This window comes from Syzygium oleosum, unplaced genomic scaffold (genome assembly GCF_021117445.2).
Source record: "Syzygium oleosum isolate NSW1041296 unplaced genomic scaffold, Sole_v2.1 Sole_v2.33, whole genome shotgun sequence".
Taxonomy (NCBI): domain Eukaryota; kingdom Viridiplantae; phylum Streptophyta; class Magnoliopsida; order Myrtales; family Myrtaceae; genus Syzygium; species Syzygium oleosum.
In genome coordinates this window covers 3,007,575-3,108,924 of record NW_026607517.1, presented here as the reverse complement: position 1 = coordinate 3,108,924, position 101,350 = coordinate 3,007,575, and the positions used below count along the sequence as shown (strand labels likewise).

Here is a 101,350-nt window from a genome sequence, read left to right as displayed (position 1 = left end):
AAAAAAATTAAATATAAATCTCGATCGAAAATCTTTCTAGGGTATTTTTTATGGGGTTAATAAAACATTTGTATAGGTTGTACGATAGTTTTAGGACAATGAATTTGACCCGGGGGGGGTGTGCTCCCACTGTTAAGACGAGAGGAAGAAGAGGGTGACAATGCCCCTCAGATTTTGTCAGTTCTGTTTTCTTTTCTTTCCAGTCCTTTTCAACTCTGAATTTCTCCTTTTTTTTCCCCCCACCAATTCGTAGTTTTCGCCATGACACCCTTCTTTTCCCACTCTCGGGACAAAACCAAAGTTCAGTTCAGTCGTACCCCATCAAGTGCAAGATAATGATGGTAATTGTTAGCAGTAATGGTAATAAATGGGCCACCGCGTCTTGTTTCTTTTAGGCCATTAGGTTGTTGATAAAGAATGGTTAGAGTCATGGAGCCTACCTAGTATGACAAACTTGACCTAATTATTAACTTCCACATAGTGTTAGGCTTATAAGTTATGAACACGATAATGTCAACATGCGCGTGTGCTTCCTAGAACGTCGCAACTCGACCCCAAATCGGGCACGGGGTTAGCATGGAATGGGTTCCGGTCAAAGACCATCTTGTTGTTGCGATTGAATGAAGAAGAAAAAAATCAATTGATTTGCTTGTGCTTTGGAATAACCGGTTTTAGGGATGACGGTCAACCACACTATCCCCACATCGTGTAAAGATTTGTGTTACATGAAATGATTAATGTGTGACTTAGCTAACAACAATGAAACTTGATCCGAACGAGTACATTAACGTGTGTGAATTCGGGCTTCCTTCGGATCTTTCCTTCGTATCAAGGTTAGGTCGATTGGATGAGCTTTCTAAGGCATATCATTCATGCACGGATGTCCTCTTGAAATGAACCTCGTATCTCGTCGTCAAGGACTCTCCATACGGTTCAGTCCGCAGCAATGGAGACCTCGAGTAAAAAATTAGGGTTTGATGGGACACGACAACTAGGTCAACGAGCAGGCCAAACATTGCCTTCAAACGCTGGCTGTCTCTGGCAATACTTATTCAGAGCCCCATTAGTCTGAAGCGCTTCGGAAATGTCCTGGCAACTACAGATATGCTCGTGAGCACTCTGCAAAGAATAATAGAACCAAACCAAAAGGAGTTGGAAAGTCAAGCTTGGAGCTATCCCTTTGACGAGCAATAATAACTCATGTGGAGTCATAGGGCAGATCTGATCTTTTTGCAGCTGGAAGTTTAACATAATGTCCGATCATAATAATTATAGAGGCATTAATGGATCAAACATACACACATCTAGCACAAAGCCGGTAGCGACTGGCGTGGCACCTCTACAGGCAGTTTTTATGGCCTTTCCGATACCTAATAATGGCGTTTGTTCGGTGGTTGCGCGCTTAATTTAGACCTAATCTCATTTCCAGCATGTGGGTATGTGGGCTATGACATGATTCTTAGATTCACTTTTATGTAGATTGATGTTTTCATAGTTTTGTTGGCAGAAGGTAACATACATCCCCTTGCGACGCCGGCTCTACTGAAAAAATAAGAATGATTTTTTGCTTTGGTTTTCGGCTAAATGAATCCGTGATGTCTGGACCTTGAGGAGAAGAAAACCATCCATCCAAACTATTTTACGAGAGTTGTGGTGACGAGTGCCTCAAGGGAAATCAACAGACATCCTGAAAACCATCCTGCGCATCAAAACACGGTTGAGTTCTTTTTGTTAAGGAAAATTCCCAATAGATTTTGAAGTTGACAAAACTGTCCATGAGTGTTTTGTAAGTCTGATAAATGCTTTGAAGTACTTTGATTCAGGAAGTTATTTTTGGAAGAAAAGCATATGTCAATCTTGATCTAGTTCGTGTTCAGATTGTGAAGGAACTTCAAGCAAAAGAGATTCAGACTCAGAACGAAAAGTTCATACTCAGAACGAGAAAGTTCAAACTCAATATGAGAAGTTCAGACTTTACCGAAGACCCACACTAATCTAAGTTCTGAAACAGACGCAAACGCAGAAGTTATGCAGACGCAGACGCAGACGCAGAAGTCTTTCAGACGCAGAAGCAAAACTCATTCAGAACGAAACATAACAGCTGTAGTGATCCTGGTATGGATTTCACAGAAGGAAAGTTTTGATTGTTTCAATCTAAGGCTATAATTGATTGACAATCAAATACTATGATAAGTATGCATTACAACGGATAAAGCTCTACTTATGGAAACCAAGATTCTGATTGTATGGGCGACCAAAATCAGCGGGATTCAGATTTTATCAACCAACGGCTACTCAATCCATTTTATACAAATCTGTCCAAAGATGAATATTGGAAGATGATCCTCTGAAGACTGTCTAACGGCTAGTTTGGAAGTGGAGGAGTATAAAAGGAGATCAACGAGGAGCAGAAGGTAGAGAACGAAATCAAGAATCAACAAGTCCAAAGTCTGAGCATACTCCGATTCAATCTCTTGTCTTTTGTGAGCTTAAACGTATAATCATTTGAGATGTGTAGACAGTGTTATAAGTGTGCGCTTAGGTGTGAGATAGTGTGATCTATCGGCTTGGTATAAGCAGCACTAGCTTCGGGGAGAAGTGCTTGGGTTTAAGCGGCACAATTTGCGTTAACTTCTCATTGATTTGATTAGTGGAATCCAGCTAGTAGGCTGTCAGCGTGGGAGAGTGGACGTAGGCTTGATCTAAGTCGAACCACTATAATTGTTTGTGTGCAGTTTTCTCCATTTCTAATCTCTTATTATATTGTTTATACTGCTCACAAGAACATTTGTCACAAAGTCTGATCAAAATCTGCTTGTTGTTCAAACTTTGTTCTTGATCTTTTACTTCAGCTTTAAATTGGTAAAGAATTTATTTAGATTACCTATTCACCCCCCTTTTAGGTGATCCTTGCTAGCTACATCATTTTTAAATAATGTTCTTTAAATATGAGTAATAATAGTTATTGAAATGAATGTGCATCTCCCAGGACATTCCTCGACAATAGCCAAATTTTGATTAAAAAGATTGCATCTCGTCCAAAGGTGACGGCCGCTGGATATACAATTTATTTACATTGATAATGCTCGGAATAGATGTGGTCAAGAAGCACTTTTTGGAAGGTTTGAGGATCCTAAAATCATGGCAACATCTCCCCCATCAGCCAAAATGCTTCAGTCCAGTCGAAATTCCTATTCTGCAATCTACTTTTCCAATGTTTATCCCCTTTGCTTTTGGAAAGTGTACGAAGAGACCCCTTTTGATTATCTGACCATAAAAACCAAATTATATACACATATATATAATTAGCAATTATATATGTGTGTGTGTGTGTGTACTCGTACCCAAAAGTCACTTATCCAAGCGGCATCTTGGAAAGAGCAATTCTTGCTTGCTCCCGAAGAATATGAGAATTTTCTCTTCTACAACCCCCTTCTTGATCTTGGTTACGACTTCCCATCTGATTTAAATAATTTTCTCCATCGATACATTACTTTTTTTTTATTTCTGTTATCAAATAACAAAAGCCTTTCAAAATTTGAATATTGACACATAAAATCATTTAACATATTCATCGTTTGAGAATCTTGAAGAGAAGCAAAAACCGCTTACGAAAAGCTTGAAATACAGAGATCAATAATGGGGGTAACTATTCCGAGAACCCAAAAGTAAGAGGTTTAACTATTCTGCATTGACTTTTGTCTAAAACATAGGAATGTACGAAAGAGTGTCATAATATGTTCAAGGATTTCGCAACTGATGATTTTCTTCATCAACTACTTAATCAAGAGTCCAAATACATTCATCAACGAAATTCGAAGGATCATTATTTCTTGGACGAATAACTTTGTAATCTCTCTAGCAAATTCAAGAAGCACTCCGGAAGATGATGGTGTTCGTGTCGTGAACGTGGCAGTGGCAGTGGCAATGGTGGTGGCGGGCCATGCAGTGCCCCCCCATTAAAATTCCCACCGCCACCGCGCAGTCGTGGGCGGCTCCTCGGCGGCGAATGGCGCGATCCATGTGAACGCACGAAAAGAGAAGCCTCGCGACAACCACCGTCACGTTCCGCCAACACCTCTCGCCCTCATTGACTTGCTATTTTGTCTTTTGTTATCACGATAACCACCGAGGTTTCTCTCGAGGGCGCAACTACGGCTTTGAAAAAGGAAACGAGAACACCCCGATTTCTAAAAGGACGCCCGAAAGTCTTCCCTCGTGTAAACTTCTCAACCACTTTCTCGTTGACGCATTGCTCGAGTCGTCTCCTCTGGAGTCTCTATCCCCATCGCCCGAGTGAGGAAAAAAGAGGAAGAACACCCACGTAGAATTACTACTCTTTATCCTATGATTCCATGTTGTTGTTCACTGGCCCTTTTGACCTGATGAACCCACGAGGAAAAGGAAATAGTTCGTGATGCGTCCCTCTCCATTGTGAATTCGAGAGAGTGGGTTTGAAATCCGCTTTTCGATTAGTCTTGATTCGAAAAGATGCAGGCATTGTTCCCTCACGAGTCGCACTTTGCAAGATCGCCCCTCTCATTCTAGGGTGACGGAGGGATCGTACCGTTCGAGCCTCTCTTTTTTTTCCATGCTTTTTGATTCTTGCTTGAGGACCGATGTGAATGTTTTGGAACGGGGATGTTTACCCGGATCTACTTTAGACTGGCTCGACTTTCGTTACGAAAGACCGATCGCGGAGTTCGAGGAGCGGCATGCCCATCGCATCACTCCTATTGGCCTAGTTTAGGAATCAAAGGTTTGTACAAAACGCTACAGGAAAATCTGTTGCGATGGTCTAAAAATCGAAAGTAATCAATTTATGTCGTCAACATTGGGTCATGCACACGATGTTCCTTCCCTGTTTCCCCTTTTTCTTTTTCTAACATGGCAAAGATCCTTTGGGATTATAGTCTTAGCTTAGCTGGACTCTCGCTTTGCCCCGCAGCATGGAAAAATAGGGTTGTGTTGTGAGGTTTGACGGTCTTCAGATCTTAATGCAGCTTGTGATTAGTACTGTTTTCCTCCGACGTACGTAATTAAGTTATGTGCTACCTACTTAGTCAAGATCAACGACAGATTGAGGGGGGTCTTACAAGTTATGTACTAAACCCCTAAGTTTTCATGTGAATGATCTCGTGATATCTAAGTTTCTGCTGCACCTGCCACTATTGTTGAAGGCTCCCCTCCCCTCATATGCTCTCGACTTCTTGACTTTAGACTGTGGCTTTGATTTTCCCGATTTCACTTCACTCCCCTTCAAGGACAGGACATGGATTTCTCGGTGTCTGACAGAACTTGTCAAATGAATCTAGGCCATTGGTTGACCTTGACCCCATAAAGGCGAAAAGCTAGAATCAAACGACCGCACAAACTTTTCCCTTCGGTCCAAACAACCGCGTAGAGACTCTATCTTGGGAGACCAGTGATTTTCGATTCGCAATGTCTTTAACTTTTTATAGAAGGTGAGCTGTTCCATCCGGTTGGTGTCGTTCAAGGACTTTGGTGTTTGGTGTTTGCTCATCGGTTTTAGTGGCTCCGAAAGAGACCGGAGATGGTGGAGTGACCGGAGGATCGGGAAGGGGATTAGGGACCGCGGCCCGTGCGTGATACGGAGTTTGATTGATGCACCGAGCGATGTGACCCCGGTCTTATTTGTTAATACACGTCTCTTGAGAAGGAAAAATTATGGGGTGATCGGAAGAGATAAGCGCCAAGTAGGTCCCATGGAATCCAACGGTGCCATGCATTGGGTTTTACATGCATCAAGATCACGCAACAACGTCTCCTTCGGAATTTAGCATGTAGACTTTGTCTATGCAGAACTATTTGGCCACGTTAACATGATTATCATTCGCTAACTCGATGCTAAAGAGTAATCTCCCATTTTGTCGGCCAATGACGGAAAGTGTGACCGACGTCGACCGTATTTTTTTTTTACCGACACGAGCCAAAAAACCTAGATTTTATTTTTCTTTCTCTTCGCTTTCCTACTTTTGATTCATCGGGTTTTTATAATATAACAAGCCGAACCTAACTTTTTCTACCGGGGCCATCTCATCTTTTAATGAAGTCTATCTCCCGATCTTGGGTTCGTCACCCGGAAAGGAAAAGGAAAGAAGACGACATGGCAGACAAACAAGGCAGACGCTTTGACCACGCACTAACCCCGCTCGACGGGTCGGATGGTGCGAAGAAATTTCACTCCATCTTCCTCGCGATTTTCTGATACGATTTGCTGGATCGAGTGGCCTTTCACCAATTCCCAATTCTCGCTGCTGCAAAGCACACACGTGGAAGCAGTTCCAGGCCCTGAGTCACGAGTTCGTAAGGGAGGAAAGTGGACAGAAGACGTGGTGAAGATGATGGTAGAACCCCCCACCACCACCACCCTCCATAACTTCATCTCTCCTGCATTGAATAATGACGAAATGGGGTGATGAAATGGGGTGGAGAAGATAATGGGGAAGGTGCATGATATGGATAATTTAATCGACTGGTGCGTGTGGATCATTTAAGGGCACGAGTGAGAAAGTTCCAGCATGAAAGTGTGATGCCATTAGCTGGAAAAAACCAAAGAGAACTTTCCACTTCTGGCTTTCGCTGCAGCCTCGCACATACATAATTTTATAGAAATAATTGTCTAAAATATCATAAACATATTATACGGCCTCCAATTTGATCATACAATTTCCAATTCGGTTGATGTAATAGCCTTTTGACAATTGTCCAGTGTAATCAGTCCAGTCAAATTTAGGTCGGAAATCACTTACATGATTGTCTAGTCAATATCAGCCGGCAGCTGACGTGGACGATATTAAATGAAATGAGGTTGTTCGCAATTTTTTAGATTTTCTTCGCTTTTTCTTTTATTTCCTATTCTTCTTTGCCAATCGTCAACCATGAGCAAGGATTGCATTGCTCACCTAGATCCTCGCCGGCCAATCCGGTAAGTAAAAGGAAGAAAGGAAAAGGATAAACATTATGAAAAAATTCCTCGAATAACGTAATTTTGAGCCCTGTCGGATCGCTGATCATGCCCCCATAGACCTGCTAGTGCTAACTGGACCACCACGTCAGCAGTTATTAGCTTAAATTGGCCGAAATGTTTTTTTTTTTTTTTTTTGATAACCCAGGGAACCCCCGCACGGCCGACACGGAAAGAAACCCCGGGGCGACACGTGCTAGCCACCACACACGTGCCACGGCTAGTTTCACCACCTGCGGCGCCGGGATTCGAACACTCAACCTTTTGCGAGAGGAAGAGTGCGCGCTCCAGCAGCGCCACCCAGGCGGGTGGTCGAAATGTTTATAATGAATAATCATCAAAAGTCACATTTGGTCAAATCAAAAAATTTAGAGCTGAATCAGCGGAATCTCTGACTTTTCAAACCATACGCATCTCCGCACGACCCAGCATAACGCTGTTATCATGATCATTATCATTACTACACGACCCGTCGTGTTGATAACGGGAGGAGACAAAGGTCTTCCATTTCCTTGTTCTTTTTGAAGGAGGGTCATCATGACAAGACAGTGTAAACGAAGGGAAAATAGTGGCGATAATGCTTCCGTCTTTTTCCAACTTCAACGCTCGCGCATGATTGGGCCCAAAAACAATAACACGCACAAACACAGACACGTTCCTGACCCCGATACACGAAGAGGGAAGAGAAAGGAGTGTCGAAGAAGCCGGGTCGACGTGCAATCCGTGGCGAACGTGACCGGTGCGAACAGACCCACGTCACCGTCGTCATCGTTCTGAGTCGGACACCGACACACGCTACACTACATTACTGTTGGTCGTGAAATCCGCCATTTTGTTTTATACTTTTAACAGTTCGATACGGGTACTGTCTTCCTTTTTGGTTTGGCGCTCTTTCGTTCAATGTCGTACGAGAAAGCAGCAAGCGAATCCGTTTCGTGTTTCTCTTTTTTGACCGCTTTGGGATGCGGTAAAGACCGCGTGGCTGACCCCCCCAATAGCATGCAAGACTCTTGCACTTTTTGGTCTGTCGTTGGGGTATGGTGTGTCTGGTTTTGTCCTGCGATTTTTTTTCTATTGCTTGGCTTGTCTTTCAAGCAAAGATTCATCAGAGAGGAGTTTTCTTCGTTCTCGACCTGCTGTGCTGTTTCCCATGTCCTTCGTCAGCTTCGGAGAAAGCTCCAAGCTCGCTCCAAGCTCCACTGTTACATGCACTGACCATTCACTGTTCTTGTCCCGTTTTCTTGTCATTTGGGAAAAAGGCTTTTTGCTGCTTCTCCTGTTTTTACGGAGGAAGAACGGATTTCACTTGCGTTTTTCACCTCGTCGTGTACGAAAAGGAATGCGAATACCAAGAACTGCAAACTGATGATGATGAGGATCCCACGGATTGAATTTTAAGTCCAGCGTCGTAATAGATCTTGTAATATCAGGCAGGAACGGTTCCATTCGTACCCGAAATTGCCCGCTCGACCTTCGCAATTCTGGCAATGTAAACGTTTCGATCGGGTGGGCTTCTCAAGCTTAGGCAGACTTTCCCGAGGCTTTCAAGCCCATTTATGGGGTCGCGTCTTGGGCCTGAGATTGGGCCTGGGCCTTCTTTGCCGCAGAATTCCCTAACCCAACCGAATGACTAACGGCAAATAACGCTTGTTTATCAAATTTAGGGAGGGGGGGGGGGGGAAACAAATATAAAATTGAAAAATTCCTCGAGCAAAACTAAAAATGAGCGTTCACTCGACCACGCTCTTCCAGTTCCAGAAATGGGCTAGACCCGGCCACCACAATTGGATTGCTACTTAGATTTTTTGCCCCCTCAATTTCCTGTAGTCACTTGTACGATCGTCGAAAAAGTATATACGTATTAATCTAGTATATTATTATGTATTCGCTTCGCGATTACTACTTATCGCCCGATACTTTCGCCTAGGAAGGAAAGTGCAACGGAAGCCCAATACCTTCACCGTGAGCTTAACTCCAAATCTATCAATAAATCCAGTTGAACTCACATTCATTAAAAAAAAAAATTCAATGAGTTATGAGTCAATTTGGATATATTAACTACTCTACAACACATAAATTATTCGATGTAGGATTCTTTTAACACAACTCACAAATGCATCTCCACACATATGTACATAGCTTTTGTTGATTTAGAGACATTGTTTGTAAGTTTCGCTGGAGTTTTGACACATAGTTGACTTGTTTTGGTAAAATAAAAGGTTTGAAAATAGAATTCCTCTTGAATTTAGGGCAAATGCCACCGAAAACCCTAAACTATGCTTATTGTGATATGTTTATCATAAATGTTTTTCTGTGATGCCCAAAATCTCAAACTTATACCTGTGTGACACATTTATTTATCCGTCAAATATATGTCAACGAGAACCGTTAAAAATATGCTTGCATGGATGCCGGAAGGCAAATAGTGTTGACGCGGCGCCCGTGCGACATAAGTGAAATAAAAAACGACGTTATTTTGTCTGAAAAATCATCTATCGGAACCTTAACGGAAGGTAAACGTGTCACGTATGTACAAGTTTAGGGTTTTTTATGTTACAAGAAAAAAAGTTTAAAGTAAATGTGCCATAGTGGATATAATTTAGGGTTTTTTGTGACTTTTTCTCCCACATTTAAATGAGAGTGGTCATGAAATGTAAAGCAAATACGAGGCTAAAGGGATGGGTCGTAATTATTACGGAGAACCCACATGGCCTATCTAACTTTTATATATTTTTTCAGTAGTACCGTTGCACGTTTGCGGCTAAGTACGATAGAAACTAATGGAGGCCCGTCTGGGAGTTACGACTTTCGCGGAGCACAAGAAGTTGAGAGATGCATATATGAAGACAATGGCTCGTTAGTTACGGACGGTGACCGCTCGAGCATTGACTCCTCCTCACCTCCTTTCTATGATTCTATTATCTCGGCTACCTTTGGCTTTCACGTTTCGTCCACATATTATCTATCTACCAACAGTAACTGCTAGTCCCCATCTGCAAAATCGATGCGGAACATTTTGGTTTGTTCGATTTGACAACGGAGAGGTAGGGTTTGCTGTTTGAGGTTGAGGGAAAGGGATCCTAGAAACGGTGGATAAGAAAGGCAATAGATTGACTAAGATAACGCGTGAAAGGAAGCCCGGCCGACAGGAAACAAAAGGATCGGATCACACCGAGAGTTGTTCAGGCTGCGCATGACAACCATTTCGCGCCCTAACGCATTCCGTCGAAATGATTCTTTTTGATTCTCGCGCTCCTAATCGATTCTCGAAAGATTTTAAGGCGTTTGTTAACGGCCCAAAATTCCATCCCTGGAATAGAAAAAGAACGTAAATGCGTTTGGTAACGCCACAAAATTTCTTTTTATTAATAATATTTTTAAATATTTTAATATTTCTTTCTTTTTTTTCTTTTCTTTTTTTCTTTTCCTCCTTCTTGGCCATAGCCTGCTCGCCGGCCATGACCGGTAAAATATTTTTTTATTAATAATATTTTTATTAAAAGTATTTTTTCTTTTTTTTGGCCATGGCCTGGTCGCCGGCCATGACCGGTAAAATATTTTTTTATTAATAATATTTTTTATTAAAATATTTTTATTAAAAATATATATTTTTATTTTTTTTTGCCATGGCCTGGTTGCCGGCCATGTCTGGTAAAATTTTTTTTTTATTAATAATATTTTTTATTAAAATATTTTATTAAAAATATACATTTTAATTTTTTTGGGCCATGGCCTGGTCGCCGGCCATGGCCAGTAAAATATTTTTTTTTATTAAAATCTTTTTTATTAAAATATTTTTATTAAAAAAATATATTTTTATTTTTTTTTGCCATGGCCTGGTCACCGGACATGGCTGGTAAAATATTTTTTTATTAAAATATTTTTATTAAAAATATATTTTTTTCTTTTTTTTTGCCATGGCCTGATCGCCGGCCATGGCCTGTAAAATATTTTTTTTATTAATATTTTTTTATTAAAAATATACATTTTTATTTTTTTTAGCTATGGCACTTCATTTGGCCATGGCCTGAAAAATATTTTTTTATTAATAATATTTTTTATTAAAAATATATATTTTTCTTTTTTGCCATGGCCAGGTCACCTACTACGGTAAAATATTTTTTTATTAATAATATTTTTTATTAAATTTTTTTATTAAAAATATACATTTTTATTTTTTTTTAGCTGGCCTGTCATTGCCATGGCCGGTAAAATATTTTTTTTATTAATAATATTTTTTATTAAAAATATATATTTTTTCTTTTTTTGCCATGGCCTGGTCACCGGCCATGGCAGGTAAAATATTTTTTTTATTAATAATATTTTTTATTAAAATATTTTTATTAAAAATATATATTTTTCTTTTTTATGGCCATGGCCTGGTCGCTGGCCATGGCCGGTAAAATATTTTTTATTAATAATATTTTTTATTAAAATATTTTATTCTCGTCAGATCCGACTAGGGCGGTCCTCGGGGCGGACATTAGAAGCTAAATTAAAAACCAAGAAAAGGAAGAAGAAAAAAAAATTGATTCTCAAAATTGTTCCTTAATCAAGAAGCTACTTTTTTTGATTCTTGATTCTCGTTCAAAATCGATTCTGGGAACAATTTTTGACAAAATTGTGCCTAATCAAAAAATTAAACAAACGCATTTCTGTTCCAAAACTGATTCTGGGAACAAAAGAACAGAATCAAACACTGTTTGGCAAGTTGTCATGCGCAGCCTCAGTGTATAATGATGACAGCAATATGTATGGTTATTCTCAGCATTGTCAGTGAAGTAATAATTATGGATAAGCGAAGATTTGGTGTTGATGATCTCTGTCCTAAGTTGACATTTAGGTCCGAGAAAGAAGAAACATTTGGAGATGATAACGGTCTAGTAGGGTAGGCACCGATAAATTACAGGTGACAACACTTGTTTTATTTTTTAGGAGTGTGCATGCATGACATTGTTCCGAGAACTATTTCCTTGCTGTCAAAATTTTTAGCGTGTGTTCTTGACATTTTCTATGTGGTCATGCGCGTGTGAGGGTTTGACATGGTTTGGATCCGATCACAATGCATGAATGCACACACCTAGAATAAAAAATATGGGGCGATTGCTATGGCTATATAACGAGAGTCCAGTTGCCGACGATGACATGACTGCTACATCGGCAATTTCCAGCTAAAATTAGTTGTAAGGTTTACATTTGGATTTCGTACAAGGGTGCAGAACTAAATTGTCGGGATTTTGAAAGTTTACGAATGAATTGAATCCGCACAATAGATTTTCTGATCGATTTGGGTGGTTTTCCTTGAAATAGTGCCATGTACCTAGTTTTGGTGATGGGTTCTCTGATGGCTTAATGGGAGTGGGGCGACAGGCTCGCCTGCTTCGGACATATTGGTTGGGAGTGGTGACGGGCGACGGCTTCTTTACAATCTTAAATCTAGATATCTCGCGATAGGTATAAGACTCTCGTTATAATATCTTAATAGAGTAATAGCATCTGTCATCCCATTCAACCCTTTTTAAGGGAGAATACAAAAAAGGTTATAATCAGAGAGTTTTATATGATATATAGGTCGCGAAACTTTCTTTTTTCGTCGCGAACCATCTTGACCATGGCCGATGTGCTTAGTCAGTTAACTACTGAAAAAAAAAAAAAACTACCTACGTCGCGTTAATAAAGGCGACCTCTGTAAGTTAAAAATCGCGCAATCTTTATTTATCCGGAAATGCAATCATTAACATCGGAAGAAAAAAAGGGAAATAATACATCTATGAATATATTGAGACTGAATCAAGCGCCACCATTACCACAATTGAACGTACAAGAACCAAATGCGCTGTGGAATACGTTATGTAAACCTAGCAAATATTTTCGAAGATTCTCTAAATGTGCAACTGGGGCCGGCCGAAAAGTTAAGTGAGAGTTACATTTCGATTTCGATTTCAATTTCAATTCCAATTTCGATTTCGATTCCCTCGTGGGACCGACCCGCATCCGAAGGAGAGACAGGTAACGACGCGCTATCTGAACGCGCGTGACAGCGAGCGTGGGCGCCACCTTCCATTTCCCTCCAAAAACGACCGGGGACCCACTGACCCACTCCCCCCGCTTTGGGCGGTGCCATGGCCATGTGCTTGACATCTCGAAATCTCATCCCTCCGAGGAGGACACGTGGCGCGCGACCCACCAGGCCCCAGCCGGGAAGGGACGGACGGCCCAGATCCGAGCGTGTTCCGACTCGTGAGAGTGCAGAGCTCTGCTGAACTTCCCTATAAAGCACGGAGGGACCCCCTCCTCCAGAGTTGAAAGAAAGAGCCAGTGTCTTTGCGCTTCATCATTGCTTCGAGCTTCGCGTCTTCACTGTGAATTGATAGGCACTTGAAAGTCGAGATATTTTTCCGTGGTGTTGGTGTTGGGTTGTCATCGACTGGTCTCGTTTCGAGAAGTAAGATTTGCGCAAACACAAGCGCGCCCGCGTTTGAGCAGAAGAACGCGAGAGAAATGGGAGCTCTGGATCACTTCTCCGACCTCTTCGACTGCTCCGGCGGCAGCTCCAAGCTCAAGAAGCGCAGGCAGTTGCAGGTATACTCGCAGCCCTCGACACTTTCTTCTTGTTACCAAGTTGCACGTGTGTTCGTTTATGACGATGTTATGAAAGTAGAAGAGCTCAGTTTTTCAGTTTCTTTGAGCTTGGTTGATGGATCTTGACGAGCTCAGCTGTTCAGTTTCTTTGTTTGGGTTGATGTGTTCTCGATCAGTAGATCTAGGGACTGTCTGTTGATCTGGACTGGAGATTTAAAAACGATCAGTGATCTTGCTGAATCTGGTTTTGTTGTGCCAGTGAAGTGAATCCAGAATCTTTGATGATATGTGTCGCCTTTTCTGGGTTTGATCTCTTGGTTCGCATCTAGGCCAACCCATTAACGCAACGCGAGAAACAACTGCCCACGAGTTTGCCACTTTCCTTCCACTCGGAAACTCAAGAGACTTTCCGACCACGTTGCTGGTCTCAGACTGGCTTTTGGGATCAACTGTTTGGGCAAGTGCCGCTTAGATTATGTTTCCATGCCTTGAAAAAAAAGAAAGAAAAAGAAGCATGAGTTTCCCCCCTTTTTAACACACAAAAACTAAAGCAAAACCTCCACCGCTGTAGATGTTTTCCTCCCCTGGACAGAGCCCGAGCAGGAGCAGAGGCCGCCTGAATGGAATTAGATTAATCCTCTCCCCAGTTTTAAATATATATTACTCGATACTAAAGTATCTCGTGCCATGTGCACTTGCGGGTTGCAGTTCTGTTGTTGTCTGGTAAAATGGATGCTTCTTTTCCTTATGTATCTGTAGCAATTGTCAAACATGACTTTGGATTCAAAAGTTACTCCTTCACGATTAACCCTGAAAAACAAATATATCGAGCACTCCACTAGCATTTTGGCGTTGGAAGTTCTTGGGATGTAGAAACTCAGATGCAACTGCATCGATAGCATTTCATTGTTCAATATACTGAGCCGGGTTTGTGCGTTTGCTGCAATTTGAATCAGACCGTGGAGGTCAAGGTGAAGATGGACTGCGAGGGGTGCGAGAGGCGGGTGCAGCGCGCGGTGGAGGGGATGAAGGGTGTCCAGCAGGTGGACATCGAGCGCAAGGCGAACAAGGTCACGGTGGTCGGGTACGTGGACCCGGGCAAGGTGGTGGCGCGCATCAGCCACCGGACGGGCAAGAGGGTCGAGTTGTGGCCGTACGTGCCGTACGACGTGGTCGAGCACCCGTACGCGCAGGGGGTGTACGACAAGAAGGCGCCGGCAGGCTACGTGAGGTACTCGCAGGACCCGCAGACGAACCAGCTGGCCCGTGCGAGCTCCACCGAGGTCCGCTACACCACCGCGTTCAGCGACGAAAACCCGACCGCTTGCGCCGTCATGTGAACGTGATCCCTGAAATCAGATGCCGCTCATACTTTGCTTTCCTCGCGGTCAAGCTGTGCGAATCTGTAAATTGGTAATCGTGTGATGTGTTGCTGGTTTGTCTTTTGCCCTTTGTTTCTGTTCTGCCATTACTAGGTTATGTAGGATTGAGATTACTGAACAAGCTCGTCTATTACTTAAACGGGGTCCTCTGCAAATGACATATATATGTTTTGGTATTATCTTCACATCAATGACATCCATGGCTTTTACCTCTTCCAAAGATTGGCACCATCTCATGGAATGTTGGGTAGCAATGGGAAATATCTCGTCGCTTTTCATTTGGCCAAATCTGACGAAACCCGTGTGCGTCAACCTCCTAATCCGGACATAAGAACCACTTGGAAATTGCCACGTCAAATTTTTTAATTTCGTATCGTGCCATCAATCACGCATTTGATAAGATTAAGAATGTTGAATGATAGACGTACCCTTTAAACACGAGTGGTTTCTCCCGTGACGATAGTTTAAAAAAATTGTTTGAAGGGATAATAAGTACCCAAAAGCACGAGAAAATATTGTGTACACAAGTGATTTTCACATCATATTTACACTAGCCCATTTAGTGAGCCATACGTGTCGTTCTTGGGCTCACCCGTCATAACTTGGCAAAGTCTCTCTCCTCTCTCTTTGCGGTCTCTCTATCTCCTTAAGTCATGTGCTCTGCTCTGCTCTTTTTCCCTCCCGACTCTCAACAAAAACTTGGAGGATAGATGAGCAGGAATTTGGAAAATATGATAAAGGCGATGGGGGAGGCAACGGACGAGGCGGAGGCAACAGCGTGGTTCACCGGCGAGGGTCGCCGAAGCTTGCTAGCCATCAGGCATGGCCAAGCCTTCTTCGGATGTCTCAATCGAGCCAAGGCCAAGCAACTCCTCCTCCATATCTCGGCAAAGCCACGGCCGAGCCTTCTTCAAATCCTTGCCGAGCCATGGTCGAGCCTTTAGAAAAAAATGCAACTAGGGTTGCAAAGTCCTCGCCCATCTTGGGCAAGGCGTAGGCGGCCGCCTTGCCCAAATCTGGACGAGGCGAGCCTTGCAATGGCCTAGCCGGCCACGAGCGAAGGCAACCTTGCTCGTGGCTGGCGAGGCCGTGGCCGCCTTCGCCCGCGGCATCGCTTGCTCGAGAGAGCAGAGCGTGTAAGTCAGGAGGGAGAGAGAGGCCGTGAAGAGAGAGGAGAGACTTTGCCAAATTTTGATGGGCGGGCCCAAGAGTACCACTCATTGAATGGGCTAGTGTAAAATATGACGTGATGTCACTTGTGTACACATTATTTTCCCAAAACCACAAGTGCTTTGATATGAATGCATTAGAATTGCGATATAGAATTTAAGAGTACGTTTTGCTTTACGAAAAATGAATGATTTGAAAAATATTTTTCTAAAAATGACTGCTCGTATTACTTACAAAAAAGAATGAAGGAAAAAATATTTTCGTCTTTTCATGAAAAATATTTAAACGTAAATCGTTGTCAATAATGAAAATAGTTTTTATCGATTAATTATTTCAAGCGATCTTGAAAAAGTATTTTTCAAATCATTCATTTTCGTTTCACGAAACAAACGGAGCCTGAAAAGGCTCAATCAATATGAAAATGATCAAAAGGAATAATCGCGATTTAGAATTTAAGTTCTCAATCAAATGAAAATAAGTCAACAAGTTTTCCATGCTAGAAAGTCAAAAAAGAATAAAGGTGGAAAAAAAAAAGAAAAAGCAAGATGATACCGGGAGGTGCTGGGCCTTAGTAGCCGAACAGTCGGCCCATCATCTCCGGTCAGCATAAAGCCCTCACCAACAAGTTTTGGCGGGAAAAAGCGGCGCCACAAGAAGCGCGAACACAGGAGAGAGAGATAGAGAGAGAGAGAGAGAGAGAGAGAGAGAGAGAGAGAGGGAGCATCCATGGCGGAAGAGGAAAGCGCGGAGCTGCAGCAGCTGGAGGAGGAGTTCGCGGTGTGGAAGAAGAACACCCCGATCCTCTACGACCTCGTCATCTCCCACGCCCTCGAGTGGCCGTCCCTCACCGTCCACTGGGCCCCGCTCCCTCCCCGCCCCTCTTCCGCCGGCGACCACCCTCCCCTCGCCGTCCACCGCCTCGTCCTCGGCACCCACACCTCCGACGGCGTCCCCAACTTCCTCGTCCTCGCCGACGCCCTCCTCCCTTCCCAATCCGATGGCTCCGGCGAGGAGGACGCCGCCGCGATCCCCAAGGTCGGTCCCCTCGGCACCGCGAAAATTTTATTCGGCTCTTTTCGGTTGAACAATTATGCGGGCATTGCTTTGCTGAATCACGTGGTGTTCGGTGGAACTGTTGATTTTGTGTTGTTTTATCTGGAGTTGGTTGGTGCGTTCTAAGTGTTCGATGTAATTCCCACCTTTATAATTCCTCTCGTTGTTCTAATGAGTGTCGAGCTGCCGCAGTTTCACGACTGTTTCTCTATGTAAAGCTGCTGTATGCCGCCGGTTTTAAGAATGTGGTCAATCTCGCTGTCGACCATGCTGGAGATTCTTGAATAGTACTGTCTGATGTTTTTCCCTATCTTTCTCACTGGTTTTAGGTGGAGATATCGCAAAAGATTCGCGTGGATGGGGAAGTGAACAGGGCGCGGTTCATGCCGCAGAATCATGATATTGTGGGTGCTAAGACAAATGGTTGCGAGGTTTATGTTTTTGATTGTTCTAAGCAGGCTGCGAAGCAGCAGGAGGGTGGGTTTGATCCGGATTTGAGGTTGACGGGTCATGATGGAGAAGGCTATGGATTGTCTTGGAGCCCCTTGAAAGAAGGCTACCTTTTAAGCGCGTCCCATGATAAAAAGATTTGTCTCTGGAATATATCTGCTGCGGCACAGGATAAAGTGCTCAGTGCAATGCATGTTTTCGAGGTAATATATGATAGATAGGAGTTTGGGCTTACCAATCGTCGTATGACTTTGGTAGTTTTACCAAGTATTTATGTGGAGATGGAACTGTCATTTTTAGGCTCATGAGACTGCGGTTGGAGATGTGTCTTGGCACTTGAAGAATGACAGCTTATTTGGGTCTGTCGGTGATGATTGTCAATTGATGATCTGGGACTTGCGAACGAATAAACCCCAGCAATGTGTCAAAGCACATGAGAAAGAGGTTAGACAGCCATGAATTTCCTTCAATTCATTGGTTTTTGCTCTTGGTTTTTTTGCAAAACACCTTATGTTTATTGTTAATACCCTGACACATGTAATTGGATTTCTTAGTGATTATATATGTTTACGTTGTGATCGTTGCGTAGCTAATAGATTTGCAATTAAAGTATCTTTCTCATGCTTTGTTCCCAGGTGAATTCTGTATCTTTCAACTCGTATAATGACTGGATTCTAGCAACCGCGTCTTCAGACACAACAGTTGGACTGTTTGACATGCGGAAGCTCTCCACACCATTGCATGTCTTTAGTAGCCATGAGTATGTTCTTTGCCCACGTGATGGATCTGAGACTTTACTGTATCATTAGTTTTCAAAAGATTGCAGTTTTTATGTGCAGCCTATAGAACTTAAAAGCAGATTTAGATACTTCGTATTGGAGCTGTAGAGGGTGTCGTGTTTCTTTAAGATTGATTTTACCATGACTAGCTTCATCCTCAATACGCTAATGTTCTACGTGATGGCAAGAGACTAGGGCTTGATGTCTCCTTTTCACTTGGAACTGTATCTTGCAGAGGAGAGGTCTTGCAAGTAGAATGGGATCCTAATCATGAGGCTGTGTTAGCCTCTTCCTCGGAGGACAGAAGGGTGATGGTCTGGGACTTCAACAGGTACACTATCCACGTGTTGGTTCTCAACCTAAAAGTTACTCATATTACTCTCTCTCTCTCTCACACACACACAAAAGCACGCACTCACACACTCTTCCCGCACGAGATTATTACTACTGGTTGATTAGCTATTAGCAGTAGCAGCAGCAACTCATATTTATCTAATTGCTTTGAATGAGTAGTACAGAATTGTCACATTTGCATGTTCAATTTAGGATTGGAGATGAACAGCAAGAGGGAGATGCAAGCGATGGCCCTGCCGAACTGCTTTTTTCTCATGGGGGTCATAAAGCTAAGATCTCAGATTTCTCATGGAACAAGAACGAACCATGGGTTATCTCAAGTGTGGCTGAAGACAACGCTGTTCAGGTTTGGCAAATGGCTGAGAGTATCTGTGGAGATGATGACGACATCCAGGCCATGGATGGATATGTATGACATTAGGTACAAATGCTTCATAGAAGTTTCTTGGTTTGATTTTGTTTCGGGGCCAAGGGAGAATTTTTACTTAACTTGCTAATTCTACAATGCTTCACGAAGCATTTTTTTTCAGTCCTTTTAGCAGCTTAGATGGAAGATATACTCACTGGCATGATCGGTTTGGTGTAAATCAGCTTATGTGTGAAAGGACGAGCTCTTTGGATGTGGTTGAAGTACGTTCTTGACCATTTTCTGTAGTAATTGGTTGAGTGCGGCGGATAACTTGAATAGTGACGTGTTTCCTTTGAGATGGCCTGGAAGGTGTTATGTCTCAGACAATTGGAATTGGATGAGTGGAGGAACCTTATAATTAACCTTTCTCTCCCTTGATTGCCTAAACATGAATTTTGTCAAAGAGGCTATGATCAAATATGGCATGAGAGAGCGACCTCTAGATTAACGTGATGAAAAATGGATCTAAACAGATTTTATGTGGTTGCTTGAACTTAGCAACATGTCCAATGAAACTGATTGACGAACTTTTTTTGAACTCGACCGCACTCCTAATCCGACGAGACCTTGGACAGATAGCGTGAAGGAGGATGCATCTTACGGTGACTTGATAGCGTTTATCTTCACAAAGAAACTGATAGGCTGCCTAAGAATTCTTGTTACATATTAGCACATATGATCTGCCCCAAATAGTTTTTAAGTTCGTTGCAAGCAAAGACCTAGCGTTCAGATAGTTCCTTTGTCGGACATAACCTAGTCCACTCTTTCCTGCTGTCACGCTCGGTCCACTCGACAAGCCGTACCCATTCATGAGTCATCCTCCTAGTATTTTAGTTCTATCGCCAGCTCGATCAGCCAAGCAACTGTACTGAAATCTCGGGTCGGAGTGAAATAGATACCATCTGACCCTACGACATCATCGGTGGGAACGCCAGTTTCCCTTTGCCTGTGGGTTGATGCCCATTTGTCTAATTTCAACTAACTAATGCAGGATCGTAGTCCTAGAGAACACACTTGGAATATTATATCCCCCTCCAAAATGATCTACCTACGGACCATGTTGGCTCTTGGTTATTTGTCAGATTTCAATTCAGAACGAGAACGAGCTCGAACAAGCTCCTCACCCTTCATTCGATGCATTAACGTAGCCAAAACTTTTACAGATTTCCTCGGCAAATCAGCGAATATACACCTTCACTTCTCTCGACTCTCTCTTTGCTAAAATGCCGTACTTGCACCAATGGCAGGGGCAGGTTCACCAGCTTAGCTCCATCACATAAGTTAGAAGATGAACATCATCATCATTTGCATAATGTAATATGGAAGGCAACTTCTGGAACCAAACAGATGATGTTCGTCATACAGTGCTACCGCCCCACATCTCTATCGCAAAATGCTGCTCGCAAAGATCATTCAGAAGATTCCCACGCCAGTTATGTTTCTTCAAACAAGCAAACCTAATTTCAGTCCACAGATGGAAGAGCTCGACCCCTCAAGAGTGATAGAGTTCGCTCTCCCACATTAGGAGATTAATGGTTCTTGGAACAACCCCCGTCTTCCCTAAATTTATGCATTTCAACAATCAAGAATTCATCATCAAGCATACAAAAATGAAGCGTTTCTACTAATCAGAAGCAGCACTACTTGCCGCCACAGAGAAAGTGACCTTGTGACACTGAACTGCAAAAGTAATAGGTCTTAAAGCCTCATAAGAAACCAAGTTGTCCTCCATTAGAAGGTCCACTGGCTATTCATCCATCGAGGTCCAGCTTAAGTAACAGTCTAAAATGGAGCATATTAAGACATTACCCTTCGAAAACATAACTGAGCCATGCCAGCTCTTTGATCCCAAGTTCGTTGAGAGACTAAATAATAAACAATCAGACACAAGCCACCTCTGCCGCTCATGAAGACCACTTATTGAATTATAGGTCTTCTTGAAAGATGGAGGTGATTACACAAACAATTCTCATCCAGCCGTTGCTGCACGAGACCCTCCTATAATAAAAAGCAAGATGAAGTCAAATGGTAGCAAAGAAATATATTCAGCATATTTCAGAGAAATTAAATACCAGAAGACCGATGGCACAGAAGCCAACATTATTACGATCGTCTAGCAAAGAGAGAGAGACATAATCATCAAAAAGATCTTGTCCTTAATTCAACAGAACCCATCGTTCTAAACTACTACTGTGGAAGGAGAGGGTGAACTCAAGCGTAAAAGAGAAGAATGATGCGTTCACTCATCTTGGACAAATGGCGTGTGTGAAATGGAAAGCGAAAATTTTTGTCCCTCATATTCCTATGAAAATATGCAAAGTAAATTTGCAACAATGCCACAGAACATCAGCACCATGAGCATCGCACATCCGTCTGTGTAGTGCATATTAACAACAAATCTTCATCGGAGGGCAAAGAATTAACTTCAAGCCCAGACCAGAAGTTCAATTGCATAACTAAAACAGCCTAATCTGACAACAGGGAAGGCAACATTCGCGACATTTCTAAGATTAACATTCAGGAATACATACATTCGTTTCCAAAATAGATCTACAAATTGATATGGCTAACTTTAAGCGGGTATTCCAAAAAGGGGACCATCCATACTTCCAATAAAAATGCACCAACATAATTTTGTTAACCAATATGTATCTCTTGACATTCTTCTTTTTAAAACAAACAACACGACATCAGAAGACTGCAGAAAACAGAGGAGCACAAACAACATACGCAACCGGGTTGGATAATCAACAGATTATGAGCTGGTAACAAAGGCAAACAAGTGATCCAGTTTTCACCTTTTTTCTTACTTCCACCAGAAGAAGCCGCATTTGATGCTATGTTCTCGTTTCCACATCCAGGAAGTATTTTGGGCCCTGAACCGTTCTGATTTGCTAGGCATTGGAGATTCTCAAATTCACAACCACTATATCCCTGCCCATCCATGCTTGTACCATCTCCACTCTTACCCTCCGCTCTCGGATGAAGGCAATATACCTGATCGTTACACTGCATGTTACAAGGATTCACCACATAAGCACTGCCAGGCATTGCTGATCTCTGATACGGAAAAGCTCCTATCTCTCCTTCAATCCTGCCCCTTATATCCACAAGCAAACACTTCAGTCTAGCAATCTCGGCCTCCAATACAGCCTGACCCTGGAGCCTCTTCACCAATTGCTGATTCACGGCCCTCAATCTAGTGACCTCATCTTCTAACGAGGCAGCACGGGCCTTCTTCTTCTCGCGGTATTTCCTTACCGCCTCCCGATTGCCGAGCGGGCGCTTCTTCGATTTCTTCTCCGTCGACTCTGCAGTGTCATCAGTAGAAACCTTCTCCTCGCTGGCGGCGGGGACGATTTTGGTGTGCACATGAAAACACGTGTGGGTATGCGAAGAGTCCGGTCCCGGCGGATTACAAGTGTGAGTGTGGGTACAAGCATGGGTATCCCTGAAAATTTCGTCGAATAAACTATCCATCGAGCGGCAACCGGGAACTTCTCCTAAAGTCGAACTTGAGAACACGTCAGTGTTCCCAAACACTTCCTGATTCGAGAAATCGAGCTCCCCATCATCCATCTCGGAACACGAATCAGCTCGAGGAACCCCAAAATCTGACGGCGCTCGATATCTGACGACAACGGGAAGAAAAGGCGAAATTTTTCGAATTAGAACCGACAACACCAGACGCGTCAAAGGCACACGGGAACGGCACGACCAATCAATGCCCTAGATTCCCACGATCCCAGAATACGATGAATCGGAAACAAAAAAAAAAAAAATCGAACGCCCACCCCCACCACCCGCCACGCAGAGACGGCAACAAATTCAGGCGAAATCCATCAAATGCAAAGCGTCGGACGTCAAAGCAAGGACCGAATTAGACGACGAGAATCGGAAATTAGACGGAGAAGAAAACAAGGAGAAAGAAAAAACCCTAGAAAATTCGGGGAACCCTCACAATGGCACCTTTTCGGAGGAATCGAAACGAGCAAAATTCACAGAGGCGAGACGATTCCGGCGGCGGCGGCGGCGGAGAACGAACGAAAGAAAGGAAGAAAGAAAAACGAACGAACGAACGAACCAGAGAAGAGAGCGAACGTGCGCCGGAAGTTTCCGCCCAACCACCGCGAAAGGAATGCGCGGCGTCGCTTCCGGGGTCCCCTTTTTCGAGAATTTGGGCGGTGCGTGATGGGTGCGAGCGAGCGAGCGACAGAGATCAAAAGAGACGCAGGAAAAGTCTGACAGTGTGAAGAGGTGTCTCGTCACGATATGTGCGGGCAGCAGCGATATTCCCCCCCACGCCCCACGCCCCACGCCCCACCCCCCTGCCTTTTTATGCGAGCGATTGATATGGTGGCGCGGAAAAAACTGTAGTCGGGCCAAATCGACAATTATGAAATTTTGGACCGATCCTGGACCCTTTAAAGTTGGAATTTTGCGGCGAAAAATTGACAGTTTCTTATTAAATTGTTTTGAGACCCGGATCCAAGTAAATCGAGATCTGCTCTATTTACGGCCTTTTCTTTTCTGGGTCTCCTCTCCATCGCTCATTTGGGTTCCCCATCTCTTTTTCTCTCTCTCTCTCTCTCTCTCTCTTCCTTTTTTTTCTCCATGCTTGAGATTTTCTTTTGACCGCGGCCGGCACGTGTTCTGTTCTTATCTTATGCTCGACGAATTTGAGCTCCAAAGGACGGTGAATTGTCATCTTTTTCATGGTCCTTTCGGTCCCCTCTCTCTCTCTCTCTCTCTCTCTCTCTCTCTGTGACGAATTTTTTCTCCTCGAAACCAGAAATGGCCGTTTGATACCCGCTCCAGCGACGGTAATGGCTGCTGCCATCATATTTGTAATCATTCGATGATGACTGATGAGTTGACCCCCGGCAACAGGTCGCTTAAAACTATTCTGTTTGACATTCTCGGGGGAGCAAAAGTCAAATCGATTCCCGAGGTTTTTTCGAGTTCCCTTGGGATCCTTTTCAGACAGTATAGTTCTCCTCTTCGTTTGCCCTGCGTTGTCTCTCCTTTTTTTATGGCTTAATCCATCCGGGTGACCATGTCTTAAACTGAAGTGTTCGAGGAAATGCGCATTCTGTTCTGGGCCAACACCGCATTCTGTGCTGGGCCGACATTGTTTATCATTAGATATAAGTATGTTGACTGACCCATCAGTATAAAACTAGAAAGATGATCTCGTGAACATTTTGTTTTGATCCGCTGAATGGATTCTCCAGTCATTTTAAGCTGCTGGGCCTCCCTAACTGGAGGCATAATGTTTGAGCTTTTATTCAGTTGGGGACATTCGAAATCCATCGGGACATGGACATTGCCAGAATTGATTTACACTATAATGAACATCCACGAGTTTACTTACACCAGGGATTTTTTTTCCTATTGTAACAGTGTACATAATAAGTCAATCGAAGCTCGATGATCGGCTCCATCTTCCCTTCATGTATTCATCCACTGAAATGCTGTTGCGCTGTTCCGTGCTGCTGAACGATGTATAATCATCACAAACATCCAGCAAGGCGAGGCTCAGGTGCAACTCCGCACTTGAATTCGGATAAACTTCATCGTCGTTGCCATCCGAAATTTCGGAATCCACCCAATGACTGGTTTTAGAGTTGAGCCACTCGTCAGCATTAATGTCCCCGTTTAGGATCTTCAGAATCTGAAAACGCAAATAAGGCTCACGGTTCATTCAAGGGAACTGTTTCGAATCGACTAATAAACATGATATGCGCCGGTATCTCGAAAGGTATCGCCCAAATGTAATTTTTCTTTTACCTGGTTCATGTTAGGGCGAAGCCTAGCTGACCGTGTGATGCAAAGTCTAGCTGCAAGAACCATTCTTTGCATTTGAACCTCGTCCACGTGTCCACCGAGATCTGGGTCCAGAATGCTTCTTGAATCCCCGCTCTCTATGATGGGCTTTGCCTAAAGTTGCAAAATTTGGGTGTTCATTCAAAATACCAATGCAGTGTGAGAATATGCATAAGGAAGGCTTCTTACCCACATGACCAAACTTTCTTGTCCCTTGGGGGCGTCGGAACTTATCGGTTTTCTTCCTGATAAGAGTTCGAGCAACACCACACCAAAAGCATAGACATCAACCTTATCACTCAATTTGCCATACATGAAGTATTCCGGTGCAAGATACCCAAATGTTCCAACTACATCGACTTTGGTCAGAAAAGCTGAAGCTGGCGGTCCCCATATTGCAAGCCCGAAATCAGACAACTGCCACAGAAAGAAACATCAGTCATTTATTGCAAAATTTTATTTGCTTCAACATCCTAGCTAATCTTACACGAGCTGTAAGCATACCTGCGGCTCAAACTCATTCGTGAGAAGAATGTTCGATGTCTTGACATCTCTATGAATAACGGGCCGAGCACATTCGTTGTGCAAATAATTTAAGGCTTCTGCAACTCCCGAGGCAATGTTATACCTTACAGCCCACGACAGTGCATGCTTGTTTCTTCCATCACCTGCATCGCATGCTAATGTCGTCTCAGCACAGAAGCAAATTGAGATGAAATAAACAAGGGTGTTATTCTCACCGAAGGCATTACCGTGTAGGTTTTGCTCCAGGCTCCCCCGGGAAAGGAAATTATAAACGGATATTAAACTGTTACGTTGGACACTGATTCCACGAAGGGGTGTGATGTTTTTTTGCTTCATCGAGGAGATAATGTCCATCTCCAGCAAAAAATCTTTCGAATTTGCTTTGACTGATGACTTCAAGACCTTTACTGCCACTGTTGTGCCATCTGGAAAAATGCCTTTATATACACAGTTCGAGCCGCCTTTTCCAATCAGATGCTCTGCTTGAAAGGAAAAAAGAGATGAGGAGTGGATCTTGCTTGCAATGGAAACTGGAGACAAAAAACTAAATCCAATAGAATGAAAAGGCGAACCTGATGAGAAATGCAAAGTCGAGTCTCTAAGGGCATCATAATCAAACAATTCACAATCTGACGATTTTGTTCTCAACAAAAGCTCTATCTGTTTCAGTAGCTTGCTTGCCTTTGATGAAGTACTTTTATGGCTTCCATCCACAGTCTCGGTATGATATTTCGGTGGTGGGCTCTCTCTAGTATCAGGGTGTAGAGAGTTCAGGTAGAGAGACCTATCTGGCAGGCTCATGACCCACTGAACAACAGAAACGCTCCTTCCGTTCAGAGTCCGTGGAGGATCAGAAGTAGCTCTCCTTAGCAGGGGCCAACCGGGTCTCTGCTCCAAGTGGCTTCCAGCAAGTTCAGAAGCCGATCTCGACAGAACTATCCTATTTTCGCGTGCGACACCGATTTTCACATCTTTATAATTAGCACGCAATTCCTCTCTCCGGCTCTGAATCCTTTCCGTGGTCGAAATATCAGACTCAGCTTCGGATTCACCAAACTCAGACGAGGTTTCTTGAGTGCTGGCCTTTCCTCTTTGACACAGACTGGGTCTAGGATCTCCTCTGACTCCTGTAGTTAAACTAAATCGGATGAAGTTTGAAGTACTAAACTAAAAGGTATTGGTTTCAACAGCACTAGCAGCTAACCTGGAAGCTGAATATTGGTACACCTCCTGAAGACTATTTTCCCGTTATGGATGGCCAGCACATCAGTAGAAGACGGCAACCGCTTGGCACAATATTTGGCCGTTGAAGTATGTACCCTAAACAGATAAAATCCATTTAGAGTGACGACGAGAGGGAAAAGAAAAGATCCCAACAACTACAACTTATTGAAATGAGTTCATCGCTCAATCATATAGTACCCGAGAGCACCTTGCTTGTCTATCCCAACGAGTAGGGCCACAGCAGCATAATTCTTGGTCTCTCTCACCAGGACCTTCCTAAACGAGCTCCCTCTCAGCACCTGGCCTGTGAGATTCACCTACAGTTTAAAACAAACATTCAGCAACACACTCCTAAGCATCAAGAAAGAGTTGCAAAATTTTTACATATTAGGTCCATACCTTCTTTGCATTGCATAAACCTGCATAAACCTCCAGATAGTTATCCAACATGGACCCATCTCGTGAAGCATCATCTGGACAGCATATTGTAAGTACCCTCAACTCCAGATATTCGAGATATGAATTTAAAACTAGAATTTCACTCGCTAACATAATACTGAGAAGGCTTTGCACGATATACGAACCTCGACAAACATGGATAGCCAGTACCCTATCTCCCGGTTCAGCCACTTTCACGATAGCCCAACTCAGTAGCTCTCTGCTATGGCCGTCGAGCCGGACACCAACCAACACATACTTCTGCGTCACGGCCTTAACTGTCTCAACAGTCATCGTTCCTTCCTTCGCAATAACCTCACACCCTCGGTCTTTTTACACGGAAACACCAGAGATCTATCCTGGCGCAACAACTGTCCAAGCTCTACCACATGTCATTCGGTTCTCTGCAGCATTGAATCAGGCATGTTGACCACTCAGTACTCGTACTAGACATAAAAGAAACCCCAAATGCCCCCACTTTCTTTACTTGTGCACTTGCAGAAAGCAACACCATCAGCGAATTTAAGCCCCACGAATCCCCAAGAAAAATTCGCGTGCCCGCATAAACACCCCAAAAAAAGAATAAGAACACAAGCCATCCCCGCACACACACACACCACTGTTATATCCGGACGAAACGGGCAGAACCCATGACGCGATAAGGGGAAGAGGACAATCGAGAATGGTACCTAAACTTTGTGGCCATCCGGGGCTCAATCCCACCATGTCCATTTTAAAATCTGCGAAATTGCCGCCAACACAACACCGGCCTACCTAACGCCACCCTCTTCTGGGCTCGTCAACGAAACTTAAAAAAAAGGGAAAGAATGGTATTCAAAGCAAGACAGGGAGAGGATGTGACATCAATCCGATGAACCGTGAAGAAATGCCGGGCCGCGTGGGGAAGAGTTTCGCACGGCTAAGCAAACGGGTTCTTGTCTGCTTTCGTTTGAACGTTTGAAGAGACGAGAGGGGAAACTCCGAGGTCAAAATCCCGGGGGAGGAAAGTGTCGGCGACGCAAAAGGAATTTTACCATGGAAAGAAAAGCGTGCGCTGCCTTGTCGTTTGGGCCATTGGGAAAGAGAGAGAGAGAGAGAGAGAGACGCGGACGTGTTTTAGTGGAGCAGTTTAACTTCGTTGGAGTCCTCGTCAACGGGAAACCGGCACTTTTCGCGGGAAACCCCTGATGTCCGGTCATTTTGCGGGGGGCCGATGCGGTGGGCCGAGGGAGCTTGCCACCGGCTATTGCGGGTCGACCGACAGGAGGCCCCTTCTCGTTGCATGCGATATTGAAAGAGAAAAGCTCTTCAGTCAACGCCTGGTTGATTGACTTACGGGCGATCATGTTAGGACCAGAAGCAACGATAATAATAAAACGAGGATAATTAGGGGTTTCATGATGAGTAAAATACTAATGACTAGATGAGACGCAAAGTGGCTCGATTCGATATACCCAATTTTAGTCCACGAGTCATGTGCTCGAGATTTTCGACGGATTTGATGGCGGCGGCAAGGTGCACGCAACGGGTTCGCTAGCAACCGTGATGATGGTTGAAATGACATGAATTATCATAATTAATTGTGACATATCGGTAACGAAACTTATAATCCGACCAAGTCGCGGCAGAATTAATCTGCGGAATCAACACGCGGGCATCGGTATTTTTTCATTGGTCCGCATGGGAGTCTAGATTAAAGCCACACTTTTTTCTATGTAAAAGTAGTTGCTGTGGTCATGATTAGTGTGCTAATTGTCTAGCTATAGGACAAGAACCATTGGATTGCCAATCTCATGCGAATCCGATACTATATTTCGCCCGTACGTAGAGGCATATGCATTATGCCGGCGAGAAAACACATTTCGATCATTTCTAAGAACAACTAAATCGTTTGTCCACTAACCGATCAGCCAATCAATTGAAAAGACCGAGTTTCCTGGTTGTTCGACGTCACGAGTTTTCGGATACCGGGGCTAGGAATACGTAGCCGTAGACGAGTCGTAGCTTTGCCCAACTTCCTCGAGAGGGACACGTAGAGTAGAGATTCCCTGCGTTGTACGGGAAGAGGTAATACGATCGATATTGGTGTTTAACATTGAATAATTAGTTGGTGCACCGGGAATTAACGAGGAAAATCATTCTCAATCGGGCTTAATTTCGACGCCTCGCCAACCAAATTAAGCGAAAGAAGATCAACCGTACGAGGGTTCATCGTTATCGCCCGGTCATGCGAATCATCATCGTAGATCCATGCGCATAAAAGATATGCACAAATTGTTTAGGACGTCACAATCGCATGACCAAAAAGTTATTGATTCCCCTAGACATTTCTTTCCCCCCTTAGGCCAAAAATAATTTAATTCCTTCTTATGTACTAAAGTTAATTTAATGAATATATTCGCATGTTTTTATTTTTATTCGTTTTCCTTTTATTCCAAGGTAAGGAGTGGTCCAAAAAGCAGAAAGCAGCCACGGACTGACCTGTCTTTCATCCTCTTATTGGAAGGCATGGATCATTGGGATCGTGATCGCTCCAAAGTTAAGAATATTCAAAGCGTGTCAGCCTCTAATTATTCTTTAAATAAAAAAAATCTCTAATTATTCTGTTAAAATATTCTATTGATCTTCGGGTCAAAAATGGAATTTCCGGGTAATTTCAACTTCCCCGTTTTTGACCACCTCCCAATAAAAAAGAAGGGTTAAATTGGACTCTCGAGTAGTCCATGAAACGAATCTAGAATTATTAAGAAATGTTGAAGATGTTGATTGCTCGTTAGTGTGGGGCATAATTGACCGGACTCTAATAATGCTAAGGAAGTACCCCGTGTTTTATTGCTCCGTCCTAGGATTTTACGATGGAGGAATTTGCCGAGCTTTTGTCTTGAACCCGTGATTTAGCATTTTGAGATAAATGATCCATGAACTTTGATTATATGTGCAATGTGATTCATGAAATTTTAATTTATTTAATATTGTCACTGAAATTTATCTCAATATACAATGTGATCCATAAACTTTGAATTTGTTCAATGCGGTCTCTAAATATTTGGTACATGTTCAATTTAGTCCCCTTCTACATTGAACATTTTTGTATAATACAAATTAAAAATTTTGGGAATCATATTATATATTGGAGTAAAGTTCAAAGATCATCTGTGTCGTTTTTCCTAGCATATTATAGCATTGTCTACAATCAAAGGTTCTTGTCTATGGACATAGGTGAGATCTTTTGCATCAGCAGCAAAATCTACCGACGCATCAGTTGTGGATTGTGGCGGGACACTTGGCCAACGGATGACATGTGATCACTGTTCGAGTTCTTGCGAGGCCAAAGGACGCTGAGATCACTGGAAACCAAGCTTTTTCGATGCAAACAGAATAAAGAGAGGAAAAAGGAAGAATACCCATCTTATCTAAAGTTGCCACTTTCAAGAAAAAAATGCAGGGAAAACGAGAGGAGCTGATGAGTCCTTTCCGTTTTAAATTTCAAAGACGAGAAGGAACCTTTGGGTGGGAAGGCGAATGAGTGGCCTACCACACTCTACTCTTTTTTTTCTCTACAAAAATTATTCACGTCAGAGCCGGTCATATCATGTAGGATGACCGACTCCAATTTTCGGCCAATTTTTGTTAATCGTTAAAAGGTTTAAGGTTTAAGGTTTAAGACTGAATTGACACGATTGAAGGAGTTGAGACTGAATTGGATCGCCGTACAATAGGTTTATGACTTTTTTGGACAATTATGCTTATCATCTAATTATGCATGCACATGTAAAATGGAAGTAGGTCTCACTCGCTCGCTCACTCCTATCTACTTGTCATGGAGTGAGGAATCGCATCTCTCTTGGATGCGTTTGGGGGCCATCGCTTCGTTTGGCCAACGACAGCAATCATCATCAGCCTCTGGTCCTCTCTTTGGAAAGATGATGATATCTGCACTCCATTGCACTTTCAATTGCTTATACATCAATGATTGAAGTGGATGGGAAGTAGCGTTTGGTCCTCGTAAAACTCTTTGGTCACATTTTTCAAGCTGCACAATTGTTGACATACCAACCACTCTGATTCAGTTGGTGACTCACAAATCTAAACTGCCTCTTGGGAGAAACTGCTGACTGGGGCCCTGCTGACATTGCAGATAGCGATGTAGATTTTGATGCAGGAGACGCTCTCATTCATACATTTGAAACGTTGATCGCCCCCAATTAGAGGAAGTCCACTGTCCAGACTCGTTTGAATTTCAGATACATAAAGTTTTCATCTCCTTTTTCTGACTCGTAATTGTCATATTGGAATGTCGATTGATTCGTTTCATTGCATCGGCAATGTGCTTAGACACGACGCGACGAGTTTCTTTCACAGGCGACGGCGGAGGAATTGAAGTCCTCCAAATTTCGTGCGGATGGTCTTTGGAAGAGGGAGTGGAGATCTTTCTTTATGCTTAATCACTTTCACTCCAATTGTTTGGTGCAAGAAAGCTTCCAAAAGTTTTTAGACACGAAGCATGTACTCTCATCATTAATCCTTGAACTGTAGAGTTTTGTGATCTCCACTGGTGCATGTTGCTCCGAATATTATGATAGGTGGACGGCCAAGCACATCTATCTTCCCACTCAGTTCTATATACTCAGACTTGAAGGTACTGGGATGAAGTAACTCAAGATTACAGACACAATCCTTCGTGACAAGACAGATTCATGGCCGCAAAATAGCCTGTGCGGTGCTTGACGAGTCAAAAATATCATACCAGCCTTCCTTTTATAGCTATTCTTAAAAATAGTATAACGAATAATATCCTCGGATCGGATCGTACTATGCCCAATTTAGCTTGGATATCTAATCTCTCAAGCAAGACACACAGAACACTTGGGCATAACAATTGGTTTCGGCCTGCCATGGCTTCATCAGAAGAGCGGCATTAGCTCCCAATCAGTTTGTGTACGTCATGCCAATCCCGCCTTCAGAGCTCCTCAAAGTTATAACCATTATATTATAGAACTCCTAGCACACGCTTTGACGCCACTCCTGCGAATAAGTTGTATCGTTCATTCTAAATCACTCCAACGCCACTAGCTCCACTCACAAGGGTATGCGTATACGGGAGAATTCTTGCATCACTCCAGTCTATGACATTCTCCCTCACTCAATTCCACAATGTCCTCGTTGCGGGTTATTCTATCGTTTCCCTGCATTCTTCAACCATTAACATCCTACCTTGGGTACATAGAATGCTCGCCCAACAGAACAGGACACTGCACTCCATTGGTGGCTCCCCAATCATAATTGTTCGGGTATCTTCGGTTTCTTGTGCTTTTCTTGACAAGTGTGGCATTTGGAACCAACTACGCTTTTTGTAGTACCCTCTTTCGCCTACTAAGCTTCTCTTGATCTCAGTAAATCAGTAAACCAATGGAGGTTTCTCTCCTTGTTAAAAATGTGGTAGCAGACCTATCTTGAGATGGGATGTTTTCCCTATTCAGTGAGCAACATTATCATCCTAGAAGCAAGTCAAGAGCTGCACTTTGTCAGCCCTCACATGTGCCCCCATTGTGCCACGTACCATTCATGCCATGTTGGATAATCGGCGTCTATGTCAGTGATTTCCAACCAAATGGACTATATTGATAAATCGTAAAAAGGTTTAGGACTCAATTGGTACAGTCGAAAAGTTTAAGACTAAATTGGTATAAGTACAATAGGTTTATGACTTTCTTGGTACTTTTCCCGAGATTGAGTAGACTCATATGCACCCGATTCATGCAAATATTGCTCCTTGGTAGGCTTGGGATGCATTTCATGAATGGCCTCGGGCTCATGCTTGACCATTACGAGGCGCGGCCGAAGCCCCGTCCATCGGTATCAACGAATCGTTATAGCCAATGACTTGGACCGTTCATTTAACGTGAAGTTCTTGACAGGTGATTGTGCGCGGGCGGGGGAATGCCCGGGCACCAAGCGGCAAGAGATAAGGACTTGGATCAACATGTTTGCATGACTTGGTGTTTAAGGTTGAGGTTGATAGAACGAGATTGACATGTCTGCCCAGTGTTTGGCCAACGGTTGAACATCTTTCAGTGATATGCACAGTGCCTGTGATTGAGCGAACATATGCAGAACCTGTATCACAGCTCATTCTTTCGAAGCCATCCAACAATTGCATCTTTTCCGAACCATTCCTTTAATAAATTAAAGCTAAGAGAAAATGAATGAAACCAGACTAATGCTGCAAAATTAGATGAAATGAAGAGGGCTAGTCTTGCATACATGGCCATGGGCAATGACAGAGAGCACAATTTTAACCATATGAAGAGAAAAAAAGACGGGAACAAGTTGATCATTAGGTCTTAGCAATCTGGGTAAAGTAGATTACACAATGCGTCGAGTTTCACAATAGTTGTCTAGTGCAGTAGGAGATCGAATTACATAACCACATATATGACCATGCCTTAACAATCTGGGAAACAGTAATTTTACGCAATGTGAAACACGAGCTAAACATGTGCGGGTTACAGAACATGTAACCAAACTAATATACAGTCCACATCATAAAACTAACAACCATTAAACGAACAAGTTCAGCGCCTATGGCAGACATATATCTGTATCTGGTTGTCAGTGGAGATTCCTAACTGTAGCCATCTTGCTTCTTCAAATTTTGGTCGAAAAACTTACTAATTTCTTCAGGATCGTAGCTTTGATTTTTTTCGATTTTCTTCGAGATCATAGTATAGAGCATGCCTTCTGAGACTTTCTCTTCTTCTTCTTCCTCTGCTTCGGTGGTTGGAGAACCACCTTAATGGCAGCATCAAAGACAGCTTTCACATTCTGTAATTATAAACAAGAAAACAAGAGAACTAAGAGAAATGGGTATTGAAAGTTCTGTTCCGATCATCCAAATAACGGGGAAAATATCTAAAAACCTGCTGAGTCTTTGAACTACACTCAATATAAGCAGCAGCTCCAATAAGCTTCTTTAGTTCCTCACCCTACCAAAACGGGAACATTAACAGCTCCATTTTAGTGGTGGGACACCAACCAAGACTGACGAGGAGGATAAAAATGGGTAATATTTAACAACAAAGAATGATCACCCACCTGTGCTGTGGTAATGGGAACTGCACCAGGATGGTCTATGAAGAACTGCTTGTCATCTCGAAGATCTGCAAGAAGTGAAATATAGTTGTCATAACTCATAAGATCAAATTCCAGTTCATGATTCATGGGGTCACAAGAGATAATATCAGTTAAGTAGGTCTATAAATTAGTATCCCTAGACAGAAATCAATAATGCTTGGACCGCGGACACAACAAGAAAGCACCTTTTCCTGCCTAATCGTGACATTTCATTTCAATATTATGCTAAAATAAGTATGGACGTAGACACATTGTTCCTGCAAAGCTGGAAACACAGCGATAGAAATCAATGTGATATCTGAAAAAAGTCTCACTCACAGATCGGGTCACTACCTTGTTTGTCTCCTCATAGAAATCAATTTTCACACTCTATGACTGGGCCGATATGCAGTTTACAAGCGGAGAGGAGTGCTAATGTATAAGAAATTAAACATTTGCATCTCCATGTAGTTTAGCATATGGTAAAACACCAGGGATATAGATGGAATAGATCTTCGAAGAAAAATTTGATTCACATCTGCAAATTATTATTACAAATTAAATATCTAAACTCTCCTATGAAAGGAGCAGGGAAGACAAGAAATTTTTTTTTGTTCACAATGTCAATTCAAGTCACATGCCAGCCCGTACGAAAACAGGTAATTTTGTTCTCCATGTCAATTCCAGTAGCCAGGGAACTATCTTGTCCTTTTCCTCTTATACAGGCTTTTTTGCAAGGGAAGTATTTGCAGTAGAAGCCTTAATAGAATGAAACGATTGTCATACAAAAGAACATTATCTACATGTCCTATCACACAAGTCGAGAGCACCGCAAAATCATTACTTAGGCCATTAGTAAAATAAGCAATGTATCTGAGAAGCAGACAGAAACTTCTCCTCGTGAAAGTTGATCAGAGACCAACAGCCTCAAGTCGGAACAGATATGCTTTGCTAAAACGTGAGAACAAAGCAAGGTAATCCAGTTGTAGACACTAACCAAGTTTTGTACCAACGAGAATAATTGGAACGCCAGGTGCATAGTGCCGCAACTCAGGAATCCACTAAACATCCAAACAGAAAAGGAAAAAGAAAAAGTTTTCATCAAGAGTCTGAGGAACCAGCAACGGGATATTATGTGTTGGCTGAAAGAATACTGAAAAGGTAAAACAGATATCAAATCGATACGACTCACCTTTTTGGCAACATTTTCATAGCTGGCCTTGCTAATGAGAGAGAAAGCGAGCAGGAAAACATCAGCCCCACGGTAGCTAAGAGGTCTTAGCCTATTATAGTCTTCCTGTCCTGTTTTATTAGAATTAAAGTGTTATACCAACCCAAAAGAAAACTCTAGCAAGATAGAGGAGGATTCATCTGAAATCAAGAGAATGTACCGGCTGTATCCCACAAACCCAGATTAACAGTGCTTCCATCCACTACAACATTTGCACTGAAATTGTCGAACACAGTTGGTACATAGTCCTGTCCCAAAAATAAATAGCAATGGCCACAATAATTATCTTTCCAATGACCCATCAGAATGACAAGGCACTGAAGAGGTTATCAAAAGATGTGTTCCCTCAGTTTGGTTCATGGAAACTGATATCATAACACGAGATGACAATTTCCCATATCTCATGCCAGACAGAGAATTAATGTCACATCCAGCCGCACAGATTGGATGGTCCCATGGAAGAGCATTTCAGAGACAAGAAATGTTATCTCAATTTGCTACAGCATATCCAATTGTCTCATGGAAAGATTAAACAGTGGTCTGAAGCTTTGCAACAATAATGGACTGCAAACATTAAAAGATAACTAGGTACCACTTCTTTCTTTTAAAGCAAAGTTAACAAGCTGAAGTTGTTCCTAATACTGAGAATAAAAACGAATTTTGGCCACTTTCAGCACCACATTCCCAAATTCAACTTCAAAGATTTTCTATTGTTCTTCACCTCATCCCACAACTAGGAACAAAAAGGAAGTTGTGTACTCCAAGGCACTGAAAAGAATTTAAATTGCTATCTACAGCAAACCCCGAAGATACCCATATAGTCCCTTGACACAGCTTTAAATCAAACGAATATCTCACCTTTCACCGAATACCAAAACTTAACTTTGGAAACCACTTTGTACCATCAGAGATTTTCCTCGTCTTTCTATTTACGAAAATATCATTTTCTTTTAAAAAATGCCCATCCCCAAATCCTGAATTCTCACAACCCTCAAAATACTCAAAATCAGCTAAAAACCAAACCACCCAAACCCTAAGCAAGATCCTAAAATGAGTTTGCAAGGAGAGCCAATTTCATCTTTTCAATGTGGGGTTTTGTTAAAGATATGTAAATGATACTTGTAAAAATAGAGGTATGTCCATTGGGTCTAAAGTTAGCTATGTTTTTCGTATTTTGCCTTGCATTTCACAAACCCATTACAAAAAGGTTTTGAAGCAGAGCATTATAGGGCGCAAATTTTTCACAAACTCGTCACAAAAAGGTTGGCTTTTTCATGAACAATATGCCAAATTCAATAGGCCAGAAATCAACGTTTCATCTTCAAGAATGCTCGACTCGATTTCAAGAACCGACCCAGAAAGCACTACCTATCTTTCTTGACTCTCTTCCTTTCTCCAGATAAGGAGTAACTCAAATTGGGCATTCGCACAGCAACGAAACGAACTCAAGAACCCAACTGATAAGCATTCGTTTTTGCCTCTAATTGAAAACCCAGCACAGCCCGAGTCAACCCAGTTGCTCAGAGCCCCAGAAAGAAGCCGAATTCTTCCAGCGGCCCACCATTTCCCGGGGGAAAACAAGAGGACGGGCAGGGGCTTGAAGGGAGCAAAAGGGCGTACCGTGGGGAAGGTGTTGCTGGTGTAGGAGATGAGCATGCAAGTCTTGCCGACGGCTCCGTCGCCGACGGTGACGCACTTGATGAACCTCGACGCACTCATGGTCTCTCTCCCCCCCTCCTCCTACCACGTCGGAAACGTCCCCCTGCACCGGCTAGTCTTGAGCAGAGACGGCGAAGCTCTGCGACCGCGAAACGAGGCGCATTGAAAACCGGGGGAAACGGAGCGGAAGTGGGTCGTCCGGGAAGAAAACGCACTCTGACTACCCACTACCCAGAGAGAGAGAGAGAGAGAGATTTTCTTTCTTGTTTTCTTTATAAGGGGGGCAGGATGGAGAGAGACAACTCTTGCCAGCTGCGATGAAGGATATGTTTAAGGCGAGCTCACGGTGGCAAAAGCTTTACTTGACTAGCAACACACCCAGAATCGCCTATATATATTCTCTCAAGTGGAAAAAAGCAAGAACCTTTCCAAACTCCATAGCTCCTTGTAAATCATCTCAACGAGGACTATGGATGGATGGATTATATAGATCTACATCATGTGAGTAGTTTAATCATGTGTGATTTTGTATAGTCGATAATTTTTTGATGATGTTGAGTTCTATGATTTTATAGGTGATGTAATAATTTCTCGCTGTCGAGAAGCTTGGAGAACTGTTTCATTTTCGAAAGAATTTTTGCAACACAAACACGAAAAATAACCCATGGGTCGGGAAAAGTTCCTTTGTTTGATTGTTCAGCAAGTGTTCCGGGGTCACTCTTCAGCAAAATTCATTTTTTGATGAGTAAAAGAATGGAAAGAGGCTACGGCATAATAATACAAGTTTCACATCCGTGACGAAATGCTTAATTTGAGCCACATTTACGATTTATTAGAGCAAACGTGTCGTCATGCCTACTATAATGCCAGTCGATGTAAAGCTGCAATTATCCCGTGCCCAATCAAGCCGAAGCAACACCATAGATAAATTAAGGTTTTTTTTTATATTAAATAACAATTGAGCAAATCGAACCTGTGACAAAAGGGACTTCAAACTATATGGGAATGAACTCTACACAATTAAGTCAACTACCACGATAGTTTTTAACTCTCGCTAGCTTTGAAGCAGGAATTGCTAAGTAATTGCGGGGATGTCATGTGGCTTCAAATCCGTTCTTGGTTCTTGTACACATTGTCCATCACTCACATTACTATCGCAGTGATGGATGGACCGGTAGGATAAATCAATTGTCTTAGAACAAGGTCACAAGATTGAAGTTGCTCGAAACAATCGTGTGTTTTGAGTTTAGGCATTGAGCATCTCAATGAACAAAGGTCGCCGACCTCGAACCAATAAGTTCGGATTAACATTAGTGCCGAGCATTCTCTCTGTACTCCACAATTCGAACCAGGAAGTTTGTGAAGTATTTCATTAGTATGTCCAAGCAAAAGGTGAGCAATGCATGTTGCCATCCCATGTTAACTTTGCTCCATGCTTGGTTAGGAGTATAGTCACTTGAAGAATCTCGCGGCATGATTCAGAATCCTTAAACGTATCAAAACTACGATCGCTCCCTGCGCAAACTGCCAACAAAACACAACCCGATCGAGCATGTTCTCTTCGCACTCCATCTCCATGTCAGACAGAAAAATGAGCACTGAAACAGGTGCTGGTGCAACACTCGACAGTGATTGATCATGACATCATAACATGTTGATGTTTCTCAAATCTCATGCTCACCTGTGAAGAAATATTCTATCTCAAATGATCAAGATGTAGAAACGAAACGGATTGCGTTTCTTGACATACCCTAAAGTAATCGGGACAGGAGGCATGCAATGAAGTAGTGTATATATCACAATATAGGTTGACCTAACATAACTAAAAAATCTAGCTCTAGGTACAACACCTAACAAAAGCCAGTCTCTCCTTTTCTTTCCCCACCCAAAAACAGGAGAGCTTCTTGATGATTAACATAAACGAGCAAATCTTAGTTTGTTTGGATTTCGGATCACATTTCTAAATTCTCGATTAAAAGAAATCGAGGTACTATAAACGGTAACCTTTTCTTTTCTTTTTTTATATTTCAGGGGCACGGGCATAGAGAACGAGTTTCTAAAGGCTTATGGAACAATTTATAAGAAAAAACAAAACGTTTGATGGGACATAAAATAAAAAGCACGAAATAATAAAAGAAAAAACTAAAAGTAGTTAATGTTGGTTATGCTTCAAGATATGAATAATCAAAAGAGCCTTCCCTTAATTATTTATCCACGTTGACATAAGTGAGTGATCAAGTCCCTCTTCCTTGCATGGAGGTTCGCATCTGCTCTAATCAGCTCTAACTTGGGGAAAATTATCTAATTAGTCCTAAACTTATAGTACGGATGATAATTTAGTCCTAAACTTTTCAATTTCGCCACTTTAGTCCTGCACCTTTGCGCCAAATTTTGATATAGTTCTTCTAGTCTATTTTTTGTGGAAATCGTTGACTTGATAGTCCAATCATCATGGACCTTCCTACATGGCGTACCAGCCAGATGTTTCGTATAGTGTTAAAACCAAACGAGATTGGAGTAGGAAGAACATGAGCGATTCTTTTCCCGAGCCCTTCTTAGAAAGTCCTCCACAATCTTTGTTTTGAGTTCGATTTCTTATACAATTAGGAGTGAGGTACGCTGGCGGGAAGTCCGAAACATATATAAATCCCTTACTTTTATTTCTTCCTAATGTTGCGCAAAGATTTAGGACTCAATTGATGAAATTTAAAAATTTTAGAACTAGAATGACATCCGTACAATAATTCTAAGACAAATTGGGCGATTTCCCAGCTCTAACTTCCCGGTTAAGGAAGCACCAACAATAATAGTAATCAATAATAAGTACATAGAAAAATCAAAATTTGTAGGTGTGGGTTCTCTTTGTACTTATTAAGTGATGTGGGTTGGCACCAAGAATTGACGCCTCGTTTAGAAGCAATTCATTTGGTGAGATGGGGGGCTCACTTCTTTTATTGTGTACAGGCCCAATTGATACCCCTCACATTCATCATGCCATAATGGAACGTACGTGGAAAAGAAATAAAGTGGTTGTTGTAGTTGGTGAAGGAACCATCATCACTCTACCGAATCATACTATTTAAAAAACGATTTTGACCCTAACTTGGGGACACACATCACTTGTGCTGACGGGGTCAGGTCGGATCGATTTCCTCGCGGATTTCTTAGGGTTCGCATAGACATTTGGCTTAAAGTCCGACATCCCATTATGTTTCGGAGAAAGTATAAGATATTAAAGGTATCACGCACGTCATGCATGGTTAATCAGAGACGTCGCTTCACTAACTAAGCATCGCTCATTGATCATCTTCACGATTAATCAACAGCACTAGATATCGCGAAGTTATCAAAAGTAATTGACCAATGTATAATAGCGGTACATCATTGCCATCTGGTTCATTTCTTGGTCAAATGATATCCTCCTGACAGTGGCCTAATCCAAATAGTTCGAGAATATCATCAACACCTCAGTCCAAGTACTAAGACAGGAGTCTCAAACTCTCAGTGCTCGACGACCACATCGTGATCAGCCATCCGCTGCGCGATGCCGGGACTAGGAGTTCAATCTCGCCATCTTCAAGTCCCAAAAATATCGCACCAAGGCAGGGCTGACCAATGGTTGTTTTCCGCTAGTTTCGGAGTCGCCGCTCCCAACCATCAAGAGTTCACATTTGGACGTACTCCAACTGGTGGCATGCTACTAGACCTCGGCTCAATTGACTATGTTCATATTTCGTCATCTGAGCTGAAGATTTCTAGTTCAATCAGCTTCCCAGTGCCCAGCTTAGTTTTGTTAGCGGAATCTTCTTCTGTTTTGCTCCTCTTCACGCCCGTTCGTTCATTTCTTTGGAATAAAGATGGATCCACTTTGACAGCAGATGATTTCCTGACGAGTTAAACAAACAATATCGGTTCGACCAAAAGTTGAGCCTCGCATGGCACCTTTTAGTAAATTCAAAAATCAAGACTTGAGATTGGTTGAAGTAAACCTTTTGTCCTTGCTGGCCACGGGTTCAGATTTCAGAGAAGATTCCTTATTCGAACTTCTTGGCTCCATTTTTGCTGGCACACAGGAGGGAATTGGATAAGATTATCAGCTTATAAAGAGTCTACACCAAAGAGGCTAATTATCTCTAACCTGTTACTTCAGACAGAAATCTTATTCCCTGTGAATGTGTGTTTGTCGTCACCTTCCCTGCACCACTAGTTATTCATGGTATTTGTCGGTATGATCACATTAAGAAGAAAAATAAAGAACACACAATGATTAATAAGCTATAGTATGCAAAGAGATCATTAAACTGCTTTATTAGGTCTTAAAATCACAATAAGCAATGCAACATATGAAACAATCAGCGCTATTTTTTTGTTTTCCTGACCACGCAACCTTCTAAATTGTCAGTCACACAGAACATTTCTCATATTATCGCTGTCAGAATTCAGGTCATCTATACACAATGTGGATCGAATCATAAAATGTATTCTACTTTTTTCAAATGCCAAAACAAGATTAAAGTCAATGCAAGTAATTTGACTTTCATGATAATTGTGTAAGGACTATCAGGTTTAACAGGAAGTAAAAAGGCAGAGAAAGAGCACTCAAAATTTATAATTCTCAAAATTCGAGTATGATCATATGTACCTTAAAGCTTTTTTCAGCCCTTCCACCGATAACAGTTTCACTGGCTGTGTTGCCTTTTTAACGTTTGTTCTGTCAGAAAGACGATCAACGACATAGATTCCCTCGGCATTAAGGTGGTTCCTAAATGCTGTTCTGATATTCCTGCCAAAATAAGGGAAAGAAGGGGAAAAAAGGGAACATTAGTCGAAGTAGTTTGGTCTTCTCCCTATCCTGCCATTTTGAAATGAGTAGAAGTCATCTAAGTCTTGTCTAAACAATTGGAAGTCTTGAGAGCTAGTTCTCAGGAAGGCTATAGCTTACCCCCCAATGAGCTGAGTTCGTGTGCTGGAATATTTCTCCGAAGCCTTCTGTTGTATGTAACAGTATGAAGAATCAGATATGGAGATTATTTTGAAATAAATTCGCCAAAGAAAATAGTTCACAGAATCACTCACCGACTTATGGTACCTGCAATATATCCCACGGTGCCTGAAAATACACATTTACAAGGTTAAATAGACAATGCAATTTAGAGAACAAGGAATAACATACAACACATAATGCCATAAATTACCCAGTATAGAGACAGCAGCAGAAGAAGCATAAACATATGGAAATTAGTCGTCATGTCGGCATATTAAGCAATGATTAGAGATGCCTTGAAAGTTCGCAAACATCTAGAGCACTTCAAAATTCAAATTTGCTAGATTCTTAGTTTTAAAAGCGCTTTAAGAAGCTATATCTGGAACCTCATTCAATGAACTGAAAAGATTGGAAAGACACCAAATGGTAGAAAATCCCAAGACGTGCTCAAACAAAATGAAGCACGGAACAAAGCCACTGCAAAGCAGTTCCTGGATGTCTGGTATGAGCATTGACTGCTGCCCTCAATGGCAAGGAATCCATGGGGGGTGAGCCATGTCACTCTCATGTGCTAGTGGAATAAGACTCCATAGGACGACACTTGGTTCATGTGTGCTGAAGGTGGATGAGAAACTCATGCCTCGGCCTTATCCACTAGGTCCATCACTTTGGTGGTTCGCATATCTGAATCTTGTTCATCAGAACATAGCAGTTCTCCTTTCTTCATGCTGCGGATAGTCCACATTTCAGGTAGGCTATCTAGAAGATCACTAGCCTCTGAGAATGAATTTTCTTGCTTGTCTTGTTACCAGATTTATTTGAATACAAAGAAAATATAAGTTTGAAATCTAGAAAACTGTCAGCAATAGAGACAGAATGAAAGAACAAGACTTTGTCAGCCAATGGGAACGTTTTCAGGCTAGCATATAAGTAAACTAATTCGGATCAAACATCAAGTATTGTGTATCCATTAACCAAGAAGAATCAGACAAGATTTTTTTCGGTTGATAGTAAGAATTCCTTATTAGCCTTTCCCTCGACTGGTGTGAGGGTGGGGATAGTTAAATAATAACTCAATCACCATATTTAAGGAATTTTTCATTTCCACAAAGCCATTTATGCTCCAGAACAGCTTTTGTTTGAATCCCTTATTTCTCATTCCTTTTCCAAAGAAAAGAACTTAATGGTATAATGCTGAGGTTCACAAGGAAACTATAATTAAAACACACATTTTACACATCCTCTTCCAGTATATGAACATTAGTCTGCAACATAGACCACAATTTGGACCAGGGAAAAGCCAGACACCTTCAGTGCAAACTGCACAATCTCACGGTTAGAAACCATGAAGATGGATAAGGCCACAAAAACGTTAGAGACCCATAGAAGGAAATTTTACCAATGTATATCATTTTGCTGATATACAAGAAAAATTAAGTGAAGATCATTTCCAGAGAAAACTGAAATGACATCAAATATCTATAGATTTTGCTGTTTGCATTATCCACAAACTTTATCTTCATATTATAGGGAAATTGTGGGACACGTATCATACTTGTTTATGACCAATGTACAAGCCATTCCATCCTTCCGTTTCCCCTTGCAAACTCCATAATCAGCTGATGTACCGATTTTCAATATTTGGCTAGGAGAATATATGCTTAGAGAAAACCCTCCCTGAAAAAACAGAAAAAGGAGAACAGAAAGGAGATGTACCTCATAATATCCTTCTATTGAAAGAAAAAATGGCACGATGTACCAATCTTAATATTCTGTACCGTGGAGTCCTTTCGAACATTGCAGTTGAACAGGGCAAAGGTGGAACCGACCTTCTCATCTGAATTTCTTTGATAAGCATCACCAAATAAGAAAAGGGAAACGGCATCTTCATTTAGGCTTCCAATTTTCCATATACAATAGTTCTTCCCTGTAGAACTAGTCTTTGGACTCCCCTTCTCAGTCAGCACAGCAACAGTTGCCCAGCAACCAGAAAGAGTATCCCCCGCCAACAAATTCCTGGGCAACCAAACACAGAAATTACTAATGATGTTGCCCTAATAACTTGAATAAACCAGAAATCTTTAGTCAGCCTTTCGAAGAAAAAACTAGAAATCATAAAGGTTCGAGGTGGAAATAGATTTGCTTCCAAAAATGAAATAGAAAAATGTCAAAAAGTGAAATAAAAAGATGTCATTTATAGAGTACATTGATAAGAGAACACGTTACTTTATCACTGGTAAGCGAACAAATCTGATGTCCGAAAAATGATCATGAAGCTCTGTTGGGGTGATCAACTGATTCCTGAAGGACAAAAGAAGATGTCAACACGAAAATCTCTTTGAAGAAGACTTCTACAAATTAAAACTGAATAACTCCATTCAGTGCTTCAGGGATGAAAAGTTCACAAAGGACAAAACAAAAAAAACAATCCAAAAGCCGCTTCTATGTATTAGCAACACAAGCAGCAGATATCCAATTCTTTGCAATTTGTAACCCTGATACTTTTCCTGAGTTAATAATGTAGAGTGCGAAGTAACCATTCAAGCATTGCAGTAGAAAATTTAGCAAATATCTCCGGAGTAAAGCTAGAGCTACACAATGTAAAGTCCAAAAGAACTTCCAAAAGGAGATATTGTATCCGAGCAAGAAAGTGTCGAAAATGAAGGAACATACAAGCACGAACTAGAAAATCCAACAAAACATTGAGGCAATGAAGCCACCTTATGCGCAGACCCGAGAACTTCTCAACATCAGGCTCTGCAGCTGCCCTCGACGGGTTTAAGTTACCAGATCCTTTAGTGGGTTCAGGCTTGTAATCCAAGCAATCTTCAACTGCATCTCGGAACACAGACATATCCACCTGTTCCCGTCTCTTCGGCATTCCATCATCCGAAAGGTATCCTGGGCATTACTGATTAAGATGAGCTAAAAAAAGGCTGCAGAGTTCAACTAACAAGCAAATTCTACTTCAATTGCAGTACCACCCATGAGCATCGATCGAGAAAAAAAGCGAATTTGTGAGAGCTCAATCACAAACACGAAAAAGATGGAATTTTTTTTAAACCCCAGATCGAACCTGGGGAAGAAGGGGAGTGAGGGTGCGAAGGAGAAGCCGGAGGGGTTTCCAAAACCCTATCTTGGAGAGAGAGGAGGAGGTCGAGATCATCCTGGTTGCTCTTCGACATGGCATGAGATTCCCTCATTTCTTGAGTTCTTTCTTTGGTAAAGAAGACGATTTGGTTTCGATTTCCTCGAACTTGAGCAAAAATTGTTTGGAGGGAGGCTTCAATCTTTTTGGAGGGAAATGCTATGCTAACCCAAAAGTATAGGTGTGTGCGCATGCATTTATATACATTTTTGTTCTTGAAGAGCATATCGAGGCTGTGTGTGCAGGCCCATCCCATTTGAATTGGGCCTGACCACTCGGTCTCAAGAAAACATCAAGAAGTGAAGAACCGAAACCCGCCATTTCCGAATTTCGGTTGTATACAGTTATAAGGCTATCCATGCAAGAGAAAAAGATTATAGCAGCTTTCGAAGGAGAGAGAAAGAGGCAAACCATGTTTCAGTTCAAGAAAACAGAACCGAAGGAGAGAGAGAGCACAGGTAGAAACATCTGTAACAAAGACAACCTCAACCAGTGAACTGAAACAGCGGAAAAAAGGAAATTAAGAAGATGGAAGAGCTGTCTTCTCTCCGAGCTTTCCTCCGGGTCCTCATTTTTACCCGTTCATTCTCTTATAACGCTGAATTTTCATGGATTTCCCAATTCAGCTTCTGGGCACCTCCTCCCTGTAAAGGAAGAGGCCCCATCTGAGTTCCAGGCTTTAGTTTTTCGTTCATTTCAATCGGAAAAAAAGAAAAAAAAAACAGCCTTGTTCGCTGCCTCGTTGTCCTCGTCGAATTGAAAAAAAAAATGAGGATAGAAATGAAGAGACTGGTGATTTTGTCAGCCCTTTTCTCATTGATGCTCGCGGTGGCATGTGCGAAGAAGAAAGTGCAGGGAGTCGCGTATGACGGAACGTCTTTGATCATCAATGGGAAGAGAGAGCTTCTGTTTTCCGGCTCTATTCATTACCCTCGTAGCACACCAGAAGTATGTCATTTTGGACACCATGAACAAAATTCTGGCCATATTCATGTTCTTTTGACATGTTTTTTGTTTTCATCGGTTTCATTAGGCTGTTCTGTTTGAGGGATAACAATGCCATTGGATTGGTATTGCAGATGTGGCCAGACCTCATTCGGAAGGCGAAACAAGGAGGCTTGAATGTGATCCAGACGTACGTTTTCTGGAATGCTCACGAACCTGTTCAAGGCCAGGTAATTGGTGCTCTAATATTGATGCAAACTTTAAAGATTCGTGATATGCCAAGCTAGCTAAGTTTTGGGCTTTATAGACCAAGATGATGAAAGGACTGTACGTTTTGATTTTGCAGTTCAACTTTGAAGGGAATTACGATTTGGTGAAATTCATCAAATTGATTGGAGAGAACAAAATGTATGTAACTCTCAGGGTTGGACCTTTCATTCAGGCCGAATGGAATCATGGGTACTGTTTTCTCCTGTGTCTTTCTTTATCCTCAAAGATATAGTGTCTGCATCGCGCATGCATGCCCGTGGCTGACATTGCCCGTGTCATTTTCTTGTTAAATTGGAATCCAGAGGGCTTCCCTATTGGCTGAGAGAGGTTCAAAATATCACATTCCGTTCCGACAACCCACCATTCAAGGTAATGTGCCTCACCGAATTCAGGAAATCATACGTTCTTCAGGAAAAAGAATCAAAAGTGCTCTGCTAACTGGTCTATGCCTCCTATTCTGCAGTATCACATGAAAAAGTACGTCAAGATGATTGTACAAAAGATGAAAGATGAGAAGCTATTTGCTTCTCAAGGGGGTCCCATCATTCTATCTCAGGTATAGACCTTACTTCAATTTCGCCACCTAGAAGCATGTAAGGCATTTATTGAAGATAAATGCCGATCAATTTCTAATTTGCAGTCGTAGTGAGTTTCTAGCCTTGCCATGCAGATTGAGAATGAGTACAATAGCATCCAACTTGCATACAGAGATGCAGGAACCCGATATGTTCAATGGGCTGGAAACATGGCCGTAGGGCTAAAAACAGGAGTTCCGTGGATCATGTGCAAGCAGAAGGACGCTCCTGATCCAGTCGTACGTATTTAAGTGCATTCACAACATATTAACACTCACTACATATGAAAGGACTTGCTTATTGTGCACTCAATGTGTCCTAAGATTAATCACGCGCATGGGTTACACCGTCTTTGTAGATTAATGCATGCAATGGAAGGCACTGCGGTGATACCTTCACAGGCCCAAATAGGCCCTACAAGCCAACTTTATGGACTGAGAATTGGACTGCTCAGTAAGCATACTGCACCAGTGTCATCTCAAACCTCCGTTTGATTATCATCAATAAACTTGACAAATATATGACAGACTATGTCAGCTCTTCGTATTTGGCTAATGATGCCTGTTGTTTGCTTTATTCTTAAATGATTGCAGGTACCGAGTATTCGGAGATCCACCATCCCAAAGATCAGCAGAAGATCTTGCATTCTCCGTTGCTCGTTTCTTTGCAAAGAATGGGACTTTGACTAACTACTACATGGTATGGAGTGGCTTCTCTTCTGCTCTGTCTCAAACATCAGCATTTAATTTCCTCACTTTTGGTTGATAGCATTCGTTACCATGTAATAAAACTGTCCACCATATGTTCTGCAGTACCATGGCGGAACAAATCTCGGTAGAACAAGCGCTGTATTCACGACAACTCGCTACTACGATGAAGCTCCTCTTGATGAATATGGTAGGAATAAAATTTTCGTTGTCCCTGAGAATTATCTCTTGTGATTACTCTTGTAAATATGTGACTGACCAACATTGCTTAAAGGCCTCCAAAGGGAACCTAAATGGGGCCATCTCAAAGATCTGCACAGGGCTTTAAGGCTATGTAGGAAGCCTTTGCTCTGGGGAAGTCCCAATGTCCAACGTTTGTCTAAGGATCTCGAGGTAATAGCCTAAGATGATGTTACAGCAGCACTAGGGAGTTTGATCAGTAACATGTAGTCTGCAAGAAGGGTTCTTCTCACTATCGACCAAATAAACTTGCTCCATGCAGGCCAGGTACTACGAGATTCCAGGGACTAAAGTCTGTGCTGCTTTCTTGACAAACAACAACACTGTGTTGCCTCAGGCGGTTAACTTTAGGGGAGAGCAGTACTATCTCCCCCCACATTCTATCAGCATTCTTCCCGACTGCAAAACCGTGGTTTACAACACTCAAAATGTGAGCGTTGCTTGTCTATTCTTTATCTCAGCCTTGCACTGATTGATTAAATAAGGAGACCTTGTATTCTTGTAGCTATCAGCCATTGAACGGCCGAGCGCCTGATGTGTGTTCTTCTGTAATTGGCATGAGCAGATTGTATCGCAACACAATTCGAGGAACTACGTCAAATCAGAGAAGGCAAACAAGCTCAAGTGGGAGATGTCACCAGAAATCATTCCAGACACCAGCCGAGTGCCTGTCAATTCCAAGACACCAGCTGAGCTCTACAGTTTGACTAAAGATACCACAGATTATGCTTGGTTTACGACAAGGTGAGTATTGATGCTTTTCCTTCAGTCAAGAGAGCAAAATTTTGGTAATAGCAATTCACTGAAGTGAAAAATTGGAATGCTGCACCAACTCACTGCAGCATAGAGTTGGAAACCCGTGATCTCCCGATGCGAAAAGATATAAAGCCGGTTCTGCGCGTTGCCAGTCTCGGTCATGCAATGCTTGCATTTGTAAATGGAGAATTTGTCGGTAACCAATCTCACTCTCAGCATAACAATTGACTTATTAAACACTCAAGAGTAGCAACTGTTAGCCATTCCTAGGCAAATTAATAGAGCCCATCGATGATATTGTTCAGGATCTTCCCATGGCAGTCACATCGATAAGAGCTTTGTCCTGCAAAAGCCTATCGTCTTGAAGCCTGGAGTGAACCACATTTCTCTGTTGGGTTCAACAGTGGGATTCCCTGTAAGGAGCTAATTGATTCTAACTGTGCTTTTTCCTCCAACTCAAGAACTAGGCTGATGAAGCTTACCAAGTCGTGCAGGATAGCGGAGCCTACATGGAGCACCGATTCGCAGGGCCTCGTCTAGTGACAATCCTAGGTTTGAACACCGGGACACTGGATTTAACCCTTAATGGCTGGGGTCATCAGGTACAGATTAAAATTTTGAGAGGGATCATATGTCAAATACATGACTCAAGAAAGTAACATTGGCTGTGGTGAAAAGTAGACAAACCATCCTGTTTTCACAAATGATATTGATTGAAATGAAATGGGATTTGTGATACAGGTGGGCTTGGATGGAGAGAAGGTCCGCGTATACACGCAGGGAGGGTCGCACAGAGTGCAATGGACCAAAGCTACTCAGGGAGTCGGGCGTGCTCTTACATGGTACAAGGTAAGGCATAAATGATCTCTCTCTCTCTCTCTCTCTCTCTCTCTCTCTCTCTCTCTAACAACATACCACGATCGTTTCGCGGCATCCTGAATTATCGCACTGCAGATCATCATGAGATTGGAATTTTACTAGTAAATGCAGAGAGTATGACAATAGATCCAACATTAGCATCCCATCAACACTCGGCTAGTTTCTGAATTCCTGAGGAGATTCCATGAAAACTTCAGTGTAAATTTGACTAGCTACAGTTTTCGAATCGTCTGAAAACTTGATTGTCTTGTATAAGACCGTCTAATGCGCCGCCTATGGATCATTGCTTTTGCAGACATACTTCGATGCTCCAGAAGGAAATCAACCCGTCGCCATTCGCTTGCCTCAAATGACCAAGGGAATGGTTTGGGTCAATGGCAAGAGCATTGGCCGCTACTGGTACACTTACCTTTCTCCTCTCGGACAGCCTAGTCAGTCGGAGTAAGTACCTATGAAACTTCACCCAAGAAAGATACTGCCAAGTAAGGTGACACGTTTGTGATTTATCCGGTTTGCTCCTTGCTTTGTCAGGTACCATATCCCAAGATCCTTCATAAAGCCGACCGACAATCTACTCGTCGTGCTGGACGAAGACGGAGGCAACCCTGGTTCAGTAGAGATCCTAAATGTGGACAGAGACACCATCTGCAGTTACATCACCGAGTACCATCCCCCTAGCGTGAAGTCATGGGCAAGAAAGAACAACCACTTCCGCCCGGTTGTGGAGGATGCGAAACCCGCGGCGCACTTGAAGTGTGCAAACCACAAGAAGATCGTGGCCATCGAGTTTGCGAGCTTCGGCGACCCATACGGCATCTGCGGAAACTTCAACTACGGAAAGTGCACTTCACCCATTTCCAAGGACGTCGTCGAGAAACATTGCCTGGGGAAAACTAGCTGCGCGGTTCCGATCGAGCGAGGGCTCTTCAACAAGGGCAATGACGGCTGTCCCAGCATCATGAAGACGTTAGCTATCCAGGCCAAGTGCTCCCACTAGAAGCACGGAGGGTCCTACAAGTTTCCTTTACAGATGGTTTTAAAAGCATTACTTAGCTAACATTTGTAATTTTTCACCACGCATCAATAAATTTTCATCCTCTGTATGTACCCGGAGACTTCATCCTGAATGAAGTAAAATCCATGCTCCACGCTTTTCGAGATGTGCATCCGTGAAGATTTGGAGGAATGGTGCTAAAATTGCATCAGATTCAGTCCAAGTAATGTCTCAAATACTTGAGCTTGATGAATGCAGATGAGAGTTCACGAAAGAGAAAAGGCTGGCATGATGCTGTTCATAAGAGGAGAGACCCCAAGATATCCAAATCCTTCAATTGGGGCACAATGGACCATATCAGGGGTACAAAGTAGATCTTTTCACCTCCAAAAGGAAAATTTGCAAAGTGGGCCGACATAGGTCGGGACTACCAAAGCACTCGAAATCCGCGAATTAATATGAACAATTATTGGTCAATCTAGTCATAATCGTGGAATTGGACTAGGTGATGCATTGTTTGTTGACAGAAAGAGAGATAGAAAGGTCCTATTTCCTACCACTTCTTTTTTGCCGGTATCCTTCCAGAACCTGGTTATGTTATCAGAGGGTTCATATTCAGTTCATTTTCATGTATTTGAGCATAAATTTAGGTGACAAGATGAGGGTAGGACAAGTTCAATTGTGCACGTAACAATTTTGTCAACAGCAAAGGCTGGGAAGGACAACTTTTGCTCCAAACTGAGATGGGTTTTATCCTTCCTTCAAAGGCCTACCATCTAACGTGAACCTTGTGCAAACATCCTAATGCGAAAATGTTCGAACACACCACCACAAACTGGCTTTAAAGACTAGATCTTCTGGCTCATAGGAGGGGATCCAAGCGGCGTATTCTCTCCATCGGAAACCACAGAAGCATCTCAGGTAAGAACAGTTTGCACAAAGATTAAACTCGCCCGCAGTACATTTTTCAAACATGAAATGGCAAAACATCAAACATAATTAGCACGGATGGTTCCCTGATCCTCATGGTTCCACCAAACTCTCTTCTTTCTACATCAGAAACCACATGTGCAGACACTACATATCCTCAAGCAAACCAATTGAACGAAATCACTTCCATTCGATCATGCAATAATAGAATAAACATTGAAAATAGGTATAGAAGAGGATAAAGCTATTTGTGTTGTTTCTTATTCCCTTCAAATCCATCTTTTATGACATACATGTATGATAGTTAAACAGAGCAAGTTAACAGGAAAGGGGGCAAAAACAAATGGGCACTATTTATTTACACGCTCTAGCAGGCTGCAAGGGCAGGCTTCAAATTCTCTCTCCTCACAGCTCCAGGCTTCCTGAATAGATTCCAATCAAAATCTGAAAGAAGAAGATGCAAAGACTCAGTAAAAGTTGCCGAGAAAAACAGAAGCTGCCAACAAAACCAGACTGCAAAACCTTACATGGGATGGCAGAGCTGACCTTAGGATTGCCTCTATTTAGGACAAAAAATGAGGCCATTTCTTGGGAAAACTGCAGAACATGATGCTACTTCCAACACCAATATCATCAAAGACCAGATATTGACCCTATGTTCTAATATACACAGACCTTTTTGTTAGTCTTAAAATCTCACGATAAATCAAAAGATCCTTGCCCTTCATTGATAGCGTAAAGCAATTTCTTGTACATAATCTCCTGTTTAGGTTGCAGCAAATAGTTAGCGATAGATGCAAATGACTAATGACAGTAAACAGATGCACAATAAACTTCTACAATTATATATGGTACCTTTGAAGAATATGGCGGAAGTTTTAAGTAATTAGCACAAGTCATCACGCTTGGCAAGTCATCATCTGCTGACTCTGAAGGACCAGTTCCATTAGATGGTACAGTACTGGCCGTAGAAGAATGCTGCATAAATGAGTACAAAATGATTACGGCTTGGATTTACTTGGTGATCCACAACTAAATCGGCACATGCAGCTAGATCGTCATAAAATTGAGTCATTGAAGAAGCTTGCCTATAGAATTCCAACAGTATCCACATGAGCTAGGAGCCAAATTACACAAAATGCTAAGTGTACTTGTAAATCCATATCTGATGCTACTTGGCAAGTTCATGAAGTAATGCAAAAATCAAGAGAGCCCCTTCGATATGAATCCATGTTATCTAATACTTTTCATACCTTCCGCACAATTGTTAGCTTTGGATTCAGTACAGCCAGACCACCTGGTGGAAGTCTTGGAGCCCCGGTAACAAACTGGCAGAAGGCCCGCTGCTGCTCAGGTGTGAACTCTCCCATGATCTCAAGTAACTATTGATGAAAACGAAAAAAATCTGTGAGCTATTAATAAGATAATAACCACAACCAAAACAGAGCTCCAGAGCTACTGAAGAAACACACATATAAAATTGCTGGGCTCTTAGCATTGTAGCCGTGATCAAATTTGATGTGCTCCGCAAGTGTATCCGCCTGGGATAGAAGACAAGGAGAGAGAGGTGAGGCAATTTCTATGGACAACTAAAATACATTGCCATCTGTCTTGTAAAGCTTGATGACAATGCCAATGCAAAATTTACCTCCCACATCTCTCTACGGCCACAGAGAAGATAGTCCAGTTCATGTGGAGTAAATATTTGTAGAGATGAGATGTCAAAAACCTGATCACCGTGAACCACAAATCAGGTACAAGTCTAAAGAGAGAAAAGAGAATCGTGCTTCCCATTATATTTTTAGTTTTAAAGCATGAGTCAACTGAGTTGCAATGCAAGAATAAAGCCACAACAGAAACTTCAAATCAAGATATTTGGTATAACTGCACAATACTTTATGCCATTCTTATCAAAGCTGTATGGCCATAGCCCTCTTGTTTTCACATCACATAATTTTTTTTATAAAGGATTGTCTCTTTCAGGCAACAAAGTTGATGAAGTTATTATAACAATGGTTCCATTGCACATAAACTTATTTCATCAAAGACCACAAAGGCACTTAACCTGATTGAACCCTGCTCTGAATGCTTCCATCTGTCGAGCAATTCCCGTTTTGACTGTCGCATCAACCACCAAGGATAAGTATTCCTCCAGGTTATTTACGTCGACCTGAAAAAAACAAGGAATTAAATTCCAAATAAAGAACAAAAGCTCTAGATACATTAGTAGTGTAAGTCATAATCCCATACGGTTTCGTCCCCCGACTTCAGGATGCAGTCCGGATAACCAGGAAGTGTAAAATCTAAACAGAGATCTTCAACTCGAGCCCCGCGAAAACGTAAATCAGCAATTGCATCTTGATTGTTGTCACTGCTTGATTCCAGAAATTGTTTACGGCAAACAAGAGCATGCAACTCTTCCAATACCTTCCCAACCTCGGCGTCGAAAGAGATGATATCATGCAAATCAAGCTCCTGGATAAAATGAAACGGAATTATATCACTTTATGCGAAATGCGGCTTTCATGAAAGAGATTACGAGGAAGGTGCCTACTTGTCCGAGCACTAGCTTATAGAATGCTGGAGACATTGGCAAGTCCAAAAGCCGTCCATCTTGAAGAGCTTTAGCCATTACACGTCCCACCAACCGGAAATACTCAAGTACCTTGGAGAATTTACTGCCATCGGAAATATCAGCATTAAGAGGCCAAGGCCGAGGGAACAACCCGAGAGGAGCCACAACTGTATCTCTATCTTCCACGGCAGAATCTGTACTGATGCTTTTACCATTGCTCTGTTCATTCAGATCAACATCCACTGCAGGCTTCTCTGATGAACTTGATCTCCACATCTCCAACCCCACTTTTTGCAGGTCGTGACTTAAGAGAGTGTAGAACTCCAGGGTTGGACCCAAACCAGTTCCAACTTCACCAAAATACTCAACTTCAAGCACAGCTTTCTGGCTAGAATACATCTCCATTACTTTCGCAGCAGAATCCAAGATGCGGTTCCGAGATACACGAACCTTCTGGCGCTGTAATCTCCCAACTCTTACCTCTCGCTCATTTGCTGATCCGTGCCCATCAGCACCTTGTTGCTGTTGCAGACGATATAATGCCCGGGATAATCCAAAAGCAGTCGAATAGAAGTACTGCCTACGGGTCTCAAAAGGAAACAAGAATGGGCAAGCTTTTGTCAACTGGGAGCACCACGATGGAAGACTCCCACTACACAATGCAAGGGCATCTTGTATTTGCCGGGACAATTTAGGCGTAAGTTTGCTATTCATAAATTCTTCAGGAGAAACTTTAGCACCAGATGTACTAAGTCGATCTAGACTAGATGTTCTTCCTTCAGCAAAGTCATTGCGAGCGATCTCAGCCCTCAAACGAGGTGCTAATTGATTTAATCCCTCCAATACCCGTAAAAGTGCCAGAATATTGTATGTCGAATTAGATTTTTCTAGATCACAAGGAAGCTCCCCTTGCAATATGCTGTCCAAAAGGGACATTCGCTGTGACTGGACATCGGAATAGGAGGTGGAAGAACCAGATTTTGCAGACTTCGAAGGGGCACTACCACCAGATGCCCTGTCGACCTGCCCATCAGCTTTCTGGTAGGTAATTGTGTATATATCACTCCACAACCTGCTTCCATCACCAGATGCAAAATCGCTGCCAGCAAACCTTTCATCGTCATCCTCATCCAACACGAGCTGTCGTTGGATGGCCTGATAAATGGTCAAATGCCTATTAAGCTGCTTCCCTCCCGCTGTGAAGATCAATTTTGGAGGTTCACTATTACTAGGGAAAGGACGTCCATGACGATCTCTGCCTCCCCTAAAACCTCTACCATTAGCAGATCCAAGCCCAGCCATTGCAGCAGCAGCGAAAGACATTGCTCCTCTAGTACCAAAGGTATTACCACCTCTAAAATCAGCAGAATCGGAGGGCCGAGAAGCAGCAGCTCTACTGCTAGAACCAGAAGGGTTGGTCTGGCTGTCACTTGTAGCTGGGTTTGTAGCACTATCATCAGCAGAATCGCCCAATTTGACATCGTGTACTTTGTCAGTCAAGCAAACAGGAAGAGAATCATCTCTTAGAACCTAAGACAAAGGAAATGGCTGCCTCAGCGCAAAATCAGAAAACTAATTAATGAGCCTCATAATTGCAAGTACATTATTGCATCATTGAGGTGCCATCTTCCACATGCAGCAAGTACAGACCCGTAAAAGTTACTACATCACTAAATCTTTCATAAAAGGGCTTGTTTTTTCTGTGTAAACCAAAAAGGCTAATTCAGATATTTATAACCAAGCCATAATCTGGTATGCAAATGAGAAAAACAAAAATTAACATCTGCGAAGAATAACAAGGATGAACAAATGAAAGATTCGAATGACATACATCTTCATGGTCGTCATCGTCATCGTCAGATATATCATCATCTTCAATAACCAACGCATCATCAATCTCAACAGGGGATATGTCCAGATCCTCATCCTACCAAAAAACAAGGCATTAAAGTTGAGATTAACAGACTGAAGAATTGCAAAGTTTCTCCGGTAAATGATAATATCAAGACACTGAACATCTGAGAATCATATAAGATAGCATAGAATCTCGAGAAAGAGAGGATCAACAGACTCAACCTTCACAAACTTCTTGGACACCACTAGCATATCAATTGTGCAATAAATCCAGAAAAGAAAAATAATTAATCGGACAACCCAAAATTACACTGACACCCTCCTTTTTGAAGAACTAATACGATGATTTAAACAATTATTAAAGAATATTAATTTGGAAAATACTGGATGTGGCCACATCAGCCCCAATAAGCAAAAGATGAAAGACCAATATCAGACTTACTAAAAGACCATCAAAAAAATAGAAGAACAAAAAAAGCAAGAAGGGGGGGACCACAGAGAGCCCCTTTTTAGCCGCCGCCGGCGCATAGGATAGCAACCCTCCATCCATGGTTATGGAGGGTCATGCCACCCTCTGCCCAACATGGCATTGGGTTGTGATGCCCTCAGCCACGGCCATACAGGACCGCTCAACTCTCTGCCTCCATTGCACTACATCCCACGATGCCGCTGTGAAAAGGTTAGCACGTCACTCTGCCACCATGGAGCCACCACCACATCGGCAAGCAACTCTACCCTTTTCAAAAAATTTACCTTTCCCATGTTTGTGATGTCTAGTTGATTCTCAGATTAAAGTTGATGTGGCAACAACATCAGCACCATATTACGACTGCATCAGCCATTTGCCACACCAGTATTATTCATTTAATTTACCTGTTGACAGGATCATGGTAAATTTTCAGAATAGAGGGTGTGGGAATACTTTGCCCAAACACGGGATATCCCAAGTGACAACGGATCAAGAAACTCATTTCACTTCCCTTTCGTGGAAAGACTTCCGAAGACGATGCTTGTTCTAATGGTACCAACGCCACAGAGGTCTATTTTTTCTCAAGCCAGCTGCTCTAGAGATTCTAAGATCATAGGCTTCGAAAGGAGAGGACTAATCAGGAAATAGAACTTATGTAAATTCCACCAATGATTCTCAATTAGACTGCCTGCCAGTTATATACAGTCAGCTATGCTAGCCTGTACAAATTAATTTCCTTCAGGAGCTTTATTGAAATAGTTTCACTACTCAAACATCAAGAATATATCTACTCCATAATTGAAGACAAACCGTCCACTGCATAAATATGATTATTATGAACCCAAGAACCTCAAGCTCAAGTTCACAGCACCTTGCATCCATCACAGATAGAAAAGTCTCACGCTTCTGTTATTTACCTCAGAGCTAGATTCCCCATTTTCAGGTTTCATCTGAGCATCTTTATCCAAAGCAGCCCTCCTGCGAGCAGCATTTCTTGTTTGTGGTCCTCTTCCATCCTCCTGAGTGGGCTTCAGAACAGCTTTACCTTTCCCCTTTGATGAACTTGAGCTTTTCTCTTGAGCCGTCTCTTTTTTGGCTGTGTCCCCTATATTGACAGATGATCTAGATCTAGTTGAATGACGACGAGTGGCGGATGCAGGCGTAGACGAGGAAGGAGATGAAGCACCAGCACCAGCACCAGCAGGAGTTGCCCCTGATTCTGAGTTACCTCCAGACGGTGAGGGCTTCTGACCGGAATCACTTCGCTGAACTCGAGGCCAGAGAAATTCTTCAACAGCTGCCAAACTTGCCAAGGGATCGATGAGCACCACATTTGAAGAATAATCTCGAAGAGATTTTTCTCCTTGGGCACGGCAAAGACGCAGCTTGAATGGCTGAGATAATGCACTGAGCCCAGAAGAGATGCGACCACTTCCACTAGATGACCTTGATGAATGACTTAGGACCACCGGAAAGCGTTCTAAAGATGACAAAGCATTTTGAAGCTTCTGCACTAAAACAGTCATAGAAGCTACAGCCGCCTCACCATTACCATATGGAAGAGCAACCGACACGAATGACTTATATCTCCTCAATGCTTGCTGGCGAAGTCTGGAAAGATTAGCTTCTGTAATTCTGTCCTTCGAATAATAGCCACAGGAGAAGTAATGAAGCAAAGCTCCAACAACACCACTCCCTATAAACTCAAAAGTAGATACACCATCTCCTTTGCTTAGCTCTGCCAGCATCTCAGATATGATCCCAGTCAAGTATTCATCCTTGTTAGCAGAATTATCAGGTAATCGAGATCCAGAATTTTTTGATTTTCCCTTGGCTTTCATCTTCTGATCATCAATGCCGGCATTTAGTTTCATACAAAGATTTTTCAAGTGCAAGAGATCATCTGTTACTCCAACATCGGTGGCTCCGGGATCCGAAGGGAAGTATTTGTCTTTAAATGCTTTTGCACATGCACTAACTGTCGTGCGAAGATTGGAATTAGCATTCGGAATTTCTATAGAGCCTGGAGGTGATCCAACATTTATGGAAAGTGAATTTCTAGATTCTTCCACTGAAGTCCCCTCAGGGTTCGAGCTACCACTTCGTCGTCTATATCGCCTAGAGCGTGATGATCCAGTAACAGAGTCATTATCCTTCTCAGCAGAAGCAGAACCAGAATTTGGATTCCCTGCCAAGATCAATTGATCTACCGCATGAACAACGCCTTCCCTGACAAACATCTTGGAGAAAGTCTCGGGAAGCTTCTCCATAAGAATGTCCGCAATCTGTAACGCAGGAACCAAGACATGCGGATCTTTCCATGCTAGGATACCAGCTAGAAAACTACAGAAGGTGTAAAACTCTGTGTTAGGATTACTTAAGGAAGAGCGCATTGCAAATCCTCTTGTGAAAAATAAAATACCTTGATATGTTAGTCACACTTAAAAGTGATTGGATCATCTCAGAAGTACTGAAGTACATCAACTTCGCTATGACAGAGAGACACTTGTGACGAACAGGACCATTCACGCTAGAACCATAGATCTGCTAAGCATGTCAAAGCAACTATTTATTAATAACCAAAGCAAACATTATCCGAACAATAAGTACACTAAAACCTGACCTGTATCAGGACAGGAAGCAGATCCATCCCAAATTGCCTCAACAGCTCAGGCTGCTCATTCAATAATTTCTCTCGAGTTGAAACCTCCACAGCATTACCATTAGATTCTTCTTGCTTCCCTGAATTGCTGGTAGGGGACTTTCTCAACATCGGCCCTTTCACAAATAAGTACGAACTAACAGGAAGGGAAATCGTTCCTAGAGGCAGCGGTGGAAGAAGCTCATTGGCCAGGTTTACAATCTCAAAAATCTGCACAACAATGTATATCAGCAGGACAAAGTGATGATAAATCTGTACATAATCAAGTGATCCGTATACAAAGATCATAACAATTTGACAAGAAGAAAGTGCACGACAATCCTCCTAGGGGCCATGTCTAGTGCCAAGGACACCCAAAAGTAGCATAGAGCAGAGCCTGCCCTCGTGAAGAATGAAGGGGAGTAGATACCAGAAAAGCCATAATTTGGACAATTAAGATGTAAATGACGATAAACAGAAGAGTTGTAAGTCAAAATTGACAAGGAAAACAACATCATTGAAACAATTAGCGAGGTGATTTTCAGCTAATTGCAAATGATAGAAGAGTCCCTTAAATATAAGTTGGATTTCGATCTAAAAAAATGATGGTTTAAACCACATGAGGCTGGAATAACTTGTTGCACCGTAATTACCTCCCTATTTTGCTAAGCAACTAAGATACGGGTTTGAGTCAAAAATTAAAAAACCTCCTCCATTCATTTCTCCAACACGAACTTCCACATTGTTCTCCAGGTAATAGAGAGCGGGATGGTTACTTCACTGACTATCAAGCTACAGCACACCTCCCCAATTGAAGTACCAACCTGACAACACAAGGAGGCACTGCGCAAGTCGATGCATTGTCTCGTGCCGAGGAGACAAGTGGTACCACAGTGAAGGCGACCCAATTGGAGTATACTTAAGTTATGTGGATCCCATGTCCATGCGCATAGCAGTAACTAGACTATGTCTACGGTTAACTTATTGATAGTCATGAGAACCGGCAGAAATCATGCTCAGTCTGAAAAACGAACTCGAAAATGATCGATCAAACAGAAACCTGAAACTAGGATGAAATGGAGACAACCAAATATAAACACAATATATATTGATTACTATTTTGCAGTAACTTCAATGAAGAACTCGCAAGAACCAGAAGCTTATTTAGGGGAATGTTGAAATTTACCTGCTCAGGTGGTCTAGTCAATGCAGGCGGAACAGAACCATTAGCAGACACACCAGATCCTGACAGAATATCTCTAAGGATGCCACTTATTCCTAGGAGAAGCAATGTTTTAGCTCCTAAATGGGAGCCACTTGAACAAGTTGAAAGCAGCCGGATCAATCCCTGCACACAGCATAGATCAAGATTTGCACAAACTGAGCATAGAAAGTGGAAGCAGAGGCAGTTACTGAGCTAACCGTGTACGTAGGCGTGCTGAGAGATGCCTGGGCACCACCAGAATTATTAGTTGAGATAAGTGACGCAGCTTGTGTTACTAGTCCATGGTTGCACAGATCGTCTAGCTTATCTGGAGATGAGGCGAATGCTTCTGCAATCCGAGTCAAGCATACAGAAGCATGCTCTAGCACCTGTTAACATTAAAAGTGGAGATGAAGGAACCGACCATTAACACTGTTGAGGGATTTCATATCCTTTTCATTATGCTACCTAATTAAAAAGGATAGAAAGTGATGTAATGGGCAATTGAACAAAAACACAACTTTCTTCACCCGTCATGTAAAGAATAAGCTGTTACCTTGGCGTCATGGTATTGAAGAAGGTTTGTCAATAATGGAACTGCTTCCATCACAAAATCAGCCGCATCAGACGGGAGTTTCTTACACATGTTGGCAGCAGTAGACAATGCCACTCGCTAAAAAACAACACACGCAGACGTGTTTTGATTAGATCTAAAGAAGTACAAATGGCGCCACTATCACCTCAAAGTTAGAAGCTTCAGTTAATCAATCACCTGCACTCCAGTGGAGAAGAAATCCAGATACGAAAGCACCGCCATGAGAGCACCGGCTCGTAAGCAGGCAGTAGGGTGCTCTTGCGAGATCTTCTTAAGGGCTTGGAGAGACTGCCTCATTTATAAAGACCATAGTGTCAATATAAATTACACAAAGCAAACAAATTTCACAAAGGCAAAGCAATTATCAAGCAGACTTAATTAAGGCCCTAACCAACATGGGTGGCACTTTGCCACACGCGACAAATTACCAGACATATTCCATCTATTGATGCTTTTATCAAACCACAACTAACCTGCTCAGCTAGGTCCATGTACTCTATAGTAAGCAGCCTGGCACAAAAGCATGAAACAGCACCATAATGCACCACGGCGGCACAAGATGAGGGCAGCACATCACATAAATGCGTAAGAGCTCTCGCGGCAAGGAGCATGATGTCTGGATTACTCTCGTGATTAAGCAACCCGACAAGTACCGGAACAAAGGAATCCACGGAGAAAGTGCTGAGCGAGTCCTCGGTCCCAATTGACAGCATCTCACACAACTGTGTCAATGCCTCCACCTGCCTCCCTTCCTCGCCATCTGCACGCAACCCAGATAAAATCTTCTTGAGCCGACCGCTCTGATGCGACGAAGAAGCAGACGCAATAGCAGATGACGGAAGCAGGTCATCCAATCCAGCACCCAATTTCCTTAAAAGCCCTTGAAGGGCACTACTGGCCGAAGTCAGATTCTGGTGCAAAATGCCAACTCCGCCCTCGCTGTCGTTATCATCATCCTCAACCCCGCCGTCGCGGTCCATATTCAGCCCTAGGCTTCTCTCTGCCTCCCTCTCCCTCTCCCTCTCCCTCTCCCTGACCCTGACCTCGTGCTCTTTCTCTTTACCTTTATCGGAATTATCCGTATTGTTCCTCCTGCGGTCGCGGCGGGACCCCGAAGATTCGGTGGACTCCATCGGGGCAGGGGCGGCGGGGGGCAGGGGCGGCGGGGGGAGGGCGTCGCGGGCGCGGGTGGTGCGGGAGCGGGTGGACACGGAAGGGACGGAGGAGGACGAGGAGGAGGCGGTGGCGTTGGAGACGCGGGCGCGCTTGGCGGAGCGGGTGGCGGGACCGGACTGAGAAGACGAAGAAGGGGCTGATGAGGTGGCCTCCGCCCGCTTCCGGCTCCGAGTTTCCATACAATTACAAAACCACCCCTCAAAACGGATGGCTCGCGCAATCACCCGGTCGCGCACGATCGGATCCCGGCCTTCATCTCACCGCGCCGGATCCTACAAAAAAAACAAAACCAGCAACAACAACAATCACGACCCACGTCGCATCGAAACCGCACGAGCGAGAAACCCCAATTCCCCCCCAAAAAAAAAAAAAAACCTAAGAAGAAGTTGAGAAAATTTGCAATCGCCCACCAGATATCAAAAGAATCCCATCAAATCGCGCTCGAGGAAAAAGACCCGGGCGAGCGCTCCGTACCTGCGAATCGGGGAGAGTACGAGGGGTGCCCTTCCGCGACTCCGAATCGATGGAGGCTGATGCGAGGGTGAGAGAGAGACAGTGTGTGCAGAGGAGCTCGGGTGTGCGCGAGAGCGAGAGAGAAATGAGGGGGGTGAAGGCGAAAACCCTAATCGGGAGGGAGGAAGGAAGGGGGGGGAATAAAGCGAGATGGGAAGAGGGGAGGGAGGAAGCGAAGCGAGGCGAGATTTATTCGCTTGTCAGAGAGGAGGTGAGTGGGAGGGGAGAATATAATAAGGCGAGGGAGCTTCCATGGCGGTGGTGAATTTCGCCTCTTCCCCCGTCCAGCTTTTTGGTCCGTCTCGTTCGTCGTGGGGCGGTAGGGACTATAGGGAGTGAAATTTTGTAACGTGCCACGATGGTCTTATTCTTTATCATTATTGTTTTCCTTGTCCCTCTTCTTTTCTTTTCTTTTCTTTTCTTTTTTTGGCCCTTTTTCGCCGGGTTCCTTGTTTTTTTCTCTTCTTGACAAGGTAGCGTTTCGTGGGGTTTGTTCTGTTTTTCCCCCGAAAAAACTTTTTTTGGCTATTTGGCTTTTCGAGGTTTCACACTCGTCTCGTGGAATTGGGTAACCTCGGAAATTTCACTTTGCGTGGGGGGACTTGATTGTAGTGACCGGGGTCCAGTCGATATTAGTCGCATGAATAGATGGTTTCGTGCCAGCGGATCGGCCTAGGTGCTTGGAAAAAATTGAAAATAGGGATGGAGACGGTATTGATTTTCGAACGTTTGGTGAGAACGTACAATCAAGTCTTCGAATTCTTTTTTTTGTTTAATTAGGTCCCTCGATTGAATATCTTTTTATTTTTTTCTATGGATATGGAAATAATAATACGGGTGTAGGTTGTCGTGCCGAATCGGCATAACCTTAATATCAGTTGGATCAATTCACGTTGATATGGGACTTCTTTGGTAGCTACGATGATCGCTTAGATCGCAATATATGAAAGCTCGAGAAAAATGCCGTTCAAACACCCGCGAAAACACGAAAGGTTGGGTATGGCTACAGGGTAGTTCGCCGAACCACCAGCAAATTTTCGATATCCTTTATCGAGCTCTCGCGAAATCGTCAGTGCTGCCAAATTTGGGCAATGCACGGTCACAAAATACTACGTTGGAAGTGCACAAACACCATATAGGTTAAACATAATCATTGGACAAGCTCGTTTAAATTGAGTCGAAATTTTTGCCCAGACTTTCTTACCATAAAAATCCATATTCAAATCTTCGATTTAGGTCACACTTTTTCTCACTAAATGCCATTTCCCAAGCCCATCCAAAAATGTCTTCTGCCCTCGTGGCATGGGCCATGCCTGGGTCCACCGACGATCGTGATACCATGACCAAATTTAATAGGGTTAATATTATGAAAAACTTCAAATTCGTACACTCATGAAAAATCACAAACTAATTTTTGAGTCATCAGAAACTTCAAACTAGTAAACCCCCAAACTAATTTTTGAGTCACGAAATACTTCAAATTGGTATACCTGCGACAAATTTACTTCAAATTAATAAGGATTTCTACGTGGATTTGTCATGTCAATTGAGTTATTGTCATATGTCATTTAGCTCGGAAATTTTATGGTAAAATTTATCGAAAGCTAATAGATAGTAAATATGTCATGAGCGTTATTAGCTTGAGGTTTTGGGTGACCCCAAAATTTAGTTTTGAACAAATTTGTCATAGGTGTACCCAAAACTTAATTTATGGCGACCCAAAACTTGATTTATGATGACCCAAAACTTAATTCATGATAAATTTGTCATGGGTATATAAGTTTAGGATTTTTAATGGTAATAACCCAATCTAATACAATACATGAAAAGTCAATCTCCCGTAAATTAATGGTGACACTCGTTGCGAAGCATTACCTTGACCCCATTGCACTGCCAACAATCTCCCTTCCATTTTCGCTCTCTGTTTTGCTTAATTCTTTGGGAAAAAGGTTATGAAAATTTTTGAGACTATACCCGTTGTGATATATTTACTTTGCAACATTTTTTTTATGACATCAAAAACTTTAAACTATTCTACTGTAACATGTCTACCGTACACTTTTTCTTACGATATAAAAAATCCAAAATTTGTACCTACGTGTCTTTAAGAACAAATAACAACCTATTCTAAAGCCCCAAAGGCTCATTCAATTTTGAGTAAAGAAAATCTTTCTGATCAAGGATTTTCGCACATTTTAAAAGTTAACTACTCAAAATCTAATTTCTAGGCAATATAATATTTTTCAGATTTTTTTATTTTTTTCAAAATATTTTTTAATCTGGAAAAGGGATCTGAGTCGGGTTGGGATGGACCCGAGTCCTCTACCTCAGGCCTTTAGCTAGACTAGGCCTAATACGCGAGGCCAGTCCACCTCAAAGGAAACCTAACCCCCTAAAAAATCTAATTAAACTAAGCCCAACGCACAACTAAATAAACCCTAATCTATAACCTAATCAAGCGAGCATGAAGGAAAACAAATTGCATTCGGTAAAAAATCATTTGTAAAGCTATTTTGGACCAAGTAGTGTTTGGCAATTTTTTTTGCAAAGGGATTTTGGTTTTATTTTTTTATTAAAAAAAAGCAAATCCTTCGTTAGAGCTTGCGAAGGGCTACGGCCGCCGGCGAGCGAGATCCGACCCAAGTGGCCCTTGCCCAAGGTCACACGACGATATTTGAGATCGCGTGACCCAGGCAACCATCGTGGGAGTCACGTGACCCAATTGACTATCACTTGGGGTCGCACGACCCAAGCGACAAAGCTTAGGTGACTATCGCCTGGGCAATCATGCGACCTCAAGTAGCCATCACTGGGGTCATGTGACCTCACCGCCCTCTCGCTGTCCCGATCTAGCCTCGTTGACTTTGACTGATCGCCCTCGCGCAAAGAGGATGAATGGTAACAACCGAGGGGAACCAGAAAATTAAAGAATTAGTGAGAATAGTTTGGAACAAAAAAATTAGTTTCGTCATTTTACCCAATACTGAAAACCCAAAACTAGTCCTGGTTTTCAACCTTCCCAATGTTAGCTTTCACTTGAAAGACCCTTGAGAATACTTGCCAAACGCCTCAGCATTTTCCTAAGAGACTTTAGAGGCTGAAAGCCTCTTAGAAAAGCTAAACCAATAGTGCCTTAATCCGTGCTTGACCCATTTCTAGATTAGATGGTGTGTTTAGATAGGCCTAACTCGGCAAACTGAGCCAAGAAAAAATAGCCTATCCACAATTCCTCGAATGCATGTGGATCCAACCATATGCCAAGCTTAAAGGTGTACTTTGTTTCGCTGTGTAATAAAGGGAAAAAAAATTCACGGAAATCATTTCCATGAAAATCATCATCAAGGAATATGGTTAGTTTTAATTCATTTTGAGGTTTAGAAAAGTGATTTCTTTCTGTTAGAATCGGAAATCGTTTTCCTCAAATCTAAACTTGTTGGTTTTAGTTCATGAAAAAGTTTTTCCATAAATCGATTGGTGTTCCGTCATCCAAGTATCAGAAAATTCGAAAAATAATTTTCCGAAAATAGTTTTTCTTTTAAATAAACGGATCATTAAATTGGCTTTGGATGACATTGGTGAAAGGCACACATCTTCTTCCTATTTCGCACCAATTTAATTGCTCGTCTTTCAATGTATAGTCATGTCAGAGTATCGTTCACGAAGACGAGTATATCCTAATCACCAGTGTAGTTTGACACCGGTCGAAATCGAGGATGTATTCACGTATGGAATTATGAGATTATTGTCTTGGTGACATTTCTTTTAATCCAACTTTTCGGAGGACTATTAGGCTGCGCATGACAACGATTCTGTGTCTGGGAACAGATTCTGCTCAGAAATGATTCTTTTTGATTCTGTGCCCGGAATTGATTCTGAGCATTTTAAGGCGTTTGTTAACAGCCCAAGATTCCATCCCTGGAATAGAAAAAGAACAAAAATGCGTTTGGTAACGTCACAAAATTTCTTTTTATTAATAATATTTTTAAATATTTTAATATTTCTTTCTTTTTTTTCTTTTCTTTTTTTCTTTTCCTCCTTCTTGGCCATAGCCTGCTCGCCGGCCATGACCGGTAAAATATTTTTTTATTAATAATATTTTTATTAAAAGTATTTTTTCTTTTTTTTGGCCATGGCCTGGTCGCCGGCCATGACCGGTAAAATATTTTTTTTATTAATAATATTTTTTATTAAAATATTTTGATTAAAAAATATATATTTATTTTTTTGGCCATGGCCGGTAAAATATTTTTTTTATTAATAATATTTTTTATTAAAAATATACATTTTTATTTTTTTGGGCCATGGCCTGGTCGCCGGCCATGGCCGGTAAAATAATTTTTTTATTATAATATTTTTATTTTTTTTTGCCATGGCCTAGTCGCCGACCATGGCTGGTAAAATATTTTTTTTTATTAAAATATTTTTATTAAAAATATATTTTTTTCTTTTTTTTTGCCATGGCCTGATCGCCGGCTATGGCCTGTAAAATATTTTTTTTAGTAATAATTTTTTTATTAAAAATATACATTTTTTTTGCCATGGCCTAGTTGTTGGCCATGGCCGGTAAAATAATTTTTTTATTAATAATATTTTTTATTAATTTTTTTTATTAAAAATATATATTTTTTCTTTTTTTGCCATGGCCTGGTTACCGGCCATGGCAGGTAAAATATTTTTTTTATTAATAATATTTTTTATTAAAAATATATATTTTTTCTTTTTTTATGGCCATGGCCGGTAAAATATTTTTTATTAATAATATTTTATTCTCGTCAGATCCGGCGAGGGCGGTCCTCGGGCCGGACATTAGAAGCTAAATTAAAAACTAAGAAAATGAAGTAGAAAAAAAAATTGATTCTCAAAATTGTTTCCAGAATCAAAAAGCTAATTTTTTTTTATTCTTGATTCTGCTCCAAAACTGATTCTGGGAATAATTTTTGACAAAATTGTGCCCAGAATCAAAAAATTAAACAAACGCATTTCTGTTCCCAAACTGATTCTGGGAATAAAAGAACAGAATCAAACACTGTTTGGCAAGTTGTCATGCGCAGCCTTAGTTGTCCCGTTGAATTCCTCACGACCTACGTGGCCAAGATAATGAAACCTACTTCATAATATCACACGGCAGATAAATCGAAATTTCAAATCACAACGACTTAACCGAATTCCACTTTAAGGATCAAACAAATTCGCCTCGAAGAAAAGTAGAAATCGGACCCGGTAAACCCGAAAAGCGTGTCCAGCCGACATACGAATCGGTCGGGTGGAATCTTAAAAAAAAAAAAACATCCGTGTCTGACCCGGGGCGTCCGCTTTTTTAGCGTGCTTTTTCCCGGGCGGGCGAACCAAAGTCCGCGCGGTCGCGGATCTTGACCCTCTAGCCCGACCCGATCGTTTCGGACCCACATCTCCAACGGGCCTTGCATCGACCCCCAGGCCAGGCGATTCCCACGCAAAAATTCGAAATTTTACCCGAACAGGCGAATCAGCCCTTTCAAATCAAGCAGGACCCGACGCCTCGGACGGGGCACCGCCACGCGTCGGCACGGGAATCCCGCCAAGTATCGGGTCAGGACCCGGGCCCACCGCCGGCGGAGGGGGGAAGCTCCGCCGAAATAACGAACCGAACCAACGTCGCGCAGTTCGACGAGGAAAAGTATATCAAAAGATCCCCCTCTGCGCATCGTCTCTTGCTTTCTCCGTGCGTCAACTCCCATTCCCTCTCTCTTCTGTCCAAAGCTTCGTCATCGATCCTGCCGACTTTTGCGCAAAAGCGCCGCGGCTACTTCTCAGATCCGCGACGACGCCGGCGATCCGGCGGTCCGTTTCGCTCTCTATCCACATCTCCGTTTTCGTCGTCATCTTCTTCCTCTTCTGCTTCTCCTTCTCCTTTGGCTGTTCTCGTTTTCTGTTTCGTCGCCGCCTGCGTTTTGCTCGGATTTGCGATCCGGAGAGGGGCGGCCCGTCCGCTCATCTTCGTCGGCGCGAGTTCCGAGCGGGATTGGTCGTCGGAGGAGTTTTGGTTTTTGCTATATATCAGCGAGGGAGCTCGATTTGGGAAATGGGGTTCTTCAGTACCATACTGGGGTTCTGCGGGTTCGGGGTTGGAGTTTCTCTCGGTCTCGTGGTCGGGTACTACCTCTTCATATACTTCCAGCCCGACGATGTTAAGGTTCGTTCTGTCGCTGTTACGGATGCTGGTTTTGAATATCGTAGCGGATTGTTTCGATCGCTTGGTTGAATGAATAGATGTCCAACTGCAGTTAGTAGTCAGCGACTTGCTTGCACGCTGCTCGCTATTCTCTCGTCGACTGTTCGTTTTTTTTCTACATTTTGCTGGAGTTCTAGACTGGTTTGTTTCGTTTTGGCTGTTGGTGGCGGTTCAGGTGCTCATCTACGGTTTCGGGTAATTTCCGTGCCTGAGTAATACCAGCAAGTCTGAGATTTCGTTCCGAGGTTTTTTTGTTTTTCTTTTTTGGTGTCGGAAACCGGAAATGAAATCGAGCTATAGAGTTATGATATTGGACCTCTTCTGATTCGGAGTGTACATTGACGTGAAGCTTCATTCCTGCAGAATTGGCCCTAGTGCTACATTGAAAGCAATGAGTTTATAGTTTATTTGGGGCGGAAGATTTAGGCTGCATACACTGGTGGCTATATTGTCGAGATATGTAATGCATGCTTTGAGGTTGATGTGTCCTAGAAATGGCAGGACGCAGGAGACCAATTGATGGAATCTGGATGTTTAGTAAAACTCGTTTTTTTTTGGGTCATGGTTAAAATTTGAGCTTATTACACAAGGACCATACTTTCCGAAGGATCAGGTTGCATCAAAAGGTTGTGTCTTCACCCTAAGAAGTAGAGGTGGTCAGCGATCGAAGAGAGTTTTGCGTGCTACAATATTTACTTTTTGGTGATAAAAATGGAACTCAATTAATCGATTAAGAAATTTTGGCTAGTTCAATTTTGTTGATCCTTGCGTGCTGCGTATTGTCATGTTCAGGATCCCATCATCCGTCCTCTGGTCGAGCAAGATACAGAAAGTCTGCAGCGATTGCTTCCTGAGATACCCCTTTGGGTGAAGAGTCCTGATTATGACCGGGTATGATCTGGGTTTAACAATATAAACTGCTTAAGTGCGTTGGACAGCTTCCTAGATTTTTAAAAAAGAAGCAGCATTCGATGAGTATATTTTCACTGTGTTTCTTTTTATAGGTTGATTGGCTGAACACATTTTTGCGATATATGTGGCCTTATCTCGACAAGGTTTGTTACTATGATGTTTTTGAGTTCTGCATTTCTTTTTCCTCTTGCTTGTGTTATTATTTATCTAACTTCTCTGCCTCTGTTTTTTACTTCAAGCAGGCAATCTGCAAGACTGCAAAGAATATTGCAAAACCTATAATAGAAGAACAAATTCCCAAGTACAAGATTGACTCTGTTGAATTTGAAAAACTCACATTAGGGACACTACCACCAACTTTTCAAGGTGAGTATCTCTATATACTTTGCATATGTTTACTTTCCGGTGCAAACTTGCCTTTTCAGCCTCTCAGCTTTCTGGGGGCTAATTCCTTTTGTTGACAGTCACTGCTGGAAAATTCTCACTTAGATGGTATTTACACACTTCCAGCAATTTCCACTGAGAATCAGGAATTCTCTTTCGGGTTTTTCTTAAGGCATGACCTAGGGGAAACAGCTAATTTACCTGCTAGTTTGCTAGATGTGTGCTTATGAGAAATCATATATGCTGTGCTTTTACCTTTACTGAGTTATTTATTAGGGGAACACTTTTCAAAGATATATAGTGTGGCAAAGAATAAAATAGTGTCCTTCCCATAATTATTGAATGGTCAGACGATTTTTGTTCGCTTTTCCATGAACAGAGACTCACTAATAACTAGTAGGTCAATTTCTTTTATTGGAGTGTAAAAATCCAACCCGTCAATGAATCTGTGCTATGAAGAGGTGTAAAAACATTACGCATCCTGGCAACTATGAATGTTTCTTCCTTGGTGGTTATTATCTGTTCAATAGATTCTTTATGGCTCTTTCCATACCAAAGAATTCCTGTTTATGAGATGATTTAGCAGCTTTTTGGCTGTAATAGATCTAGTTAGCAATTTTTTGGGTGTAGATCTGTTTTCTTGTATTAACTCTCAGAGGTAAATTTTGGAAGTTGTCAAAACACTTTCTGTTTTCGTTCCATTGAGATAATATATCCCTTTTAGGTATGAAAGTTTATGTCACTGATGAGAAGGAGCTGATTATGGAACCATCCTTGAAATGGGCTGGAAATCCTGATATCACTGTTGCTGCTAAAGCATTTGGCTTGAAGGCAACTGTTCAGGTAAGTGACTTGTCTCCATGTAAAGGAAATATTAGTTCCGTAAAGACAAATCTCCAATCTTTTTCATCTCATCTTTGGTGGTGCTGAGAAGTTGATCCTTTTGTGGTTACCTTACAGGTAGTTGATTTGCAAGTATTTGCTTCACCACGAATTACTCTGAAGCCCTTGGTTCCCAGCTTTCCTTGTTTTGCCAATATATTCGTGTCTCTCATGGAAAAGGTTAGTTGATGCATGGGTGTGTCCTCATGTAGGATTTGTTGTGAACATGCAGATAATTGGGTACATATAATATTTCTCTTAAATTATGTCTGGACTTTCTCTCTGAAGTATCTGTTCTTTTGCAGCCACACGTTGATTTTGGGCTGAAGCTCGTTGGTGCTGATCTCATGTCAATACCCGGTCTTTATAGATTTGTTCAGGTGCTGTATAATGTCCTAACAAATTTTATGACCCCATTTGGTCAAATCTCTCTCTCCCCCCTCCCTCCTCCCCCATAATAAAAATAGAGAAAAAAATAACTCGTCTGTTGGTTCTTTTTTCCTTTTTGGGGGGTGGGGGAGCAGAACCCTGTCCCTTATTTGTTTTTGTATGCAAAGTGATGTTTAGGAAAAGAGACCAGTGACTATTTGATGATCTAGATGGCTAGCATTTCTTTGCTGTATGCACTCCCGGTTGCATGTTGGAATGAAAAAAAACAGATAGGTAAATAAGGTCAGAGGACTAAAGTTTAATTCATTAATAAGGAACTTGCAAAAGAGTAGAAGGCTGATATCTTCTGAGGTTTCCTGTGGTTTTTCAAGTCTTCTTTCGCCACTTCTACACCAGGTGACAACATTTTATGCATGACTTTGAGCTTTTTAATCTCGACATGGGACATTTACTTGACTAAGTAATGAAGTGAGTTACTTTTTGTTGTTGTAACCCTAGTGAAGGCTTTGTGACATCTTGCAGCTTGTTTGTTGTTGCCGTTTGTTGTTCTTGTTCTATGTATTTGTACGTTGTACTTATCAAATACAACCATTCTTTGTTTCTTAGTCAACTTTATGTTCTTAACAAGGTTCATGGAGGTGTAATTTTTGCCTTTTTTTTGTGAGACAGAATTTAATGGGGTGTCTACATGTCGATCTCATTTTTTAGAAATTTTTTTTATGCTTATCTGCAGGAGCTCATAAAAGATCAGGTTGCGAGCATGTATCTTTGGCCCAAGACACTTGAAATACCGATACTGGACTTAACAAAGTATGCACATCTGAGCTTATGTGATATGCATATATGTGATCATGACTAGGTTGATTTAATGAAATTTGAATTTGCAGGGCGATGAAGAGGCCTGTAGGAATTCTGCATGTGAAGGTTGTGAAGGCAATTAAGCTGAAGAAGAAAGATTTGCTGGGTGCATCAGATCCTTATGTGAAATTGAAGCTTACGGAGGATAAGCTTCCTTCAAAGAAAACCACTGTGAAGCATAGGAACTTGAACCCTGAGTGGAATCAGGAATTCAATCTTGTTGTTAAAGATCCAGAGTCACAGGCCTTGGAACTTAATGTATATGATTGGGAGCAGGTAGAGATACGTGGAGATACTAGGGGTACTCATCTTTCCTTTTTTTTTTTGTTATGCGCTGGATACTGAAACTGTCTTGTATCTTGTCTAGGTAGGCAAACATGAAAAAATGGGTATGTACGTAATTCCACTGAAGGAATTACCCCCTGACGAGCCAAAAGAGATGACTCTTAACCTCCTCAAAACAATGGATCCTAATGATCCTATAAATGATAAATCACGAGGGCAGCTTGTGGTGGAGCTTACATATAAGCCTTTCAAAGAAGAGGAGATACCTGTGGGTTTTGACGAATCAAACACGGTTCAGAATGCCCCTGAAGGAACTCCAGCTGGTGGAGGTCTGCTTGCTGTTATAGTTCATGAAGCGCAAGATGTTGAAGGAAAGCATCACACCAATCCATATGCGCGGATACTTTTCAGAGGAGAGGATAGAAAAACTAAGGTGGAATGCCCTTCCCAACCTCATTTGAAATACAGTTTCTGACTTTGAGAGGGAAGCATGTTCCAAGTTCCTATTGTTGATTGATCGATTCATTCTGTACCTTGGAAATCTTCGTCTAATATTTCTCGTGCTCTGTGGAAAAACAATAGTTGTGATATTGATACTGAGGCAGGAGACTCTCTTCACGAACAGAGAACTCCTTTCTGTTCAGTGCAACAAATTATGAAGTTCTACATAGCTGCACTTATTAACTGGAAAAATATTTCATGCCTTGATTAGTTTTGTCAATCTTACTGGTCCCCATTTAGAATTACAAAGTTCATGTTCGACTATGTGTGGTCCATAGATACTGATTTTAATTGGAACTTGCACAGCCCGTGAAGAAGAACAGAGATCCAAGGTGGGAGGAGGAGTTCCATTTCACACTGGATGAACCTCCTACCAATGAGAAGATGCATATTGAAGTTCTCAGCGCCTCGTCAAGGATAGGTCTGCTACATCCTAAGGTATATATAGACTACAAACATTTACCAAGGCATTTTATACTTTGGTCAAATCATGACATGGAATTCCTATCTCTGGCTCTGGTGCTTCTAGTCTTTGAAGGATATCTAAAGTTGGGGTTGCAATCTCCTAAAAATTGGCAATAGGAGATGAGAATAACGCATGTCTCGAGTCAGCATCATATCATGATCTTGAAAGATTGGAGGATGCCGTTGTAATCTGAGCTTGATTTTAAGCGTTTGAGTTGCTTCCATTAAAGGCATGGTGGAGTATGTGATTCTCATGCTGTTGAAGTTATTTAACCCTCTTCTGGAAGTATGATTTTGATCATTATCTAAGGAACGAAGAAGCAAAAGCCCTTTCTGTAAGATGATTGATCACTTAATAGTATAATTACTAACCTGAATATGTGGTTGGAAGTACACGAGCCATTCAAAGTCTCCGGTTAAAGGTAATAAATGCCAGCATCACCCACAGCTTATGCTTTCCAGGAAGCTGCACAAATGTGTAATAGTGATTTATCAGGAGTCTGAAACAGCATAATTCATGGCTATGCTCCTTTTATTCTGAGTTAGCCATATTGCATGTTTGGGTTGAGAAAAGGCTTGTAATTTGTTAGAAGGTTTCCATTTGTAGGCAGTGGATAGCTTATGTTAGAAAAACGAAGAGTTTTATGCAGTTTGTGCATCCTAGCCTTATATGCTGATGGAACCAATAAAAAACGTCTGTAACTCAGCTGAATGCAAATCACGAGACAAAATTTGTCTTTTTTCTTTAGTTTGATAGAAGTAGTTGGAGTATCTATGCAGATTTCTTCAGTGATCTTCATTTATCATTATTACATGTGACTAAACTTGATCGTCTGGCTAATGTGGTTGAATTGCTCGTTTCCTTTTCTCTTACCAGGAATCGCTGGGCTATGTCGACATAAGCCTTGCTGATGTTGTGAGCAACAAAAGAATCAATGAGAAGTACCATCTTATTGACTCGAAAAATGGGCGGATCCAAATAGAGATGCAATGGAGGACTTCCTGAGTTGCTGTTCGTTTTCTGTTCTCGATATGCTTTGGCTTCAGAATCACAATGAAAGAAAAAACGATTTCAGTCACCATAGAAACCGTACAGAATTGTTTGTTTGTTATACACATCAAAGAAATAAAATCTGCAAACAACATGCAACCTTTGATTTTGCTTGCCCGGCATTCTTTTCTCCAATGTAAATTAGCTATCCGTACCAGGTGGGCTTTTCTAGCCGGCGAAACGCAGATTATGCTGTGGCGTTCTCTGCTGTTACCTGGGGGAAAGAAATAGGAGAAAGTTGTTATGGCGATGCTGTTTTTTGTGCTTGTCCGAGGCCTCATGACAGATTCGTCGAAGTCGCAGCTGGGCGGCATACTGCATGTGCCTGGTGAAACGGTTGTCGACTTATATTCGATATTGGACCGTGCCGTTCTCTTGAATTATCGATAGTTTGTTGTCTGATGTCCATGATTCTCTCCATTCTCGATACGGTTGTGGAATTCTCGCCAGGGATATGGTCAACCACCAGATTACTCTATAATCGCGAGACTAGAACCGGATGCTGGTTCATGTGCTCCCTCCGTTCCTATCCATTTCCGACATTCCTCCTCCAGCAGGATATCTCCTAAAATCAGGGTCAAACGATTCATGATAAAACTCCCTCCCTTGTGCCTCTCCACGATTTGTGGATCTCCTCACCTGGCACCTGCGCCCATTTCGGCACGACCTGGCACCAAAGGTTATTGTGCCATTGCCCTCTATCGTCATTTCCTATTTAGACGTGCATGTATACGCATCGTCACGTAATTATTGACAAAAACTCCTGAATGCTCGGGTATAAATAACATGTTGATTATGTCAATCTACGTGCCTAATCACTAGATCTATCAAAATGGGTTATAGACTCATTTAATACTTCATATTTGATGGGCGGAGTTGTTATATAGATTAGTTATAGTGAAAAAATGAATCATAAATGAGTTTAAACGTAATATGGATGTTGTTTTTTTTTGTTGGATTATAGATGTTAAATGAGTTCATTTATCTATATCCAAACTCAATTCACCTCTATAACTCTCTCTCACCATAACTCTATAACGCATTTGTTCACTCCAGGTTCTATAGGTTTTCATGGATTGAGTTATATATGGATGTGCTTTAATAATATAGATTAGGTCGGATATGAGTAATTTAATTTGTATTGCATGAATTGGGTTCAAACGGGTTAAATGAGTCAATTTAAGTCAAATCATTTTCGATTCGATATGCCCGTTTAACGCATATACTAGTCTAATCGTCCCAAGAAGCAGATATAATTATAAATCTCGCATATTTATTTTCGTCGCTCCTCCAAGATTAATTATCTAATATTCCATTAGTAACCCATCGCACTGCATCTTCTTATTTTTTATTTTTTATTTATTTTTGCCCCTCTCGCCCTTTCTCTCTTTACAAATATGTTCATTAGAATAAGGGAAAAAACCACCAAAAACCCCAAACTTTGCCATCTGTGACACATTTACCCCGAACTTTTTTTTGTGACACCAAAAACCCCGAACTTTGCTTTTTGTGACACATTTACCCCAATGTATTTAGTCCATGGGCATTTTCGTCTTTTTTTTCTTTTTTTTCCTTCCGTGAGGGCCTCGCCGGCGTTGGGCAAGGGCTGCCCATCGTCGGATCCGGCGAGGGGGCCCTCGCCGGCGTCGAGCGAGGGCGGCCCTCGCGGATCCGGCGAGGGCCGCCTCGCCGGCGTCAGCGAGGTTCGCCCTCGCTGGGCGAGCGAGGGCGGCCCTTGCCCAGCTCAGGCGAGGTCGACCCTCGCCGGCGTCGGCGAGGGTCGACCTCGCCTGAGTCGGGCGAGGGCCGCCCTCGCTCGCCCGGGCGAGGGCGACCCTCGCCGGCGTCGGGCGAGGTCCGCCCTCGCTGGCGAGCGAGGCGGCCCTCGCCGGATCTGCGCGAGGGCCGCCTCGCTCGGCCGGCGAGGGCCCCCTCGGCGGATCCGGCGATGGCGACCCTTGCCCAACGCCGGCGAGGCCCCCCCTCGCCGGAAAGGAAAAAAAAAAAAAAAAAAAAAAAAAGAAAAAAAGACGAAAATGCCCATGGACTAAATACATTGGGGTAAATGTGTCACAAAAAGCAAAGTTCGGGGTTTTTGGTGTCACAAAAAAAAGTTCGGGGTAAATGTGTCACAGATGGCAAAGTTTGGGGTTTTTGGTGGTTTTTTCCCTTAGAATAAAAGATGACGCGTGAGAAGTTGAAGTGCGTGCAATACCTCCGAAAAGATTTAAAAAAACCCCCCAAAAAAAAGGATTAATATCACGAAAAACCCTAAACTGGTACACTTGTAACACATTTACCCCAAACTATTTTTTTGACCATAAAAAATCCCAAACTGGTACACCTGTGACAATTTTACCCCGAACATACCACAAAAAACCCCAAACTGGTACACATGTGACAATTTTACCCCGAACTAATTTTTAATATATTTTTTTGAATTTTTTCTTTTTTCTTTTCTTTTCTTTTCTTTTTTTTTTCCTTCACCTTCAATCTCTGGCCGGTCGCCAGTTTGGCGACCGGCCGCAGGCGGAAGCCGACGAGGGCCGCCCTCGCCCGACGCCGGATCCGGCGAGGCGACCCTCGCCGCCCAGGGCAAAGGCGACCCTCGCCCGACTCAGGGCGAGGGCGGCCCTCGACCGACGCAGCGAGGGTCGCCCTCGCAAGATCCGACGTCGGCGAGGGCCGCCCTCGCCCGAGTCGGGGAGGGTCGCCCTTGCCTTGGGCGGGCAAGGACGGCCCTCGCCCGACGCCGTGAGGGTGGCCCTCGCCAACGCAGCGAGGGTCGCCTCGCTAGATCCGGCGAGGCGCCCTCGCCGACGCAGCGAGGGACGCTGCTGACGCCGGCGAGGGCGGCCCTCGCGGCTTCCTGCCTCTCGCCGGTCGCCGGACCGGCGACCGACCAAAGTCTGAAGATGAAAAAAAAAAAGAAAAGAAAAGAATAAAAAATAAATAAAAATTCGTAAAAATAATATTAAAATTTTAATTCGGGTAAAATTGTCACATACGTATCAGTTGGGCATGTGGTAAGTTCAAGGTAAAATTGTCACAGGTGTACCAGTTTGGGGTTTTTGGTGGTCAAAAAAATAGTTCAGGGTAAAATTATCACAGGTGTACCAATTTAGGGTTTTCTATGGTCAAAAAAATAGTTTGGGGTAAACGTGTCACATGTATACCAGTTTAGGGTTTTTCGTGGTATTAACCCAAAAAAAAACAGACGACCTTATCTGACGACTCTTTTTCATCGCTTTCTCCACGTGGCCGCCTCGCGAGCGAGGAGCACACGCGACACCGGAAAACTGTATCCTCCCCCCCCCGCCGCAGTTATCCCTTAGCCGAAAAAGAAAATGGCAGGAGAAAAAAACAAAATAAAAACGAATTTGCAAAAAATCAAAATCGCCAATTGGTTTATCTCTTCTGTTCCGAACCTGCTCTCTCTACCAGTCACCCCTTCACTTCCTCCATCGTTCGCTCCCATTTCGCTCCCGCACAGGCGCAGCAGGCAGAGCTCGGCCTTCGATGGCGCTACCGGTGGTCGACACGGAGTACCTGAAGGAGATCGACAAGGCCCGCCGCCACCTCCGCGCTCTCATCGCCTCCAAGAACTGCGCTCCGATCATGCTCCGGCTGGCGTAAGTTTTTTTTCCCCCGCCTCGATCGGCCGGCGACGGGAGTCCGTCGATCGGATTTTTGGCCCCCGCGGTTCCTGACGTCCGGCGGGGTTTCTGGCCGATTCGTCTTTGCAGGTGGCACGACGCCGGGACTTACGACGCGAGGACGAAGACCGCCGGTCCGAACGGCTCGATTCGGAACGAGGAAGAGTACTCCCACGGCGCCAATGCTGGCTTGAAGATCGCTCTTGATTTCTGTGGTGAGCGCGCTCCCTGCTCTTTCTGAGCTTACCTGCCTCTAGGTTTTCTCTGCCTTCGCGGCCTTGATTCCGTGCCTGACGTAGTTTCTGGAGTTCATCTATTCATGCATCGACGGCAGTTTGGAGGACGAGCATGCGATTGTAGGTTGTGATTGTGCAAGTCCCGTTGCATGCTCATTTGATGCTAAATAGATGTAGGTGCATCGAGCTGTCCTTCATTTGCTGCTGTAGGAGGCCTTTCGCTTTTGCTTATGTTTTGTGTTATTTGATGAGTAATGGTTGACTTAATCAGTTATCTTACAATGTTTAGTGCCTGCGCGCGCGCGGCGGCACGCATGTTGTCTGTTATGTCGAAGACAGTTAACAAGTTTGTTAACATGATGCTATGTACTTACAAGTTCTTGAAGGGCCAAGCAGTGCGTTTGCAATTTTAATTGGCTTAACCGTATACCCTGGACTTATCAACGGGACTTAATCTGCATACTCTGATTTACTTTTGTTACTTGCCTGTGGCATAGTGCTAGGTTCATCTAACCAAGTTTAGATATATTTCCAATATTCATCAGTATAGAATGCATGAAGATAGTTATTGCTTTAGACATTGATACTTTCTTTAAAGAAATCCCTACAGTCTTCATAAAGTTGAGGTATATGTATTATCTTATGTTCAGTTTATGAGAGATGCTAAGATGGGTGGTTTAGTATTCGGTCTAATGCTTCCATGATTGTCGACCAAGGAAATCCTAAGACCGTTGCATATGTTTTGCATGAGTCAACCTGTAGATATGTTATGATTCTAAGAGTTTCAACTATACAACTGTAGGAACCCATTATGGATAATGTCATAGCTTTGATGAATAGAGTTCTTTTGTGAATGGAGTTGAGATATAACTTCAGTCAGTATATTTACATTTGCTTTTCTGTTGGATGCAGAGGAGGTGAAGTCCAAATGTCCGAAGATTACATACGCAGATCTATACCAGGTGAAAAGACTGTTTAAAGGACTTGTTCTTCCTTCTTACATATTACGAGTCCCCTCCCCCAATAGGTGGACGAAATCTTTGTTGATATGACTAGCTTAGTTTGAAAAAGACTTCGAATTCTTGCCATTTAATTTTGAAGTTTTATGCCCTCCAGCATGCAACATCTTTAAAACTAATATGCATGCACGTATTGAAGCCCTTAATTGGCATAACCCACGTATTCTCTATATTCAGATGGTTTAGGAGCAAATCTTTATCTATCTTCTTTTCAATCCCCTGGGCATTTAGTTCTCAGTTGCTTATAGGAAATCTCCTCTGTCTAGTTCAACTGGTGTTGTTCTTGGTTGATTAGCGGTTGGATAATGTTATATATAGCTGATCGATTCTAGAGGTTACTATTAAAAATGATTTATCAATTTGCAAGTATTGATCATTATGAGCGAAATGCCTGTTTCAGCTAGCAGGAGTTGTTGCAGCAGAAGTCACTGGAGGTCCCACTGTTGACTTTGTTCCTGGAAGAAAGGTACTCTGTTTTAGCTGTATGTGAGCAAGATAATTCTTACAAGTGCCTTATTCATTAAGTTGTTTTCTACCTGCAGGATTCAAAAGTTTCTCCAAACGAAGGAAGACTTCCAGATGCTAATCAAGGTATTTTGTTGTGTCAACTTTCCCTTTGTTGTCTGGCCTCCCTTCATTTCCCTCCATCCCTCCCTCCAAATATTGTGGGCCACTGTGCTTCTTATTGCTCCAGGCAAAACGTTAAATAGCTATTTATTGTTTTCCTTAAGGATTGCTGCCTGTTAATCTCGAAATGTATGTCCATCTCATCTGAATGTCAATTAGTAAGTTTCCAGGGGAATGATTTGAATGAGATAAGAAGCACAGTGAATACAAGGTATCGAAGCTAACCGACAGTCAGATGTTGTCCATCTCATCTGAATGTCAGTTAGTAAGTTTCCAGATTAAGAGCCCCACATGCAAAATTGGCACAGTGCCTATTTCGTATGAGTCAGCCGTTAAGGACCCACCACGAGGAATGAGTTGAAAGAAAAGTGCTGGGAAATGAACTCTTGATCTGTCATCTGAAACAGTGCTAAAATATCCAACCTATAAGCTTAAGCCATGATATGGAGAGAGACAACACGTATATAAGAAAACTTGAGCCATTAGGTGAGAGAGACTATATGTGTATGAGACTCATTATAAGCACGTGGTTAATAGATGTATGATTATACTTGAGAACAATATTACTACTCATGCAAACCCAGTTTGATATTTCACATGATATTTTACATCTGCAATTCACTCTAGCTGAGTGAAAGGAGACTCAAATGAAAGGAGGCTTTCAACAGCAGCTTAGTTAAGCTTATTGATTTGTAATATTCATGTTTAACTCTCCGCTGCCTACCCAATCTTATCATAGCTCTAAATCCAGAGGAGATTTTATGCATTATAATTCTCTTACTGGTGAAATACATGTACATTTTGCTTAAAAGGGTATTCGAAAGTTTTTCTAAACTTGTCATTGCTGGATGTAGGTCCTTCACATCTAAGGGACATCTTTTACAGGATGGGTCTCTCAGATAAGGACATAGTGGCCTTATCAGGGGCTCATACATTGGTAATTTCTATTTCTGCTTGGATTTACATTCAAGGTCAGCTGGGGATGCACAACCGAATTTGTTATTTTTTTTATTCTTGTTTCTAGGGAAGGGCACACCCGGAAAGATCTGGATTTGATGGTCCTTGGACTCAGGAACCCCTTAAGTTTGATAATTCCTATTTTGTGTAAGATTTCATCTTTTCACCGGATGCATTTTCTAAGTTTCATTTGGAGCATTATAGAGCCAGATACTAATTGATCATTTTGACACAGCGAGTTGTTGAAAGGGGAATCAGAGGGGCTGCTGAAACTGCCAACTGACAAGGCATTGTTGGAAGATCCTGCGTTTCGTCCTTATGTTGAGTTGTATGCCAAGGTAATACAGGCTTTTCGAGTATTATGGTGACTTCATCAATAAATCAATAAAATCAAAATGCAGTTGCATGGTTTCCTTTTCTAAATTTGGTTTTGATGAAACTAAAACTTTGGCTGCCCGCCTGCACCAACATATAGTTTCCTTATGCACACGGTCTACAACCCTTTGATGCTACTGTCCTTGGTTTTGCGGAGACCGAAAAGAGATGGAAAGTGCTTTTGATGGAATTTGTGCTGCATAGGCTTGTGATGCTACCTAGGAAGTATCCAGTCTGTTCCATCACCATTGTCTATTCAGAGACCAGGAAATCTTCTTAATGAGACCGCACATCAGACTTTGGGTAGATGTATACATGTGTTGGGATAGATATAATTACGTGGTTCCCTGAAACCTCTAGGCTAGAGCATCATCTGTATGCAACCGGGAACACCTGATATGATATTTGAATTGGTGGTTGTTCCCGCAACTCTCTCACGGTGGTTGGCACGACCTTGAAAGAGACAATCGCACAATTTGCTACTCTGCTTCTCTTGTTCTTTGTTTTGTTTTGCTGTACTCTCTTCTTTCCCTAATGTTGTCAAGCATGTGGCAGGATGAGGATGTATTTTTCAGGGATTATGCAATCTCGCATAAGAAGCTCTCTGAACTGGGGTTCACGCCAAGTTCTTCAGGCAGCAAGGCAGTAGCGAATGGTGCCGTATTGGCACAAGGGGCTGTTGGAGTGGCAGTGGCTGCGGCTGTGGTGATCTTGAGCTACTTCTATGAAGTGCGCAAGAAAATGAAGTGAATGCTGCTTTTCGATTTCCCTTTGTGTACCTTCCATATGTTTTAGCAGCTTAGTAGCGCTGCACGCTCCATATCTCTTAGTCCACGATAATAGTCGGGGCATTACCTTTTCCAGTTGGTTAGTACACAAACATGCTGCCTTAAGTGAGGAGTTACATATATACGTATAACCCCCTGGTATATGCATGCATTTTATGTGGTGCTCGCATACAAGTGGGTAGCCGTGCAGGCAGACCGACTTCCGATTCACTCGAGCTATTCCTTCAACCTAGAAATCCAGAATGTGTGATTCACTTATTCATTCTTTTACAGCAAAGACCCTCCCAAGCATACATTCGCCATTTGAAATCAGACTTTCACGGGCAGGCTTATTTTTTTTCATCTATTGGTACTTTCGCGCATTGAATCATCACTCCAGTTCTTCATTCGTTATGTATATAGCAAGTTCCATTATCTGAGGTCGGCTTTCAAATTTTCCATATATTTGATTTTTCTCTTCCTAATAATTTTTTTTCTTACATATATAAATATATATTTCACCCAAACGGGGAGCTTTTTGTTCGCTTTTCGCTCACGTGCATTCTTCATTTTGGACAAATTCACAATGAACCGTCAGAAAATGAAATTAATAAATCCAAAGTTCACAATGATCCATAATCTGCGATATACTAAATAATATCTTTTTCTTATAAAAATAGATTGTAAATGTATAGATTGAGAATTAAATAGTATCATTTGTTTTATATTGGACATTGTTTCTCATTTAAAAACAAATAATTTTGTGAGTGAATTATGGGGATTTCTATGAAAATGAACATGGAATTATCAAATTAAAATTGAAAGCACAAACTAGCCACTTTAACACGTTATATATTAATTATAAAAATACCTGAACGACAACATTTTTATGGTCCACAATGAAGTATAGATATAAATTGTTGTCAATAATGAATACTTTCTTTTGTTAATTATTTCAAATGATATAACAAATTATTTTAAAAAGTATGTTAAAATTATTTATTTTCGGAGAGCGGCTATTTGAAACGTAAAACCCAAACCCTAAATTGGAAAAATAGCCTCTCTCTCCCCTCTCGCCTCCCCTCTCCTCTCTCGAACACAGCCTCTCTCTCACCTCTTGTTGATGAGGTCAGTTGGAAAAAAGAATTTTTAAAAAAAGCGAACTCCTTACACTTGATAATTCGGTGCATATATGGTTAAGTTAGCATTAATTGCACCAGATCGAATTGCAAACTGTGGTTGGCTAAAAAAAAATATATCAAATGTATGGTTACGATGCTAAGTTAAGCTTTATTAAAGAATTGGGTATTTTGCAAGTGAAAAAAATAGGTCTCATGTAATAAATACTTTTTTAAAGATCTGCTTAAGAAACATTTCCACCTGCCATACCTCATTTTTAAGATATTCAGATTAGTATAATTAGGGTAGTCGATATTCATTCTACAATAATGAGCTTGACACAAGGCCGCTTATAATAGCTACATAAAACTTATTTTATTAAATCGAACTACAAGTCAATGCAACAACCTATGAATATTCATTTAAATAAGTACATGATATCATATGCTCAACAGGGGCCAATTTCGTAAATTGGTCTAAGCATCCATACTTAGCATTTTCAATGAGCTTGTAGAATTCATTTGCGTACACACTTCACTTTTCCATTAATACTAGCTAAACGATCCATCCCCAAGCATAGAGAAGTACAATCCAAGTTCATATGAGGAGTTCCGTAAAGTTTGACTAGTACTTTATCGAGAAAGATCTTTCTACCAAAGTTAAATGCATTCTGAATGTAGGTCATTCTCCTTCGGACTTTTTAGCTCAGACTCATTCATAGATCCCTGTAGGTTATCCGTGGACAGGCTCGGCCGTGCTTCTCAAAATTACGGCCGAATAGCCAGGCCTTCCCTCACCAATCACTCTTACCACAAGCCTATCTATCGTCCGGAGCCCCGCCAATGACAGACCTCAAGCCTGCAAGCCCCCATGCCAAAACGAGAAAAGAGTTCTTCTACAAGAAGTGCAAAGTATCAAACCAACAAACAATAATAATAATCATGATGGGCCACCACAACAAATTTTCAGCAACTCCACACCTATGCCGATGACACTGATCACCTCGGTGTGGATTATTTAACACCCATTTTGATTTTAAAATTCATATAAGATTCCAGATGAAGATTCAATACATAACGGTTACTAATAAAAGTGCATAGTGCAACACGAAAAGTAAAAGCTCCAAATTATCGTAACGATGGCCCCCCACACTACCAAATCCGTCAAATCTATCCAGTGCCATATACTGACACAGGATTGCCATTCATCCGTACCTTCTAGGGTGACGGTCCATGATCCTCCTTTACGGACTGTCGTGTGGAAGCAAAAATAAAAGCACCATTAACGCAGACGACAGTGCCAATGGCTATCTTCCGCAGGTACTTATCTGTTGCTACAAATTGGGATTCGTAGAAGTCCTTCATTTCCCTTTCCGACTTCTTAATAAGAGCAACAAATTGGGCAACATCAGAATCCATCTTCTTACAAAGTTTTTCCATCCTACATTCAAATTCATTAAGAGAAATTCCAGCCTCATGTTAGAAAAAGTTAGTCATGGCACGATATCGTCTACTTCATAGCAAGACAATTACCTTTACATAGGGATACTCATGTGTTAAGTGATGCCACTATAGATGATAAAGAATGGATTCTCCTGACAAAAACATTCAAGAAAAAGAATTTGAAAAACTAACTACTTATATGAGTTTTCAATTTGCCTACCATACGAAGGGTGATGAAAAAAATGCGTTGCTAATTAGACATAGCACAAAATGAAGGCAGAGATTAATAGAAGGAAAGGGTGGTAGAAATACAGACAATCCATTCCTCTCAACTCCATACTTTGAAAGATTAGATTCTCGAGGTATTTCAGATTCTGGACTATATGCTATTTATTCTGCCTAATCCCACTAGACTAATTTAAAATATTTGAAAGATTAACAGATATGTTCTCGAGAGTTGATGTTTGAAGGAACAATGAAACACATTGACGTGAATGAATAGGTGAGTCATCGAGAAAATAACATGTTCTTTGGTGACGAGAGAATAAAGTATGGGAAACGTGCCTGTATAGAGACAGTCACCACTTCAAGAAGCTAATAACAACGAAACCAGCAAAAGCTATGGAAAAAAGGGCACACACCCACAATTTGAATGCTTTATCTTTTGTTGCCTCCTGTGCTAAGTCGGACCTTAATCTTGCTTCACTAATCATCTTCTCCATAACAACACAATACTTCATTATCTTTTGATATGGCTCCTTCTAAAGTTTTTCCATCTCAACTGCCCACAAAGAGAGTTTCTGCATCGAATATTACAAAAAAGTTAGTAGACATAGTAGAAATGCAAACAGTCATACTTGCTTATAAGATATTTCCTGTTCATACTTAGCAATTCTTGAATCTTGCGCTATTTTGGCCTACAAAGACAGGTTAGAATTTGCTAAGTTGCTCTCCATGCATTCATTCTCACGAACACTAACAAATAGTTGGTATGCGGGAAAATAAACAAACTTGCAAGACGGGGTGTTTACTTTGTGAATTTCTCCTTTCTGTAACTAGGAACGTGTCTCAGTTTCCAAGCCCTCAGACAAAATCATTGCAGCCGCGGTTATCCTTTTGCACTCTTCATCCGTAAAGCCTTGTTCGCGTAGAATATTAATTTGCATAGTGAAATGGAAAATGACAAGCCATTTAATACTGATTTTGGTTTCTAAATAGAGAATACATAAGATTAGAGGCAAAATTACCAGAGCCCTCTCTATGGGCGAAACATGAGGTACCACAGCCTTGTGCTGCAAAGTCGAAAACGTACTAAAAGCGCTGAACCTCGCAGATCCAAACCTAAACGTAGAAAGAGTCCGTCTCAAGAAAGATATTCTGCAAAAAAGTTTAGAGGACGACGGCCCTACAATGATCGACGAAAGAAATCAAAGATTAGAGGACGACGTAATTGATGGAATTCAAAGATAAAGGCAAAATGCACAAGAACTTAAATCATTCTTCGGATGTGGATAGTCCAGAAGTGCATAATCCTGGTGCAATCATCCTACTTCCGTATTGTGGCAAAGAGCACAAGAACTACACGAACCAATAATGCATCCCCTATTGCTTGGCAGGACAAGTTGGCACACAGTTGATATTAAGACCGAGTCTCGAAAGCCTTCCTGTGAGTCAAAACGGCATCCCATCGGTACATGATAATCTTCATAGTGAAGATGAAGCTAATCATTTTTCGGTCAGATAAGTCCACTAGCTCTTTCGACCAAGAAAATAAAATAAAATCCACTAGCTCGTTTTTGCAATACTACGGAAGTAGGATGATTGCACCAGGAATATGCACCTCTGGACTATCCACATCCGAAGAATGATCTAAGTTCTTGCGCATTTTCCCTTTCTCTTTGAATTCCATCAATTACGTCGTCCTCTAATCTTTGATTTCTTTCGTTGATCATTGTAGGGTCGTCGTCCTCTAAACTTTTTTGTAGAATGTCTGTCTTGAGACGGACTCTTTTTACGTTTAGGTTTGGATCTGCGAGATTCAGCGCTTTTAGTACGTTTTCGAAGGCTGTAGTACCTCATGTTTCGCCCATCGAGAGGGCTATGGTAATTTTGCCCATAATCTTATGTTTTCTCCATTTAGAAACCAAAACCAGTATTAAATGGCTTGTCATTTTTCATTTCACTATGCAGATTAATATTCTACGTGGACAAAGCTTTATGGATGAAGAGTGCAAAAGGATAACCGCGGCTGCAATGATTTTGTCTGAGGGCTTGGAAACTGAGACACGTTCCTAGTTACAGAAAGGAGAAATTCACAAAGTAAACACCCCGTCTTGCAACTTTGTTTATTTTCCTGCATACCAACTATTTGTTAGTGTTCGTGAGAATGAATGCATGGAGAGCAACTTAGCAAACTCTAACCTGTCTTTGTAGGCCAAAATAGCGCAAGATTCAAGAATTGCCGAGTATGAACAGGAAATATCTTATAAGCAAGTATGACTGTTTGCATTTCTACTTTTCTTCTTCCTTCTATTAACTTCTACTATGTCTACTAACTTTTTTGTAATATTCGATGCAGAAACTCTCTTTGTGGGCAGTTGAGATGGAAAAACTTTGGAAGGAGTCATATCAAAAGATAATGAAGTATTGTGTTATGGAGAAGATGATTAGTGAAGCAAGATCAAGGTCCGACTTAGCACAGGAAGCAACAAAAGATGAAGCATTCAAGTTGTGGGTGTGTGCCCTTTTTTCCATAGCTTCTGCTAGTTTCGCTGTTATTAGCTTCTTGAAGTGGTGACTGTCTCTGTACAGGCACTTTGGGCACGTTTCCCATACTTTATTCTCTCGTCACCAAAGAACATGCTATTTTCTCGATGACTCAGCTATTCATTCACCTCAATGTGTTTCATTGTTTCTTCAAACATCAATTCTCGAGGACATATCTGTTAATCTTTCAAATATTTTAAATTAGTCTAGTGGGATATTTACCTTATCTAATTCAATTCTTTTTGAAAAAGAATCATCGACCTTCTCCTCCAAGGTGTTGTCCAGAACTTTCAAAAATGCATGTGTGACTGCTCTTGATTGCCTTGATGTAAAGCCCTGGGCTTCCAAGCTCCTCATCTGCATAAAAAAAACAGAAATTTGCTCCTCAACAAATACGACATCTTCCCTCAATTAGAAGAAAAAGAATCATAGTACACAGCATATGCGTCGACAAGACACGCACGCGTGCCGTTCAAGCTAGAGTATGATCGGAGCCTATCTATCGTCCAAAGCCCCGCCAATGACAGACCTCAAGCTTGCAAGCCTGCAAGCCCCCATGCCAAAACGAGAAAAGAGTTCTTCTACAAGAAGTGCAAAGTATCATACCAACAAACAATAATAATAATCATGATGGGCCACCACAACAAATTTTCAGCAACTCCGCACCTATGCCGATGACACTGATCACCTCGGTGCGGATTATTTAACACCCATTTTGATCTTAAAGTTCATAAAAGATTCCAGATGAAGATTCAATACATAACGGTCACTAATAAAAGTGCACAGTGCAACACGAGAAGTAAAAGCTCCAAATTATCGTAACGATGGCCCCCCACACTACCAAATCCGTCAAATCTATCCAGTGCCATATACTAACACAGGATTGCCATCCATCCGTACCTTCTAGGGTGACGGTCCATGATCCTCCTTTACGGACTGTCGTGTGGAAGCAGCAAAAATAAAAGCACCATTAATGCAGACGACAGTGCCAATGGCTATCTTCCGCAGGTACTTATCTATTGCAACAAATTGGGATTCGTAGAGGTCCTTCATCTCCCTTTTCGACTTCTTCATAAGAGCAACAAATTCGGCAACATCAGAATCCATCTCCTTACAAAGTTTTTCCATCCTACGTTCAAATTCATCAAGAGAAATTCCAGCCTCATGTTCCTGCATCGAATGTTAGAAAAAGTTAGTCATGGCATGATATCGTCTACTTCATAGCAAAACAATTTACTTTTGAACATAGGGATACTCGTGTGTTAAGTGATGCCACTATAGATGATAAAGAATGGATTCTCCTGACAAAAAACATTCAAGGAAAAGAATTTGATAAACCAACTACTTATATGAGTTTTCAATTTGCCTACCATACGAAGGGTGATGAAAAAAATGCGTTGCTAATTGCTAATTAGACATAGCACAAAATGAAGGCAAAGATTAATAGAAGGAAAGGGTGGTAGAAATACAGACAATCCATTCCTCTCAACTCCATACTTCAAACTTAAACTTTGAAAGATTAGATTCTCGAGGTATTTCAGTCTACAAAGCACAAACAGTGTCAAAACCATCAAGTTAGCAGCACCTACCATATCCTCAGTGCATGGCTCATTTTCACTCTCGTCCTAAAGTTATTCTCCATGCATTCATACTCAAGAATACTATTAAACAGTTGGCATGCAGGAAAATAGACAAAACTTGTATTGACAAAAAAGCATTTTCACTTTCTTCCCTTCTACTTTCGAGAAGAAAGAATTAGCCACGTTCTCCAAACTATCATTCCAAACTTCAATGATTCCGGCGAAAACCTAGAGAAACCAATAATTGGTTTCTCCTCAAACATGAGATTTAACGGCTTAATGAAATTTCATCTACTAAAACATTATCTTCACAATGAGAAACCGGAGACTCGGGATGAAACATGAATTACCGGATGCAAGTCCATCTTTTTTTTTTTGAAAACTCTTTCAAAGAGGAGGAGCTTGAAGTCGAACGGGCTTTCGAAGCTCGATACCTCATCAGACAATTATCCACCTTGATGCCCACTTGAAGCATACGTTTGAATGTGGCCATTCTGCGAGGAAACAGAGGATTCAAAAGGATTGACGAGGAAGAAGATGAAGACAGTTCAATTCATCAAGCAAATTACATCTCATACACCAGGTTTATAAATCATCACACATAACTTTTCACAATTCCCTTGATAAAGCAACCCACGGCGCACCGTGACCGCAACATTCACACACGAACTCACCGAAAAAAAACCAGAAAATAAAAAATTAAGGAAATATTAATAACTCCTGTGAAACACAGAGAAAGAGAAGAGAGAAGAGAGAGAGAGAGTTGTTTTTCTGTGTCATCACTTCCATCATCATCATCATCACACACACACACTTCAAATTCGTTCCCTTCGCACGAGATAACACACACACACACCCCCAGAGAGAGAGAGACGCGGACAGAGCGACGCAGACCCCCGCAGCTTGACAAAAGGGTAAGCAGCTTCCAGACCCCCCTCTCTCTCTCTCTCTGTGCAACCCTTTTCGTTACCTTGCTTGGCTTTCTTTGGGTCGAGCCAGGTGTGTTGGGTGCGCGCGCGCGTGAGCTGCAGCTGGAAGGGGCGCGCTCTTCCTCTGTGTGGGGTTCGGTGTTTGTGGGGGTTCGTGCGGCTGGCAGGGAGGCTTTGGAATGGCGGGCTCGGTGGAGAAGGACGAGGTGGTGTCGCTGGAGCTCCCCGCTTCGGAGGAGGGAGGGAGGGAGCGAGCGAGAGAGAGAGGCGAGTGACTTCGGACGAGGGAATTAGGGTTCGAGCGAGAGCGAGAGAGAGAGAGAGAGGCGAGAGCAGAGCTGAATTGTAAAGCGCAGAGGAAAATGCCCATTGACAATTTGCCCCAAATCGGACTGTTTTATAAGCCCAGCACCATCATGTAGCATCTCGATGGGGCCGAAGAAAAAGTTGGCCCAATCTCTCAAGTGAGGGCTTTTCGAAATTGAAAGAGAGGACTCGATGTTACACATGGAATCTAGGAAGGCGTGAAACATATATGTTCCATGGTGACACGAGATCTGTGAGCATCTAATTTACGTAAAAATTTTGGCATCATTAAGTCGACTGAATTAACGAATCGCCAATCATTTTTCACTTGCCATCGATATTTGACATGCATTATCGATTACTCGAAATTACAACCCCCGAAACAAATTTCCGTTATGGGCCCACGAAGTTTTACAATACCTGCTGGGTTCTAATTATAATTAAATGGATTGATCTTTTCATATAAATATATATAAATGTATGTATGCGCGCGTAACCTTTTCACTTATTTTACGAAAATTGGAATTCAGCTAGCCACCAAGATCCAAAAAATGAGTTTTCAGATTGGCAAATCCCACGAAAAACCAAAAAAGAAAATTGAAAATCCCGATTGAAAATACAACCCACGATGCGACTCTCGAGGGATAGAATCTATTCGGTCCGATCCTAGAAGACTCTTTGAATTTAATTGTACATCCAGTTAATTTATTAAATTTATCATTTTAATTTAGAGTTAAACTGACGAAATTATACCACGCCGTTGGCCACTCGCTTCCCTTTACTACCGACTTTATTTTCGTGCATAACCTCTGAACTAGACTTGTGCGTATAATGTATTCAGTGGATTGGAAAGAAAAAGTCCCAGGCCATTCGCGTGTGCCAAATTGTAAACGGATCAGTTGGTGTTTTTTAGCGACCAATACCGGCGACGGAACTCTTACCTTTTTAGATTAAGAATCGTAAATAAGGGCGTTTTAATCGTTTGAAGGACGATGAATCCAAAATTTACACATCAAAATCAAATGGCTCTCGCAAAGAAACGAAAACGACTAGGGCCGTGAAGAGAGGGTTTGCAAATTCCTCTTGAAGAAGAAGTTGGCGCATTCTTCATTTTGGGAGATACTGATTTGGACCAGCTGGATGTCCAGCTGAGAAAGGGAACGATTCAGCCTCGAACGATCTCGCTCTTAATGTCGACTATCTCAACAAGAAGGTATGCTGAATTTATTGAACTTCTCTTTATGTTGGTGAATAAAATGGAAGTTAGGACACAGGAGTCTCCGTTCTGTTTTTTTGGCTGAAACAGTTGAATTGTGCTCGGCCGAGCCCAATTCTGCATCGAGAGCATGAAATTTGTTCCCTTAGCAGTAGAAGTAGAACCCTTTTGTCCTTCATGATTTCAGCAGCTCTTACGGCCAATTTAATGTAGCATCAATTATTCTGAAAATGTTGATTTTTAAGGGTTGGGAGTTCTTGGTATACATACCGATGGATTCTTGAGGAAAGTGAAACAATTGGATGGGAATGTTAGTGTACACTGAAGGACAGCTATCTGCCGGTTCCTGATGGATAATGACCTCCTACTTGTTCTTATGATTTCTAACGCTTAGATTTTGTTGCTTATAAAAAGCGAGCTACTTGAGCCTTCAGTGTAGACGATGCATGTTATTATGGAATGACCTGCATGCCATGACAGGATTGAAGTTTATCTTCTTATTTTGAACGGCTAAGTTAGTGCTATAGTTGAACATCGTGGTCGAGTGACATTTTGCATAAGCATCGAGTGAGCTGCTCTCTTGGTAATGCAAGTTCTTATAAGCTCTTCTTTCCAGTTTGGTGCAGCACCTTCATTAATGATAAAAGAAGGATCCGTTGGCTCTGTATTAGTTAGAATGCCTTGGAAGGGTAAAGGCTACCAGGTGGAGGTTGAAGAATTTGAATTGGTGCTTGCACCTTCTGTGGATAACTATACGTCAGATGCAGTTGGTTCTCAAGGTTCCTGCCTAGATAATGCAGCATTTCTTGGAAGAATGGTTCAGAGTTGAGCATTCCTTGGAAGAAGGGTTCCTTAGACATTAGAAAAGTGGATGCGGATGTTTCTGTAGATCCTACAGAGTTACTGCTTTGACCAAGTACAGTCAAATGGCTTTTGTTTTCATGGGGAACATTTGTTAATTTGGGCAAGGAGCGTGAGTGTGGTATGCAGCATAAGTCAGCAGACAATGTTCATTTCAGTTCTGCATCTGGTAGCCCTTCACCGGCAACTGGATCGTGTGAAGTTGCCACTAACAAAGCATCACCACTCTATGGTGGCTATTCTGTTGAGCTTTCTTCCTCTCTGGGGCAGGGAACAGGTTCTGATCTTCACTTACCGAATGTGATCATGGGTTGGGTTCCTTTTGTTGCGGATAAGGAGGAAGGTGATTTTGGGGCAAGGTTGGACATTTTTACTGTTGCTTTATTCATGTTGTGCTTATGGCCTGCTGGGGTGGATTAAATGCGGCAGTTCTTCGTGTTTCTGAAGTTGGCGATCCTCTTTCTGACCCATGCTTTTGAAACAACGTACTGCTCCTGGGGAAAAACATGCATGATAGTAGCAATGCCCGACTTGGGAATTTCTGTGAAGGGACATATAACTCCATCATCTGGCTTATGAACTAAATCATCTGTCGTATAAGTTTCACACTCTAGTTGGTTTCGACATCTCGCTTCTCTCAATTTTGAATGCCAACACGTTTGGCATCCTCAGTTTTTCTTTTAAAAGTCCTTACAGTGAGAAATAGTTTCAGGATAATTTGAATGACTTCAATGTGGCTTTTGTGTCCTCTTTGGCTCTTTCGCAGCATGGATCAATTTTTTGAGTGCTTCGATGAAATGAGAAATTCTTAGTCAGCCCTAGGTGGGAGTGCGGCCTCTGATTTGGCTTCGGGGTCGTTGCTTATACCTTTCTGGTGTGCATGTTTTGAGCTATAGCTATCATATGCATCTGTCTGATTGCTTTATGTTGGACAGGTGCCTCTAAGAAAATAGCTTAGACTGCTTTACTGTAAACCTTTTCGTTCAAATTATCATGAAATAGTTTCAGGATAATTTGAATGACTTTAATGTGGCTTTTGTGTCCTCTATGGCTCTTTCGCAGCGTGGATCAATTCTCTGAGTGCTTCGATGAAATGAGAAATTCTCAGTCAGCCCTACGTGGGAGTGCGACCTCCGATTTGGCTTCGGTGTCGTTGCTTGTACCTTTCTGGTATGTATGTTTCGAGCTATAGCTATTATATGTATCTGTCCGATTGCTTTATGTTGGACAGGTGCCTCTAAGAAAATAGCTTAGAGTGCTTTACTGTAAACCTTTTCCATTAGGAAACGGTGAAAAGATTCTGCTACTTATATATAGTGGATGTAGCGTTGGTGGTGCAACTGAATCTTCTCATTACGTTTTTTCAACGACGGTAAACGAGATATTTCTTGCTCAGAAGAAAGGCCTGAGGATGGAAGACAATCTTACGGAGCAAATGCCCGACAAAGTTCCACTGTTGATTGCCAAATTTTGTGCAGAACAGCAGCATGTGGAAACTAATCTCAGAGCGTCCATTGCTGGAATGTCTCTTATGTTCTCTCTCCATGATGAAGATGAGGGGAATTTTCAGGAGTTGAATGGTGATCAGCGTTGGCTTTGATTATCATCGTCTAGGTGCAGGATGCAGGGATATATCTTTAATGGTGCAGGTAAGAATGAGGATTCTTGGAATTGTAGGCCTTCCTCTTTCAGATTCTGGACTATACGCTGTTTACTCTGCCTAATCCCACTAGACTAATTTTAAATATTTGAAAGATTAACAGATATGTCTGTTTACTCTGCCTAATCCCACTAGTCTAATTTTAAATATTTGAAAGATTAACAGATATGTCCTCGAGAGTTGATGTTTGAAGGAACAATGAAACACATTGAGGTGAATGAATAGGTGAGTCATCGAGAAAATGGCATGTTCTTTGGTGACGAGAGAATGAAGTATGGGATACGTGCCCAAAGTGCCTGTATTCGGCGGCAGCAAGCGGAAGTACTAGGCACTCTTCCTCCGCGCGCCTCTTATATGGATGTTCCTGAACATGATTTGGTTGGGGAATCTGCTCCAAAAGTTCCATTTGCAAAGCAGAATGATGTGATCAGAATAATGCCGCTTAGAACTTCGGGACTTGCTCGTTTCCAATTAGTCAGCAATTCTTGCCTGTCTGATGGCAGCTTGAGAGGGCCAGTGTCATTCTCATCATCACTACCACCATTTGCTCTTTGGGTTTACTTCCGGCTTATCCTCAAGCTGCTGGCTTTCGTGAAGGAAATGGAGAAGTTTCTCTAAGTAAATGACTTCACGAATAACTTTCAATCCGAAGATAAGCAAGTATCTCCTGAGGATTGGAACAGAAGGCCTAGAACTTGCATTGCAACCACATCTTGGAGGGAGAGACTACAGGGTGTCCTATCGGTCTTTGATGCGAGAGTATTCTCTGCTTTCCTTTTGATGGCAGAGATGATGTAGGGAGCTATTTTGATTGGGATCAGTTTATTGCTCTGGACTTTTATTCTCCTTTTTCTACAAGAGAAGGGCAGGGTGATAGTTTGAACTTTGATACCCTTCTGCAATTCAAATTCCAAGAAGAGGTTTTCTTCAATGGTGACAACTTCTGTGCATCTGAGTTCCTGTAACCTTGACTTGTATCTAGTCAGTACTGCATGTGAGGTGGCTGATGATGGTTGATGATGGGGGTGAGTCTCGCTGTACTGCTAAAGGGTGTAAATTTTCTTCTCTGAAGATTCTGCTTGTTGCCAACTACACACCTTCTTCCATCCTCAGAATGATTTGGCAGGAGGGTCCTGTTACTGGTGCATGGGTTGCCGAGAGAGCAAAGTCTTTAGCTGTTTCAGAGGAGAGGAGCAGAAATAAATTCGTGGGAAAAGGATCTGAGTTTGCCTCCATAACAACTTTGAGAGATTCTGGTGATACTGCTTCTGAAATACGTCAAGAGATAAAACGCAAAACCCTAAATTGGAAAAGTCGCCTCTCTCTCGCCTCTCTCAGAACGTTCGGTCCGTCGCTGGCTCTCGCCTCTCTCCCTCCGTCGCTCCCTCTCGCACTGAGTGCGCCGCACGACAAAGTCCAGGGAGGGCTGAACCGAGCAGAAGCACCACAAGTTCTCGAAACGCTTTACCTGTAAGCAATCTAAGCGAATATTTACGCGATTGATCAGAGTTCTAAGTCGAGATATCCTTGTCAAGTTCATGTTTGGTGATTTCGAGAATGATCTCATCTTGCATTGTGGACCGAGAGATAACAGCTTGCCGTTGGTTCTTCGTTATGCTGATTACTCGAATAGGGTGTTTTTTTTTTTATTGAACACTAGCATCGAAGAGCGGCTATTTGGAACGTAAAACCCAAACCCTAAATTGGAAAAATAGCCTCTCTCTCTCGCCTCCCCTCTCCTCTCTCGAACATAGCCTCTCTCTCTCTCTCGCCTCTGGTTGATGAGGTCAGTTCGAAGAAAGAATTTTTTAGAAAAGCAAACTCCTTACAGCAAGCGGCCTCTCTATCTCGAACATAGCCTCTCTATCTCGCTCAACTTTTTCAGTCTCTCCGGCCGGCCTCGACTGTCAACTCCCCCACGGCCACACCTCTGCCCCTCGCTCTCGGTCGCCTTCAAGTAAGTTCGAATCCCTAATCTTTAGGATGTACAATTGAATTCAAAGAGTCTCGTTAGGAAGGGTTATCTTAGGATCGGACTGAATAGATTCTATCCCTCGAGAGTCGCATCGTGGGTTGTATTTTCGATCGGGATTTTCAATTTTCTTTTTTGGTTTTTCGTGGGATTTGCCAATCGAAAAACTCTTTCTTTGGATCTTGGTGGCTAGCTGAATTCCAATTTTCGTAAAATAAGTGAAAAGGTTACGCGCATACATACATTTATATATATTTATATGAAAAGATCAATCCATTTAATTATAATTAGAGCCCAGCAGATATTATAAAACTTCGTGGGCCCATAACGGAAATTTGTTTCGGGGGTTGTAATTTCGAGTAATCGATAATGCACGTCAAATATCGATGGCAAGTGAAAAATGATTGGCGACTCGTTAATTCAGTCGACTTAATGATGCCAAAATTTTTACGTAAATTAGATGCTCACAGATCTCGTGTCACCATGGAACATATATGTTTCACGCCTTCCAAGATTCCATGTGTAACATCGAGTCCTCTCTTTCAATTTCGAAAAGCCCTCACTTGAGAGATTGGGCCAACTTTTTCTTCGGCCCCATCGCGATGCTACGTGATGGTGCTGGGCTCATAAAACAGTCTGATTTGGCGCAAATGTCAATTGTCATTTTCTTCTGCGCTTTACTCTGCTCTCGCCTCTCTCTCTCTCTCTCGCTGGAACCCTAATTCGCCTCTCTCTCTCGCTCGCGCCCTCCCTCCTCCGAAGCGGGGAGCTCCAGCGACACCACCTCGTCCTTCTCCACCGAGCCCGCCATTCCAAAGCCTCCCTGCCAGCCGCACGAACCCCCACAAACACCGAACCCCACACAGAGGAAGAGCGCGCCCCTTCCAGCTGCAGCTCACGCGCGCGCGCTCCCTCCGTCGCTCCCTCTCGCACTGAGTGCGCCGCGCGACAAGTCCAGGAAGGGCTGAACCGAGCAGAAGCAACGTTCGCTCCGTCGCTGGCTCTCGCCTCTCTCCCTCCGTCGCTCCCTCTCGCACTGAGTGCGCCGCTCGACAAGTCCAGGGAGGGCTGAACCGAGCAGAAGCACCGCAAGTTCTCGAAGCGCTTTACCTGTAAGCAATCTAAGCGAATATTTACGCGATTGATCAGAATTCTAAGTCGAGATATCCTTGTCGAGTTCATGTTTGGTGATTTCGAGAATGATCTCATCTTGCATTGTGGACCGAGATATAACAGCTTGCCGTTGGTTCTTCGTTATGCTGATTACTCGAATCGAGTGTTTTTCTTTATTGAACACTGGCATCGATTCTGGGATTTAGTTGACAAATGATGTCAGTTTCTGCGGTTTAGTTGTCTGCTCTGTGTGATTTAGTTTCGTTGAAGGAGCATTTTTCATCTTCTTCCCTTGCTTCATTGGGGAATCCAGTTCTCTCTGTGCCACGTGGACTTATATGTATTGAATTAGAAATGAAATGTTCATTTGCTTGGTGAATTGAACTTTCTTCATCTTTTCTCGCAGAATGATTAGATTTAAGCGTGCGGCTCTGCTTGGGGCCAAAAGTTTGATTGGCTGGAATTTGAAAAGAAGAAGGACGGGTGTAGTGAATACTTTGGACCTGGTAATGTACTTTTTCATCTTGATTCTCCGTTTTCTCTTTAGAAGATAAATAATGTTTTCGTTTTTTCCCATAAAGATTAGTGGATTCGAGGCGCGGGACTTGCCGTTAAAGCTAGGTGAGGGAATGAAGTGCGCAATGATAAATGTGTTGAATGATAGACTTGGATATATACATGATTGTTTCGCCTTGAAGGCGAAACTAGATGAGGTAAAATCCTATCTTGTATAAGCAAGTTTGATCTATTAATAGCATTTCTCGGGATGATTTGCTCTATTTCTCTATTTGTAGTTTAATGCAACTCGAGGTTGCATTGGAAAAGTTTCACTCCAAGGTCCAAAGTGACATGGTATGCATAATCTGCTACTTTTTTTTCTTCTTCTAGTTTTTATTTGAATTATGGCATAACTTTTTCTTCTATTGGATGCAGAAAAGTTGTTCAATGAGGATGGAAAGGCAACTTGAGGTTGTGCTTCGTAACTTGAAACATTCAAGTAGGACAGTTAATGACAATTTGAAGGAGAGATTGGAAGAAGAGCAGTTGATGTTGTCAGTTAGTTCGGATCGGGTAAGATCCGCCATGATTAAGAAATTTTTAATGTGCTTGCTTGTCATTTTGCTTGCTGTCGTTGCATGTCCGTTCTTGCCGCTGGTCCTCACGAAGATTTCAGATCATTCTTCGGATGTGGATAGTCTAGAGGTGCATATTCCTGGTGCAATCATCCTACTTCCGTAGTATTGCAGAAACGAGCTAGTGGATTTTATTTTATTTTCTTGGTCGAAAGAGCTAGTGGACTTATCCGACCGAAAAATGATTAGCTTCATCTTCACTATGAAGATTATCATGTACCAACGGGATGCCGTTTTGACTCACAGGAAGGCTTTCAAGACTCGGTCTTAATATCAACTGTGTGCTAACTTGTCCTGCCAATCAATAGGGGATGCATTACTGGTTCGTGTAGGTTCTTGTGCTTTTTGCCACAATTAAGCATGCTTCTCATGATCATATGTGCCTCTCACATAGCCTTTTGAATCTCTCTCAATCACGTAGTTTCTTGTGTCAGCAATCGTTTTTATCTCTCTCATCAGGTCCTTGTCTAGTACACTACAAATAGTAGTGTAATTGATAATACAAATAAGTTGAGCGGTTTAGGTTTTGGATTGATGACATGGAGCAGTAATGAAAGTCAAAGCATGCACACTTGTCATGAGATCTATTATTTGTGTAATCATCTTCATGCACAACCCAGAATTGTAATCATCGACATGGACTAACCGTCGTACGAAGATTGGTATTAACGTTCGAACCTGGATGTGATCTGACATTTGAAAACTCTTTCAAAGATGATGAGCTTGAAGTCGAACGGGCTTTTGAAGTTCGATACCTCATCGGACAATTATCCACCTTGATGCCCACTTGAAGCATACGTTTGAATGCGGCCATTTTGCGAGGAAACAGAGAATTCAAAAGGATTGACAAGGAAGAAGATGAAGACGGTTCAATTCATCAAGCAAACTACTGACTAATCTCAGAGCGTCCATTGCTGGAATGTCTCTTATGTTCTCTCTCCATGATGAAGATGAGGGGAATTTTCAGGAGTTGAATGGTGATCAGCGTTGGCTTTGATTATCATCGTCTAGGTGCAGGATGCAGGGATATATCTTTAATGGTGCAGGTAAGAATGAGGATTCTTGGAATTGTAGGCCTTCCTCTTTCAGATTCTGGACTATATGCTGTTTACTCTGCCTAATCCCACTAGACTAATTTGAAATATTTGAAAGATTAACAGATATGTCCTAGAGAGTTGATGTTTGAAGGAACAATGAAACACATTGAGGTGAATGAATAGGTGAGTCATCGAGAAAATGGCATGTTCTTTGGTGACGAGAGAATGAAGTATGGGATACGTGCCCAAAGTGCTTGTATTCGGCGGCAGCAAGCGGAAGTACTAGGCACTCTTCCTCCGCGCGCCTCTTATATGGATGTTCCTGAACATGATCTGGTTGGGGAATCTGCTCCAAAAGTTACATTTGCAAAGCGGAATGATGTGATCAGGATAATGCCGCTTAGAACTTCGGGACTTGCTTGTTTCCAATTAGTTAGCAATTCTTGCCTGTTAGTAATTTGCTTGATGAATTGAACTGTCTTCATCTTCTTCCTCGTCAATCCTTTTGAATTCTCTGTTTCCTCACAGAATGGCCGCATTCAAACGTATGCTTCAAGTGGGCATCAAGGTGGATAATTGTCCGATGAGGTATCGAGCTTCGAAAGCCCGTTCGACTGCCAGCTCATCATCTTTAGTGATTTTCGTTGGAGTGCTTGAGTTTATGCTGCCACATTTGATTGTATATTATTTTTAGGTATACCTATCTCTAGCAAACATTTGATTTTCGACGCGTATGCTGTGATATGATTCTTTTTCTTCTAATTGAGGGAAGATGTATTTATTGAGGAGCAAATTTCTGTTTTTTTTATGCATATGAGGAGCTTGGAAGCCCACGGCTTCACATCAAGGCAATCAAGAGCGGTCACACATGCACTTTTGAAAGTTCTGGACAACACCTTGGAGAAGGTCGATGATTCTTTTTCAAAAAGAATTGAATTAGATAAGGTAAATATCCTATCCAAATTTCTGAATGCCTACTTATTTTGATAGCATGGAATATATAAGTTGTAATCTCTTGCTCACCACTACCATGCTTCATATTAAAGAAGTGAACCACGCTAGGCTTGGAAAGATCATGTTTGAAGGACAAATTGCTATGGTATGCATTGTCATTGTACCTTCATTTTGTAATTCTATTGCCATTTTATAACTAGCGTTTTGCAAAATTTGATGCAAGATCAATTTATTCCTGAGATGGACAATAAAATTTAAAAACACCGTGATGATATTGGTGTGGAGCTAAAGCAAATGATTGTTGATATGGAGCAGAAGATGAAAATTCTGGAGAGAGAACATTTGACAAAGTTGAAAGATGCAAAATATGATTTTATCAAGTACACTGTAGGTACACTTCTTTCTGTGGCATCTCTATGCAATTCTTCAAGTGATAACCACTTTGTGCTTTGTTCACATTTTATCTAGTTATTAGAACGAACTGTCCATTTCTGTTATGTGGCAACTTTTAGTTTCGCCATTGTGCAAATGTTCGAGTGATGGACACTTTGTGGTTTATTCACATTTTATCTAGTAATGAGAATGAATTGTTCATTACCGTTTGTGCTTTCCATTTTAATTTGATAATTTGATGTTCATTTTCATAGCAATCTCCATAATTCACTGACAAAATTATCTGTTTTTAAATGAGAAACAATGTCCATTATAAAACAAATGATATTATCAAATTCTCAATCTATACATTTTACGATATATTTTTACAAAAAAAAGAAGATATTATTTAGTATGCGCGTGAGCGAAAAGCCAACAAAGAGCTCCACGTTGATTGAAATCAACGTCACATCGTAAAAATACTAAATAATATCTTTTTCTTATAAAAATCCAACGTAAAAATCATTTTACGTTGATTGAAAAGCCAATACACTATTAGAAAATGACATTAATAAATCCAAAGTTCATAATGATTCATAATCCGCGATATACTAAATAATATCTTTTTTTTGTAAAAATAGATCGTAAAATGTATAGATTGAGCATTAGATAATAT

General features: G+C 42.0%; 10 protein-coding genes and 4 long non-coding RNA genes across 18 annotated transcripts; 8 read left to right on the top strand and 6 right to left on the bottom strand.

Annotated features, from left to right (window-relative positions):
- Window positions 1-13,317: 13,317 nt before the first annotated feature.
- On the top strand, window positions 13,318-15,137 carry LOC130135445 (heavy metal-associated isoprenylated plant protein 26-like). The gene is made up of 2 exons (XM_056304731.1): window positions 13,318-13,570; window positions 14,527-15,137. Exons 1-2 carry the CDS (start codon window positions 13,490-13,492, stop codon window positions 14,908-14,910), a joined length of 465 nt encoding a protein of 154 aa, XP_056160706.1. The 5' UTR covers window positions 13,318-13,489; the 3' UTR covers window positions 14,911-15,137.
- A 1,648-nt stretch (window positions 15,138-16,785) lies between these two features.
- LOC115672460 (WD-40 repeat-containing protein MSI2-like) lies at window positions 16,786-19,463 on the top strand. Its single transcript, XM_030594271.2, has 6 exons — window positions 16,786-17,157; window positions 17,505-17,828; window positions 17,926-18,069; window positions 18,261-18,385; window positions 18,640-18,735; window positions 18,951-19,463. The coding sequence occupies exons 1-6, from the start codon at window positions 16,849-16,851 to the stop codon at window positions 19,171-19,173; spliced, it is 1,221 nt and encodes a 406-aa protein (XP_030450131.2). The 5' UTR covers window positions 16,786-16,848; the 3' UTR covers window positions 19,174-19,463.
- Window positions 19,464-20,723: 1,260 nt separating this feature from the next.
- LOC115672461 (basic leucine zipper 23-like) lies at window positions 20,724-23,459 on the bottom strand. 2 transcript variants are annotated; one of them, XM_030594273.2, is made up of 3 exons: window positions 23,252-23,459; window positions 21,966-22,798; window positions 20,724-21,165 (listed from the first exon to the last, which is right to left on the bottom strand). In XM_030594273.2, exons 2-3 carry the CDS (start codon window positions 22,744-22,746, stop codon window positions 21,137-21,139), a joined length of 810 nt encoding a protein of 269 aa, XP_030450133.1. In that variant the 5' UTR covers window positions 22,747-22,798; window positions 23,252-23,459; the 3' UTR covers window positions 20,724-21,136. The 2 variants fall into 2 exon arrangements, with proteins under 2 accessions (XP_030450133.1, XP_030450134.1); XM_030594274.2 differs by lacking the exon at window positions 23,252-23,459 and adding an exon at window positions 23,137-23,248.
- A 1,016-nt stretch (window positions 23,460-24,475) lies between these two features.
- LOC115672459 (protein kinase STUNTED-like) lies at window positions 24,476-28,247 on the bottom strand. Of its 4 annotated transcripts, XM_030594270.2 has the most exons (11): window positions 27,870-28,244; window positions 27,327-27,584; window positions 27,142-27,215; window positions 26,941-27,059; window positions 26,723-26,838; window positions 26,091-26,645; window positions 25,746-25,997; window positions 25,498-25,661; window positions 25,183-25,410; window positions 24,958-25,107; window positions 24,476-24,841 (listed from the first exon to the last, which is right to left on the bottom strand). In XM_030594270.2, the coding sequence occupies exons 2-11, from the start codon at window positions 27,472-27,474 to the stop codon at window positions 24,584-24,586; spliced, it is 2,064 nt and encodes a 687-aa protein (XP_030450130.2). In that variant the 5' UTR covers window positions 27,475-27,584; window positions 27,870-28,244; the 3' UTR covers window positions 24,476-24,583. The 4 variants fall into 4 exon arrangements, with proteins under 4 accessions (XP_030450130.2, XP_056160881.1, XP_056160883.1 ...); XM_056304906.1 differs by lacking the exon at window positions 27,870-28,244 and having other exon boundaries at window positions 27,327-27,847; XM_056304907.1 differs by lacking the exon at window positions 24,476-24,841 and having other exon boundaries at window positions 24,959-25,107; window positions 25,187-25,410; window positions 27,870-28,247.
- Window positions 28,248-28,264: 17 nt separating this feature from the next.
- LOC130135486 (uncharacterized) lies at window positions 28,265-90,225 on the top strand. The gene is made up of 3 exons (XR_008814846.1): window positions 28,265-28,291; window positions 89,984-90,035; window positions 90,121-90,225. It is a non-coding gene; the product is annotated as an uncharacterized LOC130135486 (long non-coding RNA).
- Window positions 33,502-37,474, bottom strand: LOC130135484 (rac-like GTP-binding protein 5). Its single transcript, XM_056304911.1, has 7 exons — window positions 37,145-37,474; window positions 35,685-35,772; window positions 35,486-35,595; window positions 35,291-35,354; window positions 34,276-34,340; window positions 34,101-34,166; window positions 33,502-34,005 (listed from the first exon to the last, which is right to left on the bottom strand). The coding sequence occupies exons 1-7, from the start codon at window positions 37,241-37,243 to the stop codon at window positions 33,901-33,903; spliced, it is 597 nt and encodes a 198-aa protein (XP_056160886.1). The 5' UTR covers window positions 37,244-37,474; the 3' UTR covers window positions 33,502-33,900.
- LOC115672447 (uncharacterized) lies at window positions 40,492-45,484 on the bottom strand. Its single transcript, XM_030594256.2, has 11 exons — window positions 45,244-45,484; window positions 44,888-45,068; window positions 44,394-44,468; window positions 43,946-44,183; window positions 43,723-43,844; window positions 42,260-42,293; window positions 42,126-42,172; window positions 41,826-41,966; window positions 41,322-41,386; window positions 41,173-41,245; window positions 40,492-41,069 (listed from the first exon to the last, which is right to left on the bottom strand). Exons 1-11 carry the CDS (start codon window positions 45,368-45,370, stop codon window positions 40,910-40,912), a joined length of 1,263 nt encoding a protein of 420 aa, XP_030450116.2. The 5' UTR covers window positions 45,371-45,484; the 3' UTR covers window positions 40,492-40,909.
- On the top strand, window positions 45,715-50,792 carry LOC115672536 (beta-galactosidase 11-like). The gene is made up of 18 exons (XM_056304905.1): window positions 45,715-46,263; window positions 46,395-46,490; window positions 46,607-46,719; window positions 46,833-46,899; window positions 46,994-47,086; window positions 47,201-47,344; window positions 47,464-47,558; window positions 47,699-47,804; window positions 47,918-48,002; window positions 48,087-48,205; window positions 48,315-48,482; window positions 48,618-48,796; window positions 48,895-49,004; window positions 49,114-49,223; window positions 49,303-49,410; window positions 49,550-49,657; window positions 49,983-50,128; window positions 50,219-50,792. The coding sequence occupies exons 1-18, from the start codon at window positions 46,084-46,086 to the stop codon at window positions 50,682-50,684; spliced, it is 2,493 nt and encodes an 830-aa protein (XP_056160880.1). The 5' UTR covers window positions 45,715-46,083; the 3' UTR covers window positions 50,685-50,792.
- On the bottom strand, window positions 51,847-62,731 carry LOC115667519 (E3 ubiquitin-protein ligase UPL3-like). The gene is made up of 19 exons (XM_056304914.1): window positions 62,600-62,731; window positions 61,423-62,397; window positions 61,127-61,237; window positions 60,911-61,027; window positions 60,573-60,743; window positions 60,337-60,498; window positions 59,133-59,381; window positions 58,932-59,053; window positions 57,427-58,852; window positions 56,018-56,113; window positions 54,166-55,716; window positions 53,862-54,086; window positions 53,677-53,781; window positions 53,260-53,340; window positions 53,084-53,152; window positions 52,865-52,993; window positions 52,467-52,589; window positions 52,139-52,373; window positions 51,847-52,055 (listed from the first exon to the last, which is right to left on the bottom strand). The coding sequence occupies exons 2-18, from the start codon at window positions 62,302-62,304 to the stop codon at window positions 52,308-52,310; spliced, it is 5,685 nt and encodes a 1,894-aa protein (XP_056160889.1). The 5' UTR covers window positions 62,305-62,397; window positions 62,600-62,731; the 3' UTR covers window positions 51,847-52,055; window positions 52,139-52,307.
- Window positions 68,500-74,828, top strand: LOC130135482 (synaptotagmin-1-like). Its single transcript, XM_056304909.1, has 12 exons — window positions 68,500-68,810; window positions 69,642-69,740; window positions 69,854-69,904; window positions 70,004-70,127; window positions 70,870-70,988; window positions 71,106-71,207; window positions 71,333-71,407; window positions 72,151-72,227; window positions 72,305-72,551; window positions 72,643-72,993; window positions 73,368-73,499; window positions 74,404-74,828. The coding sequence occupies exons 1-12, from the start codon at window positions 68,700-68,702 to the stop codon at window positions 74,530-74,532; spliced, it is 1,617 nt and encodes a 538-aa protein (XP_056160884.1). The 5' UTR covers window positions 68,500-68,699; the 3' UTR covers window positions 74,533-74,828.
- On the top strand, window positions 78,003-82,386 carry LOC130135483 (L-ascorbate peroxidase 3-like). Its single transcript, XM_056304910.1, has 9 exons — window positions 78,003-78,209; window positions 78,324-78,448; window positions 79,382-79,431; window positions 79,889-79,954; window positions 80,031-80,079; window positions 80,970-81,052; window positions 81,140-81,219; window positions 81,308-81,410; window positions 82,003-82,386. The coding sequence occupies exons 1-9, from the start codon at window positions 78,097-78,099 to the stop codon at window positions 82,195-82,197; spliced, it is 864 nt and encodes a 287-aa protein (XP_056160885.1). The 5' UTR covers window positions 78,003-78,096; the 3' UTR covers window positions 82,198-82,386.
- Window positions 85,633-86,014, bottom strand: LOC130135487 (uncharacterized). The gene is made up of 2 exons (XR_008814847.1): window positions 85,807-86,014; window positions 85,633-85,692 (listed from the first exon to the last, which is right to left on the bottom strand). It is a non-coding gene; the product is annotated as an uncharacterized LOC130135487 (long non-coding RNA).
- On the top strand, window positions 86,837-87,268 carry LOC130135488 (uncharacterized). Its single transcript, XR_008814848.1, has 3 exons — window positions 86,837-86,878; window positions 86,966-87,094; window positions 87,209-87,268. It is a non-coding gene; the product is annotated as an uncharacterized LOC130135488 (long non-coding RNA).
- Window positions 90,226-93,589: 3,364 nt separating the features above from the next.
- On the top strand, window positions 93,590-95,309 carry LOC130135490 (uncharacterized). Its single transcript, XR_008814850.1, has 2 exons — window positions 93,590-94,082; window positions 94,259-95,309. It is a non-coding gene; the product is annotated as an uncharacterized LOC130135490 (long non-coding RNA).
- The last annotated feature ends 6,041 nt before the right edge of the window (window positions 95,310-101,350 follow it).

Coding starts and splice junctions, on each gene's coding strand:
- LOC130135445 (XM_056304731.1), top strand. CDS start 13,490: ATGGGAGCTCTGGATCACTTCTCCGACCTCTTCGACTGCTCCGGCGGC. Junction 13,571..14,526: donor AGAAGCGCAGGCAGTTGCAG/GTATACTCGCAG, acceptor AATTTGAATCAG/ACCGTGGAGGTCAAGGTGAA.
- LOC115672460 (XM_030594271.2), top strand. CDS start 16,849: ATGGCGGAAGAGGAAAGCGCGGAGCTGCAGCAGCTGGAGGAGGAGTTC. Junction 17,829..17,925: donor GTGCAATGCATGTTTTCGAG/GTAATATATGAT, acceptor TGTCATTTTTAG/GCTCATGAGACTGCGGTTGG. Junction 18,736..18,950: donor ATGGTCTGGGACTTCAACAG/GTACACTATCCA, acceptor TGTTCAATTTAG/GATTGGAGATGAACAGCAAG.
- LOC115672461 (XM_030594273.2), bottom strand. CDS start 22,746: ATGGATGATGGGGAGCTCGATTTCTCGAATCAGGAAGTGTTTGGGAAC. Junction 21,166..21,965: donor TGGTGGAAGTAAGAAAAAAG/GTGAAAACTGGA, acceptor TTTTTATTATAG/GAGGGTCTCGTGCAGCAACG.
- LOC115672459 (XM_030594270.2), bottom strand. CDS start 27,474: ATGACTGTTGAGACAGTTAAGGCCGTGACGCAGAAGTATGTGTTGGTT. Junction 26,839..26,940: donor GACAAGCAAGGTGCTCTCGG/GTACTATATGAT, acceptor TTATCTGTTTAG/GGTACATACTTCAACGGCCA. Junction 26,646..26,722: donor TACCAATATTCAGCTTCCAG/GTTAGCTGCTAG, acceptor GTTTAACTACAG/GAGTCAGAGGAGATCCTAGA.
- LOC130135484 (XM_056304911.1), bottom strand. CDS start 37,243: ATGAGTGCGTCGAGGTTCATCAAGTGCGTCACCGTCGGCGACGGAGCC. Junction 35,773..37,144: donor CCAGCAACACCTTCCCCACG/GTACGCCCTTTT, acceptor TTTTTGGGACAG/GACTATGTACCAACTGTGTT. Junction 34,167..34,275: donor TTCCCATTACCACAGCACAG/GTGGGTGATCAT, acceptor CCGTTTTGGTAG/GGTGAGGAACTAAAGAAGCT.
- LOC115672447 (XM_030594256.2), bottom strand. CDS start 45,370: ATGAGGGAATCTCATGCCATGTCGAAGAGCAACCAGGATGATCTCGAC. Junction 44,469..44,887: donor TTCTCGGGTCTGCGCATAAG/GTGGCTTCATTG, acceptor TTTGTCCTTCAG/GAATCAGTTGATCACCCCAA. Junction 41,070..41,172: donor GTGGCCAGCAAGGACAAAAG/GTTTACTTCAAC, acceptor TTAACTCGTCAG/GAAATCATCTGCTGTCAAAG.
- LOC115672536 (XM_056304905.1), top strand. CDS start 46,084: ATGAGGATAGAAATGAAGAGACTGGTGATTTTGTCAGCCCTTTTCTCA. Junction 47,559..47,698: donor ACTGAGAATTGGACTGCTCA/GTAAGCATACTG, acceptor AAATGATTGCAG/GTACCGAGTATTCGGAGATC. Junction 49,224..49,302: donor GTTCAACAGTGGGATTCCCT/GTAAGGAGCTAA, acceptor CAAGTCGTGCAG/GATAGCGGAGCCTACATGGA.
- LOC115667519 (XM_056304914.1), bottom strand. CDS start 62,304: ATGGAAACTCGGAGCCGGAAGCGGGCGGAGGCCACCTCATCAGCCCCT. Junction 59,382..60,336: donor TGACTAGACCACCTGAGCAG/GTAAATTTCAAC, acceptor ATTGTTGTGCAG/ATTTTTGAGATTGTAAACCT. Junction 58,853..58,931: donor AGTGTGACTAACATATCAAG/GTATTTTATTTT, acceptor CACCTTCTGTAG/TTTTCTAGCTGGTATCCTAG.
- LOC130135482 (XM_056304909.1), top strand. CDS start 68,700: ATGGGGTTCTTCAGTACCATACTGGGGTTCTGCGGGTTCGGGGTTGGA. Junction 69,741..69,853: donor AGAGTCCTGATTATGACCGG/GTATGATCTGGG, acceptor TTCTTTTTATAG/GTTGATTGGCTGAACACATT. Junction 71,208..71,332: donor TCGTGTCTCTCATGGAAAAG/GTTAGTTGATGC, acceptor GTTCTTTTGCAG/CCACACGTTGATTTTGGGCT.
- LOC130135483 (XM_056304910.1), top strand. CDS start 78,097: ATGGCGCTACCGGTGGTCGACACGGAGTACCTGAAGGAGATCGACAAG. Junction 78,210..78,323: donor CCGATCATGCTCCGGCTGGC/GTAAGTTTTTTT, acceptor TCGTCTTTGCAG/GTGGCACGACGCCGGGACTT. Junction 80,080..80,969: donor ACTTCCAGATGCTAATCAAG/GTATTTTGTTGT, acceptor TGCTGGATGTAG/GTCCTTCACATCTAAGGGAC.